Source organism: Oncorhynchus gorbuscha, linkage group LG01 (genome assembly GCF_021184085.1).
Source record: "Oncorhynchus gorbuscha isolate QuinsamMale2020 ecotype Even-year linkage group LG01, OgorEven_v1.0, whole genome shotgun sequence".
NCBI lineage: Eukaryota > Metazoa > Chordata > Actinopteri > Salmoniformes > Salmonidae > Oncorhynchus > Oncorhynchus gorbuscha.
This window is the reverse complement of record NC_060173.1, coordinates 106,919,801-107,063,979: the sequence shown is the minus strand read 5'-3', so window position 1 is coordinate 107,063,979 and position 144,179 is coordinate 106,919,801. Positions and strand designations below refer to the sequence as shown.

Below are 144,179 nucleotides of genomic sequence, written 5' to 3'. Positions count from 1 at the left end.
TTGTCCCCACGTGCAGTTGCAAACCGTGGTCTGGCTTTTTTATGGCGGATTTGGAGCAGTGGCTTCTTCCTTGCTGAGCGGCCTTTCAGGTTATGTCGATATTGGACTTGTTTTACTGTGGATACCGATACTTTTGTACCTATTTCCTCCAGCATCTTCACAAAGTCCTTTGCTGTTGTTCGGGGATTGATTTGCACTTTTCGCCCCATAGTACGTTTATTTCTAGGAGACAGAACACGCCTCCTTCCTGAGCGGTATGACGGCTGCGTGGTCCCATGTGTTTATACTTGCGTACTATTGTTTGTACAGATGAATGTGGTACCTTCAGGCGTTTGGAAATTGCTCCCAGACTTGTGGAGGTCTACCTTGTGTTTTCTGAGGTCGTGGCTGATTTCTTTTGATTTTCCCATGATGTCAAGCAAAGAGGCACTGAGCTTGAAGGTTGGCCTTTAAATACATCCACAGGTACACCTCCAATTGACTCAAATAATGTCAATTAGCCTATCAGAAGCTTCTAAAGCCATGACATAATTTTCTGGAATTTTCCAAGCTGTTTAAAATGTATTTAATTTTCTGACCCACTAGAATTGTGATACAGTGAATTATAAGTGAAATAATCTGTCTGTAAACAATTGTTAGAAAAATGTTTTTTTTTTAAAGTAGATGTCCTAACCGACTTGCCAAAACTATAGTTTTTTAACAAAAAATTTGTGGAGTGGTTGAAAAACGAGTTTTAATGACTCCAACCTAAGTGTATGTAAACTTCTGACTTCTACTGTATTTGGTTCCTTCTTAACACTTTTCATTTCACTACAACAGTAGTCTCTGCCTGCTTATGTCACTAGGATGATGAATGCAACTTCACACTCCAGTTCAAATGTCATTACCTCCTTCATATTATTAATTACCTTGTCCTCTAACATTTTTAGGGCAGTTTCTCTCGCCATCCTGAGTGAAATTATTTGGGTTGAGGAGATTATCTTGTGCCACTTCATTCTCCTTGGCCTTTCAGTTCAGTTAAGTCAAACCAATTATCTGCTCATTATTATTACCCAGAAGACACTTCAGTGGGGAAAGACATACTTTCTTCCAAAATATTTATACACAAGGTAAGTCAGACGACTGGTAAATGTTTCAACTCATGTATTTTAATAATAATAATATAATAATATATGCCATTTAGCAGACGCTTTTATCCAAAGTGACTTACAGTCATGTGTGCATACATTCTACATATGGGTGGTCCCGGGAATCGAACCCACTACCCTGGCGTTACAAGCACCATGCTCTACCAACTGAGCTACAGAAGGAGCACCATTTTTAGAGTTTCTATTAAGATGTCAGTCAAGATCCTGTAGAGTTTCTATTAAGATGTCAGTCAAGATCCTGTAGAGTTTCTATTAAGATGTCAGTCAAGATCCTGTAGAGTTTCTATTAAGATGTCAGTCAAGATCCTGTAGTAAAACTGGAACAGATGCCTTCTTCCATAGTCATTGTGACATTCTTTGTCAGAGCTCCTACACATGCGCCAGATGCCTTTGAATGCTTGATGACAGTAGCTTTCAGGGACTTTTCTCTTGTGTCAGAAAAAGGCTCAGACTTGCAGAAGACCGAGCTTAACACCCACAACTCATTGTATCAAGAACCATTTGACATTTTAATAATAATAATAATAATAATATGCCATTTAGCAGACGCTTTTATCCAAAGCGACTTACAGTCATGTGTGCATACATTCTACATATGGGTGGTCGCGGGAATCGAACCCACTACCCTGGCATTACAAGCACCATGCTCTACCAACTGAGCTACAGAAGCTCTTATCCAGAGTAACTTACAGTACACATAAAACATTGCGTATTTCAGCACAGTTTATTAACATAGGCCTAAATTGTGCAGCTGCAGGGTCAAAGTGAATATTGTTTAACTTGCTTTGGCACAAGAGAGGGATCATTTACAATCCAAAACAACCACGCAACACCATCTATCCCCCCAGACCCAATTATTCACAAGAAGACACAATACAGTGGCATTGCTGGGCTCTGGCTTAATTGCTGCTCTCCATTACATTAAAACCCAAACCGCAGATACGATGGGATGACTCGGCTTCTCAACTAACACATCGTCACACAATGTTGATACAGCGTTCTCATGGAAACCAATGATTCTTGCCATATGGTTAAAAACCTGTAGAACAAACACCCATTAAAACTTTGTTCAGAGTTTAGCTTATTAATAATACTTGCAAGTTGGATTAAGTGCAAAGAAACATGCAGAATGAGTTGTCGCTTTTGACAACCCATATCAAAGATTTTTCCTAACTTTTACTGTATTATGGCTTTCCTTCCTAAATGAATGAACGAAAACACCTTGAATCTCTGACTCGTACAAAAAAAAGAGAAAGAAGAAAAAGAAAACATGTTCCCTCATTATTTCAACAGACTTTATTAAAGTGATCACGTGTTTTATATCTAAGAACAGTCATTAAAATACATTGGACTGTTTGCAAATTACTTTCTTACAGAAACCAATTGTCTACCGCCATACCTATGCTTGACAAAGCCACACGAACGCCCCCTCCTCTGTTCGTTAAAAATGAGCCCTGATTCACATTCAGAGCACTTAAGTAAAATGTTCCCTGCTTGACAGCTATGTCCTGCGACTCATCTTGTTTCCCCTGTGATTTCTGTGCCTACTCCCTCTCATCTCCATCCTTTCAAGGCCCCAACTGCTTCTGTAGTATGTCAGCGTAATCCCAGGCATGGGGGGGGGGCCCTGAGTTTGTACATCATGCAGCACAGCTGACCTCACCTCTGTAGCTCAGGGGAGGAGAAAACACACAAGGAACAGGGAGGGAAACTAAATACATTGGAGAGAAAGAGATTGAAGAGAAGAGAATAGAATACACATTTGGTGGATGCCAGTCCTCCTGCACATTGGCTAACTGGGCTATCTGCATTGTGTCCCACCCGCCAACCCCTCTTTTACGCTACTGCTACTCTCTGTTCCATCATATACGCATAGTCACTTCAACCATATCTACATGTACATACTACCTCAATCAGCCTGACTAGAGCAGTGTATGTAGCCAGTGTTTTTACTGTTGTTTTATTTCTTTACCTACCTATTGTTCACCTAATCCTTTTTTGCACTATTGGTTAGAGCCTGTAAGTAAGTATTTCACTGTAAGGTCTACACCTGTTGTATTCGGCGCATGTGACAAATCAACTTTGACTTGATTTGATATATTTGTCCTATTTCACGCATCTACAAGTGCTAATTACATTTTCCAGGAGTTCTTATCCAGAGGACCCTCGGAGAGCAGTGTATGCCATTATCAAAAAGGAGGGGAGGGTAGAGAGGAGAGGAGAAGAGAGGAGAGGGGAAAAGACGAGAGGAGAGGGGAGGGGAGACAGGAGAGGGGTGTGGAGGAGAGGAGAGATACTGGAATAGAGGAATATAATAGAGAGGAGAGGAGAGGGGAGAAGAGAAGAGGAGAGGAGAGAAGACACTGGAATAGAGGAATAGAATAGAGAGGAGAGGAGAGGAGACATACTGGAATAGAATAATAGAATAGAATCCCTGATTTGTCTCTGATTTCCACTCACAGCGTTGGATGCACCAGACTGTTGCAAACTGTAGGCTGCTTCACAAGAGAACAAACTACTGAAAGTATGATAAAATATGATACTGTGTTTATTTGTTAAAATTACTCTGCTCACCCAGTTATGGATGACAGGCCGTCATTGTTAATATAAAAATGTTCTTCACTCTGTTACCTGATTAAATAAAGGTTTTAAAACGTATTACAATAGTTACAGTATTTAACATATTCCGTGAAATTCTCCTTTCAGACCCCATGTCAAGACTACATGACATAAATCAACCAAGGTAATACAGTTCATTCAGATGGAAAACTGCTGTGGTAAAAACATCTCCAGTAATCAGTATTACATAGAACCCCAGAAAGACAGCACAAGCTGCATCCATCAAATCCCCTTCACAATGTTCCGTCTCTTCAAGAACCACTCGACATGGGCTCGGGCTCCCTAGGTTAATGCAGTGCTGTGGCCATGTGATGGAGCAACTCTGACAATGAGGGCTGCGTCTTTAGGTCAGTGCAATCCCATCAAAGTGGGAGAGAGCACCTGGAGACAAGATATGGTTTGATGAAGGCTTCAATCTTATCACAGACTCAGATGTCTCCAGGATGATGTGTTCCACCTGTGCAACTTTAAGTGTGTGTGTGTGTGTGGGGGGGCGTGTGTGGGGGAGTGTGTGTGTGTGGGGGGGGTTGGGGGGGGTGCGTGCGTGGGGGTGTGGGAGGGGCGTGCGTGCTTGTGTGTGTGGGGGGGGGGCGTGCGTGAGTGATTGTTTTTGCATGTTTATGGGTGGAAAACCTTTTTCATTGTTTAGGTAGAGAGAGTGGGAACCTTCTTGCCCTTTTGATGTTTATGGTACGGGCAGAATCCTGACATCAGTTAATATATAATAATATATGCCATTTAGCAGACGCTTTTATCCAAAGCGACTTACAGTCATGTGTGCATACAAGATGGGTGGTCCCGGGGATCAAACCCACTACCCTGGCGTTACAAGCGCCATGCTCTACCAACTGAGCTACAGAAGGACCACCAGTTCAACCACATCAAAGAGGGAAAGAGTACCTGATCGCAGCAAGACATCAATGATACGTTTGGTGAAGGATTTTACACCACGGAGGGTTGGAAGAGGGTCAAGGTGATATCTGCGACCTTTGCTGCTTCACAGTGTGTGTGTGTGTTTGCATGTTCGTGGGAGGAAAACCTTATTTTTCTTGAGGCAGAGAGTGTGAAAACCCTGTTTTCATGTTCAACCTCCGCTGTTCCTAAGAACTCAGTTTCTCACAAAGCAGCTCAATGTTCCGACACACAGACTTCCTTTGATGTCTCCCAATCTCTCTTTTTTTCAGCAATTATTTTCTGCATCTTCTCGTCTAACTTCGGTATCTTCCTCTAAACAAATAATTCTATGTATACGTGGGAGACAAATGGCAGCACGGGGGTGATACTGTAGCTAGTTCCCTCCGCATCCCAGACAGTATTATAAGAAAATAACAAACTGACAATCACCTATTATTTATGTTCGTTGTAATGTCTTTGGTGTGTGACCTTAGTCTAGACCAGGGGTGGGAAACTCAAGGCCTCAAGGGCCTGATTGGTGTCACACTTAAAAAAAATAAAAATAGAATTGCATTCTTAACTGAAGATCATGATTAGGTGATTATTGGAGTCAGGTGTGTTCGCTGAGGCAAAACTGTGGCATTAATCAGGCCCCGAGGACTGGAGGTGCCTACCCTTGGTCTTGACAAACAGGCTGCTAGAAAACATAGGTGTTACAGTTTATCCTAGAAGGGACAAGAAGATTACACAAGACATAAAAGGGATTCCAAGGTGACACATACCGTAGAATCATTCTTAGGACAATTGTAAGGTTTTGTTTTCCATTATCCAGGTGTTAGCTATCCTCCAGATGGGATTCACAGATCTCTGTTGAGTCTTTCCATCAGACTCTTGGTGATAACAAGTTTAGCTGTGTGTCTAGTTGACTGTGGCAGAAGCTGATATTGTTCCCTATTCCCTATAGGGCATCGCTTATGACCAGAGACCTTGTCAAAATTCTGTGACACACTGTGCTGGAACACCATGTTCAGACCTGTGTGTTTACATATCACTGCCTGAAACACTGACTATCCTGCCGATCCTTGACTTCGGCGATGTCATTTACAAAATAGCCTCCAACACTCTACTCAGCAAATTGGATGCAGGCTATCACAGTGCCATCCATTTTGTCACCAAAGCCCCATATACTACCAACCACTGCGACATGTATGCTCTCGTTGGCTGGCCCTCGCTTCATATTCATCGCCAAACTCACTGGCTCCAGGTCATCTATAAGTGTTTGCTAGGTAAAGCTCCGCCTTATCTCAGCTCACTGGTCACCATAGCAACACCCACCCGTAGCACGCGCTCCAGCAGGGGTATTTCACTGGTCATCCCCAAAGCCAACACCTAATTTGACCGCCTTTTCTTCCAGTTCTCTGCTGCCAATGACTGGAACGAATTGAAAACATCACTGAAGTTGGAGACTTACAGTGCCTTGCGAAAGTATTCGGCCCCCTTGAACTTTGCGACCTTTTGCCACATCTCCCTCTAACTTTAAGTATCGGCTGTCAGAGCAGCTTACCGATCGCTGCAGTTGTACACAGCCCATCTGTAAATAGCCCATCCAACCAACTACCTACCTCATCCTCATATTTGTTTTTGTTTTTCTGCTCTTTTGCACACCAGTATTTCTACTTGCACATCCTCATCTGCACATTGCTAAATTGTAATTACTTTGGCACTATGGCCTATTTATTGCCTTACCTCCTTATTTCATTTGCACACACTGTATACAGAGCATTGAGCAGGTGCCTGAAGGGTAGGATATCCATACCTCAGCTAGAGATTAGCAGCCTGCAGCTTATCAACACTGAGTTGTTATCATATATTGTAAGGTCTCTACGGTGATTCAGTAATTCAGTCTAAGCTGCACTTTGCAAATCAAAGACTCTGTGTCTCTCATGTCACACACTCAGGGCTGATGTCACACTCAGTCAACCTTCTGTGGTGTCGAATGCATGTCAAAATGGGTATCAAATGGATTTTCATTCCTTGTAGAGATCCTCTTCTTGTTGACTGTTGGCGTGTGGTTGAGTCAACCACTAATATATTGAATTGTATTAAGATGGTCATACCATGGATCATTTAGGAATTTGATTTCAAATTACAGGACCCCTTTAGGTATCAAAAAATATTTACAAATGATTTGATAAATATTGAATTTGGCCTTTACTACTATAGCCCATACAAGCCCATACAAGCCCATACAAGCCCATACAAGCCCATACAAGCCCATACAAGCCCATACAAGCCCATACAAACCCATACAAACGCATTGATAAATGGCAAAAAAAATATAGTGCAAAAATAAATCATAAGGAATAAGGTTTTGAAGTGCCTGTCTTATACAAGTATCTTTTGTCCACATATTTAACCCCCTATTTTTGTTGGAACAAACCTAGCTCCGTACTTCCATTTGTTTGTATGGGTTACCGTCAGACGATTCTCATGGGAGAACACCATTGTGTTCGTGAGAGTCTCCCCTTTTCATGGTGGGGTCAAATGAGTTCGTAGCTCAAACCACAGGATGCTGAGGGGAGAACGGCTCATAACCATGTGTGTGGTGTATTTGATTCCATTCCACTAATTCTGCTCCAGTCATTACCACACGCACGTCCTCCCCATTTAAGGTGCTACCAGCCTCCTGTGGATCAAATGGTTCGGACACGACAGACAGAAGTTGACACATCAGCATTACTGACTTCCGATGAGTACCATGACACTTCTAGGGGTCGTAGAGCAAAAGAGCGAGTCAGTTTTGTAGGCCAAACCACTTGGAACCTACAGACTTTTTCGCGAGAAGACCAATCTGAAGGGATGTCTCACGGTCTGACAGACACAACCGTAGCTCGGCCACATTCCACCGCTGATGCGGAGGACCGACATTGATTGGATTGAGACGCAGCCCATGTAAAAACATAAACTGGCGGATTTTGATGGGGATTTTTGTAATCGTGTCTTTTAGATTGACTCACGGCTGCATCAATAGACTCTTAAGGATTAATGAGAACGAGCCAACCTTCTGATTCAGGATGCAGTAATGAGTATTAAAACTGTCACCTGTGATAAAACAAAGGGCAATATGGTAGACGGCATTCAAAAGTTTAACCGTAGTGGCTGTTACATTCAGGTACAGTTGAAGTCAGAAGTTTACATACACTTATTTTAAAGGGTCAGATCTGTATCACACATCCTGGGCAGTGACCTTGCCATGTAACCTACAGTTGAAGTCGGTAGTTTACATACACTTAGGTTGGAATCATTTAAACTAGTTTTTCAACTACTCCACAAACTTCTTGTTAACAAACTATAGTTTTGGCAAGTCGGTTAGGACATCTACTTTGTGCAATACACAAGTCATTTTTCCGACAATTGTTTACAGACAGATTATTTCACTTATAATTCGCTTTATCACAATTCCAGTGGGTCAGAAGTTTACATACACTATGTTAACTGTGCCATTAAACAGCTTGTTTAAATTATGGCATGGATGTATTTCAAGGCCTACCTTCAAACTCAATGCCTCTTTGCTTGACATCATGAAAAAATCAAAATAAATCATCCAAGACCTCAGAAAAATAATTGTAGACCTCCAACAGTCTGGTTCATCCTTGGGAGCAACTTCCAAATGCCTGAAGGTCCCACATTAATCTGTACAAACAATAGTACGCAAGTATAAGCACCATGGGACCATGCATCCGTCATGCCGCTCAGGAAGGAGTTCTGTCTCCTAGATATGAACGTACTTTGGTGCGAAAAGTGCAAATCAATCCCAGAACAACAACAAAGGACTTTGTGAAGATGCTGGAGGAAATAGGTACAAAAGTATCTGTATCCACAGTAAAACGAGTCCTATATCGACATAACCTGAAAGGCTACTCAGCAAGGAAGAAGCAACTGCTCCAAATCCGCCATAAAAATGCCAGACCACGGTTTGCAACTGCACATGGGGACAGAGATTGTACTTTTTGGAGAAATCTCTTCCGGTCTGATGAAACAAAAATAGAACTGTTTGACCATAATGGCCATCCTTATGTTTGGAGGAAAAGGGGGAGGCTTGCAAGCCGAAAAACATCATCCCATCCGTAAGGCGGCAGGGTAGTCTAGTGGTTTGACCGTTGGACTAGTAACCAGAAGGTTGCAAGTTCAAATCCCTGACCTGACAAGGTGCAAATCTGTCATTCTGCCCCTGAACAGGCACTTAACCCACTGTTCCTAGGCTGTCATAAAAAATAAGAATTTGTTCTTAACTGACTTGCCTAGTTAAATAAATGTACTTTTTTTTAAAGCACGGGGTGGCAGCATCATGTTGTGGGGTTGCTTTGCTGCAGGAGGGACTGGTGCACTTCACAAATAGATGGCATCATGAGGAGGACAATTATGTGGATATATTGAAGCAACATCTCAAGACATCAGTCAGGAAGTTAAAGCTTGGTAGCAAATGGTTCTTCCAAATGGTTCTTCCAACTGCCAAAGTTGTGGCAAAATGGCTTAAGGACAACATAGTCAAGGTACTGGAGTGGCCATCACAAAGCCCTGACCTCAATCATATAGAAAATGTTTGGGCAGAACTGATAAAGTGTGTGTGGGCAAGGAGTCCTACAAACCTGATTCAATTACACAAGCTCTGTCAGGAGGAATGGGTCAAAATTCACCTAACTTATTGTGGGAAGCTTGTGGAAGGCTACCTGAAACGTTTGACAAACGTTGAACAATTTAAAGGCAATGCTACCAAATACTAATTGAGTTTATGTAAACTTCTGACCCACTGGGAACGTGATGAAAGAAATAAAAGCTGAAATAAATAATTCTCTCTGCTATTATTCTGACATTTCACATTCTTAAAATAAAGAGGTGATCCTAACTGACCTAAGACTGTGAATTTGAACTAGGATTAAATGTCAGGAATTGTGAAAAACTGAGTTTAAATGTAGTCAGCTATGGTGTATGTAAACTTCCAACTTCAACTGTAAATGGTGTTACCATAGTCAAGAACTGGCAGGAAAGTTGACTGTACAATCTGCTTCCCGTTATTTAGAGAGAGGCCAGATCTATTTTTAAAAAAAACATATTTTCTTTTTAACTAGTTCATCAGTATGTTTTTAAAACATTAAATCCTCGTCAATCCAAATGCCCAGAAATGTGGGAACCTGATCGATGGGCCAACCATTCAATTAATACATATGTAGTCCATCTGAAACATTTTTGCAAGAATTAGAGAACAACATGCATTTAGTCTTGGCCACATTAAGTACAAGTTTTAAATCAACCGGGGCTTTCTGTAACGCATCAAAATCAGATTTCAGCTCTAGCACCTGGTCTAGTTGGGTTAATGGCATACGTAAAAGTATTGTCTGCATACAGATGAATATTACAAGTTTTAGCAGATAGACCAATATTATTTATGTAACTAGTAAAGAGAACTGGTCCCAGTACCGACCCCTGTGGTACACCTTTCCTAATATCCAGGAAACTAGTCTTATCACAAATCACACATTGTGTCCTGTCTGACAGATCCTTCGCAAACCACTTGCATGAAGTCTTAACCAGGCCTACTTCAGTCAACCTTTGAATTAGAATGTCATTGTCAACAGTATCGAAGGTCTTGGAAAGTTCTCTAAATAAGGCAGCACTATGCTTTTTAGGATCTCAGTAATTTAACACATCATTATAAACAAGCGTAGTAGCTGAAAAGGTGTTATGTCCAGCTGTAAAACAGGACTGGTTCACATTAATAATGGAGTGAGAAGTAAAAAGGGATTTTAAAACTTTGGAAAGGCAAGATCATTTGAAAACTGGATGTTAGTTATCTAAGTCAGATGGATCTCTTCCTTTATATAGGGGCAGGACGTGCCGGTTTCCAGATCTTAGGGATAACACCAGAAACAATTGTCGAGTTAACAACACATGTAAGGACCGGCGCTGGAGATGAGAAGCAGGTATGGGGAGTCAACATTTAATATAGCGCAGACATTGAACAGGACAGGACCAGAGTCAGCACCGGGTAACATAACGACATACAAATATCAATCTTAAACCTGGCAACAGAGCTTGGGAACAGACAGATATACTGTAGGGGAGGTAATGACACAGGTGATTGAGTCCAAGTGAGTCCAATAATTGCTGATGCCTGTGACGGGGGAAGGCAGGAGTGCGTAATGCTGAGGAGCCTGGTGCCTTCGGGTGCTAGGGAGAGGGCTCGGGAGGTCAATGGTTCAGCAATTAGTGGGGCAGAGAACCAATCCTTAAGTGAACCAATCCTTATGGATTGTTTTAACATCAATCTTTTGCAAAGCACTTATTAGTACATCATAGACATTCCAAATGTTTGAAATTAAAATTAAGTATGTGAGTCTGTTAGTGCATCATTCTCTACAATCTGTTTAGAGGTGACTAAAAGACTCCCTTTGGGAGTTAGATACATTTTCAGAGACTATCCTTTCAAACAGGTGGCCAGCTGGAGGTTATTAAATGATTATTAAAAGCACCACACATTTCTATTTTGTCTAGTACTGGACCAGAGACAGCCAAAACCTGATGGGTAAGGAGTGGCTAGAGTTAAACATATTTTTTAAAAGACCACTTTCCGTGTCCTTGGGGAAACCATGGGTGAAGAGGAAATTCCTCAACTCCTGGAGGACAGTGATCATTCAATTGTTAAAAGTAATTTAAAAAATAATGTTTCAGTACTTAATCTTCATCAAGGTTTTTCCCGTTTCACTTCAGTCAGTTTACTCCTCGATTCGTGCATCTTGGCTGGAGAGTGAAGCAGTGGTCACTTCCCATTGGGAAAAACAGGATAAAAAATGTTCATTCAAGATCTCTAACTCAAACATTTTAACCAGTTCACATGCATAATGTAGGGACTTTTCTGGTCTATTGATAAAATAAAAAAAGCATGACTGGGAAATTAACACCTACCAAACAACGTTTGCCATAAAATTACACAATATATGTCCCAACATGTTTTAAAAAAATGGGTAATTACAGTGTTATGACCACATTATGACAGGTTATGACAAGTTATGTCACGTGTTATGACACTGGGTGTCAAGTAAAGCGTTACCAAAATGAACACATTAACCCCTGCTGTATCTATGAGTTTATACAGGCTGGGAAATCAGACTTTGAAAACACCAACACAAACATAAACATTCCCTTTAGACAGCTAGTAAGCTGGAGCACAGATTTGGTGCATAATTACAGTTTTAAGTAAAGTTGTACTAGTAAAAGCAAAGCAATATGATAAATAAGAACATAGTCTACGTGCGAGAAGTACTTATTACAGAGCAGTTTGCCCAGACGACTGTAGGCGAGACGGATCAAAGCTAAACACTGCAATTATCTGGTGGGTTCTGTTGGGTTTGGGTTGTGGAGGATGTAGAGGCTGTGGAGGCTGGGACAGCACAGTACACCCTGTCACCTGCTGAGTGGGGAGATGAACGTAGTAACATCAGAAGGTTGCAACATGGTTAACACCATCTCATCCAACCATTCGATCGCGCGTGCGTGCGGGCATTCAGTGTGGTTGTGTGTCAGAGTGCATCAGCGTGTAAAATCTGTTTCTGCCAGCTTGTGTCTAAAGAACCAAGAAGAACATGTCAGTTTTAGAAACAGCCCAGATGGTATCTGCCTGGGGTCCTTTTCCCCACCTCCACAGGATATTAGTGTTTAACTCAGCAGGGATCAGGGCTTCTGTGGCATATGTTTCCAATGAGGTCTACAATACAGAATAGAGACTAGAGTATTCCACAAATCAACATGTTTGATTTGCATGGCACAGAAACACTGCTATGTGTTTAAACCAAAAAGAAACCTGGCTTGAAATTGAGTTAATACAAAGTGGTAATGTACTCACAGTCTTGTCACGTGTGTCTGGATTATTTTCCATCATTGGATGTAAGGAGCTTATCTTTCAATTTGGTATACTTTGTCACATATTTCAGTTTCTCAGCTCCATGTGCAAGAGCTCTTTTTAGGGATGTAAATGCTCAGTTGTGCTACATTTTAGCATATCATCGGCAGCCATTTCGAGTCTTCGGTTTTAGCTGTTTGATTTGTTGCATCTTTGAGGACTAAAAGCTCATGAGCAGCTTACTGCTAGAAAGACATCCAAACCCCAAGGACATTAGAGAGTTGCTAACCGGGCAAGCTTTAAAAGAATATTCAAGTATGTTGTGTCTAAACCCAAGGTTATTTAGAATCGACAAAAAACACAAACACAGGCAGGAGGTTTTCAATTCTCTTTTTACAAAGAGGGTTTACAAGATATTAAAAGACAGAACAAAAAACAAGGACAGGCCCGGGAACACACTCACACCACATTCATGACAGAGTTCATCTTTGGCTGGATGCCATCACGGTCCGAGAGCTGTCGTCGTCGTGGTCTCGTCCATGGCTCACCAGCTGGGTTCCAGTCGAGAGAGAGGAGAAGCTGGATCAATAACATCACTTGACAATGTAGCAATACTTCACTCAGACAAGATTGCCCAAATACAGTATCAATAAACTGGCTGTACATATGTCAGTGCGTGTCTCTCCCTCTGTTTTCTCCCTGCTTCCACTACACTAGACTGCTGCTAAGCCTAGCATCACTGGGGCCAGAACACCAGGGTCAGCCAAATGCTCAATATAAATTATTATGACAACAGAGAAATAGCGCAAAAGCCATTAAAAATAACTGGTCCATGGGCCTCCTGCTGTGTCATATCTCAAAAAGATATATAATTGATGTTATTATTATTATTTTTTAATTTCAACCATCCCACCCGAATAAAAGATGGCCCGGACCTTCTGGCATTTCACAGAACTGCCAGATGGCCAATCCACCCATGAAAAGGGATGAACGGCAGGGAGGATGGCTGTTTATTTTGATAATTGGATTCTCAGTTTGTAAGTGCCAAGGAGCTTGCATTTGAATGAAGAGTCAACAAGGCACCATGCAATTGTGCCAGTCTAATTGTTGCTAGGCGAGAGAGAACCCTTGCCAGCCAGAGAACACAGTGACAGAGGTAACCTAGGGTTGTATCCCATATGTCACCCTATTTCCTATGGGCCCTGTTCAAAAGTAGTGCACTATAATGGGCAATAGGGTGCCATTTGGGATGCAAGGGACAATGCTAGTCAGTCACAGAGGAGTCTCTCTCTGAGATCGATAACATCCTGCCAACATAAAAGTCATCGCGATAAAGTACTCATAAAAACAAATCACTCCACAGCCACAAAGGACCAAATATAGTCAAAGGACCAAATCGCCCCCTTGTGGCCTCATATGGGTAGAATGTTATTCCTATTTTTCATAATTTCATAAGGGGCAGTATTTTCATTTTTGGAAAAAAAATGTTCCCGTTTTAAATGGGATATTTTGTCAGGACAAGAGGCTAGAATATGCATATAATTGACAGCTTTGGATAGAAAACACTCGAACATTTCCAAAACTGTTAAGATATTGTCTGTGAGTATAAGAACTGATGTTGCAGGCGAAAGCCTGAGAAAAATCCAATCCGGAAGTGCCCCAGGTTTTGAAAGCTCTGCGTTCCAATGAGTCCCTATTGAGCTGTGAATGTGCCATCAACGAGCTTAAGCTTTCTACCTATTCCCCAATGTGTCTACAGCATTGTGACGTAATTTTACGCATTTCTTTTGAATGAATAGCCGTAGGTTGTCGCATTGCGTAAGTGGTCACATGGTGGCTCCGACAGAGATTCTCGTGTAAAATACAGAGGTAGCCATTACTCCAATCGGTCCTACTGAAAAACGATTTGTCCCTATGGATATATTATCGAATAGATATTAGAAAAACACCTTGAGGATTGATTATAAACAACGTTTGCCATGTTTCTGTCGATATTATGGAGCTAATTTGGAATATTTTTTGCCATTTTCGTGACTGCAATTTCTGGGCGATTTCTCAGCCAAACGTGAAGAACAAAACGGAGCTATTTCGCCTACAAAAATAATATTTTTGGAAAAAATGAACTTTGGCTATCTACCTGGGAGTCTCGTGAGTGAAAACATCCAAAGTTCATCAAAGGTAAACTATTTAATTTGATTGCTTTTCTGATTTGTGACAAGGTTGCCTGCTGCTAGCAAGGCATAATGCTATGCTAGGCTATCGATAAACTTATACAAATGCTTGTCTAGCTTTGGCTGTAAAGCATATTTTGAAAATCTGAGATGACAGGGTGATTAACAAAAGGCTAAGTTGTGTCTCAATATATTTCATTTGTAATTTTCATGAATAGGAATATTTTCTAGGGATATTTATGTCCGTTGCGTTATGCTAATTATTGTCAGGCGATGATTACGCTCCAAAATCCGGGATGGGGAATATCAAGAGTAATAAACATTCTTATTTTTAAAAACTGCGAAACCCCGGGGTTTATGTCAATAGATTTTGTTCTGTTTCAGTCTTCTGTGATGTGTCTAAAGTGTAATAATGCGATGCAAACTCATTTCAATACATTTCAACTCTATATCTGACCGTGAGCATTTTCCCACTGAAGTCGGATACAACACCAAACTGCAGTCAGGTCAAGACCCTGGTGAGGACGTAGAGCACGCAGATTAGCTATCCTGAGACGGTTTCTGACAGTTTGTGTAGAACTGATCAAACCCACAGTTTGATCAGCTGTCGGGGTGGCTGGTCTCAGACCATCCCGCAGGTAAAGAAGCCAGATGTGGAGGTCTTGGGCTGGCGTGGTTACATGTGGCTTGCGGTTGTGAGGCCGGTTGGATGTACTGCCCAATTATTTTAAACTACGTTGGAGGCGCCTTATGGTAGAGAAATGCTCTTCAATGCTCTGGCAACAGCACTGGTGGACATTCCTGTAGTCAGTGTGCCAATTGCACGCTCCCTCAACTGTAGATTTTTTTATTGTCCTCAGCACAAGGTGCACCTGTGTAATAATCATCTAATTAATATGCCAGACCTGTCAGATGGATGGATTTTCTTGGCAAAGGAGAAATGCCCACTAACAGGGATGTAAGCAAATTTGTCCACAAAAGTTTAGAGAAATACGTTTTTTGTGCGTATGAAACATGTCTGGGATCTTTTATTTCAGCTCATGAAACATGTCTGGGATCTTTTATTTCAGCTCATGAAACATGTCTGGGATCTTTTATTTCAGCTCATGAAACATGTCTGGGATCTTTTATTTCAGCTCATGAAACATGTCTGGGATCTTTTATTTCAGCTCATGAAACATGTCTGGGATCTTTTATTTCAGCTCATGAAACATGTCTGGGATCTTTTATTTCAGCTCATGAAACATGTCTGGGATCTTTTATTTCAGCTCATGAAACATGGGACCAACACTACATGTTACGGTATATTTTTGTTCAGTGTAAACTGAGGGGTTAAAATTTCTCATTACAAAACACAAAAATATGAATTCCAATTTATTTGGACTCTTACAAAAAAACAAAACATTAATGCTTTGATCCATTTAGTCTTTCTTAGGGCTTGTTCACTTTACACAAGAAATCTTGGATGGCCTTGATGTGAATGAAGAGGAGAGAAATACCAACATCTTTGGATGATTAAAGTGAGGACATGTGTAGAGGACATGTGTAGAGGACATGTGTAGAGGACATGTGTAGAGGACATGTGTAGAGGACATGTGTAGAGGACACGTGTAGAGGACATGTGTAGAGGACATGTGTAGAGGACATGTGTAGAGGACATGTGTAGAGGACACGTGTAGAGGACATGTGTAGAGGACATGTGTAGAGGACATGTGTAGAGGACATGTGTAGAGGACACGTGTAGAGGACACGTGTAGAGGACATGTGTAGAGGACATGTGTAGAGGACACGTGTAGAGGACACGTGTAGAGGACACGTGTAGAGGACACGTGTAGAGGACACGTGTAGAGGACACGTGTAGAGGACACGTGTGGGGTTACGGAATACAGAAGCATTTCTAACATAGCAAATGAAACCTGTCACCTTCAGAAACACAAATGAACCAATAACGAGCTAGCGGTGGATGATGAAAACAGTAGTACCCTCATAGTACCCTCATACTGAAACAGTCACCAGTGGAACCCTATTCCCGCTTACAGTCCACTACTTTTGACCAGGGCTTCTTGAATAGGGTGTCATTTCGAATGCAATCTATATATTAGCTGCTGTTCAATGTTATTACACTGCTAAATACTGTCAATGATTCTATTTAAGAACTCACAACATATAATTTCTCTTTGAATGGAAGTATAAATGTTTACAATAACACTTTCAATGCCCTTTGCTAAAAAATTCCGATGGCATCTCAAAGCTTTAATTGCAGCGTACGAGGGAAAAGGAACAGGCGTGCAACATAATGTTATGTTATTTTCAAATCTAATTTCACCTTGTGGGTATTACATAATTTCTATGTTTTCCATGTATGCCCATTAGTTTTAATTATGCCAATTTCTATCAATTCTACATCAATAATATTTAGAAACATGCAAGAGAATGTCTGTTTAGATAGAAGGTTTAATTTGCAATTATCAGCATGTGTTTACGGTGAGCAGATCAGCAATGTGTGGATAGATTGTTGACCACAGAGCTCTATTGTCATGTCATCCAACACATGTAAACACCTGGAGTTTGTTAAACGGCATTGGCACTTGGATAGGAAATGGTGCTATGGTCAGATGACATGGAAATAGAGCTCTTTAGACATGCACCCCAGTGGTGGGTTTGGCGTTGAAAGAATAATGTACAGTAGGCACAGTAAATAACCCATACTGTGACTTCCGAAAGTATTCAGACCCCTTCCCTATTTCCACATTTTGTTACATTACAGCCTTATTCTAAAATTGACTTTAACAAAATATCCTCATCTATCTACACACAATACCCCATAATGACAAAGAGAAAAAAGGTTTGTTATAAATGTTTGAAAATGTATTACAAAAATAAAAACATACATGTTCCCCATCCAACCTGACAGAGCTTGAGATGTTCTGCAGAGAAGTGCACTGTATCTACTGTAAAATGTGGTGGCGGTTCTTGGATTTTGCTGGGCTATTTTGCTTCCACTGATCCTATTAAGGTCAATGGCATTATGAACTTTACCCAGTACCTGACGTTTTGCCCCAAACCTGGTTACCTCTACCAGCAAGCTCAAACTTGGCTGCAAGGGAATCTTCCAGCAAGACAATAACCCCAAGCACACAACAAATAAATTATCAATTGACCACAAAATCAACATTTTGAAATGGCCAGCTCAGTCTCTGGACTTGAACCCATTTGAAAACCTGTGGGTTTAATTGAAGAGGACAGACCATAAGTGCAGGGGAATGATATCAAGGATCTGGGACAATTCTGTATGAAGGAATGGTGTAAAACCCCTTCCAATGTGTCCTCCAATCTCATAAAATAATTTTGAAAAAGGCTCAGTGCCATTATCCTTGCAAGGGGGAGGGTTCTAGAGTATTGAAAACAGGGGTGCCAATCACTTTGACCACTATCTTTTTGAGGAAAAAAACAACTTCTCTGAGCAATTGTATTAGTACAAAATAGAATAATTTACCCATTTTTCCAACCAGACAATAAAGCTCAGTATTTGTATTATTTATTTTAGACAGACATTCTTTACTCATATGTATCGATCAAGGGTGCCAATAATTTTGGTCATGACTGTTTATGCAGCCAATTGTAGCAGTAAGTTCCAATGTCAAAGAGAAACATTCAGAGAAAATAAAGCCTTCTAATTATACCTTTGTGGGAAGAAAAAATAAACATTTTGGAAGGTTAATTCCTCATACATTTATCATAACTTATTACAATCACATCTTATCCTGAGAATATTAATAATAATTTACCAGTCAGAGATAATCTCTTCTGAGTGTGAATCACTACCTTGCAGAATAACCTCTGCTTAGTGACAATAACCCATAAAGAGCTAAATCTGCACAAAAATAGAATATTACTTGGTAGTCTTAATAGGTGTAATGAAAAAAGTTGACCTTGTTGGAATGGTATAAAAGAGGTCTATCTCTCATGGACAGTGCTATAGTCATATCTGTACCCTAGCAGAAGGACTGTTGTCCAGGATTACCATAACCTTTCTGAGAACATAATTCCCAGAGCAAAACATGTTTTTACTTCTCATTCCCACAGCATTTCCTCTTACAGTGCCTTGCGAAAGTATTCGGCCCCCTTAAACTTTGCGACCTTTTGCCACATTTCAGGCTTCAAACATAAAGATATAAAACTGTATTTTTTTGTGAAGAATCAACAACAAGTGGGACACAATCATGAAGTGGAACAACATTTATTGGATATTTCAAACTTTTTTTAACAAATCAAAAACTGAAAAATTGGGCGTGCAAAATTATTCTGCCCCCTTAAGTTAATACTTTGTAGCGTCACCTTTTGCTGCGATTACAGCTGTAAGTCGCTTGGGGTATGTCTCTATCAGTTTTGCACATCGAGAGACTGAATTTTTTTTCCCATTCCTCCTTGCAAAACAGCTCGAGCTCAGTGAGGTTGGATGGAGAGCATTTGTGAACAGCAGTTTTCAGTTCTTTCCACAGATTCTCGATTGGATTCAGGTCTGGACTTTGACTTGGCCATTCTAACACCTGGATATGTTTATTTTTGAACCATTCCATTGTAGATTTTGCTTTATGTTTTGGATCATTGTCTTGTTGGAAGACAAATCTCCGTCCCAGTCTCAGGTCTTTTGCAGACTCCATCAGGTTTTCTTCCAGAATGGTCCTGTATTTGGCTCCATCCATCTTCCCATCAATTTTAACAATCTTCCCTGTCCCTGCTGAAGAAAAGCAGGCCCAAACCATGATGCTTCCACCACCATGTTTGACAGTGGGGATGGTGTGTTCAGGGAGATGAGCTGTGTTGCTTTTACGTCAAACATAACGTTTTGCATTGTTGCCATAAATTTCAATTCTGGTTTCATCTGACCAGAGAACCTTCTTCCACATGTTTGGTGTGTCTACCAGGTGGCTTGTAGCAAACTTTAAATGACACTTTTTATGGATATCTTTAAGAAATGGCTTTCTTCTTGCCACTCTTCCATAAAGGCCAGATTTGTGCAATATACGACTGATTGTTGTCCAATGGACAGAGTCTCCCACCTCAGCTGTAGATCTCTGCAGTTCATCCAGAGTGATCATGGGCCTCTTGGCTGCATGTCTGATCAGTCTTCTCCTTGTATGAGCTGAAAGTTTAGAGGGACGGCCAGGTCTTGGTAGATTTGCAGTGGTCTGATACTCCTTCCATTTAAATATTATCGCTTGCACAGTGCTCCTTGGGATGTTTAAAGCTTGGGAAATCTTTTTGTATCCAAATCCGGCTTTAAACTTCTTCACAACAGTATCTCGGACCTGCCTGGTGTGTTCCTTGTTCTTCATGATGCTCTCTGCGCTTTTAACGGACCTCTGAGACTATCACAGTGCAGGTGCATTTATACGGAGACTTGATTACACGCAGGTGGATTGTATTTATCATCATTAGTCATTTAGGTCAACATTGGATCATTCAGAGATCCTCACTGAACTTCTGGAGAGAGTTTGCTGCACTGAAAGTAAAGGGGCTGAATAATTTTGCACGCCCAATTTTTCAGTTTTTGATTTGTTAAAAAAGTTTGAAATATCCAATAAATGTCATTCCACTTCATGATTGTGTCCCACTTGTTGTTGATTCTTCACAAAAAAATACAGTTTTATATATTTTTGTTTGAAGCCTGAAATGTGGCAAAAGGTCGCAAAGTTCAAGGGGGCCGAATACTTTCGCAAGGCACTGTATATAGCATTATAGGATCATCAAGGACAACAACCACCCGAGCCACTGCCTGTTCACCCCGCTATCATCCAGAAGGCGAGGTCAGTACCCGAGCCACTGCCAGTTCACCACGCTATCATCCAGAAGGCGAGGTCAGTACAGGTGCATCAAAGCTGGGACCGAGAGACTGAAAAACAGCTTCTATCTCAAGGCAATCAGACTGTTAAACAGCCACCACTAACATTGAGTGGCTGCTGCCAACACACTGACTCAACTCCAGCCACTTTAATAAAATGTAAAATATATCACTAGCCACTTTAAACAATGCTACTTAATATAATGTTTACATACCCTACATTATTCATCTCATATGTATATGTATATACTGTACTCTATCATCTACTGCATCTTTATGTAATACATGTATCACTAGCCACTTTAAACTATGCCACTTTGTTTACATACTCATCTCATATGTATATACTGTACTCGATACCATCTACTGCATTTTGCCTATGCCGTTCTGTACCATCACTCATTCATATATCTTTATGTACATATTCTTTATCTTTATATAAGGTAGTAGTTCTGGAATTGTTAGGTTAGATTACTCGTTGGTTATTACTGCATTGTCGGAACTAGAAGCATAAGCATTTCGCTACACTCGCATTAACATCTGCTAACCATGTGTATGTGACAAATACATTTGATTTGATTTGATTTGATACTGTTACTCTACCTGTTAAGCAATTCATTCATATCAGTCTGGCTGGTGGTGCAATATATTCCAGTGAATCTACTGGAGAATGTTCTGGAATATTTGTCGGGGTTCTGTGAATGTATGCAACTCAGATGAAGTGGCTTACATAGAGTACCATATGGATAAATCATATTCTTGTAGTTCCTATTAGCTTCCCTTGTCAGGCGTATACCAGTAGCTGGCAACAAGAGTAATTCACCATTAGGGTTGCAAAATTCCGGCCAGTTTCACAGAACATGGAGTTTTTCCAGAAATCCTGGTTGTAGGTTATTGGATGTCCACCTGCTTATTACCTTGTGATTCTGGGATTATTCCTCTTCCAACCAGGATTTCCGGAAAACCCTACGGTGGGTAACTCTTAATGCCAGCTATCGGTATACACCTGACAAGGGAAGCTAATGGGAGCTAGAATAATATGTACAGTTGAGTTACATAAGTAACCAGGAAAGTAACTCGAATTTTGAAACCCTACCCACCATCTATTAATAGTGCTTTGCCAACTTTTGATCTCGCATACACTCTTAGAAAAAGAAGAACCTTTTATCTTTTCTTCCAATTCCAAAAATCAACACTCAGTAGAGCATCCTGGGAAATATGATAATGATGGGCGTGGTTTTGAGTGTTTTACTCAACACAGAGAAAAAATGACACAATCACCCTCAACTCTGGTTATTAACAATAACACAACAACAGCACTGGGGATCTTTTACACCACTAGCTGTTAAATTAATTTAACTTGTGAATCAACACTAGAAATGTTACACTATAAAAACCAACACCGGGCAAAACTGGCAAATTTGCAGTGTACCATTTAATGCAGTACACTGCTGGTTTATACTACCTTCTATTCTCCTACTCTCTGCTCAATAAAATCACAAAAATACTCATTTGAAAGACATAATTCATGGCAAAGATACCAATCATGTCAGTACTGTATATGTACAATTATTAAGGAAATGCTAGATATACAGGACCTTCACAAAGGATTCAGACTCGTTTGCTTTTTCCACATTTTGTTACATTACTAACTTATTCTAAAATGGATTAAATCGTTTTTTCCCCCTCATCAATCTACGCACAATACCCCACAATGACAAAGCAAAAACAGGTTTTTAGAAATGTTTACGAATTTATAAAAAATAAAAAACTGAAATATGACATTTACATATTCAGACTCTTTACTCAGTACTTTGTTGAAGCACCTTTGGCAGTGATTACAGCCTCGAGTCTTCTTGGGTATCACGCTCCAAGCTTGGCACACCAATATTTGGATATCCTCGGCATATCCTCTCATGCTCTGTCAAGTTGACTGAGTGGCATTGCCGCACAGCTATTTTCAGGTCTTTCCAGAGATGTTCGATTGGGTTTAAGTTCAGGCTTTGGCTTGGTCACTCAAGGACATACAGAAACATGTCCCGAAGCCACCCCAGGGTTGTTTTGGCTGTGTGATTAGGGTCGTTGTCCTGTTGGAAGGTAAACCTTCGCCCCCAGTCTGAGGTCCTGAGAGCTCTGGAGCAGGTTTTCATCAAGGATCTTTCTGTACTTTGCTCTGTTCATCTTTGCCACGACCCTGACTAGTCGCCCAGTCCCTGCCACTGAAACACATCTCCACAGTATGATGCTGTCACCACCACGCTTCACCGTAGGAATGGTGCCAGGTTTCCTCCAGACGTGACACTTGGCATTCAGGCAAAAAAGTTCAATCTTGGTTTCGTCAGACCAGAGAAACTTGTTTCTCATGGTCTGAGAGTCTTTAGATTCCTTTTGGCAAACTCCAAGCAGGCTGTCATGTGCCTTTTACTGAGGAGTGGCTTCCGTCTGGCCACTCTACCATAAAGGCCTGATTGGTGGAGTGCTGCAGAGATGGTTGTCCTTCTGGAAGGTTTTTCCATCTCCACAGAGTGTCACTTCTACCGAAGTTAGCTCCTCTCCCTGTTCGGGCGGCGCTTGGTGGTCGATCTACTTGCCATCACCGATCCCTTCTTCCTTATCTGTTTGTTTTGTCTTTGGTTCTTTTTCACACCTGGTTTCAATTGCGTTAATTTCTGTGTGTATAATTGTTGCCTGATTAGTTGTTGATTGTGAGGTGCTCGGTTAAGTATTACCGTTATTTGTTTTCACGGGTTCTGAAGTATATGAGTGTCGTAAATTAGTTTGTTCCTCTGTACATTTGTACGGGTTTTCTGTTGTCGAGGGCGTTGTACTTTTTGATTGTGCCATTCCTGTGTTGGTGGACTATATTATTAAACACGCTTCTCAGACATCCATGCTCTCCTGTGCCTGACTCCTCCTGCTTTAGGAGGAGTCTTGGGGGTTCCCAACTTCTTCCATTTAAGAATGATGGAGACCACTGTGTTCTTGGGGAAATTCAATGCGGCAGACATTTTTTAGTACCCTTCCCCAGATCTGTGTCTCAACACAATCCAATCTCTGAGCTCTATAGAGCTCAGAGTTATTGGTTATTGCTCTGACATGCACTGTCAACTGTGGGACCTTATATAGACAGGTGTGTGCCTTTCCAAATCATGTCCAATCAATTGCATTTACCACAGGTGGACTCCAATCAAGTTGCAGAAACATCTCAATGATGATCAATGGAAACAGGATGCACCTGAGATCAATTTAGAGTATTTCTGTTTAAAATGTTTAATATATTTGCAAGAATGTCTAAAAATCTGTATTTGCATCGTCATTATGGGGAATTGTGTGTAGATTGCTGAAAAAGAAACGTAATCCATTTTAGAATAATGCTGTAACATAACAAAATGTGGAAAAATCCATGGGGTCTGAATACTTTCCGAAGACACTGTATGTACAAATATTCCCATATAAATTCAAAACATTCCCACACCTGTCTTTTTAAACTAATCAGATTACTCAAACTCCTGGTGTTTAAGTTTAAACATTATTTTAAATAAATACAATTGAATTAAAAATACATTTAAAAAGCTGATTCAGAAGGGATCTATGTAGAACCCTTCTTGTCTTCCAAACAATTATCAAATAACCCTTTATTCTAAACAAGTTTCTTAGGATGAAAACATTTCTAGTTAGACCTCTTTGCCTTACAAAGAACTCTTGTTTTCCAAGAATTATTCTGATAATTAATCTGATAATTTTGGTAGAGACTTCCGGCGCCGACTGAGATGGCCGCCTCGCTTCGCGTTCCTAGGAAACTATGCAGTTTTTTGTTTTTTTACGTGTTATTTCTTACATTAGTACCCCAGGTCATCTTAGGTTTCATTACATACAGTCGAGAAGAACTACTGAATATAAGATCAGCGTCAACTCACCATCAGTACGACCAAGAATATGTTTTCCGCGACGCGGATCCTGTGTTCTGCCTTACAAACAGGACAACGGAATGGATCGCATGCAGCGACCCAAGGAAACGACTCCGAAAAAGAGGGAAACGCGGCGGTGTTCTGGTCAGACTCCGAAAAAGGGCACATCGCGCACCACTTCCCAGCATTCTTCTTGCCAATGTCCAGTCTCTCGACAACAAGGTTGATGAAATCCGAGCAAGGGTGGCATTCCAGAGGGACATCAGAGACTGCAACGTTCTTTGCTTTACGGAGACATGGCTTACTGGGAAAACGCTATCCAGGGCGGTGCAGCCAACGGGTTTCTCCACGCATCGCGCCGACAGAAACAAACATCTCTCTGGTAAGAAGAGTGGCGGGGCGTATGCCTCATGACTAACGGGACATGGTGTGATGAAGGAAACATACAGGAACTCAAATCCTTCTGTTCACCTGATTTAGAATTCCTCACAATCAAATGTAGACCGCATTATCTTCCAAGAGAATTCTCTTCGATTATAATCACAGCCGTATATATCCCCCCCAAGCAGACACATCGATGGCTCTGAACGAACTTTATTTAACTCTTTGCAAACTGGAAAACATTTATCCGGAGGCTGCATTCATTGTAGCTGGGGATTTTAACAAAGCCAATCAGAAAACAAGACTCCCTAAATTTTATCAGCATATCGATTGCGCAACCAGGGGTGGTAAAACCTTGGATCATTGTTACTCTAACTTCCGCGACGCATATAAGGCCCTGCCCCGCCCCCCTTTCGGGAAAGCTGACCACGACTCCATTTTGCTGATCCCTGCCTACAGGCAGAAATTAAAACAAGAGGCTCCCACGCTGAGGTCTGTCCAACGCTGGTCAGACCAAGCTGACTCTACACTCCAAGACTGCTTCCATCACGTGGACTGGGACATGTTTCGTATTGCGTCAGATGGGAATATTGACGAATACGCTGATTCGGTGTGCGAGTTCATTAGAACGTGTGTCGAAGATGTCGTTCCCATAGCAACGATAAAAACATTCCCTAACCAGAAACCGTGGATTGATGGCAGCATTCGCGTGAAACTGAAAGCGCGAACCACTGCTTTTAATCAGGGCAAGGTGTCTGGCAACATGACTGAATACAAACAGTGCAGCTATTCCCTCCGTAAGGCTATTAAACAAGCTAAGCGTCAGTACAGAGACAAAGTGGAATCTCAATTCAATGGCTCAGACACAAGAGGCATGTGGCAGGGTCTACAGTCAATCACGGACTACAAGATGAAATCCAGCCCAGTCACGGACCAGGATGTCTTGCTCCCAGGCAGATTAAATAACTTTTTGCCCGCTTTGAGGACAATACAGTGCCACTGACACGGCCTGCAACGGAAACATGCGGTCTCTCCTTCACTGCAGCTGAGGTGAGTAAGACATTTAAACGTGTTAACCCTCGCAAGGCTGCAGGCCCAGACGGCATCCCCAGCCGCGCCCTCAGAGCATGCGCAGACCAGCTGGCCGGTGTGTTTACGGACATATTCAATCAATCCCTATACCAGTCTGCTGTTCCCACATGCTTCAAGAGGGCCACCATTGTTCCTGTTCCCAAGAAAGCTAAGGTAACTGAGCTAAACGACTACCGCCCCGTAGCACTCACTTCCGTCATCATGAAGTGCTTTGAGAGACTAGTCAAGGACCATATCACCTCCACCCTACCTGACACCCTAGACCCACTCCAATTTGCTTACCGCCCAAATAGGTCCACAGACGATGCAATCTCAACCACACTGCACACTGCCCTAACCCACCTGGACAAGAGGAATACCTATGTGAGAATGCTGTTCATCGACTACAGCTCGGCATTCAACACCATAGTACCCTCCAAGCTCGTCATCAAGCTCGAGACCCTGGGTCTCGACCCCGCCCTGTGCAACTGGGTACTGGACTTCCTGACGGGCCTCCCCAGGTGGTGAGGGTAGGCAACAACATCTCCTCCCCGCTGATCCTCAACACGGGGGCCCCACAAGGGTGCGTTCTGAGCCCTCTCCTGTACTCCCTGTTCACCCACGACTGCGTGGCCACGCACTCCTCCAACTCAATCATCAAGTTTGCGGACGACACAACAGTGGTAGGCTTGATTACCAACAACGACGAGACGGCCTACAGGGAGGAGGTGAGGGCCCTCGGAGTGTGGTGTCAGGAAAATAAGCTCACACTCAACGTCAACAAAACTAAGGAGATGATTGTGGACTTCAGGAAACAGCAGAGGGAACACCCCCCTATCCACATCGATGGAACAGTAGTGGAGAGGGTAGCTAGTTTTAAGTTCCTCGGCATACACATCACAGACAAACTGAATTGGTCCACTCACACTGACAGCGTCGTGAAGAAGGCGCAGCAGCGCCTATTCAACCTCAGGAGGCTGAAGAAATTTGGCTTGTCACCAAAAGCACTCACAAACTTCTACAGATGCACAATCGAGAGCATCCTGGCGGGCTGTATCACCGCCTGGTACGGCAACTGCTCCGCCCTCAACCGTAAGGCTCTCCAGAGGGTAGTGAGGACTGCACAACGCATCACCGGGGGCAAACTACCTGCCCTCCAGGACACCTACACCACCCGTTGTTACAGGAAGGCCATAAAGATCATCAAGGACATCAACCACCCGAACCACTGCCTGTTCACCCCGCTATCATCCAGAAGGCGAGGTCAGTACAGGTGCATCAAAGCTGGGACCGAGAGACTGAAAAACAGCTTCTATCTCAAGGCCATCAGACTGTTAAACAGCCACCACTAACACTGAGTGGCTGCTGCCAACACACTGTCATTGACACTGACCCAACTCCAGCCATTTTAATAATGGGAATTGATGGGAAATGATGTAAATATATCACTAGCCACTTTAAACAATGCTACCTTATATAATGTTACTTACCCTACATTATTCATCTCATATGCATATGTATATACTGTACTCTACATCATCGACTGCATCCTTATGTAACACATGTATCACTAGCCACTTTAACTATGCCACTTTGTTTACTTTGTCTACACACTCATCTCATATGTATATACTGTACTCGATACCATCTACTGTATGCTGCTCTGTACCATCACTCATTCATATATCCTTATGTACATGTTCCTTATCCCCTTACACTGTGTATAAGACAGTAGTTTTGGAATTGTTAGTTAGATTACTTGTTGGTTATCACTGCATTGTCGGAACTAGAAGCACAAGCATTTCGCTACACTCGCATTAACATCTGCTAACCATGTGTATGTGACAAATAAAATTTGATTTGATTTTGATTTGATTTGATTTTTAGAACCCTATTCCTCCGCAAAGAACCCTTCAGGAACCATTTTTTCATTCAGCCCCCCCCCGTTTTTCATTGAGCATTGGACATAAAGCATTGAATATACTGTAGCCTGCAGTAGCAGTCTGTTATTAGAGCAAAACATAAAGCATTGAATATACTGTAGCCTGCAGTAGCAGTCTGTTATTAGAGCAAAACATAAAGCATTGAATATACTGTAGCCTGCAGTAGCAGTCTGTTATTAGAGCAAAACAGCGTACATTGCTCATAAGGGACATTGGACTTAATTATATTCCTGAATATATGTTGTAGCCTACAGTGGTAATGTTTTGTGTGAGCTAACTGAGAATTACAGTGAGGTGGACAATAAAGCAAGCAGTCTCTAAGAATAATGACTCGCAGTAATAGCTGCTGCCATATTGCACAGAGGCATACTAAGCAACAAGACAAAGGCAAGAACACATGGTTTACCACCTGTTGTCCATGTCTGCATGTACCAAGGGCATAGTGAGTAAAATCAATGGAAGCTGTCATGTTATTTTTGAACTCCACACAAGCTACTGAGTGCAACTTGTCTTGGTGACTTTTAATGAATATGATTGGGTTAAACTGTCCAAAAATACACACATTGGCAAGGAGTGGGGAGCTAGAGAGGGAGGGAGAGGGATGTTGTACTTTGGCAGTATAAGCACATGTTTACCCCTTTGAATGTAATTGAATTGTGAGAGGGAGGAGAGAAAGAGAGAGGGAGTGTTATGCTGGTGAATGAGGACCCAAAAGCGACTTAACAGAAACAGAGTCTTTATTCCAGTCCTTAACAAAAACGATAATCCTGGAAATTATCTCAGGAAAATACAAACAGGAAAACTGAAATCCTCTCGTCAGTAGAGAGGAACGACTGGAGACGCGACCACAGACTGCAGGTCGCTTCGGGAAGGCACAGGCCGTAGCTGACATAGACACCTGCTCACACGCAGCATCTGAAGAAGGCAAAAACACGACGGAACAAGAACACAGCACAGCACACATCAAACAATAATCCGACAAGGACAGAAGCGGAAAACAGAGGGAGAAATAGGGACTCTAATCAGAGGGAAAAATAGGGGACAGGTGTGAAAGAGTAAATGAGGTAGTTAGGAGAATGAGGAACAGCTGGGAGCAGGAACGGAACGATAGAGAGAGAGAGAGAGAGAGAGAGAGAGAGAGAGAGAGAGAGAGAGAGAGAGAGAGAGAGAGAGAGAGAGAGAGAGAGAGAGAGAGAGAGAGAGAGAGAGAGAGAGAGAGAGAGAGAGGGAGGGGGAGAGAGAGGGATAGAAAGAGGGAAAGAACCTAATAAGACCAGCAGGGGAAACGAACAGAAGGGGAAGCACAAGGACAAGACATGACAATATATGACAAAACATGACAGTACCCCCCACTCACCGAGCGCCTCCTGGCGCACTCGAGGAGGAACCCTGGCGGCAATGGAGGAAATCATAGATCAACAAACGGTCCAGCACGTCCGAGAAAGAACCCAACTCCTCTCCTCAGGACCGTAACGGGAGACGATGAAGAGGGAATCTAGGGCTATTACTCTTATAAAAATGAGACATGGGTAGAGAACTGTAAGCGTTAGAGCAATCAGGACCAAACAGGCCAGGAGAGTAACAACTAGGGACAGACTGAGACACAGCAAGGCTAAGACCAGGAACAGGAGAGAGGCGGTGGCTGTGGACAGACTGAGACACAGCAAGTGCAGGAGCAGAACCAGGAGAGATGCGGTGGCAGGGGACAGACTGAGACACAGCAAGGGCAGGAGAGATGCGGTGGCTGGGGACAGACTGAGACCCAGCAAGACCAGGAGCAGAAGCAGAAAAAAAGTTACCGGACTTATTCTGCGCGCAGTCCGAACAAGCAGCCACGAAACGGCGCGTGTCACGCTCCTGAGTAGGCCACCAAAACCGCTGGCGAATAGAAGCAAGCGTACCCCGAACGCCGGGGTGGCCAGCTAACTTGGCAGAGTGAGCCCACTGAAGAACAGCCAGACGAGTAGAGACAGGAACGAAAAGAAGGTTACTAGGACAAGCGCGCGGCGACGGAGTGTGAGTGAGTGCTTGCTTGACCTGCATTCAACCCGACAACACTCCCCTCAGGGAGAATCCCCTCGGGATCGGTAGACGCTACCGAAGAACTGAAGAGACGGGATAAAGCATGAGGCTTGGTGTTCTTAGTACCCGGGCGATAAAGAAATCACGAACTCGAAACGAGTGAAAAACAACGCCCAACGAGCTTGACGCGCATTGAGTCGTTTGGCAGAACGGATGTACTCAAGGTTCTTTTGGTCAGTCCAAACGACAAAAGGAACGGTCGCCCCCTCCAACCACTGTCGCCATTCGCCTAAGGCTAAACGGATGGCGAGCAGTTCGCGGTTAGCCACATCATAGTTACGTTCCGACGGCGACAGGCGATGAGAAAAATACGCGCAAGGGTGGACCCCATCGTCAGTATGGGAGCGCTGGGACAGAATGGCTCCCACGCCCACCCCCGACGCGTCTACCTCGACAATGAACTGTTTAGTGACGTCAGGTGCAACAAGGATAGGAGCGGATGCAAAACGCTTCTTGAGGAGATCAGTACAACAATCATACGACCGGTGAGGAGGGAGGGAGGTGGCTCTAGACCGACTGAAGACCGTGCGCAGATCATGATATTCCTCCGGCCCTCCTGTCAAATCACCAGGTTCCTCCTGTGAAGAGGGAGCAGAAGAAACAGGAGGAATAGCAGACATTAAACACTTCACATGACAAGAAACGTTCCAGGATAGGATAGAATTACTAGACCAATTAATAGAAGGATTATGACATACTAGCCAGGGATGACCCAAAACAACAGGTGTAAAAGGTGAACAAAAAATCAAAAAAGAAATGGTCTCACTATGGTTACCAGATACTGTGAGGGTTAAAGGTAGTGTTTCACATAATATACTGGGGAGAGGACTACCATCCAAGGCGAACATGACCGTGGGCTCCCCTAACTGTCTGAGAGGAATGTCATGTTCCCGAGCCCAGGCTTCGTCCATAAAACAGCCCTCCGCCCCAGAGTCTATTAATGCACTGCAGGTCCTGTGTAGCTCATTTGGTAGAGCATGGCGCTTGTAACGCCAGGGTAGTGGGTTCGATCCCCGGGACCACCCATACGTAGAATGTATGCACACATGACTGTAAGTCGCTTTGGATAAAAGCGTCTGCTAAATGGCATATATTATATTATTATTATTATTATTATTATTATTAAGCTGCCGATCCGGTCCAGCGTAGATGGACCGGCAAGGTAGTACAGGTACTTGACGGAGAGGACAGTGTAGTAGCGCTTATCAGTCGCCCTCCGCTTACTGATGAGCTCTGGCCTTTAACTGGACATGAAATGACAAAATGACCAGCGGAACCGCAATAGAGACAGAGGCGGTTGGTGATTCTCCGTTCCCTCTCCTTAGTCGAGATGCGAATACCCCCCAGCTGCATGGGCTCAACACCTGAGTCAGTGGGGAAAGATGGTAGTGTCGGGGAGAGGGGGGACACAGTTAACGCGAGCTCTCTTCTATGAGCTCGGTGACGAAGATCTACCCGTCGTTCAATGCGAATAGCGAGTTCAATCAAAGAATCCACGCTGGATGGAACCTCCCGGGAGAGAATCTCATCCTTAACCTTAGCGTGGAGTCTCTCCAGAAAACGAGCGAGCAACGCCTGCTCGTTCCAGTTACTGGAGGCAGCAAGAGTGCGAAACTCTATAGAGTAATCCGTTATGGATCGATTACCTTGACATAGGGAAGACAGGGACCAGGAAGCTTCTTTCCCAAAAACAGAATGATCAAAAACCCATATCATCTCCTCTTTAAAGTTCAGATAATCGTTAGTACACTCAGCCCTTGCCTCCCAGATAGCTGTGCCCCACTCCCGAGCCCGACCAGTAAGGAGTGATATGACGTAGGCTATCCGAGCTCTCTCTCTTGAGTATGTGTTGGGCTGGAGAGAGAACACAATATCACACTGGGTGAGAAAGGAGCGGCACTCAGTGGGCTGCCCAGAGTAACATGGTGGGTTATTAACCCTAGGTTCCGGAGACTCGGAAGACCAGGAAGTAGCTGGTGGCACGAGACGAAGACTCTGAAACTGTCCTGAGAGGTCGGAGACCTGAGCGGCCAGGGTCTCAACGGCATGACGAGCAGCAGACAATTCCTGCTTGTGTCTGCCGAGCATCGCTCCCTGGAACCCGACAGTAGAGTAGAGAGAATCCGTAGTCGCTGGGTCCATTCTTGGTCGGATCATTCTGTTATGCTGGTGAATGAGGACCCAAAAGCGACTTAACAGAAACAGAGTCTTTATTCCAGTCCTTAACAAAAACGATAATCCTGGAAATTATCTCAGGAAAATACAAACAGGAAAACTGAAATCCTCTCGTCAGTAGAGAGGAACGACTGGAGACGCGACCACAGACTGCAGGTCGCTTCGGGAAGGCACAGGCCGTAGCTGACATAGACACCTGCTCACACGCAGCATCTGAAGAAGGCAAAAACACGACAGAACAAGAACACAGCACAGCACACATCAAACAATAATCCGACAAGGACAGAAGCGGAAAACAGAGGGAGAAATAGGGACTCTAATCAGAGGGCAAAATAGGGGACAGGTGTGAAAGAGTAAATGAGGTAGTTAGGAGAATGAGGAACAGCTGGGAGCAGGAACGGAACGATAGAGAGAGAGAGAGAGAGAGAGAGAGGGAGAGAGGGGGATAGAGAGGGATAGAAAGAGGGAAATAACCTAATAAGACCAGCAGGGGGGAAACGAACAGAAGGGGAAGCACAAGGACAAGACATGACAATATATGACAAAACATGACAGGGAGAGAGAGGGCGGAGAGAGAGAGGACAGGAGAGAGAGAGAGGGTGGGGCAGGGGGACAGGTTATGTGCACACTGCACATAACATGAGGTGGAAACTGAGCTGCACTTCCTAACCCCCTGCCAAATGTATGACCATATTAGAGACACATATTTCCCTCAGATTATACACATCCACAAAGAATTCGAAAACAAACCCAATTTTGATGAACTCCCATATCTATTCGGTGAAATAACAGTGTTCCATCACAGCAGCAAGATGTGCGACCTGTTGCCACAAGAAAAAGTCAACCAGTGAAGAACAAACAACATTGTAAATACAACCTTTATTTATGTTGATTTATTTTCCCTTTTGTACTTGAACTATTTTCATATCGTTACAAAGCAGTATATAGACATCTGAAATATATCAACCATTTACAGGTCCAGGGACATGTACTAGTCTGTGGTGACCTCAATTCCAGAATTTAACACTCTTAGCACACAGGGGGACAAACAACTACCTGGAGGTGACAGCATTCCCTCCCAAATATGCTCCTCTAGACACAACTATTTTATTTTTACTTTTATTTAACTAGGGTAGTCAGTTAAGAACAAATTCTTATTTTCTATTCTTCTTATTTTCAATTCTTCTTATTTTCAATGACGGAAATGACAGGTTAACTGCCTGTTCAGGGGCAGAACGACAGATTTGTACTTTGTCAGCTTTGTCAGCTCAGCAACCTTCCGGTTACTAGTCCAACGCTCTAACCACTAGGCTACCCTGCTGCCCTGCTTTGAGGGGACTCTTACGGTAGGTACGCATACTGCTCATCTCTTGGCAGTGGTACTGTAGATTACTTTATCATTGACCTCAACCCAGTGTCTCAGAGGGTTCACAGTCAGCCCACTGACACCTCTATCAGATCACAGCAAAATCACAGTCTACTTGAACAGAGCAATACTCAATCTTGAGGCATCAAAGCCAGAGGAACTGCATAATATTAAGGAATGCTACAGATGGAAGGAAAGTAGTGTAGAAACCTACCCAAAAACAATTAGGCAACAACAAATTCAATCCCTTCTAGCCAGCCTCCTCAGATGAAACGTTTCTGTATATAGACATAATATGACATTTGAAATGTTTCATGTAATTTTTTGTTGTTGTTTATTTCACTTTTGTATATTATCTACTTCACTTGCTTTGGCAATGTTAACATATGTTTCCCATGCCAAAAAAGCTGTCACGTCCTGACCTTAGTTCCTTTTTTAGGTCTCTGTTTTAGTTTGGTCAGGGCGTGAGTTGGGGTGGGCATTCAATGTTTTGTATTCTATGTTTGTATTTCTGTGTTTGGCCTGGTATGGTTCCCAATCAGATGCAGCTGTTTATCGTTGTCTCTGACTGAGAACCATACTTAGGCAGCCTGTTTTCCCACTATGATTTGTGGGTAGTTGTTTTCTGTGTCTGTGTTTACCACACAGGAATGTTTCGGGGTTTATTTATTTCTCTTGTTCTTTTGTATTCTGTGTTCAGTTTAATAAATATATTATGGACACTTACCACGCTGCGCATTGGTCCGATCTCTCATACTCCTCATCAGAGGAAGAAGAAAATTGTTACAAAAGCCCTTTGAATTGAAGTGAGAAAGAGAGAGCGAGCATGTATCTTTGTTCAAATCTCTTGTGTGAGCTACCTGAGAATAACAGTGAGGTGGACAGTAAGGAAAGCTGTCTGTAAGTATAATGACTTACAGTTATATATTCTGCCATATTGCACAGAGGCATACTAAGCAACAGGACAAAGGCAAGAACACATGGTGTACATCTGCAGTGTTGCAGAGTAGTAAACTATATGTCGTTCGACTAGTAATTTAACTTTATTTTGCAGTAGCTTGGTGGTAGTTGAACTCAATTCAAATATTGGTAGTGTTTTTAAGGGTGGAAAAGGGTGGTGATTGAGCAGAAGGAATACATTTTTTTTCAAAATTGTTATATTGTTATACAAGTAAAGAATCCTTACTTTATGAGGCCTTTTTTTGCCAACTACTGGGACTACACACTACTTTTGTGCAAAAATAAAATATGGGTGAAGTAGACAAGAACATCGTTTTTGTATTTAATATGCTAAATTACACCTTCTGTTACCATATGATGCCAAAGTGACCTGTTCTTGCTATTTTTTGTCTATGACATTACAGATTTAACTATGATATTTTTTCACAAAGTAGTTTGCATATAGTGAACTACTTTTTCAGTTATTTTAGCTAAATAAACTATATTTTTTATTAAGGCTGTTTTTAGTGTAGCTTAACTTCTTCCAGTATGATGTAATATTGGCTTGCTAAACTATATTTTCAGAGTAGCTTCCCCAAAACTGTGAGTTGAGCTCAACCCAATCCAACGGATGATTCTGATCTGACAAGCCTCACAGTAGGCATTGAATTCAATGTGCTCAGGATCGAAAAATGAGAAATGCTCAGTGGTGGAAAAAGTACCCAATTTTCAGAATTCAGTAGAAATAAAGATACCTTAAAAGAAAATGACTCAAGTAAAAGTGAAAGTCACCTAGTCAAATATTACTTGAGTAAAAGTCTAACAGTATTTGGTTTTATATATACTTAAGTATCAAAAGTAAATGTAATTGCTAAAATATACAAGTATCAAAAGTAAAATTAAAAGTATAAATCATTTCACATTCCTTATATTAGGGAAATCAGACACCACAATTGTTGTATTTTTTTATTTAAGGATAGCCAGGGGCACACTCCAATACTTAGACATACAGTGGGGCAAAAAAGTATTTAGTCAGCCACCAATTGTGCAAGTTCTCCCACTTAAAAAGATGAGCAAGGCCTGTAATTTTCATCATAGGTACACTTCAACTATGACAGGCAAAATTGAGAAAAAAAATCCAGAAAATCACATTGTAGGATTTTTTATCAATTTATTTGAAAATTATGGTGGAAAATAAGTATTTGGTCACCTACAAACAAGCAAGATTTCTGGCTTTCACAGACCTGTAACTTCTTCTTTAAGAGGCTCCTCTGTCCTCCACTCGTTACCTGTATTAATGGCACCTGTTTGAACTTGTTATCAGTATAAAAGACACCTGTCCACAACCTCAAACAGTCACACTCCAAACTCCACTATGGCCAAGACCAAAGAGCTGTCAAAGGACACCAGAAACAATTGGTGGCTGACTAAATCATTTTTTGCCCCACTGTAATTTACAAACAAAGTGCTTGTGTTTAGTGGGTCCTCCAGATCAGAGGCAGTAGGGATGTTATCTTGATAAGTGTGTGAATTGGACCATTTTCCTGTCCTGCTAAGCATTCGAAATGTAACAAGTACTTTTGGGTTTCAGCGAAATGTATGGGGTAAAAAGTACATTATTTTCATTAGGAACATAGTGGAGTAAAAGTAAAAGTTGTCAAAAATATAAAGTACAGATACCCCTAAAAACTACTTAAGTAGTACTTTATATTATTTTTACTTAAGTACACCGACAATGCTAGGGATTACCATTGTGTAATTGCACATATGTTGTCCAGAATAGAATATGAAGTGAAGTGCCGTTGTATTGATTGAGTTGAGAGGATTGATGATTAGAGCTTTAGGGTGACTGATGCTTTAGGGTGACTGATGCTTTAGCAGGTATTCCAAAACTGGGGTATACGTACCACCAGGGGTTCGCGCAATGCTCTCGGGGGTACGCTAAATAGAAATCTGATTCACATTTTTTATATATATTTTAAAAAGACACCATTGTATTTCATTTTCTTTTACATTTTCAAACAGTCCATTTCTTGCCTGAGTGGCCTTGTTTCACTGCCAAAAATAAAATCAAACCATCTAGTGTTCAGCGAAATAACAACACAATGTCAAATACAGGTAGCCTCGTCAAATAATTAACATCCAATCACATTAACTGTTTCTCTCTCGTGGGAATTCCACTAAAGGTCCTTATGTAGCAAAACATAGCTGCTGCTCATTCCGTTTGCTCAAAAATGTATTAATGGTTAAAGAAAGTAAGGCCCACGTGATCTGAATCTAGTATTAGAGGGACTCTCCGTAACTATATTCAATGTGCGGGACAAAATTGAGGCTATGATTAAGAAGTTGGAGCTCTTCTCTGTCTGCATTAAAACTTCTTCGGGATAGGGGGCAGCATTTTCACTTTTGGATAAATAGCGTGCCCAATTTCAACTTCCTGCTACTTATAAGATATGCTTGCTACTCATCCCCAGAAGATAAGATATGCATATTATTAGTAGATGTGCATAGAAAACACTCTGAAGTTTCTAAAACTGTTTGAATCATGTCTGTGAGTATAACAGAACTTATGTAGCAGGTAAAACCCCAAGGACAAATCATTCAGATAAAAAAAATTGAGCTCACTGTCTATTCAATGACATTTTCATTGGGAAACTCGATTTCTAAGGGACTTGTTTGCAGTTCCTACTGCTTCCACTGGATGTCACCAGTCTTTAGAAATTGGTTCAGATTATTCCTTTGTGTAATGAAGAAGTACGGCCATCTTGAATGACTGTCACGTTATGTGTACTGTTTGAGAGGTGCGCAAGACCAGAAAGGTAGCATTAGTTTGTTGTCTTCCTGTATTGAACACAGATAGTCCCGTATACAATTTGATCGATTATTAACGTTTAAAAATACCTAAAGTTGTATTACAAAAGTGGTTTGAAATGTTTTGGCAAAGTTCACAGGTAACTTTTGAGATATTTTGTATTTTGAAGCTGTGTTTTTCTGGATCATACGCGCCAAATAAATGGACATTTTGGATATATATAGACGGAATTAATCGAACAAAAAGACCATTTGTGATGTTTATGGGACATATTGGAGTGCCAACAAAAGAAGCTCGTCAAAGGTAAGGCTTGAATTATATTTTTATTTCTGTGTTTTGTGTAGAGCATGCAGGGTTGAAATATGCTTTCTCTCTTTGTTTACTATTGTGCTATCATCAGATAATGGCATTTTATGCTTTCGCCGAAAAGCCTTTTTGAAATCTGACATGTTGGCTGGATTCACAACGAGTGTAGCTTTAATTTGGTATGTTACATGTGTGATTTAATGATTTTTATAGTATATTATTTGAATTTGACGCTCTACATTTTCCCTGGCAATTGGCAAAGTGGGACGCAAGCATCCCCCCTATCCCAGAGAGGTTTTGACAAGGACAACACACAGGTCTTTCCATCATTGTATGATTTTTTGGTGTGCAAATTAATTTAAGCTTACGGACAATGTCAAATGTGATATAGAGAAGCACCTGAGTTAGTTGGGTGCACAATTACGCAGGTACTTTCACGAAACGGCTGACACAAACAACTGGATTCGTTATCCCTTTCATGCCCTACCTCCAGCCCACTTACTGATATCTGAAAAAGAGAGCCTCATCTAAATTGCAACAACCGGTTCTGTGAAAATTTAATTTAATCAGAAGCTACTGCCAGATTTCTGGATAGGGCTGTTAAGATACTGATGCTCTTTGCAACCACGTACCTATGTGGGAGTGGATTCTTGGCCCACTTATTTAAGACTGAGACTCTCTCCAATACAACCAAACATTTCAGAGTAATGGGCATGCTTTCAAGCACACCCTTCTCAAAAAAAACTACTACGTGAAGTAGCAGTCAGATGTCCTTTGTCCTCGTCTTATTGTGTCCTGTGGATAAATCTTTTTTATATATTCTTCTTCGCATATCTTTTTAAATATTTTTTTCTAAAACTCAACTTCAAAACACTGTCCTGCAACTGGCCTCACCCAATGTGGTGCGGATCTGTTATTTTGTAAAGTATTATTCACCTCAAATAAGGAATCCCACAACAGAAGCTAGCCAGCTCACTAGCTACTAGCTAGCAGTCAGATAATCATTGCTAGCGGTCATCAGCTAACCTTTAGCTCAGAAAGCGCTCGCCAGTTTGTACAACGCGACTCAAACCAGAGCATACTGGACCTATTTTCTCTACATATCCCCGGATTCCTACCGCAAGCTCTGGACATTTTCACCTGAATCTTCGGAGCTAGGTAGCTGCTATCCAAGTACTGGCAAATGTCAGTCCCGGAGCAAGCACCAATTAGCCTGGAGCCCATGCTAGGCCCTTTCTCCCGGCTTGCTAGAGGCCCATCAGCCAGTCCTGGGCTACAATACTCGGACCCCATCTAGTGCCGGCTCGGAACATGGAACCCCGCCGATCCTTCACGACTGGACTACGACTTTATCTGCCCGAGGGGGTACTCAACTGGCCTCTACATCGTGACCACCCCTGAATGTCCACCAGCAAGCCGCGGCCCGCTAGCTGCTAGCTGTCTAGAGCATATTGGACTGTTAGCTGTATAGATCCATCGGCCAATCTTGGGCCAGTATACCTTTTTTATCAATTGGTCTTGGACCCCTCTGCTACTCGGAAGCCTACTAATCCTTCACGACTGGCCTATCGACGTCACCAACGCGGAGACCAAAACAGACGTTACTCTGTCGAGACGTCCCTCTAAGGCCCTTTTGATAGCTTGCTCGCCCTGTTCTGCTAGCTTGTTTCCCTGGCCTGCTAGCTGTCTGAATCACAGTGTCTCCAGCCACCCCAACCACTCACTGGACCCCCATTAATCACTCGGCTACGCATGCCTCTCCCTAATATCAATATGCCTTGTCCATTACTGTTGGTTAGTGATTATTGTCATATTTCACTAGCCCTGCTCAATATGCCTACCATTTAGTTCCACCTCCCACATATGCGGTGACATCACCTGGTTTAAAAGTCTCTAGAGACAATATCTCTCTCATCATTACTCAATGCCTAGGTTTGCCTCCAATGTACTCACATCCTACCATACCTCTGTCTGTACATTATGCCTTGAATCTATTCTCTCATACTCAGAAACCTGCTCCTTTTGCTCTGCTCTGAACGCACTAAACGACCAGTCCTGTTAGCCTTTAGCCGTACCCTCATCCTACTCCTCCTCTGTTCTTTGGTGATGTAGAGGTTAATCCAGGCCCTGCAGTGCCTAGCTCCACTCCTACTCCCCAGGGGTTCTCATTTGTTGATTTCTGTAACCGTAAAAGCCTTGGTTTCATGCATGTTAACATTAGAAGCCTCCTCCCCAAGTTTGTTTTATTCACTGCTTTAGCACACTCTGCCAACCCGGATGTCCTAGCCGTGTCTGAGTCCTGACTTAGGAAGTCTACCAAAATCCCTGAGATTTCCATCCCTAACTATAACATTTTCCGACAAAGAGAACTGTCAAAGGGGGCGGTGTTGCAATCAGAGATAGCCTACAGAGTTCTGTCTTACTATCCAGGTCTGTACCCAAACAATTCGAACTTCTACTTTTAAAAATCCATCTTTCCAGAAACAAGTCTTTCACTATTGCCGCTTGCTATAGACCACCCTCTGCCCCCAGCTGTGCCCTGGACACCATATGTGAATTGATTGCCCCCCCATCTATCTTCAGAGCTCGTGCTGCTAGGTGACCTAAACTGTGACATACTTAACACCCCGGCCATCCTACAATCTTAGCTTGATGCCCTCAATCTCACACAAATGATCAGTAAATTATCAATTATCAATCCACCAGGTACAACCCAAATCCATAAACATGGGCACCCTCATAGATATCATCCTAACCAACTTACCCTCCAAATACACCTCTGCTGTTTTCAACCAAGATCTCAGCGATCACTGCCTCATTGCCTGCATCCATAATGGGTCTGCAGTCAAACAACCATCCCTCATCACCGTCAAACGCTCCCTAAAACACTTCAGCGAGCAGGCCTTTCTAATCGACCTGGCCCGGGTATCCTGGAAGGATATTTAAATGTAAATGTAAATATTTACCTCATTCCGTCAGTAGAGGATGCCTGGTTATTCTTTAAAGTGCCTTCCTCTTCATCTTAAATAAGTCCATGGAGAATAAGAGCACCTCCTCCCAATTGCCCTCTGCACTGAGGCTAGGAAACACTGTTACCACTGAAAAATCCACAATAATTGAGAATTTCAATTAATATTTTTCTACGACTGGACATGCTTTCCTCCTGGCTACCCCTACCCCGGTCAACAGCGCTGCGCTCCCCACAGCAACTCGCCCAAACATCCTCCACTTCTCCTTCACCCAAATGCAGATAGCTGATGTTCTGAAAGAGCTGCAAAATCTGGACCCCTACAAATCAACCGGGCTAGACAATCTGGACCCTCTCTTTTTAAAATTATCTGCTGAAATTGTTGCAACCCCAATTACTAGCCTGTTCAACCTCTCTTTCGTATCGTCTGAGATTCCCATACATTGGAAAGCTGCCGCAGTCATTCCCCTCTTCAAAAGGGGAGACACTCTAGACCCAAACTGCTACAGACCTATATCTATTCTACCCTGCCTTTCTAAGGTCTTTGAAAGCAAAGTTAACAAACAGATTTCCGACCATTTCGAATCTCACCGTAACATCTCCGATATGCAATCTGGTTTCAGAGCTGGTCATGGGTGCAGCACAGCCACGCTTCAAGGTCCTAAACGACATCATAACCGCCATCGATAAGAGACATTACTGTGCAGATGTATTCATTGACCTGGCTAAGGCATTCGACTCTGTCAATCACAACATTCTTATTGGCAGACTCAACAGCCTTGATTGCCTCACCTGGTTCACCAACTACTTCTCCGATAGAGTTCAGTTTGTCAAATCGGAGGGCCTGTTGTCCGGACCTCTGGCAGTGTCCATGGGGGTGCCACAGGGTTCAAATCTCGGGCCGACTCTCTTCTCTGTATACATCAATGATGTCGCTCTCACTGCTGGTGATTATTTGATCCACCTCTACGTGGAGGACACCATTCTGTATACCTCTGACCCTTCTTTGGACGCTGTGTTAACTAACCTCCAGATGAGCTTCAATGCCATACAACTCTCCTTGCGTGGCCTCCAACTGGTCTTAAACGCAAGTAAAACTAAATGCATGCTCTTCAACCGATCGCTGCCCGCACTTGCCCGCCCGTCCAGCATCACTACTCTGGACGGTTCTGACTTCGAATATGTGGACAACTACAAATACCTAGGTGTCTGGTTAGACTACAAACTCTCCTTCCAGACTCATGTTAAGCATCTCCAATCCAAAATTAAATCTAGAATCACTAGATTACATACCCTCGTAAAACTGACCATCCTACCGATCCTCGACTTCGGCGATGTCATTTACAAAATAGCCTCCAACACTCTACTCAGATGCAGTCTATCACAGTGCCATCCGTTTTGTCACCAAAGCCCCATATACTACCCACCACTGCAACCTGCATGCTCTTGTTTGCTGGCCTCCGCTTCATACTCGTCACCAAACCCACTGGCTCCAGGTCATCTACAAGTCTCTGCTTGGTAAATCCCCGCCTTATCTCAGCTCACTGGTCACCATAGCAGCACCCACCCGTAGCACGCGCTCTAGCAGTTATATCTCACTGGTCACCCCCAAAGCCAATTCTTCCTTTGGCCGCCTCTCCTTCCAGTTCTCTGCTGCCAATGACTGGAACGAACTACAAAAATCTCTGAAGTTGGAGACTCTTACCTCCCTCACTAGCTTTGTCATGTTTTGTCTTATATTGTCTTGTCATTTTGCTTTTCCTTCTGTTCGTTTTCCCCCTGCTGGTCTTTTTTAGGTTCGTTCCCCTTTTTCTCTCTCCCTTCCTCTCTCTCTTCTCTCTATCGTTCCGTTCCTGCTCCCAGCTGTTCCTATTCCCCTAATCAATCATTTAGTCTTCCCACACCTGTTCCCTATCTTTTCCCCTGATTAGAGTCCCTATTTCTCCCCTTGTTTTCCGTTTCTGCCCTGTCGGATCCTTGTATATTGTTCACCGTGCTGTGTCTTTGTATCGCCCTGTCGTGTCGTGTTTCCCTCAGATGCTGCGTGGTGAGCAGGTGTCTGAGTCTGCTACGGTCAAGTGCCTTCCCGAGGCAACCTGCAGTTTATTATCGAGTCTCCAGTCAGTTCTCGTGATTACGAGTGAAATTGTTTTTATGCTTATTTACTCCGATTTGTCTAGGAGTATTGCTATTTCCTTAAACTGGATTAAAGACTCTGTTTTCGCCAAGTCGCTTTTGGGTCCTCATTCACCTGCATAACAAGCTTTAAGCACCAGCTGTCAGAGCAGCTCACAGATCACTGCACCTGAACATGGCTCATCTGTAAATAGCCCATCCAATCTACCTCATCTCCATACTGTATTTATTTATCTATCTTGCTCCTTTTCTCCTTTGCACCCCAATATCTCAACTTGCACATTCATCTTCTGCACATACTACCATTCCAGTGTTTAATTGTTATAAATTGTTATATTGTAATTCCTTCGCCACCATTACCTATTTATTGCCATTACCTCTCTTATCCTACCTCATTTGCACATGCTGTATATACATTTTTCTACTGTAATATTGATTGTATGTTTGTTTATTCCATGTGTAACTCTGTGTTGTTGTATGTGTTGAACTGCTTTGCTTTATCTTGGCCAGGTCGCAGTTGCAAATGAGAACCTGTTCTCAACTTGCCTACCGGGTTAAATAAAGGTGAAATAAATAAAATAAATACATCTGCCGAGTTCAGGACGAGTTTATTCTGTTCTTTTACCATAAGATGGAACAGAATCATAAGAGAACCCCCTCTCACACGCACTTTTGGAGACAGCAGTAACACAGACTGTGTGTTTTCCTGTGCAATTATTGATGTTTCACTTTCCTCTTCTTATCCTGCCTCCAACCCAGGTCATGAATAGGTTCCCGACTTCCTGCTCTGCACATTATGTTTCTGAATCAACAAGTAGTGGTACCAAGTGTTATATTTTAATTAGAATTGATAATTGGATGCTGGGAGGGCGCCATGACAACAAGATCTCATAGTTTCCCTTATGAATTAGACATATTATGAATGACGTCTTTTTTTCTGACACATTCATTCGCATGAACAACTCAAAGGTTAAAAGAGTTTAGGTATTCATTCCCAGTGGTTAAGGTTAGGGCTATGGTTTGGTGAAGGATTTGCAAACCAACCAACCTCATACCATCAAGTATCATCAAGTATTCTCACAGCTTGCTAGAGCATTGTGAACTGTGGTGGCGCAATAGTCTGAGCAGCACGCTTCGTATCCAAGTATCATGAGCTTTGCGCCCAGTGCTTGTCAATCTTTTTTACAAAATGCTTTGTTGAAGTGCCGAGGAATCTGAAATATTTACGTTCTCTGAACCTTTTCAATTGTCAGAAATCTACCAGGGAAAGGATGGTTTAGTGTGATGTGCACACATACACATGCATTTATGGAAGCACTCACCCGCACACATGCACACACACCACACACAGCAGCTCACACACAAGTGTGCACACACACAGTTTAAAGATTGAGTAGCTTCTGCTCAGAGTCTGCTTGCACTAATTACCACCTGTTGTTCATGCCTGCAGTGAGGAGCTAGATGGGGAGGGAGAGGAATGTTTTTGCTTTGGCAATGTCAGAACATGCTTATCCCTTTGAATTTAATTTAATTGAGAAGGGTAGCGAGAGAGAGAGAGGTGGGGGTGAGAGAGTGAGTGAAAGAGATGGGATGGAGAGCGAGAGAAAGAGGTAGGAGAGAGAAGTGGGAGAGCGAGAGTTGGGGAGAGAGAGAGGGGTGTAGAGAAAGAGAGAGAGGGAGAGAGGGGCGGAGAGAAAGAGAGAGAGAGGTCATCTTGGCATGACATCGGACGTGTTTCCCCCACCTCGTTGAAGAATGATAGTTTTTCCTGTATTTCTAGGGCACCATCGATTCAATTTCGTGTCTGTCCTTCTAACGAAGTTTCAGCACCATGGATAGCTCCTCCCCTTCTTCAGCAGTGCAAAACGAGAACAGAGAAGAAAAGCACGCAACTCAAACGGTCCTTGAATAGAAAAGTTTCTGAACTATTTCCTTAGTCAATACTTGCTTTAAAGTGTGTTTCTACCGATGATACATTATAAAATAGTGACAAAATCTAAACTTCTGTGGAGTCAAACCTGGAGAGTGATTAATGTATGTGTGCACTGAACGGACAAGGGCTGACTGTGGAAATTAAGGAAGAGAAAATTGTATTTTGCCGAACCATCAAAAGATCCCCGCGCTCTATAGTTTAGTTGTATCAACAGCACGTACCTATTCAAGTCTTCACCAAGCTTTGCCAGGACCGGGAATTCGCGCCCTTCTCTCTAAAAGTGTAGACATTCGGATACATGCATAACAACTGGAATGGATGTATAGACTTGTTCTGAGACGTCGTGGCAGAAGAAGAATAAATGTGCGTTATGGATAAGGAATTATTTTAATGTGTTTGCATGCGCTCTCTGACCTTTTCCTAGTTTTTGAGCTTGTCACCTGCGCGGGAAATGTATATTTTATGAACCTTTTAACTTTTATTTTTTAAAGATTTTACAGTCATAGTCGAAACAAGTCGGATATGTAACATGTTTCCTAATACGGGAATGGTGAACCTGATGACGACCATGCAATTCGTAATGGCAAATCATTTTGAACCTAAAAACTAATTTTGAGTTTCAAACACCAGATAGCCAACGCTTTTTTGTTTTTTACAAACAGCTATGAGAAAAACTGCCTTGTTTGGAGGTATGGTGAAGTGGATCTTATGGAATTTGGTCTCATTCCTCCTGTGCTGGACTTTTGTTGACGCACAGGTAAGAAGCAAAGCTTAGGCCTAATTGTTCAGCTGTGTTGGAAATATGACATTACCTTTAGTTTTAGAAGCGGGAAGTAGGGGTGCTGAGGGTACTGCACTCTCCCCTGAATTTGTTGCTCGTTTTTTTTTTCACAAAAGTATTACACTGGGCCTTTACTAGTAATGCATTAGTGGAACAATATAGCCATTTGTAGCTGTGTTGTTTAGATTTGGTTTTGATGGGTGTATTATGTTTTAAATAGTATAAATTGCCAAATTTGAACATTGAGTAAAAAAAATATCAGCTGTGGAAAATCATATTTAGACTTTCATAATGAATCGATGATTTAACCCTGTGAGACCCAAGCATAGATCCAAATGGGGGGGGGGGATTAATTACCCTTCAGAAATACTTCTTAAAGGACACAGAATATGAAAAATCTGGAAACAAAGCAAAAATGCCACATTGGGCTTCAATGGTACTATAGGAATAATGTGTGGCAAGACAACTGTGAAATTCTATTGAAATCACATCAAAATGGATGAAAAGCATTTACATGTGATGGAAAATATTGTCTATTGGTATATAAATCCGAAATGAAGTTTTATTATGTCTGAAATGACCAAATTGATCAACATGACCAATACTTTTTGGGGGACTTTGCAATCAAAAACATATATATTTGAAAGGTTAACTATTTTGTAGGTTTTCTATATTTAATTGTAATAATATTTGGTTTGGCAGATTTTTAATGGAATGTCTACATAGGCGTACAGAGACCCGTCGTCAGCAACCATCACTCCTGTGTTCCAATGGCACGTTGTGGTAGCTAATCCAAGTTTATCATTTTAAAAGGCTAATTGATCATTAGAAAACCCTTTTGAAATTATGTTAGCACAGCTGAAAACTGTTGTTCTGAATAAAGAAGCAATAAAACTGGCCTTTTTTTAGACTAGTTGAGTATCAGGAGCATCAGCATTTGTGGGTTTGATTACAGGCTCAAAATGGCCAGAAACAAATAACTTTCTTCTGAAACACGTCAGTCTATTCTTGTTCTGAGAAATGAAGGCTATTCCATGTGAGAAATTGCCAAGAAACTGAAGATCTCGTACCACGCTGTGTGCTACTCCCTTCAGTATTGGGTTCTCGAGGGGGGTTAACACAGCTTACAGTACCTGCATGTGCAACAGATCTAAATCACTGACATGCCGTGACTAACATTTCCCCTTCCCTGAGACCTAGGAACTGTTGTTCTTAGCCTGCTTCCACTGATGACAGATTTCTTATTGTATAAACGAGATGACAGATGGACTGAATTCATTATTTTTATCCTGTGAGACCCAATGTTGTAAAAATGCAACATTAAATAAACTGCATCCTGTACATGTCCTAAACTCCAAAATCATGCCAAACACGACATAGTTCATCTCTAGATGTATCTCTTAGTCGTGTTTGTTCTATGTCAGTATTATTATTGTGGCATCAGTAGAAAGCTTCTACAACATTAGAAACCTGTCCACATATCAAATTCCACACAGGTCCCAAACTTAAGCATATGGTGTAAGTCATTCATGCATGTACATAACATGAAATAAACCAAGTTAAAAAAAAATAGAGAAAGAAACATTTTGAGCCAGAGCTAGAGATAGTTTTGAAAGTGTTGCAAAAACGTGACATTGGGCTTAAAGGGTTGAGGAAACAGAAACATTGGGACACATTCGTATCGATAAACAAATTAGAGAGATCGTTCTCCTTCCGAATTCTGCAAATATGGATAACCAAATACTTCAAGAGTAACTTTGAGGCCCCCTTTACACATCAAAAGAACAAATATTCATGACATGGCCAGGTGACATTGTTAAATCCAGGAAACAGTTTAAAGAAGGATTTTTAAACCTTAATCAAATGGAGATTGTGTATATGGGTGCCAGAGGGTGAACGGGCAAGACAAAGTAGAACTAATATCAGTCCATTTAATCTGCTCATCAATTGAGGTTCTTGGTCCCCATGCTCCCCCATGCTCCCCCATGCTCCCCCATGCTCCCCCATGCTCCCCCATGCTTCCAGGCTTCCTTTGGACAAGAGCTGTCCATCACAGCACACATTCACCTTCTCTCGTTTCCCTTTCTATTTGATGCTTCTAATGTATCTGTGTCTGTGCCCGGACTTAAACTGTTGCGGTTGTTAGCGTCTATAAGGTTGACCCCTAGTCAACGCCGTTCAATCAGTCAGGTGTATGTCATTCAGCCTGCCAGTGAAGGTCCCTTCAGCTCCAGGCCTTGATGGACAAATATCAGTTACATTTTTCATCATTAGGTTTGCAATTCAAAGGAATACAGTACAGTACAGGTTATGCATGTGGACCATGTAATATTGAAATATATTGTTCTGCGCAAGGACATGCACCGTCTAAATAGTGATTCACATGGCAACGTGAAGCACATTCATTATCTTACTTTGAAACGATATACAACCAGGAACTAAAATGTAAACGCTTTCAACTCCTTCCTGTACTTTAGACCACTTCAGGATTGCAGCAGGGCTTACACATAGACAGACTTAGAAGATGTTTGTTTTTCCATATGGGGACAAATATAACAGCATAACGAGCAAATAAATAAAAAATGTAAATGTCCTTTAAAACAATGTTTCATTTTTTGAGTGGGATTTGAAATGGAAGCATTACTTCACCTGAAGGATATTACATTCTTCTCCTCTTCCTCTTCCTCCTCCTCCTCATAGTTCTCTCGTCTCAACTTCTTCACCATAATAAACAGCATGTTTATAATCAACAGGACGATAAGGGGGAAAGAAAAGCACAAACAACAACATCATTAAACTCTTCTGGTGAATCCTCATTAGGTAGTTCAATGTGCACTACTTACTTATTTTGCTAATCAGAGCTAAGAACTACAATAACACTCTATAGTCCATGAAGAAGACTATTTGAAGAGTGAGCGAACCACATGAAAATAATTGCTTGCTCTTCTGGCCTGCAGTCTGGTAATTTACTTTGAGAGTGCTGAAATTGTGCGGCAACTATGATAGAAATAATGCTTATCGTTGCTGTCTGATGTCCAAAACTTAACATTTTCAGGAAATTGTTGAAAAAATGACCATATTTTTCCATGAATAAACATAGAAATATGAAACTTTTCTGAATACATTTTTTGGGGTTTACTGTTACTGTTTTTAGTTTAAAGACATGTTTGCTATGAGGTTTTCATCAGACAACAACGATGTGCATAATTCAGTTCTTCAGGTGTGTTGTGGGTGCATTATTCTTCATGAAGCTTGCATAAAAACATTTGTATTTTTAATATGTAGCATTTGTTATCTCTTTACATTGTGATATGTCTTTCATTACTTGTAAATCAGGTAAGAAAAATTATGTGACAAATCTCCAGGTCTCTGTGTAAAATAAGGTGCTAACGAGTTCTCAGCAGATAAACGTTATCACTGCTGAACTCATAACCTGTATTGACCTGTTTAAAGAGCGACTCCATTCCAGTGGCTGAACCTTTCCCCACCCAAGCTAGGAGTGCTGAGATGGGGAGTGCTGAGATGGGGAGTGCTGTGATGGGGAGTGCTGTGATGGGGAGTGCTGTGATGGGGAGTGCTGTGATGGGGAGTGCTGTGATGGGGAGTGCTGTGATGGGGAGTGCTGTGATGGGGAGTGCTGTGATGGGGAGTGCTGTTATGGGGAGTGCTGTTATGGGGAGTGCTGTTATGGGGAGTGCTGTTATGCAACAATTAGGTTGAGTTTTGACACAAGTGACCTCTACCAAGACACAATGTTGTTGTTTTCCTAAAATTCCTCATTAAACTGTTAAACTCCCAATGCTTGTCGCCTGCAGGGTGGATCTGAGGAGAGCCTGACAGCAGAGGAGCAGATGTACATTCTTTATGACATTAAACTCCAGTGCCACCAGAACCTCTCCTCCCGCAACCCAGCCGGTAATACAACATCAAACATGCCATAACATGCCCTATGTCTGTGACACTGTACTGCTTCCGCTACTGTATAGACAAACATACAGTAAGTAAGTATGAATTGCTGTTGATAAGAGCGTCTGCTAGATGACTTAAAATAATACTCCAGTGTTGCCAGAACATCTGGATTCACAAACCTACAGGTAATGACAACATAAAAACTGGCCCCTCAGACATGTCATGATACTTGTTACTGTTATCGCTTATTCTTATCCACATTTTTTGAAACTGCACTGTCGGATGGGGCTCGTAAGTAAGCATTTCACTGTAAGGTCTACCACCTGTTGTATTCGGCGCATGTGACCAATACAATTTGATTTGATTTGACTCTGTGGTACTGCCTAAGATATAGCTAGGTAGACCTCTGTAAGTAGGCGTAAAAGTGTGATAAACTTTCTTGAAGGTGTGAGGGGGACTCAGATCACTTCTTGCAGTTCAACACATTTTGTTATGAGGCTAAGAGAAAATGTTTGCTGTTTTATAGCTCATAAAATCAAATGTTATTTGTCACATGCGCCGAACAGGTGTAGACCTTCTTGTGAATACATACTTACAACATACTTAGCCAACAATGCAGTTCAAAAAAGATATCAGAAAATATTTTCTAAATAATATAAAGTAAAAAATAATATAACGTAACACAATAAAATAACAAAAAGGAGGCTATATACAGGGGGTACCGGTGGAGAGTCAATGTGCGGTGGTACAGGTTAGTTCAGGTCATTTGTACATGTACAGTTGAAGTCGGAAGTTTACATACACCTTAGTACATTTAAACTCAGTTTTTCCACAATTTCTGACATTTAATCATAGTAAAAATTGTCAGTTAGGATCACCACTTAATTTTAAGAATGTGAAATGTCAGAATAATAGTAAAGAGAATGATTTATTTCAGCTTTTATTGATTTCATCACATTCCCAGTGGGTCAGACGTTTACATACACTCAATTAGTATTTGGTAGCATTGCCTTTAAATTGTTTAACTTGGGTCAAACGTTTCAGGTAGCCTTACACAAGCTTCCCACAATAAGTTTTTTTCTACCCATTCCTCCTGACAGAGCTGGTGTAACTGAGTCAGGTTTGTAGGCCTCCTTTCTCGCACACAATTTTTCAGTTCTGCCCAAACATTTTCTATGGGATTGAGGTCAGGGCTTTGTGATGGCCACTCCAATACCTTGACTTTGTTGTCCTTAAGCCATTTTGCAACAACTTTAGAGTATGCTTATGGTCGTTGTCCATTTGGAAGACCCATTTGTGACCAAGCTTTAACTTGGTCTGATGTCTTGAGATGTTAATTCAATATATCCACATAATTTTCCATCCTCAGGATGCCATCTATTTCGTGAAGTGCACCAGTCCCTCCTGCGGCAAAGCACCCCCACAACATGATGCTGCCACCCCCGTGCTTCACGGTTGGGATGGTGTTCTTCATCTTGCAATCCTCCCCCTTTTCCTCCAAACATAACGATGGCCATTATGGCCAAACAGTTCTATTTTTGTTTCATCAGACCAGAGGATGTTTCTCCAAAAAGTACGATCTTTGTCCCCATGTGCAGTTGCAAACCGTAGTCTGGCATTTTTATGGCGGATTTGGAGCAGTGGCTTCTTCAGAGCGGCCTTTCAGATTAGGTCGATATAGGACTCATTTTTTACTGTGGATACAGATATTTTTGTACCTGTTTCCTCCAGCATCTTCACAGGGTCTGTTGCTGTTGTTCTGGGATTGATTTGTACTTTTTCACACCAAAGTACGTTTATCTCTAGGAGACAGAAGGCGTCTCCTTCCTGAGCGGTATGACAGCTATGTGGTCCATGGTGTTTATACTTGCGTACTATTGTTTGTAAAGATGAACATGGTACCTTCTGGCGTTTGAAAATTGCTCCCAAGGATGAACCAGATTTGTGGAGGTCTACAATTATTTTTCTGATGTCTTGGTTGATTTCTTTTGATTTTCCCATGATGTCAAGCAAAGAGGGACTGAGTGTGAAGGTAGGCCTTGAAATACATGCACAGGTACACCTCCAATTAACTCAAATGATGTCAATCAGAAGATTCTAAAGCCATCAAATAATTTTCTGGAATTTTCCAAGCTGTTTAAAGGCACAATCAACTTAGTGTATGTAATCTTCTGTGGTTGAGTGGTTGAAAAATGAGTTTTAATGACTCCAACCTAAGTGTATGTACATTTCTGACTTCAACCGTAGGTCTGGGTAAAGTGACTATGCATAGATAATAGACAGTGTGTAGCAGCAATGTGAAAACAAATGGGGGGTGTCAATGTAAATAGTCCGGGTGGCCATTTGATTAATTGTTCAGCAGTCTTCTGGCTTGGGGGTAGAAGCTGTTAAGGAGCATTTTGGTCTCAGACTTGGCAGAGAGAACAGTCTGTGACTTGGGTGACTGGAGTCTTTGACAAGGTCCTAGATGGCAGGATGCTGACCGGTTTCCGCTCTCGATGGTGCAGCTGTAGAACTTTTTGAGGATCTGAGGACCCATGCCAAATCTTTTCAGTCTCCTGAGGGGGAAAAGGTGTTGTCATGCCCTCTTCACAACTGTCTTGGTGTTTGGACCATGATAGTTTGTTGGCGATGTGGACACCAAGGAACTTGAAACTCTCGACCCGATTCCCTACAGCCCCATCTACAGTGGGGCAAAAAAGTAATTAGTCAACCCCCAATTGCGCAAGTTCTCCCACTTAAAAAGATGAGAGAGGCCTGTAATTTTCATCATAGGTACACTTCAACTATGACAGACAAAATTAGAAAAAAAATCCAGAAAATCACATTGTAGGATTTTTAATGAATTTATTTGCAAATTATGGTGGAAAGTAAGTATTTGGTCACCTACAAACAAGCAAGATTTCTGGCTCTCACAGACCTGTAACTTCTTCTTTAAGAGGCTCCTCTGTCCTCCACTCGTTACCTGTATTAATTGTTCTTAACTGACTGCCTAGTTAAATAAAGGTAAAAATGTTTAAATTTTGACCTGTTTAAAGATCTTGCTCACATCGGCTATGGAGAGTGTGATCACAGAGTCGTCCGGAACAGCTGGTGCTGTCATGCATGCTTCAGTGTTGCTTGCCTCGAAGCAAGCATGAAAGGCATTTAGCTTTTCTGGTAGGCTAGCGTCACTGGACAGCTCTCGGCTGGTTTTCCCTTTGTAGTCTGCAATAGTTTTCAAGCCCTGCCACATCCGCGAGCGTTGGAGCCGGTGTAGTAGGATTTCATCTTAATCCTGTATTGACACCTTTCCTGTTTGATGGTTCGTCTGAGGGCATAGTGGGATTTCTTATAAGCGTTCGTATTAGTGTCCCGCTCCTTGAAAGCGGCATCTCTTGCCTTTAGCTCAATGCAGATGTTGCCTGTAATCTATGGCTTCTGGTTGGGATATGTACATATGGTCACTGTGTCGACGACTTTGGTGATGCACTTATTGATGAAGACAATGACTGAGGTGAAAAACTATTCAATGCCATTGGATGAATCCCATAACATATTCCAGTCTGTGCTACCAAAACCTTCCTGTAGCGTAGCATCTGACCACTTCCGTATTGAGCGAGTCACTGGTACTTCCTGCATCCAACCACAAGGCGCTACAGAGAGTCATGCGTATGGCCCAGTACATCGCTGAGGCCAAGATTCCTGCCATCCAGGATCTCTATACCAGGAAGTGTCAAAGGAAGGCCCTAAAATATGTTAAAGATTCAAGCCACCTGTGTCATTGACTGTTCTCTCTGCTACTGCATGACAAGTGGTACCGGAGTGACAAGTCTAGGTCCAAAACTTTCCTTAACAGCTTCTACCCCCAAGTCATAAGTCTGCTGAACAATTAATCAAATGGCCACCCGGACTATTTACATTGACACCCCCTCCTCCATTTGTTTTTACACTGCTGCTACACGCTGTCTATTACCTATGCATAGTCACTTTACCCATAACTACATGTACATATTTCTTCAATTACCTCGACTAACCTGTACCCCCACACATTGACACGGTACCGGTACCCCCTGTATATAGCCTCATTATTATTATTTTATTGTGTTACTTTCTTTTTACATGAGTATATTTCGTAAATATTTTTCTTAAAACTGAGTTGTTGGTTAAGGGCTTGTAAGTAAGCATTTCACAGTAAGGTTGTATTCGGCGCATGTGACGAATACCATTTTATTTGATTATGTTCCAGAATTAGAATGCAAGTAAAGGACATAATAAATCAGTCTGCATATGCAAATTAGAGTGATGACAATGTAGTGAATGCGATTCGAATCATACAGATGACAGAGAATCCTCGCACTACGGTCTTAATCATGCCTGAGGGGAGGCATACTTCCTAGATGAAACCCACTGACCCTCAGCCTTAGCCCATCCCAATTCCTGCATCATTTTGGTCTTATTGCCTTGTTAATTCATCAGCACTCATTTCTGTAGCTTTCCTCCGTGTACATTTGTGGGAGATTAAAGCTACAGAATGTTGCTTCTGGGGAACAACAAGGTGAGACTCTGAATGGTTTCCTGGCAGCCTCTAATGGGTTGACCTGGCAACCCAAAACTGTAGTTGGCACACCTTTGTCTGGCTGGCCGGAAAGGACATTTTGGATTGGTTTGACTCACTTTGACACACTTCCATGGATTCTCTGCTGATGACAGAACAGAACAAATAGATTCGGTTGACAACAGTTGACAGCTGCTAGAATGAAGATGATGTCACAATGTTATATTAAAAGTTATTCTTAGTGCATATTTAAAACAACAGATTAAAAAAAAACTCTCTCAGGAAACCAAGACACGTTTCTTTGAATCTGTTCCTATGTTTTCAGAGGCCAGTGGATCAGGCAATTTAACAGTTCTAAGAAATCAGTGACAGTAGAGGACGTATCTCTGAACCCAAACTCTCCAAATGTACAATGTTTTATTATTATTTTGTCCTCCCCTCCCTTCCTCTGGCTTTTTACATTCACTCAGCCGAAGGTCAAACTACATTTTGTTTCATTAATGAGTGGTGAATCTGTGAGGTAATGAATGTAGACAAACACTATCCCGGTTTGGATCTAAGATGAGTCTCACCTTCACCTATGTATCAATGCCTGTCTGCTGGTAGGATGCAAGGGAAATTCATAGAGGAGCACTAGGTTCTCTTAAAGGCGTGCATGTCACTTCTGCTACTGTAAGGTCAAGGTGAAGAAGACATAGTATACTGGGAATAAATTATACATGCTTTAAATGTTCTGTAACCTAACCTCCCACTGACTTCATTAATTGGGATATTCACGTGAACTTGCTTTCGAAGCCAGTATTTGGAGGATGTATTGGCACGAGTGTTGTCAGGCCCTGGACAAAGTCAGCCGGCAAACCGTGCCATTATATCCTTCAAACACCGGCTTCGAGGGCATTATCACTTTTATACAACTGGTTAACAACATATTCAAATAATGATTGACATATTTTCATAAACTTTATTTTGCTTAATGTATTTATACTATTTTATCGTTCCACAAGATATAGTCCCGACACAAATCTAGAGAGTCTCCCCAAGCCGGCTGATTGTTCGTTTTATCTATTCGGTTGCCAGAGATGTGACCCAGTAGTTTGTTGCAAATGATCCATTGCCATACTAGCTGACAAAATTCTTATCCCTTGGTTGCTAGCTAGCCAACTACGGCTAACTTACAGTCAAGGTCGAACAGTGCAGGCAGAATAACAACAAAGTAGCTGCATTTGCATTTGTTTAAGTTATTTTCTAGTCACATTTATTTGGATACATCCATAAAAATGAGCTAATGATATACGATTTCACTTGGCATAGAAAATGTGCTCACGGGACAGGACACTGTTGTTTAGAGCAGAGGAGCTAGCCAACAACACAGCTAGCACAATCACTTCAAACTGAATCTGGAAAGAGGAGCTAGCCAACAACACAGCTAGCACAATCACTTCAAACTGAATCTGGAAAGACTGCAAACTTGCTGCATTTAGTTTCGTTTGACCTGTTTTCTACTACATTTCTTTGTATACTGTATATCAATCAAAATTAATCCGCTTTCATGATTTCGACTGACTGAGAAGGTTGCCTGCCTGTCTCCTCCTGAACACGTTCATTACTATGGGACAGCTGGAGATCGAATTTCAATATTGAAACAATGTTGAAAATGTTGGAGAGACAGACAGCAAGTGTTTATACAAATCTCTGCTGTTGAATATCAAATGTTAGTCTAAAATAAATGTGAGATAATGTCTAGATGAGATCAAGTTTATGAATTTGCCTGGATGGGCTGATGAGACAATGACAAGCGCAGTGAGATGAAATAGGTATTTTAACGTCATAGCTTTAGCCGGTGGTAACTTGTGGAATAGTCACCGGCTGGAATGCAGTTTTAATCAATCAACATCCAGCATTAGACCCACCCGTTGTATAAAATCAATATAACTCATATGATCAAGCTATAAAATTATCCAAAGTGTACAATGCTGTATTCAAACATCAATATAGTAGAACCTCAAAGTTAGGAACATTTCAGCATTCGAACAACCTCCATTCCCAACGTGTTCCTACTGTATCTCTGAGGTCCTGCATCGGTCACACACTGTAGTTGAAAAGAGTGTTCTGCCTCTCCACTAGATGACCTCTGCCCCCCTGGTTGGGATGGCCTTATCTGCTGGCCACAGGGTTACCCAGGAGCTGTCACCAAGGTCCTCTGCCCCAGCTACATCTTCGACTTCAACCACAAAGGTAGATGACACCCCACTCTGCCTGCATGGCAGAACAGGTTCCAGGTTCCCCATAGAAATATAATTTGAACACAACATCTCTGTGTTATTCCCCTTTACCTGTGTATGGGTGATACATAGCTAGTTTATATTAATACTTGAATTATGTATTGTCTAATCCAAGTATACAGAAAGTATTATGACAAACAACTCTGCCTGCATGGGAGAATGGGTTCCCGTTTACCAATGTATGATTGATATTTAGAGTGGATTCATAGTGACTTTAGAAATTTGAATTATGTACTGCCTCACTTGAGGTGCCAAGTGAAACCAAGTAAGCTACAGAGATACAGTATGTTGATTTGTTGATATATATATTACAGGTCATGCCTACAGGAAGTGTGACATCAATGGGTCGTGGGTGTTTGTGGAGAGCCTGAACAGGACGTGGCCTAACTACTCAGAGTGTCTGGGCCCTGGGTTCTTGAAGCCAAGCAACGAGAGGGGGAAAGTGAATACTGTTCTGTTGCTACTGCAGTGGCCTTATCCCCATATATGCAGGAAAACCTACAATGCCACTGTATATATTGTATTGTCTTTTAGCAGATGGTTTTATCCAAAGCCAGTTACCCATAGAAGAAAAATTCTCAGCAACAAAAGAGTGATCCAATTAAGATCCTACATCTGTACCTACAGTACCTGTATCCTTCTCCCAGCAGGACTTCTTTGAGCGTCTGTATGTCATGTACACCGTAGGCTACGCTGTGTCCTTCAGCTCTCTACTAGTGGCTATCTTCATCATCGGATATTTTAGGTGAGTGTGTGTGTGTGTTTGTGTGGTTTGGTGACCAGAAGTCCCCACAAGGATAGTAATAAAAGGAACATTTGGACAAGTGGGGACATTTCCCCACTTTTTTAATTTTTTATTTATTTCACCTTTATTTAACCAGGTAGGCTAGTTGAGAACAAGTTCTCATTTGCAACTGCGACCTGGCCAAGATAAAGCATAGCAGTGTGAACAGACAACACAGAGTTACACATGGAATAAACAATTAACAAGTCAATAACACAGTAGAAAAAAATGGGCAGTCTATATACAATGTGTGCAAAAGGCATGAGGAGGTAGGCGAATAATACAATTTTGCAGATTAACACTGGAGTGATAAATGATCAGATGGTCATGTACAGGTAGAGATATTGGTGTGCAAAAGAGCAGAAAAATAAATAAATAAAAACAGTATAAAAACAGTATGGGAATGAGGTAGGTGAAAATGGGTGGGCTATTTTCCTATAGACTATGTACAGCTGCAGCGATCGGTTAGCTGCTCGGATAGCTGATGTTTGAAGTTGGTGAGGGAGATAAAAGTCTCCAACTTCAGCGATTTTTGCAATTCGTTCCAGTCACAGGCAGCAGAGTACTGGAACGAAAGGCGGCCAAATGATGTGTTGGCTTTAGGGATGATCAGTGAGATACACCTGCTGGAGCGTGTGCTACGGATGGGTGTTGCCATCGTGACCAGTGAACTGAGATAAGGTGGAGCTTTACCTAGCATTCACTTGTAGATGACCTGGAGCCAGTGGGTCTGGCGACGAATATGTAGTGAGGGCCAGCCGACTAGAGCATACAAATCGCAGTGGTGGGTGGTATAAGGTGCTTTAGTGACAAAACGGATGGCACTGTGATAGACTGCATCCAGTTTGCTGAGTAGAGTGTTGGAAGCCATTTTGTAGATGACATCGCCGAAGTCGAGGATCGGTAGGATAGTCAGTTTTACTAGGGTAAGCTTGGCAGCGTGAGTGAAGGAGGCTTTGTTGCGGAATAGAAAGCCGACTCTTGATTTGATTTTCGATTGGAGATGTTTGATGTGGGTCTGGAAGGAGAGTTTGCAGTCTAGCCAGACACCTAGGTAATTATAGATGTCCACATATTCAAGGTCGGAACCATCCAGGGTGGTGATGCTAGTCGGGCATGCGGGTGCAGGCAGCGATCGGTTGAAAAGCATGCATTTGGTTTTACTCGCGTTTAAGAGCAGTTGGAGGCCACGGAAGGAGTGCTGTATGGCATTGAAGCTCGTTTGGAGGTTAGATAGCACAGTGTCCAATGACGGGCCGAAAGTATATAGAATGGTGTCGTCTGCGTAGAGATGGATCAGGGAATCGCCCGCAGCAAGAGCAACATCATTGATATACACAGAGAAAAGAGTCGGCCCGAGAATTGAACCCTGTGGCACCCCCATAGAGACTGCCAGAGGACCGGACAGCATGCCCTCCGATTTGACACACTGAACTCTGTCTGCAAAGTAATTGGTGAACCAGGCAAGGAAGTCATCCGAAAAACCGAGGCTGTTGAGTCTGCCGATAAGAATATGGTGATTGACAGAGTCGAAAGCCTTGGCGAGGTCGATGAAGACGGCTGCACAGTACTGTCTTTTATCGATGGCGGTTATGATATCGTTTAGTACCTTGAGTGTGGCTGAGGTGCACCCGTGACCGGCTCGGAAACCAGATTGCACAGCGGAGAAGGTACGGTGGGATTCGGTGGGATTCGAGAAAGCTTTAGGGTTAGGGTCACAATTACGGTTAGAATTGCAGAGTAATCTGAAATGAAAGCAAATGAGTTGAAAAAAGCTCAAATACTCCAAACATTGAGAGGAGGGATATTAAAGTAAAGAATAAAGATTTTAAGCATGGTCAAGAAGCCTTTTTAGATAGGGTTTCTGAGAAAGTGAGTATGTTTCAAGGCCAACAAACAATAAGCAAAATAGAAAGACCTGGCAGCAGTACTGGATAAGCTTTAGTCCGTCGTTAAATTGTCTCATCAGGCATATTGAATGATGCAGATAGACGGGTTGGTTGTTTAGCAACAAAACCAAGTCTGATTAAACCAAGATTGAACTCTATGGCCTGAATGCCAAGAGTCACGTCTGGAGGAAACCTGGCACCATCCCTACGGTGAGGCATGGTGGTGGTGGCATGTTTTTCAGCAGCAGGGACTGGGGAGATTAGTCAGGATCAAGGGAAAGATGAACGGAGCAAAGTACAGGGAGATCCTTGATGAAAACCTGCTCCAGAGCGCGAAGTACCTCAGACTGGGGGCGAAGATTCACCTCAAACAGGACAACAACCCTAAGCTCACAGCCAAGACAACATAGGAGTGGCTTCGGGACAAGTCTCTGAATGTCCTTGAGTGGCCCAGCCAGAGCCCGGACTTGAACCCGATCAAATATCTCTGGAGAGACGTAAAAATAGCTGAGCAGTGACGCTCTCCATCCAACCTGACAGAGCTTGAGAGGATCTGCAGAGAAGAATGGGAGAAACTCCCCAAATACAGGTGTGCCAAGCTTGTAGTATCATACCCAAGAAGACTCAATGCTGTAAACACTGCCAAAGGTGCTTCAACAAAGTACTAAGTAAAGAGTCTGAGTACTTATGTAAATGTCATATTTTGTTTTTTCATGTTTTTTTTCTAAAACTCTGTTTATGATTTGTCATTATGGGGTATTGTTTGTAGATGATAAGGGGGGGATGATATAAAATATTTTAGAATAAGACTTTAATGTAACAATGTGGGAGAAGTCAAAGGGTCTGAATACCTTCCGAATGCTCTGTATTTGCCACCTCCAAATGTTTATTGAAGCATAAATACATTCACACATTGAGCCCTTGTCTCTCAAATATATTGTTGTAGTTCACTGTTATTGGTTATTGTTATTATTGTTATATAGTTATTTGTTAACTAGCTAGTTAATTTTTTTTGCCATATTAGCGTAGACATGACATCAGTCAAAACACCTCAAAACAAGATGTGGTATCAATAACAAGATACAATGAGCTGAAACGAACCACCTATGATTTCCCACACTGCAGCTTCTTGTCATTGCTGCTAGGTATCTGACCGTTCAGAACCAGAAAAACGCATGCCTTCTGGCCACATCGAAGCATGTGTATCATTTTAGTGATGTTGTCAGATAAATATGAAACTCTCTGGATGAACAGACTCAAGAGAAATACTATATAATGATAATAATATTAGTCATCGACTCTGTGCTTCAAAACAAGACCATGTTTACTCCTCCAGAAGTTGATGTTTTCTACCTCAAGTTCAAACCACCACAACATTCACTTCAATGTGCTCCTTATGGGCAGGTCTTGTTGCCACTCCAAACAGAGAGAGGAAGCAGTGAGCAACCTCAAAGTATATATGTTACATTTGGAAGAGGAATTTTACTTAACTAGGCAAGTCAGTTAAGAACAAATTCTTATTTACAATGACGGTCTACACCACCCAGATGACCCTGGGCCACTTGTGCACCGTCCTTTGAGAATCCCAATCACGGCCGGTTTTGATACAGCCTGGATTCAAACCAGGGTTTCAGCAGTGACACCTCAAGCACTGAAATGCAGTGCCTTAGACCTCTGTACCACTCAGGAGCCTAAGGAAATTTGGTCAAGTGCAGTTGAAGAATATTCATCTCCGATGTACTGGTGTTGTCAACTCTCTCTCTCTCCTCTTTAATAAAATCAATGTTCATTGGTCGCGTGCACAGTTTAGAAGATGCTATAGTGATTGCAGCAAAATGCTTATGTTACTAGTTCCTAACAATGCAGTGAAATGAAAAAGAAGTAGACAAATAATATATGTATTTTTTTACCAAAAACAATCTCGAAATGTCTGAACGAATCCAATTAACCCAAATAACGCTAACAGTAATCCAAATAAAATCCATTCGTATCTACACCGGATTCATTTACACAAGATATACTACGAATGATATCTGCATTATTACCCTCCCTCTCTTGCTCTCTCTCTCTTTCTCCTCGTTCCCTCTCTTCTTTTCGTCACATTCATTTACAAAGGACAGAATGCGCTCCAAATAAATTTGAGTCAAGATAGCAGGGACTGGGGAGCAGGGATCTCATCGTCAGATGATCCCATTCCAGGACGTGATCTCAGAAACCGATGGATACCGATATCATTACAATATCGACAACAACCTGTGGCAGCACATGGCTAACCTCTACAACCAGCATCCACAGTTTACCTGACTCCACAAGCAAGAGAGCAGGTGCAGAGTACCAGCACCATGGAGCCTGCAGCCCCCCCTTGACCAACTATCCCCTTTGCTCAGGTCCTCTGCCCCCACACTGCACAGGCGAAGAAAATTCACTACCCTCACTACATTGAATCACGTATATATATATATGCCATTTTGCAGACGCTTTTATCCAAAGCGACTTACAGTCATGTGTGCATACATTCTACGTATGGGTGGTCTCGGGGATCGAACCCACTACCCTGGCGTTACAAGCGCCATGCTCTACCAACTGAGCTACAGAAGGACCCGTGGGGAACCTAAGGACCCGTACGGAACCTAAGTGCCCTGACCACCGCCGTGGCCTCCCAACTCGGTGAGGCCTTATGGATCCATACACCCGTATCAAGCCTGTTCAGTAAGGTCCAGGTCCCCACAGTTCTACCAACCTCCTCACAACACACCCAGTACAACGAACTGTCACTATCCCACACCCAGCTCATGGATAAGCCAAATGACACTGCTGCCCACGTTTCAGTCCCTCTACCGCTAACATAGTGCCATGGAAAGCCGCTACAGAGGCCACCATGACCACGCAGACCTACACTGCCACAATCCCTGCCGCAGACAGTTGTTTCAAGTAGGCAGTCAGCCGAAAGTCTCTAAACGGCAGTATGGAGATGTGACCACGCACTCTGCCTTGATGCTGTTAACTCCACCAAACCAGCCATGGACTGGGGGAACACCCGGAGCAACCAGTTTTCCAAATACGTTGCCTTTCTCAGGCTGAGTCTGCATCAAAACAGCCATTATCCACTGTTCCAGGCTATTCTGGTCTACCACCTGTTCAGACTCAGTCCACCGACCAACCCTCCATCAGCTGCTCTATCCTATTTAACTGACCAAACGTGTACTGCACTTGCCCAGCCAGGTTATCCTCCATGGATCTCTCCTCTCCAGCGGACTTATCAGCTGCCACCTGCTGCACCTCTCCATCCAGCTCACCCGCCAGTACCTGCTGCACCTCTCCATCCAGCTCACCCGCCAGTACCTGCTGCACCTCTCCATCCAGCTCACCCGCCAGTACCTGCTGCACCTCTCCGTCCAGCTCACCCGCCAGTACCTGCTGCACCTCTCCGTCCAGCTCACCCGCCAGTACCTGCTGCACCTCTCCGTCCAGCTCACCCGCCAGTACCTGCTGCACCTCTCCGTCCAGCTCACCCGCCAGTACCTGCTGCACCTCTCCGTCCAGCTCACCCGCCAGTACCTGCTGCACCTCTCCATCCAGCTCACCCGCCAGTACCTGCTGCACCTCTCCGTCCAGCTCACCCGCCAGTACCTGCTGCACCTCTCCGTCCAGCTCACCCGCCAGTACCTGCTGCACCTCTCCGTCCAGCTCACCCGCCAGTACCTGCTGCACCTCTCCGTCCAGCTCACCCGCCAGTACCTGCTGCACCTCTCTGTCCAGCTCACCCGCCAGTACCTGCTGCACCTCTCCGTCCAGCTCACCCGCCAGTACCTGCTGCACCTCTCTGTCCAGCTCACCCGCCAGTACCTGCTGCACCTCTCCAACCAGCTTACCTGCCTGGATCTGCTGCACCGTCAGCCTATTCACCAGCCTATCCACTCCAGCAACCGCACCTGCAACCGGTACCTGTGTTAAGGCTTCCCAATCTAGTCCACAACAGTGAAGTGAGTTCGCAGACTTCAAGATGACACTGGACTACCTCTTGAATCCTCATATAGAACTCTCAGAACACTACAAGCACAGGGTCCTCATGCTTGAGCTCAAGCATGTCGACACTACCAGCAGCCCTACACTGCAGCTATGCAGGCTTTCAACGCATATGTCATGGATTTAGAAGCTTCTTTACATCATTTGAGTCAATTGGAGGTTTACCTGTGGAAGTATTTCAAGGCCTACCTTCAATCTCAGTGCCTCTTTGCTTGACATCATGGGAAAATATAAAGAAATCAGAAAAACAATTGTAGACCTCCACAAGTCTGGTTCATCCTTGGGAGCAATTTCCAAATGCCTGAAGGTACCACGTTCATCTGTACAAACAATAGTACTCAAGTATAAACACCATGGGACTACGCAGCCGTCATGCCGCTCAGGAAGGAGACACGTTCTGTCTCCTAGAGATGAACGTACTTTGGTGCGAAAAGTGCAAATCAATCCCAGAACAACAGCAAAGGACCTTGTGAAGATGTTGGAGGAAACAGGTACAAAAGTATCTATATCCACAGTAAAACAGGTCCTATATCGACATAACCTGAAAGGCCGCTCAGCAAGGAAGACGCCACTGCTCCAAAACCGCCATAAAAAAGCCAGACTACAGTTTACAACTGCACATGGGGACAAAGATTGTACTTTTTGGAGAAATGTCCTATGGTCTGATGAAACAAAAACAGAACTGTTTGGCCATAATGACCATTGTTATTTTTGGAGGAAAAAGGGGGAGGTTTGCAAGCAGAAGAACACCATCCCAACCATGAAGCACAGGGGAAGCATCATGTTGTGGGCGTGCTTTGCTGCAGCATCTCAAGCAACATCTCAAGACATCAGTCAGGAAGTTAAAACTTGGTTGCAAATGGGTCTTCCAAGTGGACAATGACACCAAGCATACTTCCAAAGTTGTGGCAAAATGGCTTAAGGACAACAAAGTCAAGGTATTGGAGTGGCCATCACAAAGCCCTGACCTCAATCCCTTAGAAAATGTGTGGGCAGAACTGAAAAAGCGTGTGCGAGCAAGGAGGCCTACAAACCTGACTCAGTTACACCAGTTCTGTCAGGAGGAATGGGGCAAAATTCACCCAACTTATTGTGGGAAGCTTGTGGAAGGCTACCCGAAATGTTTGACCCAAGTTAAACAATTTAAAGGCAATGCTACCAAATTGTAATTGAGTGTGTGTAAACCTCTGACCCACTGGGAATGGGATGAAATAAATCATTCTCAATACTATTATTCTGACATGTCACATTCTTAAAAGAAATGTATTTGGCTAAGGTGTTTGTAACATCCCTGTTTTGCTTGTTATTTTGGCATTAATGTGTCACATATCAGTTTGCAAACTATGTCAAAAAACATCTGACACTGCTGAACATATAGCACTAACGCCAACGCTAAGATTCACCATTGCATGGTTAAGATAGAGTCATAGGTATACTAAGAGATTTATGAAGCCATTGTAAAGACAGAATAACACAATACAAATTGAACAAGGGCTACTTACAGTATATGCAGGCGAAGGTGTTTTAGTGTATTCATTCGAGCCATATTGGATTCAGAATCAAATTGATTCACACCAACAGTCTTTATATGCATGAATGTTATACACAATTCTGGAAACACTTTCTTTCATTTACAAAATTCAAGTTTACAACTGATTGAACATCTTTTTTAAAATAATTTTTATTTAACATCCATCAAATGTTATTATAGCAGCCATATTGGATTTTGGACTCCATATTGGATTTTGGACGCCATATTGGATTTGCGGCAAAATAGAAAGATAATTTGTGATGCCACCCTGACTTAATTGCAAGACTAGGGACTAAAGATACAAAATCATTTAACCAGTTATGCATTAGGAGGTTCTTTAAAATGTAATTTCAATGTCTTGCTATTTGTTTGTGTATGTTGGGCAGACAATTGACTACTTGTATTCCACATTTTAGCAATATCAGAGCTTGCAATTTTGGGTTACATGTATTGGGCTACATGACAAAACACAACCAGGGCTGTCTTAAAATGTTTGTGGCCTTGCCTATTAGCTTTGTCTGATGTGTAAGGCCAGTGCTTTAGCCCTGAGTACACTAGAGAGAGGGAGCACACAGGCTATTCGACAGCGTGGGAGAGGTCTCTTTATTAAGAGCCGTTTCGGAAGAATGAATAGACTCTTTCTCCAGTTAATGTATTAATGGAGCTGTTGAACAGAGCACACTCAGGGATTGACTCTACAATCCTCAGAATCATTGAGAGTGGGTGGCTCGGAAAGAGTATCTTGACAACTTCAGAGTAAATCTGTAATGTTCTCCTCGTTTAGCCTAATAGTCCTCCAAGCTCAAATAACGGGCACTTAGCAGTTGTTTTTTAATAGATAATTAGATTTTCAGCAACACATTTTGGAACTAAGGAAATTTGATTCCCCTGGGCAAAGCATAACCAATTTGGTCTAATATCCAGCTAAATTGTGTGAGACTTCTGGAGGCGTTTATAGTCTATGAGAGCAGCCTGTCCAAGAGTCAATCCTCAAAGAAGGACACTAACATGCTGACCGGACCGCATGCGTGCGGATTTTGTCCCCCCACACCAGATGCGATCAGGATACGCAGGTTGAAACGTCAAAGCAAACTCTGAACCAACTATATTAATTTGGGGACAGGTCGAAAAATATTAGACATTTATGACAATAGCTAGCTAGCTTGCTGATGCTAGCAAATTTTTATTGGGATATAATCACTGGGTTGTTATTTTACCTGAAATGTACAAGGTCCTCTCAAGCTTAACACAATTTAATCCATCATATGAAAAGGGTAACGTCTAAACCGCCTACCTTTGACTCTTTCCTTCTGTTTCTAGTAATCATTATATCACAAGGCAGGGCCTGACCTCATCCTAGATGCTGTTCTTCATATTGCAACTCCCCTCCAAGTTTTGTGTTTTCGTCATCCAACACCTCCCACATATTTGGTCAGGCCAAGGGTGCTACTCTCTCCTCTTCCATGATCATCTCTTCCCTGGGTTTATGTTGTGTTTCTATGTATCCTCCAGGCCGGGGTTTTCCGTAGGTCGATGGGATTGCGGCTCACAGAACAGGGCTCCGGGCAGCGAGCGGAAATGGAGGTTGGCTGCCTGACCTGGCATCCTTTCACTCCCTCCTCTCTACATTTTCCTCCTCTGTCTCTGCTGCTAAAGCCATTTTCTACCACGCTAAATTCCAAGAGTCAGGCTTTGCCACCTTCTCCTCCCTCCTGAATCCTGTCTGCAGATGATTTTGGGAATCCGTCGTTTGCTAAGTCAAAGACACCCTGGTTCTGTTTGCCCTACCCTATGCTCTATTTCCAGATGAAATCTGGGTGCCCAACAATTGTTCCTCCTCTCTCCAGTCCGGAGTAGTGTCATCAACTCAGATAGGTCCCTTGTAAGCGAGAGGTTTCTACACGATCCCTCCGTTTGTTGTTTTTGTATTTATTGGTTATTTATTTCAGTATCGTCTCTGAATGTTTTTCATTCATTAAAGACATGAGTAACCACCTAACTGCTCTCATCCTTCTAGATTTCGGTCTGAACCATCAGATCTTCTCCACAAACGAAGAACAGGCAGGTGGCGATGGCAGAATCACCCACCACACACGGACCGCTATACACCAAGCAGCTCTGTTAACAGGCAGCGACAGCATGAACAGCGAAGGGAGGACGTTATGTGGATGAGATCACCAAGCATGGAGACGGACTTCCTGGGAAGAAATGGTCCTTCTGTAGCTGACAAGTTGTGTCCTCCTCCCAGAGCAAGAATGGCGACAACACCCTTGTAACGCCAGGGTAGTGGGTTCATCCCGCAGAGGACCACCCACACGTAGAATCCAGGCATGCACACATGACTGTAAGTGGCTGGGCTCCCTGCCTGTGATAAAAGCAGTCTGCTAAATGGCATATATTCCACTGGCTTATTATTATTATATTATTAAATAGACCTCCAGGTGGGCCCTACACCCAAACAAGGGTCGTTCATCCACCTCTGGCCTGCTCGCCTCCCCCACTGAGGAGAGTGCCAGGTCAAAAGCCCGCCTGGGATTCGCTGGAGCAGTGCAAAGAGGGCTATAGGAGAATGGAGTCGAAGAGAAAGACACGGCAGACACCAATCCACATATAAAAGGGCCAGTAATCCCTCTCACCCCACCCCCTAAGTTTTAGATGCACTATTGAAACCCGATAAAGGTCTTAAATGTAAAATGTAATGTAATCACTGGGTTGTTATTTTACCAAATATTTATTGGGGGAATGCTCAGAGGGAGAGTGGCTGAGTGACAGGAGTCATTGGGGGTTTTGAGGTATTGAGCCAACTCTCCCTGTTAATCGTGATTCTCGTTGTCTCTGAGCAGCTGCAGTGGGAGAGGCTGCACCACTTGGAGAGATTGGACATGGGAGGAAGAACTGGAGGCGCTGGAAAAGGACCCTGGGGCTCAGCCAAAAAATTATTGGGGGCTTACAGGGAATATGGCTACCCCAGGAGGAACTTGCGCAAACTCCCTGTGCTTACCGGGGGGCTAGAGAGACCGGGCAGGCACCGTGTTATGCTATGGAGCGCACTGTGTTTCCAGTGTGGCTGCATAGCCCGGTGCAGTTCATACCAGCCCTTCGTATTGGCCGGGCTAGAGTGGGCATCGAGCCAGGTAAGGTTGGGCAGGCTCGGTGCTCAAGAGCTCCAGTGCGCCTGCACGGTCCGGTCTATCCAGAGCCACCTCCACACACCAGTCCTCCGGTTGCAGCTCCCCGCACCAGGCTTCCTGTGCGTGTCCTCGCTCCAGTATCACCAGTGCCAGCACCATGCATCAGGCCTACAGTGCGCCCCGCCTCTCCTGTGCTGTCGGAGTCTCCCGCCTGTTCAGCACTATCAGAGCCTTCCTCCTCTACAGCGCTGCTGGAGTCTCCTGTCTGTTCAGCGCTATCAGAGCCTTCCTTCCCTCCTGCGCTGTCGGAGTCTTCCGCCTGTTCAGCGCTATCAGAGCCTTCCTCTTCTACAGCGCTGCTGGAGTCTCCTGTCTGTTCAGCGCTATCAGAGCCTTCCTTCCCTCCTGCGCTGTCGGAGTCTCCCGCCTGTTCAGCGCTATCAGAGCCTTTCTCCTCTCCTGCGCTGTCGGAGTCTCCCGCCTGTTCAGCGCTATCAGAGCCTTCCTCCTCTACAGCGCTGCCGGAGCCTCCTGCCTGTTTGGAGCAGCCCGAGCTGTCAGTCTGCATGAAGCAGCCAGAGCTGTCAGTCTTCAAAGTGCTGTCAGTCTGCAATGAGCTGTCAGTCTGCAATGAGCTGTCAGTCTGCAAGAAGCTGTCAGTCTGCAAGGAGCTGTCAGTCTGCATAGAGCAGCTAGATCTGCCAGTCAGCCATGATCTTCTAGATCTGCCAGTCAACCAGAATCTTCCAGATCTGCTAGTCAACCAGAATCTTCCAGATCCGCCAGCCAGCCAGGATCTACCGGAGCCTACTACCTGCCTGAGCTTCATCTCAGTACTGGGCTTCCTCTCAGTACTGGGCTGCCCCTCAGTCCCGAGCTGCCCCTCAGTCCCGAGCTGCCCCTCAGTCCCGAGCTGCTCCTCAGTTCAGTGGGGTTCTGGGTGAGGACTATTAGGCCATGATCGGCGGCGAGGGTGGATTATCCCAGGACGCGAAGGGGAGGAACTAGGACATTAATGGAGTGGGGTCCACGTCCCGAGCCGGAACCACCACCATGGACAGACGTCCACCCGAACCCTCCCTATGATTTTGAGGTGTGTCCGGGAGTCCGCACCTTAGTGGGGGGGGGTTCTGTCACGCCTTGGTCATAGTGTTTTGTGTTTTCGTTATGTATTTGGTTTGGATACACAATAACAATATCAACTGGTGAGTGAACATGGGGGATGATGAAGGTAATGAAGTCCAGTTGTTAATCATAATGATTAATCATAATGATCATTATTAATCATAATGATTAACACATGTGCGTAATGATGAGTGCCAGGACGGGTGGCTAGTACTCTGGTGACGTTGTACGCCGGATGGGAGGAGCAGGAGTAGACGTGACAGTCACAAATTGAACCAAGTTCTATTTTAGCACCTTGATGCGCACAAACAGTGTGGGTGCAATGATTGAATAACATGTATGTGTACATTTATTTTGCAATGCTCACATACGTGACATGAGTGGTGTGGTCAGCATGTTATGGGTGTTTTTGATTGGTTACTTAGTTGCAAATTGGGGTTTTCAGCAAAACTGCAGAACATTGTGGACCTTAGGAAATGTGATTGCCCTGGGCAAAAAGTAAGCGATTTGGTCTTACACAGTTGTGTGGAAGACCATTATGTCCCATTCATATCTAACAGTCAAGACGATGGTTTAAAATCTCGGCCTTAAGAAATGAGACAAACTGCTAAACGATGTCCGCGCACTCGTGGAAATTCTGTTAACATAATTTTAAAAATCCCCATCATAAATACGTCAGTTTAAGCCATAGATATCTTTTGCATTGGATGCGTCTCAATCCACCACATCACCCTATGTTGCACTTCCGCATATGCAGTGAATGGTGACAGAGCTAAAGCGGTGCTTGTCAGTTCATGAGTCATCATGAAAATCGGTCTTCTCACAAAATCGTTTGTAACGTCTGAAACTGTTATAACACCTCTATGGAAAGACTTTCGCTAACACGACGGTGTTCTCCGTTTTGCTCTTTGACTCCCACAAACGTCTAGCGACTTGTCTGTAGTCGGTACAGCCAGTCTGCCAACTTCTACTATGACCTCTGTGGAAAGGTGAGACTCTCTAAGACACCCACAGGCTTCACAGGATTGGTCTGAAGGTATCCTGGTAGCAGCTGAATAAGTGAATGGAAGTATACATGAATACTGTTTAGTGGGTTAAATACATGTCCCCAATTTTTTTCTCCTGATCTTCTTCTGGTAAGATGGCGCCAACAGATATGGCAGCTCTGCTTCTAGGTCCTAAGCATCTTTGCAGTATTTAGTTTTTTGGTGTGTTATTTCTTGCATTATTGGCCCATAATTAGCCCATTTTGCATTACTACATATACAGTGCCTTGCGAAAGTATTCGCCCCCTTGAACTTTGCGACCTTTTGCCACATTTCAGGCTTCAAACATAAAGATATAAAGGTTTTTTTGTGAAGAATCAACAACAAGTGGGACACAATCATGAAGTGGAGCGACATTTATTGGATATTTCAAACTTTTTTAACAAATCAAAAACTGAAAAATTGGGCGTGCAAAATTATTCAGCCCCTTTACTTTCAGTGCAGCAAACTCTCTCCAGAAGTTCAGTGAGGATCTCTGAATGATCCAATGTTGACCTAAATGACTAATGATGATAAATACAATCCACCTGTGTGTAATCAAGTCTCTGTATAAATACACCTGCACTGTGATAGTCTCAGAGGTCCGTTAAAAGCGCAGAGAGCATCATGAAGAACAAGGAACACACCAGGCAGGTCCGACATACTGTTGTGAAGAAGTTTAAAGCCGGATTTTGATACAAAAAGATTTCCCAAGCTTTAAACAACCCAAGGAGCACTGTGCAAGCGATAATATTGAAATGGAAGGAGTATCAGACCACTGCAAATCTACCAAGACCTGGCCGTCCCTCTAAACTTTCAGCTCATACAAGGAGAAGACTGATCAGAGATGCAGCCAAGAGGCCCATGATCACTCTGGATGAACTGCAGAGATCTACAGCTGAGGTGGGAGACTCTGTCCATAGGACAACAATCAGTCGTATATTGCACAAATCTGGCCTTTATGGAAGAGTGGCAAGAAGAAAGCCATTTCTTAAAGATATCCATAAAAAGTGTTGTTTAAAGTTTGCCACAAGCCACCTGGGAGACACACCAAACATGTGGAAGAAGGTGCTCTGGTCAGATGAAACCAAAATTGAACTTTTTGGCAACAATGCAAAACGTTATGTTTGGCGTAAAAGCAACACAGCTCATCACCCTGAACACACCATCCCCACTGTCAAACATGGTGGTGGCAGCATCATGGATTCGGCCTTTGTTTTTCTTCAGCAGTGACAGGGAAGATGGTTAAGATTGATGGGAAGATGGATGGAGCCAAATACAGGACCATTCTGGAAGAAAACCTGATGGAGTCTGCAAAAGACCTGAAACTGGGACGGAGATTTGTCTTCCAACAAGACAATGATCCAAAGCATAAATCAAAATCTACAATGGAATGGTTCAAAAATAAACATATCCAGGTGTTAGAATGGCCAAGTCAAAGTCCAGACCAGAATCCAATTGAGAATCTGTGGAAAGAACTGAAAACTGCTGTTCACAAATGCTCTCCATCCAACCTCACTGAGCTCGAGCTGTTTTGCAAGGAGGAATGGGAAAATATTTCAGTCTCTCGATGTGCCAAACTGATAGAGACATACCCCAAGCGACTTACATCTGTAATCGCAGCAAAAGGTGGCGCTACAAAGTATTAACTTAAGGGGGCTGAATAATTTTGCACGCCCAATTTTTCAGTTTTTGATTTGTTAAAAAAGTTTGAAATATCCAATAAATGTCGTTCCACTTCATGATTGTGTCCCACTTGTTGTTGATTCTTCACAAAAAAAGTACAGTTGTATATCTTTATGTTTGAAGCCTGAAATGTGGCAAAAGGTCGCAAAGTTCAAGGGGGCCGAATACTTTCGCAAGGCACTGTAGCTGGAAAGAACCTTTGGATATCAGAGCGGTGGTAACTCACCAGCATTACGACCAGGATTATGACTTTCCCAAATTGGATCCTGTGTTCGTACCACCCAGGGTTATATATATTACATTATATATATTTAACTTGTTCCAGAGACGGCTCCAAAACACTGCTGCCGGAGAAGCGGACTTCTAGTCCGACTCAGGTGTGCACACCACCCACCGCTTCCGAGTGTATTACTTTCAAATGTTCAGTCTCTGGATAATTAGTAGATGAGCTCAGAGTGAGGATCTCCTTCCAGAGAGACATCAGGGATTGTAGCGTAGTCTGTTTCACGGAAACATGGCTCTAACGGGATATATTGTCCCCATCTATTCAGCCATCTGGGATCTCAGTACATTGCACAGACAGGAATAAAGAACTCTCTGGGAAGAAGAAAGGCGGGGGTGTATGTTACATGATTATGATATCATACAGAAATTCAAGTCCTTTTGTTCACCCAACCTAAAATACCGACCATATTACCCCCCAGGAGAATTCTCTTTGGTTATAGTCACAGACGTGTATAATCCCCCTCAAGCCGATACCACGATGGCCCTCTTAGAACTGGACTTTATGCAAACTGGAAAAAACATATCCTTTATTGTAGTTTGGGATTTTAACAAAGCAAATTTGAGGAATACGCTACCGAAGTTCTACCAACACTGACCGTACAGTTGTACTTGAGTTGGTAAAACATTGGACCACTGCTACTCAACTTTTTTTAAATGCCTACAAGGCCCTCCCCCGCCCTCCATTCGGCAAATCTGATCACGACTCCATCTTGCCACTCCCATGCTATTTGTAGAGGTCTTGATTATGGAACGAGTTGCAGCTGGTAGGGATCTGCTCTGACTCCAGCACACCTGTCTTCAACCACACAATCACACATAGAGGGAGAGGGAGAGAGAGGGAGTGTACAGGGGAATAACTGCAGGTCAAGAAGACACCGGATGAACACCAAAGGGCGTAGCAGGAGTAGAAGTAGATGTGACAAGGAACTCAACAACCCGAGCCGCGGCCTGTTCACCCCGCTATCATCCAGCAGGCGAGGCCAGTACAAGTGCATCAAAGCTGGGACTGAGAGACTGAAAAACAGCTTCTATCTTAAGGACCTTAAGGTCTTAAGGTCACAGAACAGGGCTCCGGGCAGCCGAGCGGAAATGGAAGAAAACTCGCCTCCCTACGGACCTGGCATCCTTTCACTCCCTCCTCTCTACATTTTCCTCCTCTGTCTCTGCTGCTAAAGCCACTTTCTACCACTCTAAATTCCAAGCATCTGCCTCTAACCCTAGGAAGCTCTTTGCCACCTTCTCCTCCCTCCTGAATCCTCCTCCCCCTCCCCCACCCTCCTCCCTCTCTGCAGATGACTTAATCAACCATTTTGAAAAGAAGGTCGACGACATCCGATCCTCGTTTGCTAAGTCAAACGACACCGCTGGTTCTGCTCACACTGCCCTACCCTGTGCTCTGACCTCTTTCTCCCCTCTCTCTCCAGATGAAATCTCGCGTCTTGTGACGGCCGGCCGCCCAACAACCTGCCCGCTTGACCCTATCCCCTCCTCTCTTCTCCAGACCATTTCCGGAGACCTTCTCCCTTACCTCACCTCGCTCATCAACTCATCCCTGAACGCTGGCTACGTCCCTTCCGTCTTCAAGAGAGCGAGAGTTGCACCCCTTCTGAAAAAACCTACACTCGATCCATCCGATGTCAACAACTACAGACCAGTATCCCTTCTTTCTTTTCTCTCCAAAACTCTTGAACGTGCCGTCCTTGGCCAGCTCTCCCGCTATCTCTCTCAGAATGACCTTCTTGATCCAAATCAGTCAGGTTTCAAGACTAGTCATTCAACTGAGACTGCTCTTCTCTGTATCACGGAGGCGCTCCGCACTGCTAAAGCTAACTCTCTCTCCTCTGCTCTCATCCTTCTAGGCCTATCGGCTGCCTTCGATACTGTGAACCATCAGATCCTCCTCTCCACCCTCTCCGAGTTGGGCATCTCCGGCGCGGCCCACGCTTGGATTGCGTCCTACCTGACAGGTCGCTCCTACCAGGTGGCGTGGTGAGAATCTGTCTCCTCACCACGCGCTCTCACCACTGGTGTCCCCAGGGCTCTGTTCTAGGCCCTCTCCTATTCTCGCTATACACCAAGTCACTTGGCTCTGACATAACCTCACATGGTCTCTCCTATTATTGCTATGCAGACGACACACAATTAATCTTCTCCTTTCCCCCTTCTGATGACCAGGTGGCGAATCGCATCTCTGCATGTCTGGCAGACATATCAGTGTGGATGACGGATCACCACCTCAAGCTGAACCTCGGCAAGACGGAGCTGCTCTTCCTCCCGGGAAGGACTGCCCGTTCCATGATCTCGCCATCACGGTTGACAACTCCATTGTGTCCTCCTCCCAGAGCGCTAAGAACCTTGGCGTGATCCTGGACAACACCCTGTCGTTCTCAACTAACATCAAGGCGGTGGCCCGTTCCTGTAGGTTCATGCTCTACAACATCCGCAGAGTACGACCCTGCCTCACACAGGAAGCGGCGCAGGTCCTAATCCAGGCACTTGTCATCTCCCGTCTGGATTACTGCAACTCGCTGTTGGCTGGGCTCCCTGCCTGTGCCATTAAACCCCTACAACTCATCCAGAACGCCGCAGCCCGTCTGGTGTTCAACCTTCCCAAGTTCTCTCACGTCACCCCGCTCCTCCGCTCTCTCCACTGGCTTCCAGTTGAAGCTCGCATCCGCTACAAGACCATGGTGCTTGCCTACGGAGCTGTGAGGGGAACGGCACCTCCGTACCTCCAGGCTCTGATCAGGCCCTACACCCAAACAAGGGCACTACGTTTATCCACCTCTGGCCTGCTCGCCTCCCTACCACTGAGGAAGTACAGTTCCCGCTCAGCCCAGTCAAAACTGTTCGCTGCTCTGGCCCCCCAATGGTGGAACAAACTCCCTCACGACGCCAGGACAGCGGAGTCAATCACCACCTTCCGGAGACACCTGAAACCCCACCTCTTTAAGGAATACCTAGGATAGGATAAAGTAATCCTTCTCACCCCCCCCCTTAAAAGATTTAGATGCACTATTGTAAAGTGGCTGTTCCACTGGATGTCATAAGCTGAATGCACCAATTTGTAAGTCGCTCTGGATAAGAGCGTCTGCTAAATGACTTAAATGTAAATGTAATGTAAATGTCATCAGACTGTTAAATAGCCATCTCTAGCCGGCTTCCACCCAGTTACGTAACCCTGCACCTTGGAGGCTGCTGCCCTATGTACGGGTATGGGTCTCTAGGGTACTTGGAACGGTAGCGTCCCACCTCGTCAACAGCCAGTGAAACTGCAGGGCACCAAATTCAAAACAGAAGTCCCATAATTAAAATTCCTCAAACATACATGTATTTTACACCATTTTAAAGATACACCTGTTGTAAATCCAGCGATAGTGTCCAATTTCAAAAAAGGCTTTACGACAAAAGCCAACCAAATGATTATGTTAGGTGAGTGCCTATTCACAGAATAACACAGACATTTTTCCAGCCAAAGAGAGGATTCACAAAAAGCAGAAATATAGATAAAATTAATCCCTAACCTTTGATGATCTTCATCAGATGACACTCATAGGACTTCATGTTACACAATACATGTATGTTTTGTTCGGTAAAGTTCATATTTATATCCAAAAATCTGAGTTTACATTACGCGTTGTGGTCAGAAATGCATTGTCTCAAACAAACATCCGGTGAAAGTGCAGAGAGCTACATAAAATGACAGAAATACTCATCATAAACATTGATAAACTATACAAGTGTTTTCATGGAAATATAGACAAACATCTCCTTAATGCAACCGATGTGTCAGATTTCAAACACACTTTACGACGAAAGCACACTTTGCGATTATGTTAGTTAGCCACAGAAACGCATACAGTCATTTTCCAGCCAAGGAGTGTCACAAATGTCAGAAATAGCATTACAATTAATCACATACCATTGATGATCTTCATCTGGTGGAACTCCCAGGTCTCCATGGTAGACAATAAATGTTTGTTTTGTTCGATAATGTCCCTCTCTTTATGAGCATGACCTCCTTGTTGTTTGAGCATTTTGTCCAGTATTTCGAATGCAGTAGGCATTTAAGTTTTTAAAAAGTATAATAAAAGTTAGTAGAAACATGACAAACGATGTTTAAAATCAATCCTCCGGTTGTTTTTGTCATAAATAATAAATAATATTTCATCCGGACAAAAGCTTCATCAATAGGAAAGGAGAAACAAGAAAGGCGCGATCCCGATCAGGCGCATGGCTGATGAATTTGAAATTTCCACTGGTCACTGATTGAAAGTGCTGTATCTCCCTCATTTTTCAGAGTAAGAGCTTAAAACAGTGCCTAAAGACTGGTCACATGTAGAGGAAGGTGCAGAGCTTGTGAACTGGATCCAAAGTCTTTGTTTGGTGGATAGGCTTTCAATGGAAAAACAGCCTTTCAAAATAATAGTACTTCCTGGTGGATTTTCCTCTGGTTTTTGCCTGCCATATCAGCTCTGTTAAACTCACAGACATTATTTTAACACTTTTGGAAACTTTAGAGTGTTTCATATCCAAATCTACTAATTATATGCATATCCTATATTCTGGGACTGAGTAGCAGACAGTTTAATTTGGGCATGCTTTTCATCCAAAATTCCGAATGCTGCCCCCTACCCTAGTGAAGTTAACCTCGTATGTATATACTGTATTCTATTCTTCTGTATTTTAGTCACTCTAACATTGCTCGATCTAATGACTATATATTTTTAAATTCCATTATTTTACTTTTAGATTTGTGTGTATTGTTGTGGGTCATTTTTAGATACTACTGCACTGTTATAGCTAGGAACACAAGCATTTCGCTACACCAGCAATAGCATCTGCTAAATATGTGATCATTTAAAAAAAAGTTTTATTTGATTTGGTTATCTTTCAGACATAGGACAGACACTTCAGAACAAACTTATTGCGGGGCTATCTGTTCCATGTAGTAAATTTGTTATTCAATGTGTTTTTATTTTTTTTATTTTTTAGTTCAAGATCAAATAGCAAAATGATCCTTGGTATGACCTTCTTAAAACAATTCTATATAGCTTAGTAGACCACCCCTCCCCTTCCCCCAGCTTAGACAGAGGTTAGACTGTAGAGGGGTCATAACATGGTTATAACATACTCTTATGGGCTAAACCAGCGGGCCTCTGACCAGAATATCGGCCACCTGCCTGGTGTGTTAGTGCTCATACAGAAGGTGGTTACTAACACAATGCGGCCACACGCTGCTTATAGAAGTTTATATTTTTAGAGTGTCTCAACTATTAGAAATGTTAACATTTCCTGGGCCTCTGTTTCCTGTCAGGCGTCTCCACTGTACCAGGAACTACATCCACATCCACCTGTTTGTCTCCTTCATGCTCCGAGCTGTCAGCATCTTCGTCAAAGACCGGGTGGTGCACACCAGCGCCGGCCTGCAGGAGTTTGATGCTGTGCTCATGGATAACTTCAAGACTGTGGCCATGGCTCCGCTGGATAACTCTCAGTATGTGAGTAGTAGTAGTGCTGCATCTCCTGCCTGCACTCTTGCTCTCCTCCACTTCTCTATGCCGCTACTCCTTCACTCCTGCCTCTCCTTCACTCCTGCCCTTCCTTCACTCCTGCCCCTCCTTCTACCTCTCCTTCACTCCTGCCCCTCCTTCACTCCTACCCCTTCCTTCCTCCTACCCCTCCTTCACTCCTGCCCCTCCTTCACTCCTACCTCTCCTTCACTCCTGCCCTTCCTTCACTCCTGCCCCTCCTTCACTCCTGCCCCTCCTTCACTCCTACCCCTCCTTCACTCCTGCCCCTCCTTCACTCCTGCCCCTCCTTCACTCCTGCCCCTTCCTTTCCTACCCCTCCTTCACTCCTGCCCCTCCCCTCCTGCCCCTCCTTCACTCCTACCCCTCCTTCACTCCTGCCCTTCCTTCACTCCTGCCCCTCCTTCACTCCTGCCCCTCCTTCACTCCTGCCCCTCCTTCACTCCTACCCCTTCCTTCACTCCTACCCCTCCTTCACTCCTGCCCCTCCTTCACTCCTGCCCCTCCTTCACTCCTACCCCTCCTTCACTCCTGCCCTTCCTTCACTCCTGCCCCTCCTTCACTTCTTCTCCCTAAGAATCCCAATAACCCCTGCTCTTCCAGGACTCATGAATAAATAAAACAGTGACCTGCACACACAATTGCTCCATTAGACACAATTGCTCATTTAATTAGGCTAGTGAATGCAACTGTGTGTGCGAGTCCTACTTCATTACTACACATTTTCTTTGGTCCAGCACCCCTGTGATGTGCCCTTGAAAAATACAGATTAGACTTCCATGACTCATGGGAGAGGCTCTCTCTTTTTTTGGGATTCTGTTTGCATGTTTTGACACGTTCTTCCCATGTAACGGGAGTAGTACTGGTTTCAAGCTTCTTGTTTCCAGGCATCTTATGACAAGCGTCCTTTTGCATCGTGGTGGAGACATAATTATACATGCCCTGATCCTTTATTTACCTTTATTTAAGTAGGCAAATCAGTTAAAACACATTTTTATTTTTACAATGACGGCCTACCACGGCCAAACCCTCCCTTATTTTTTTTTTTTTTTTGGACCAATCGCAGCAGAACTTTTCACATCAGAACATTTTCAGAGCTGATCTGATTGATCAAAAGATCCATTAGTGAAAAAAATATGATAATTGAGCTGCCTGTCTAAACACAGCCAAAGCCATGCATGCTGATGCACTGGAAAAGCTAATTAGACAGGCTGAGCTCAGTAACCCGAGGCTATAGTCTTCACTAACATGGATCTGGATTCCATTCAATGTCAACCTACATTTCAACCCTCATCCAGCTCTGAAAAACTCTGTAAGTCTGACTGTTCCCCTACTGCAACCTCCTCTGCTCTGTAATTACTGTACACTCAGAGATACACACACTAAACATGTGAGGGAGGATAGACCACTGGGAGCACTAGCTTAGCTCTATAGCCTGCTAGCCAGCGGCAATAGGCTTCACAGGCATCACACACATACTTCCGGCGCCGACTGAGATGGCCGCCTCGCTTCGCGTTCCTAGGAAACTATGCAGTTTTTTGTTTTTTTACGTGTTATTTCTTACATTAGTACCCCAGGTCATCTTAGGTTTCATTACATACAGTCGAGAAGAACTACTGAATATAAGATCAGCGTCAACTCACCATCAGTACGACCAAGAATATGTTTTCCGCGACGCGGATCCTGTGTTCTGCCTTACAAACAGGACAACGGAATGGATCGCATGCAGCGACCCAAGGAAACGACTCCGAAAAAGAGGGAAACGCGGCGGTGTTCTGGTCAGACTCCGAAAAAGGGCACATCACGCACCACTTCCCAGTATTCTTCTTGCCAATGTCCAGTCTCTCGACAACAAGGTTGATGAAATCCGAGCAAGGGTGGCATTCCAGAGGGACATCAGAGACTGCAACGTTCTTTGCTTTACGGAGACATGGCTTACTGGGAAAACGCTATCCAGGGCGGTGCAGCCAACGGGTTTCTCCACGCATCGCGCCGACAGAAACAAACATCTCTCTGGTAAGAAGAGTGGCGGGGGCGTATGCCTCATGACTAACGGGACATGGTGTGATGAAGGAAACATACAGGAACTCAAATCCTTCTGTTCACCTGATTTAGAATTCCTCACAATCAAATGTAGACCGCATTATCTTCCAAGAGAATTCTCTTCGATTATAATCACAGCCGTATATATCCCCCCAAGCAGACACATCGATGGCTCTGAACGAACTTTATTTAACTCTTTGCAAACTGGAAAACATTTATCCGGAGGCTGCATTCATTGTAGCTGGGGATTTTAACAAAGCCAATCTGAAAACAAGACTCCCTAAATTTTATCAGCATATCGATTGCGCAACCAGGGGTGGTAAAACCTTGGATCATTGTTACTCTAACTTCCGCGACGCATATAAGGCCCTGCCCCGCCCCCCTTTCGGGAAAGCTGACCACGACTCCATTTTGCTGATCCCTGCCTACAGACAGAAATTAAAACAAGAGGCTCCCACGCTGAGGTCTGTCCAACGCTGGTCAGACCAAGCTGACTCTACACTCCAAGACTGCTTCCATCACGTGGACTGGGACATGTTTCGTATTGCGTCAGATGGGAATATTGACGAATACGCTGATTCGGTGTGCGAGTTCATTAGAACGTGTGTCGAAGATGTCGTTCCCATAGCAACAATAAAAACATTCCCTAACCAGAAACCGTGGATTGATGGCAGCATTCGCGTGAAACTGAAAGCGCGAACCACTGCTTTTAATCAGGGCAAGGTGTCTGGCAACATGACTGAATACAAACAGTGCAGCTATTCCCTCCGTAAGGCTATCAAACAAGCTAAGCGTCAGTACAGAGACAAAGTGGAATCTCAATTCAATGGCTCAGACACAAGAGGCATGTGGCAGGGTCTACAGTCAATCACGGACTACAAGATGAAATCCAGCCCAGTCACGGACCAGGATGTCTTGCTCCCAGGCAGACTAAATAACTTTTTGCCCGCTTTGAGGACAATACAGTGCCACTGACACGGCCTGCAACGGAAACATGCAGTCTCTCCTTCACTGCAGCCGAGGTGAGTAAGACATTTAAACGTGTTAACCCTCGCAAGGCTGCAGGCCCAGACGGCATCCCCAGCCGCGCCCTCCGAGCATGCGCAGACCAGCTGGCCGGTGTGTTTACGGACATATTCAATCAATCCCTATACCAGTCTGCTGTTCCCACATGCTTCAAGAGGGCCACCATTGTTCCTGTTCCCAAGAAAGCTAAGGTAACTGAGCTAAACGACTACCGCCCCGTAGCACTCACTTCCGTCATCATGAAGTGCTTTGAGAGACTAGTCAAGGACCATATCACCTCCACCCTACCTGACACCCTAGACCCACTCCAATTTGCTTACCGCCCAAATAGGTCCACAGACGATGCAATCTCAACCACACTGCACACTGCCCTAACCCACCTGGACAAGAGGAATACCTATGTGAGAATGCTGTTCATCGACTACAGCTCGGCATTCAACACCATAGTACCCTCCAAGCTCGTCATCAAGCTCGAGACCCTGGGTCTCGACCCCGCCCTGTGCAACTGGGTACTGGACTTCCTGACGGGCCGCCCCCAGGTGGTGAGGGTAGGCAACAATATCTCCTCCCCGCTGATCCTCAACACGGGGGCCCCACAAGGGTGCGTTCTGAGCCCTCTCCTGTACTCCCTGTTCACCCACGACTGCGTGGCCACGCACGCCTCCAACTCAATCATCAAGTTTGCGGACGACACAACAGTGGTAGGCTTGATTACCAACAACGACGAGACGGCCTACAGGGAGGAGGTGAGGGCCCTCGGAGTGTGGTGTCAGGAAAATAACCTCACACTCAACGTCAACAAAACTAAGGAGATGATTGTGGACTTCAGGAAACAGCAGAGGGAACACCCCTATCCACATCGATGGAACAGTAGTGGAGAGGGTAGCTAGTTTTAAGTTCCTCGGCATACACATCACAGACAAACTGAATTGGTCCACTCACACTGACAGCGTCGTGAAGAAGGCGCAGCAGCGCCTATTCAACCTCAGGAGGCTGAAGAAATTTGGCTTGTCACCAAAAGCACTCACAAACTTCTACAGATGCACAATCGAGAGCATCCTGGCGGGCTGTATCACCGCCTGGTACGGCAACTGCTCCGCCCTCAACCGTAAGGCTCTCCAGAGGGTAGTGAGGACTGCACAACGCATCACCGGGGGCAAACTACCTGCCCTCCAGGACACCTACACCACCCGTTGTTACAGGAAGGCCATAAAGATCATCAAGGACATCAACCACCGAACCACTGCCTGTTCACCCCGCTATCATCCAGAAGGCGAGGTCAGTACAGGTGCATCAAAGCTGGGACCGAGAGACTGAAAAACAGCTTCTATCTCAAGGCCATCAGACTGTTAAACAGCCACCACTAACACTGAGTGGCTGCTGCCAACACACTGTCATTGACACTGACCCAACTCCAGCCATTTTAATAATGGGAATTGATGGGAAATGATGTAAATATATCACTAGCCACTTTAAACAATGCTACCTTATATAATGTTACTTACCCTACATTATTAATCTCATATGCATATGTATATACTGTACTCTACATCATCGACTGCATCCTTATGTAACACATGTATCACTAGCCACTTTAACTATGCCACTTTGTTTACTTTGTCTACACACTCATTGTCATGCAGGTGAAAGAGGACCCAAAAGCGACTTAACAGAAACAGAGTTTATTTAAGTCCAAACAGGGAATAACAGAAATCCTCTAGTCTGTAGAGGGGAATAACTGGAGAAGCGGCCACAGACTGCAGGTCGCTTCGGGTAGGCGCAGGCCGTGGTAGACAGAGACACCTGCTCACACGCAGCATCTGATGAAGGCAAAAAACACGACAGGACAGGGCGATACACAATCACAGCAAAAACACGACAGGACAGGGCGAAACGCAATCACAGCATGGTGAATACTAAACAAGGAACCGACGGGACAGGAACGGAACACAAAGGAATAAATAGGGACTCTAATCAGGGGAAAGGATCGGGAACAGGTGTGGGAAGACTAAATGATGATTAGGGGAATAGGAACAGCTGGGAGCAGGAACGGAACGATAGAGAGAAGAGAGAGCGAGAGAGTGAGAGGGGGAGGGGTGAGAGAGGGATAGAAAGAGGGAAAGAACCCAATAAGACCAGCAGAGGGAAACGAACAGAATGGGGAGCACAGGGACAAGACATGATAATAAATGACAAACATGACAGTACCCCCCCACTCACCGAGCGCCTCCTGGCGCACTCGAGGAGGAATCCTGGCGGCAACGGAGGAAATCATCGATGAGTGAACGGTCCAGCACGTCCCGAGACGGAACCCAACTCCTCTCCTCAGGACCGTAACCCTCCCAATCCACTAAGTATTGGTGACCCCGTCCCGAGAACGCATGTCCATGATCTTATGTACCTTGTAAATAGGTGCGCTCTCGACAAGGACGGGAGGGGGGAGGGAAGACGAACGGGGTGCGAAGAAAGGGCTTAACACAGGAGACATGGAAGACAGGATGGACGCGACGAAGATGTCGCGGAAGAAGCAGTCGCACAGCGACAGGATTGACGACCTGGGAGACACGGAACGGACCAATGAACCATGGAGTCAACTTACGAGAAGCTGTCGTAAGAGGAAGGTTGCGAGTGGAAAGCCACACTCTCTGGCCGCAACAATACCTTGGACTCTTAATCCTGCGTTTATTGGCGGCTCTCACAGTCTTCCCCGCAGACAAAGGCAGACCGGTAGTGAAGCCTAAGGCGATGTGAGACCATGGTCGAGAAGGAATGGGGAGCGGTCTGAGACGACCGGCAGGAGGAGAGTTACCCGACTTAGTCTGCGCGCAGTCCGAACAAGCAGCCACGAAACGGCGCGTGTCACGCTCCTGAGTCGGCCACCAAAAGCGCTGGCGAATAGACGCAAGAGTGCCTCGAACACCGGGATGACCAGCTAACTTGGCAGAGTGAGCCCACTGAAGAACAGCCAGACGAGTGGAAACAGGAACGAAAAGGAGGTTACTAGGACAAGCGCGCGGCGACGCAGTGTGCGTGAGTGCTTGCTTAACCTGTCTTTCAATTCCCCAGACTGTTAACCCGACAACACGCCCATAAGGAAGAATCCCCTCGGGATCAGTGCCACAGAAGAACTAAACAGACGGGATAAGGCATCAGGCTTGGTGTTCTTGCTACCCGGACGGTAAGAAATTGAGCGAAAAACAACGCCCAACGAGCTTGACGGGCATTAAGTCGTTTGGCAGAACGGATGTACTCAAGGTTCTTATGGTCTGTCCAAACGACAAAAGGAACGGTCGCCCTCCAACCACTGTCGCCATTCGCCTAGGGCTAAGCGGATGGCGAGCAGTTCACGGTTACCCACATCATAGTTGCGCTCAGATGGCGACAGGCGATGAGAAAAATAAGCGCAAGGATGAACCTTATCGTCAGACTGGAAGCGCTGGGATAGAATGGCTCCCACGCCTACCTCTGAAGCGTCAACCTCGACAATGAATTGTCTAGTGACGTCAGGAGTAACGAGGATAGGAGCGGACGTAAAACGTTCTTTTAGAAGATCAAAAGCTCCCTGGGCGGAACCGGACCACTTAAAACACGTCTTGACAGAAGTAAGAGCTGTGAGAGGAGCAGCAACTTGACCGAAATTACGAATGAAACGCCGATAGAAATTGAAACCTAAAAAGCGCTGCAACTCGACACGTGACCTTGGAACGGGCCAATCACTGACAGCTTGGACCTTAGCGGAATCCATCTGAATGCCTTCAGCGGAAATAACGGAACCGAGAAAAGTAACGGAGGAGACATGAAAAGAGCACTTCTCAGCCTTTACGTAGAGACAATTCTCTAAAAGGCGCTGTAGAACACGCGAACGTGCTGAACATGAATCTCGAGTGACGGAGAAAAAATCAGGATATCGTCAAGATAGACAAAAACAAAGATGTTCAGCATGTCTCTCAGAACATCATTAACTAATGCCTGAAAACAGCTGGCGCATTGGCGAGACCGAACGGCAGAACCCGGTACTCAAAATGCCCTAACGGAGTGTTAAACGCCGTTTTCCACTCGTCCCCTCTCTGATGCGCACGAGATGGTAAGCGTTACGAAGGTCCAACTTAGTAAAGCACCTGGCTCCCTGCAGAATCTCGAAGGCTGATGACATAAGGGGGAAGCGGATAACGATTCTTAACCGTTATGTCATTCAGCCTCGATAATCCACGCAGGGGCGCAGAGTACCGTCCTTCTTCTTAACAAAAAGAACCCCGCCCCGGCCGGAGAAGAAGAAGGCACTATGGTACCGGCGTCAAGAGACACAGACAAATAATCCTCGAGAGCCTTACGTTCGGGAGCCGACAGAGAGTATAGTCTACCTCGAGGAGGAGTGGTCCCCGGAAGGAGATCAATACTACAATCATACGACCGGTGAGGAGGAAGGGAGTTGGCTCGGGACCGACTGAAGACCGTGCGCAGATCATGATATTCCTCCGGCACTCCTGTCAAATCGCCAGGTTCCTCCTGAGAAGTAGGGACAGAAGAAACGGGAGGGATGGCAGACATTAAACACTTCACATGACAAGAAACGTTCCAGGATAGGATAGAATTACTAGACCAATTAATAGAAGGATTATGACATACTAGCCAGGGATGACCCAAAACAACAGGTGTAAACGGTGAACGGAAAATCAAAAAAGAAATAGTCTCACTGTGGTTACCAGATACTGTGAGAGTTAAAGGTAGTGTCTCAAATTTGATACTGGGAAGATGACTACCATCTAAGGCAAACATGGGCGTAGGCTTGTCTAACGGTCTGAAAGGAATGTTATGTTTCCAACCCATGCTTCGTCCATGAAACAACCCTCAGCCCCAGAGTCAATCAAGGCACTGCATGTAGCACCCGAACCGGTCCAGCGTAGATGGACCGACATAGTAGTACAAGATCTAGATGAAGAGACCTGAGTAGTAGCGCCACCAGTAGCCCTCCGCTTACTGATGGGTTCTGGCCTCTTACTGGACATGAATTAACAAAATGTCCAGCAACTCCGCAATAGAGGCACAGGCGGTTGGTGATCCTCCGTTCCCTCTCCTTAGTCGAGATGCGAATCCCTCCCAGCTGCATGGGCTCAGTCTCAAAGCCAGAGGAGGGAGATGGTTGCGATGCGGAGCAGGGAAACACCGTTGATGCGAGCTCTCTTCCACGAGCCCGGTGACGAAGATCTACCCGTCGTTCTATGCGGATGGCGAGAGCAATCAAAGAGTCCACATCTGAAGGAACCTCCCGGGAGAGAATCTCATCCTTAACCACTGCGTGGAGTCCCTCCAGAAAACGAGCGAGCAGCGCCGGCTCGTTCCACTCACTAGAGGCAGCAAGAGTGCGAAACTCAATAGAATAATCCGTTATGGACCGTTCACCTTGGCATAAGGAAGCCAGGGCCCTAGAAGCCTCCCTACCAAAACTGAACGGTCAAAAACCCGAATCATCTCCTCTTTAAAGTTCTGGAACTTGTTAGAGCAATCAGCCCTTGCCTCCCAGATAGCTGTGCCCCATTCTCAGCCCGGCCAGTAAGGAGTGAAATGACGTAAGCAACCCGAGCTCTCTCTCTAGAGTATGTGTTGGGTTATCTCACACTGCGTGAGAAAGGAGCGGCACTCAGTGGGCTGCCCGGATTAGCAAGGTGGGTTATTAACCCTAGGTTCTGGAGGCTCGGCAGGCCAGGAAGTAACAGGTGGCACGAGACGTAGACTCTGGAACTGTCCAGAGAGGTCGGAAACCTGAGCGGCCAGGTTCTCCACGGCATGGCGAGCAGCAGACAATTCCTGCTCGTGTCTGCCGAGCATGGCTCCTTGGATCTTGACGGCAGTGTAACGAGCGTCTGAAGTCGCTGGGTCCATTCCTTGGTCGGTTCCTTCTGTCATGCAGGTGAAAGAGGACCCAAAAAGCGACTTAACAGAAACAGAGTTTATTTAAGTCCAAACAGGGAATAACAGAAATCCTCTAGTCTGTAGAGGGGAATAACTGGAGAAGCGGCCACAGACTGCAGGTCGCTGTCGGGTAGGCGCAGGCCGTGGTAGACAGAGACACCTGCTCACACGCAGCATCTGATGAAGGCAAAAAACACGACAGGACAGGGCGATACACAATCACAGCAAAAACACGACAGGACAGGGCGAAACGCAATCACAGCATGGTGAATACTAAACAAGGAACCGACGGGACAGGAACGGAACACAAAGGAATAAATAGGGACTCTAATCAGGGGAAAGGATCGGGAACAGGTGTGGGAAGACTAAATGATGATTAGGGGAATAGGAACAGCTGGGAGCAGGAACGGAACGATAGAGAGAAGAGAGAGCGAGAGAGTGAGAGGGGGAGGGGGAGAGAGAGGGATAGAAAGAGGGAAAGAACCCAATAAGACCAGCAGAGGGAAACGAACAGAATGGGGAGCACAGGGACAAGACATGATAATAAATGACAAACATGACACTCATCTCATATGTATATACTGTACTCGATACCATCTACTGTATGCTGCTCTGTACCATCACTCATTCATATATCCTTATGTACATGTTCCTTATCCCCTTACACTGTGTATAAGACAGTAGTTTTGGAATTGTTAGTTAGATTACTTGTTGGTTATCACTGCATTGTCGGAACTAGAAGCACAAGCATTTCGCTACACTCGCATTAACATCTGCTAACCATGTGTATGTGACAAATAAAATTTGATTTGTTTTGATTTGATTTGACACATTTTTTATACTTTTTTTTTTATCAGGGAAAGCTGGTTCAAATAGTTCAAAGCTATACAGACTGGAATGTTTCACTTTAAAGGGATAGTTTGAGATTTTGGTAATTAAGCCTTTTATCTACTAGAGTCAGATGGATACCATTTGTGGACACCATTTTTATGCTAGCTGTTCCTGTAGACTACCAGTCATTGTGCTAACGCTAGTTAGCGTTGGCTCACGAAACTAACTTCCTTCATACTGGACCCAGAGACATAAAAAAAGGGATAGATTGATAGTAGATGCAGGGTAGCCTAGTGGTTAGAGCGGTGGACTAGTAACCGGAAGGTTGCAAGTTCAAACCACTGAGCTGACAAGGTAGAAATCTGTCGTTCTGCCCCTGAACAGCCTGACTGCCTGTTCCTAGGCCATCATTGAAAATAAGAAGTTGTTTTAAAAAAGGGCTTCACTGCCAAAACTTCAAACCATCCCTTTAACCTCTTCCCTTTTAATGTAGTTGTTCGTCAGGAACATTTAGATGGTTTGTGCTTCTTACTGTACTGTATTTTGTTTTCTGTTTTGCTTTAAAGAGGGGCTAAACTGATCCTCGGTTTCAAACCTCCTCATTAGGAAATGCCACTGAGAAAGAGATTTTGGTCTTGGATGTGTGCTTTGATGTGTGTTCACTCTGCCAAAATGGTATACAGTTAGTCACTCACCTTTCTAGATCATTTGAAACAGTCTAACCAGATCCGGAAGTAGCTTAGGTTTTGCAAGCTAGCAAACTTCATTCGCCAATTACTGTAGCTTCAGCCGGCCTGTGTACAGTACTACCTTGGCAAAATTGGCTTGGTTATGGATAGGCTATCAGTGGGGCTAGTTAGGGACCGTCAGCAAATTACACAGTGCACATTTGAAAACATTTTCATGTTGCATATCTTTTAATTATCTTTTTTCTGCTTTCAATACTTTCAATACTTTTCTGATTTCTATAATTTATAGTTGGTTTGAAATGTATTGGAAAGTTATTTAAATTTGGAAATGTGAAAATATTGTCCTATATTGTGTAAATTCATGTACTTAATTTACTGATGGTCCCAAACAGGAATATCCAAAGTCAAATCAAATGTACCACAGTCAGTCTGCATTACGTTCAGGTTCAGGTTTCATGCAGCTGCGCTCCGAATGTACGATTACTTGGGTGCTGACAGCTGTGGGCATGTGGGCAGGATTGAAATAAATCCAACCCAAGGAAAACTGTTACATACCCTAGATTCATTGTTTTCTTCTCTCTCTCATCAATTTACACACAGTACCCCATAATGACAAAGCAAAAATTGGTTTTTAGATTTTTTTTTGCTAATTTATAAAAAATAAAAAATTATAGGAAATATAATTTACATAAGTATTCAGTTTAACAGTGGGACCCCGAAAGTGGGACACACAAAGTGGGAGGGCAGAGACAATAAATATCTTAATCTTGCATTTCGCTGTTGTGAGTAACCTGAGGATGTATAATAATAAATATATTAATAAATAATAATATGCCATTTAGCAGACGCTTTTATCCAAAGCGACTTACAGTCATGTGTGCATACATTCTACGTATGGGTGGTCCCGGGAATCGAACCCACTACCCTGGCGTTACAAGCGCCATGCTCTACCAACTGAGCTACAGAAGGACCAAACTCAGGGTTTCTGGATATTATAACATGGTCTCTAGTAGCACTGTCCGCAGATACAGAGGGAACAGAGAAAAGAAGCAAGAGAAAGGGAGTAAAAGAGACAGACACAGAAAGAGAGGTGACTGAGGGATCCAGTGGTGGCAAAGGTACCCAATTGTCATACTTGAGTAAAAGAAAAGGTGCCTTAATAGAAAATGACTCAAGTGAAAGTCAGTTAAATAAAATACTACTTGAGTAAAAGTAAAAAGGTATATATCATTTTAAATACCTTATATTAAGCAAACCAGATGGCGCCATTTTGTAGTTTTTATTTTATTAATGAATAGACAGGGGCATACTCCATTCCTCAGACATAATTTACAAACGAAGCATGTGTGTTTAGTGAGTCCGTCAGATCAGAGGCAGTAGGGATGACCAGGGATGTTCTCTTGATAAGTGTGTGAATTGGAACATTTCTATGTCCCGCTAACCATTCAAAATGTAACCAGTACTTTTGGGTGTCAAGGAAAATGTATGGTGTAAAAAGTTAATTATTTTCTTTAGGAATGTAGTGAAGTAAAATAAACAAATAAAATACAGGTACCCCAAAAAACTACTTATGTAATACATCAAAATTTTTTTTTTTACTTATGGACCATTGAGATGGTTTGGGATGAGTTGGACCCCAGAGTGAAGGAAAAGCAGCCAACAAGTGCTCAGCATATGTGGGAACTCCTTCAAGACTGTTGGAAAAGCATTCCCCATGAAGCTGGTTGAGAGAATGCCAAGAGTGTGCAAAGCTGTCATCAAGGCAAAGGGTGGCTTCTTTGAAGAATCTCAAATATAAATTGTATTTTGTTTAACACTTTTTTGGTTACTACATGATTCCATATGTGTTATTTCATCATTTTGACGTCTTCACTATTATTCTACAATGTAGAAAATAGTATAAATAAAGCAAAACCCTTGAATGATTAGGTGTGTCCAAACTTTTGATTGGTACTTTATATATATATATATAGTTAATATGTATGTAAGTGTGTATGTATATATTTGTAGGTGGGTGTGTATATACATATTCTTCGCTTTTTTATCTTTATCATTCATTTACTCTTCAACATCATATAGATAATAGCTGTGTCAAAGCATAACTTTCAACCGTTCTACATGTTACTGACATAGGTCTCAACTGTTCTACATGTTAGTGACATAGGTCTCAACTGTTCTACATGTTAGTGACATAGGTCTCAACTGTTCTACATGTTACTGACATAGGTCTCAACTGTTCTACATGTTAGTGACATAGGTCTCAACTGTTCTACATGTTAGTGACATAGCTTTCAACTGTTCTACATGTTACTGACATAGGTCTCAACTGTTCTACATGTTACTGACATAGGTCTCAACTGTTCTACATGTTACTGACATAGGTCTCAACTGTTCTACATGTTAGTGACATAGCTTTCAACTGTTCTACATGTTACTGACATAGCTTTCAACTGTTCTACATGTTACTGACATAGGTCTCAACTGTTCTACATGTTACTGACATAGGTCTCAACTGTTCTACATGTTAGTGACATAGGTCTCAACTGTTCTACATGTTAATGACATGGGTCTCAACTGTTCTACATGTTACTGACATAGGTCTCAACTGTTCTACATGTTAGTGACATAGGTCTCAACTGTTCTACATGTTACTGACATAGGTCTCAACTGTTCTACATGTTACTGACATAGGTCTCAACTGTTCTACATGTTACTGACATAGGTCTCAACTGTTCTACATGTTACTGACATAGGTCTCAACTGTTCTACATGTTACTGACATATGTCTCAACTGTTCTACATGTTACTGACATAGGTCTCAACTGTTCTACATGTTACTGACATAGGTCTCAACTGTTCTACATGTTAGTGACATAGGTCTCAACTGTTCTACATGTTACTGACATAGGTCTCAACTGTTCTACATGTTACTGACATAGGTCTCAACTGTTCTACATGTTACTGACATAGGTCTCAACTGTTCTACATGTTACTGACATAGGTCTCAACTGTTCTACATGTTAGTGACATAGGTCTCAACTGTTCTACATGTTACTGACATAGGTCTCAACTGTTCTACATGTTACTGACATAGGTCTCAACTGTTCTACATGTTACTGACATAGGTCTCAACTGTTCTACATGTTACTGACATAGGTCTCAACTGTTCTACATGTTACTGACATAGGTCTCAACTGTTCTACATGTTACTGACATAGGTCTCAACTGTTCTACATGTTAGGGACATAGCTTTCAACTGTTCTACATGTTACTGACATAGGTCTCAACTGTTCTACATGTTACTGACATAGGTCTCAACTGTTCTACATGTTACTGACATAGGTCTCAACTGTTCTACATGTTACTGACATAGATCTCAACTGTTCTACATGTTACTGACATAGGTCTCAACTGTTCTACATGTTAGTGACATAGGTCTCAACTGTTCTACATGTTACTGACATAGGTCTCAACTGTTCTACATGTTACTGACATAGGTCTCAACTGTTCTACATGTTACTGACATAGGTCTCAACTGTTCTACATGTTACTGACATAGGTCTCAACTGTTCTACATGTTACTGACATAGGTCTCAACTGTTCTGCATGTTACTGACATAGCTTTCAACTGTTTTACATGTTAGTGACATAGCTTTCAACTGTTCTACATGTTACTGACATAGCTTTCAACTGTTTTACATGTTAGTGACATAGCTTTCAACTGTTTTACATGTTACTGACATAGCTTTCAACTGTTCTACATGTTAGTGACATAGGTCTCAACTGTTCTACATGTTAGTGACATAGGTCTCAACCGTTCTACATGTTACTGACATAGGTCTCAACCGTTCTACATGTTACTGACATAGGTCTCAACCGTTCTACATGTTACTGACATAGGTCTCAACCGTTCTACATGTTACTGACATAGCTTTCAACTGTTCTACATGTTAGTGACATAGGTCTCAACCGTTCTACATGTTACTGACATAGCTTTCAACTGTTCTACATGTTAGTGACATAGCTAACAACTGTTTTACATGTTAGTGACATAGCTTTCAACTGTTCTACATGTTAGTGACATAGCTAACAACTGTTCTACATGTTAGTGACATAGCTAACAACTGTTTTACATGTTAGTGACATCAAATCAAATCAAATGTATTTATATAGCCCTTCTTACATCAGCTGATATCTCAAAGTGCTGTACAGAAACCCAACCTAAAACCCCAAACAGCAAGCAATGCAGGTGTAGAAGCACGGTGGCTAGGAAAAACTCCCTAGAAAGGCCAAAACTTAGGAAGAAACCTAGAGAGGAACCAGTCTATGAGGGGTGGCCAGTCCTCTTCTGGCTGTGCCGGGTGGAGATTATAACAGAACATGGCCAAGATGTTCAAATGTTCATAGATGACCAGCAGGGTCAAATAATAATAACCACAGTAGTTGTCGAGGGTGCAGCAAGTCAGCGCCTCAGGAGTAAATGTCAGTTGGCCAATCATTAAGAGTATCTCTACCGCTCCTGCTGTCTCTAGAGAGTTGAAAACAGCAGGTCTGGTACAGGTAGCACGTCCGTTGAACAGGTAGCCTCAGGCAGAACAGTTGAAACTGGAGCAGCAGCACAGCCAGGTGGACTGGGGACAGCAAGGAGTCATCATGCCAGGTAGTCCTGAGGTATGGTCCTTGGGCTCTGGTCCTCTGAGAGAGAGGAGTATGCTTTCCTCCGAAAGCATACTTAAATTCAGACAGGAGAAGTACTCCAGATATAACAGACTGACCCTAGCCCCCTGACACATAAACTACTGCAGCATAAATACTGGAGGCTGAAACAGGAGGGGTCAGGAGACACTGTGGCCCCATCTAATGATACCCCCGGACAGGGCCAAACAGGCAGGATATAACCCCACCCACTTTGCCAAAGCACAGCCCCCACACCACTGGAGGGATATCTTCAACCACCAACTTACCATCCTGAGACAAGGCCGAGTATAGCCCACAAAGATCTCTGCCACGGCACAACCCAAGGGGGAGGCGCCAACCCAGACAGGAAGATCACGTCGGTGACTCAGCCCACTCAAGTGACGCACCCCTCCTAGGGACGGCATGGAAGAGCACCAGCAAGCCAGTGACTCAGCCCCTGTAATAGGGTTAGAGGCAGAGAATCCCAGTGGAGAGAGGGGAACCGGCCAGGCAGAGACATAACACAGTATGTGAACACAGTATGGAGTCTCCTGTTCTTTGAGCTGCTGTAGTGTTGATCTACTCAAGTTTAGCTAATAGGCTGATTAAAACACCCCGAGGGCATCTTACAGCATGGAGTTAAGATCAATATGACTAGTGCTTGTCAAGGCATCTGTGAATCCCCTGGCACATTTGATCTACTCAACGACATCGAATACACACCCATGCTGATGTACAGAAGGTACATTTTTTCATGAGTCTCCTAATGCAAATGGATAATACCATGTAATTGGTCAAATCAGCTCCTTTTAATATGAGAGTTAAAAGTATAGACCTAAGGTTCGCATCACGTCAATGCTCTCTGTTGTGTTGTAAATAGCCAATAAGGTTATCAACCACAGTCATCGCAAGTTTACACTGTAGTTTTTTTTCACTCAGTTTGAAGATACACTGTGTAAAGTTTACACTTCACAGTGTAAAGTTTACACTTCACAGTGCAAAGTTTACACTTCGCAGTGTAAAGTTTACACTTCGCAGTGTAAAGTTTACACTTCACAGTGTAAAGTTTACACTTCACAGTGTAAAGTTTACACTTCCCAGTGTAAAGTTGGTAAACAAGGATCTTGGTTCAGCATCACAAAGGGATGCAGAGTTCATTATCGAAGGGGAGTAGTTCCTGTAGTTCAAATTCTGGACGGTTAAATACAAGTTAGATCCCCAAAGCCCAGTAGTGTAGAAAGAAACTCAGTCAAAGCTTGGCAATGAGCAATACTAATGTGGCTCTTTCTTCTCTAATGGCTTGACATGACTAAATGTGGGCTGGCAGGGAAGCCATTTAGAGAAATATCACATTGTAAGTCGTTGTCTCAAACTGTGATGGATGTGTCTACATGTGTTTCTTGGATGCTGTTATTTCCATTTAGACTCAAACTTCCTTTGGCACGTAACAGACCTTAGGCTGGAAATGGGAGTGTTGCGTCCCCATAATTACTTATCGTCAGTTATGAAAAGCATCTGCTATCTCCCTCCCGCTTGTCTCTCAACATCTGAGATAGCATGGGCCTCCCTGGAACCAGAAACACTTACCTCTTTAGAAAGACGAGAGCTTGAACAGGGACTTTGATTAAATACCTGCTGTGAGAATAAATCATTTTTGGGGGAAGGATGATTGTGAAAGACAGTGAAACCCTGGGGCAATTCCAAAGCTTTAACGAGGTTCTATATTGTATTTTTTTTATACTAATCAATATTTTTTCCTCACTTGTTTTTGATTTCTCTCCCTTCCCTCTCTCTCCTCTCCCCTCCCTATTTCTCTCTTCTCTCTCTCTCTCTCTCTCTCTCTCTTTCACTCTCTCTCGCTCTCTCTCTCTCTCCAGATTGGGTGTAAAGTGACAGTGTTGCTGTTCATCTACTTCCTGGCCACTAATTACTACTGGATCCTGGTAGAGGGTCTGTACCTCCACAGCCTCATTTTCATGGCCTTCCTATCAGACACCAAGTACCTGTGGGGCTTCACCCTCATCGGATGGGGTGAGTGTGTGTGTCGAGATTTCCATTTTCATTTCACTACAGATTATTTTAATTGAGATGAAAACTATTTGGTGACAGAGACCTGTGTCTGGGGATGTCATCATAGGGCCACAGCCTTTATGAGATTGGATTGGGTTGGTGTGCATTCTAAAAACTAATTTAGTGTCCAAATCGTTGTTTACTTAATCAAGAGCTTTGGTAATAATGCTATCAATATTTATAAAGGTGACCAAAGTACATGCTTGTCATCTAAATTAGATTTTCATCCATGTTTGCTGTGCTAGCAGCCAGTACACAATGATATTGCACTGATACCTGGGGTGTTTCTCAATATGCATACTACCATGCTCCACACTCTCATGCTCCAAGAGCATTCTCAGAGGGCGTTCCCTTGAGTACGTTCTTGTGAGGACAAAAGTGTGGAGAATGTATAAAACATTACTTTTGAGAAGCACTCGCACTCCACCTACTGTATTACCTCCCACTCCCCCTACTATATTACCTCCCACTCCACCTACTGTATTACCTCCCACTGTATTACCTCCCACTCCCCCTACTGTATTACCTCCCCCTACTGTATTACCTCCCACTGTATTACCTCCCACTCCCCCTACTGTATTACCTCCCCCTACTGCATTACCTCCCACTCCCCTACTGTATTACCTCCAACTCTCCCTACTGTATTACCTCCCACTCCCTCTACTGTATTACCTCCCCTCCCCCTACTGTATTACCTCCCACTCCCCCTACTGTATTACCTCACACTGAGCAGCACTCCCCCTACTGTATTACCTCCCACTCCCCCTACTATATTACCTCCCACTCCCCTACTGTATTACCTCCCACTCCCCCTACTGTATTACCTCCCACTACAGTATTACCTCCCACTCCCCCTACTGTATTACCTCCCACTCCACCTACTGTATAACCTCCCACTCCATCTACTTTATTACCTCCCACTCCCCCTACTGTATTACCTCCCACTCCCCCTACTGTATTACCTCCCACTCCCCTACTGTATTACCTCCCACTCCCCCTACTGTATTACCCCAGCACTCCCCTACTGTATTACCTCCGACTCCCCCTACTGTATTACCTCCCACTACTGTATTACCTCCCCCTACTGTATTACCTCCCACTCCCCCTACTGTATTACCTCCCACTCCCCCTACTGTATTACCTCAGCACTCCCCCTACTGTATTACCTCCGACTCCCCCTACTGTATTACCTCCCCTACTGTATTACCGCCCCCTACTGTATTACCTCCCCCCACTCCCCCTACTGTATTACCTCCCCTCCCCCTACTGTATTACTCCCCCTACTGTATTACCTCCCACTCCCCCTACTGTATTACCTCCCACTACAGTATTACCTCCCACTCCCCCTACTGTATTACCTCCCACTCCACCTACTGTATAACCTCCCACTCCATCTACTTTATTACCTCCCACTCCCCCTACTGTATTACCTCCCACTCCCCCTACTGTATTACCTCCCACTCCCCCTACTGTATTACCTCCCACTCCCCTACTGTATTACCTCAGCACTCCCCCTACTGTATTACCTCCGACTCCCCTACTGTATTACCTCCCACTACTGTATTACCTCCCCCTACTGTATTACCTCCCACTCCCCCTACTGTATTACCTCCCACTCCCCCTACTGTATTACCTCAGCACTCCCCCTACTGTATTACCTCCGACTCCCCTACTGTATTACCTCCCCTACTGTATTACCGCCCCCTACTGTATTACCTCCCCCTACTGTATTACCTCCCCCTACTGTATTACCTCCCACTCCCCCTACTGTATTACCTCCCCTACTGTATTACTCCCCCTACTGTATTACCTCCCCTACTGTATTACCTCCCACTCCCCCTACTGTATTACCTCCCCTACTGTATTACCTCCCCCTACTGTATTACCTCCCCTACTGTATTACCTCCCCCTACTGTATTACCTCCCACTCCCCCTACTGTATTACCTCCCACTCCCCCTAGTGTATTACCTCCACTTCCCCTACTGTATTACCTCCCACTCCCCCTACTGTATTACCTCCCACTCCCCCTACTGTATTACCTCCCCCTACTGTATTACCTCCCACTCCCTCTACTGTATTACCTCCCACTCCCCCTACTGTATTACCTCCCACTCCCCCTACTGTATTACCTCCCCCTACTGTATTACCTCCCACTCCCTCTACTGTATTACCTCCCACTCCCCCTACTGTATTACCTCATGTTGCATCTCCCCATTCACTGAACCTTCTTCCAGTCAGGACAATGGCAACAATAGAGACACAAAAATTCTTAATTATCAGCTAGATATATGTGAATCCTTGCAGTCTAGCTAGCTAGTTAAACAAGCAAACATTACCTAAAACTAATGTTATGCAAGGTACAGTAGATGTAAATTCTTCTTAGGTAGCTAGATAACAATTATTTGTGGCTAGCTAGCTAGCCAGTTTCCCATTTACTGAACCTTTCTTTTTCTAGCCAATGTTGACAGAGACAAAACAGGATAAACACTCCATAACTATTTGCTAGTTATATGTGAATCGTAATAATGAAGTTAACCAGATTGTATAACTTTCAAAAAATGACCTAAAACCAATGTTATTCAATGTAGATGTCAATTCTTCATTGGTAGCTAGCTAACAATTATTCGTGGCTGTTTGGCTAGCTAACAGTAGTATCTAGCCAGTTAGCTCTATTGACTTACTATTGGCTTGCGACCTACACACACTACTGTGATAATTGTAGGCAGGTAACCATGCCAAAATTAACACAAGTATTTGTTAACGTATCAAGATAAAATATTTTAGTCAAGCAACATATTAGATGTGAATAGGCAACATTTCAATTCAAAGGGTGGGGTGTATTTTCTCACCCTTCAGCTCAAATAATGGCCGCCATTCATTTCAAGAAAATGTGCATAATTTTTAAAGTGGTTGTGTCATTTCTTTGCATACTTTCCTTTGAAGCTTACATCGATACATGCTTCAAAACACGTACAAATGGAGTACTTTTTCAAGAAGTGCCCTCTATGCTCCGTTTCGTATATTTTGATTTGGACTCATACTCTGACCCTCGGAGCACGGTAGTATGCATAATGAGAAACACCCCTGCTCTGTCCAGCACAAACTATGTATCAGCTACAGCAGGCTTTAGACCAGGGGTCTCTAACAGGTGAATCGTAAGCTACCAGTAGCTTGCAACCCACATGTGAGTAGCCTCCAAACAATTCTGAAATTTCATGCAATTTTCACATGTTCCACCACAAACTGTCATTAACAAATCTCACAAGTATCAGACACAGCAAGCTCCCAGCTATTATGTAATCAACACAACATTGACATAATCCCACCCCTGGCTAGCCACTATTGGCTTAAAAAGCCAAACATAACACAATATCTGCCAATTAATTTCCAGCAATATTTCCCCTGTCTTTCTGTGTGGTCCGTGCGTTTGTCTATCACTCTTTGTGTAGCCATTTGATATGATAACTGTCTTGTGGTTTGAAAATAAATACTTTACCCCAGACCGTATCAATTAACTTTTAATTGCTAGGTAGGCTTACCTGACAGAAGTACACTCAGAACTATGAAATAACACATATGGGATCATGTAGTAACCAAAAAAATGTTAAACAAATCAAAATATATTTTATATTTGAGTAGCCACCCTTTGCCTTGATGACAGCTTTTCACACTCTTGGAATTCACTCAACCAGCTTTACCTGGGATGCCATTCCAACAGTCTTGAAGGAGTGGTTACTACATGATTCCATATGCTTTTCTGAGTTTCATAGAAGTCTTCACTATTATTCTACAATGTAGAAAATAGTAAAAATAAAGAAAAACCCTAGAATGAGTAGGTGTTGTAAAACTTTTGACCAGTAGTGTATATCATTAGTAAGTATATTATTTCTGTCTATTATTTGTTATTTGCAAACGTTGCCATGAAAGACTGGCACATTAGACAGCACATTCCACATGCACTAGATGCACAATGAAAGGGTCAGATGCACAATTAAAGACAAATTACACTCAAAAATCTAAACGTGTTAGTTTTTCCAGAACCCCCAAAAATATGTTTTCAGCATTGACATGGATAATTTCATTGTTTCTCTCTGAACAATTTAAATTTTAAGAGTAAAAAACAAAAATAAATTCTAATTTGGGAAAATATCACAGAATTTGGTGGGGGAAAAAATCAGATTTTATAGGGATTTCTTCCATTGACGGAGAGGCGGACCAAAGCGCAGCGTGGTTATTTTGATTCATGTTTTAATAAATCACTTCACATGAACAAACTAACAAACTAACAAACTAACAAACTAACAAACTAACAAACTAACAAACTAACAAACTAACAAAAACAAGAAACGTGAAAACCCAAAACAGCCCTATCTGGTGCAAACCACAGAGACAGGAACAAGGACAATCACCCACAAAACCCAACACCAAACAGGCTACCTAAATATGGTTCCCAATCAGAGACCATGACGAACACCTGCCTCTGATTGAGAACCATATCAGGCCAAACATAGAACGAGACAAACTAGACATGTAACATAGAATTCCCACCCAGCTCACACCCTGCCCAACCAAAACATAGCAAAATACAAAGCAAACTATGGTCAAGGTGTGACACCCCCTCTTAGAGTTGTTTATTAACCATTATTTTACCATATTGACATAAAACATACTGCACTACTTTCTCTAGTACACGAAGGACCTGAGAAAGAGCTGCGGTGAAGAGTTGCAGTGGAGAAGAGATAATGTGCCTATTTAATGTCTAGCAAAAAGAATTGTAGCTCATGACATGATTCATTTAAAAAACAAAGTAGCTCTCATGCAAGAAAAGGTTGGGGACCCCTGCTTCAGAGAGAGTTAATTGAACCACACGTCAGCCCACCATGATGTCCAGTCATCAAACAACCCTGCAAAGAATGTGTGTTTGCCACCTGCTGATGATAATTAATCATTCCATAGATTCCAAAGTTCCCAGTACTATAGGATCACCTACCATTAACTCCTCTATTGGTGTAAATGTCTGACTCCATTTTAGGGGCTAAAACCATACTGGGGTAGAGTTCATTGAGACAGCATGATAGTGGTTCTACCACAGGGTTTCAGGTGTGTTGCTCAGGTAGGTGTGTTGTGGGGGAAGGAACTGGCATCTACAGGTGGCAACAGTGATGTCGGTTATTGAGCTTGAGGAGACCTCCCTTTCCGTCTGTCTCACGTTGCTGATTGAATACGAGACTAGGAGGTTTGTTGGACGTTGTCTCGTTCTTCTTTTAAGAACTAATATTAATTTATATTTCTTTTAAAAATGTGTTAAATCAATCAAATGCTCATTTTGTCCTTGGAACCACTTTACTGTAAGACCCACAGGGTAGATGTTTAAAAAATGTTTCCCACTAAGCCATTCATATTGTGGCCGATATGTAATCCTTACTTTCATGATCCTAGAAACCACTTAACTGTACGACCCAAAAGGAGACTTTATAGGACACTTCAATGCTGTTCTTAACCCCTTTAATCAGGTGACATGATAGAAACTCAAGGTATGCCACTGTCCCCGCAGGGAGATAAATCTACCGTCACCGTACAACAATGCACTGTGTCAGCAGGAAAACAAATCTACCATCACCGTAATTCAAAGCACTGTGTCAGCAGAAAGACAAATCTACCATTACCATATAACAAAGCAAGCTGAGCATAAGCAAACATACACTGTACTCATGCCCTGCTTTCTTTGTGACATAACTCCTCTTTTCAATAACACGCTGAATATGATTTTGTAGAGCATATTTCCTCCCACTCTTTTTATTCAGTAATCCCGCGCCAGGGAGAATTAATTGATGATCTGACATCTCTGATATTAGAGTAGTCTCATCTCACAGCAGTTGTATTAGAGTAGTCTCTTCTCACAGCCACTGTATTAGAGTAGTCTCTTCTCACAGCCACTGTATTAGAGTAGTCTCTTCTCACAGCAGTTGTATTAGAGTAGTCTCTTCTCACAGCCACTGTATTAGAGTAGTCTCTTCTCACAGCCCCTGTATTAGAGTAGTCTCTTCTCACAGCAGTTGTATTAGAGTAGTCTCTTCTCACAGCCACTGTATTAGAGTAGTCTCTTCTCACAGCAGCTGTATTAGAGTAGTCTCTTCTCACAGCCACTGTATTAGTAGTCTCTTCTCACAGCCACTGTATTAGTAGTCTCTTCTCACAGCAGCTGTATTAGAGTAGTCTCTTCTCACAGCCACTGTATTAGAGTAGTCTCTTCTCACAGCAGCTGTATTAGAGTAGTCTCTTCTCACAGCCACTGTATTAGTAGTCTCTTCTCACAGCCACTGTATTAGTAGTCTCTTCTCACAGCAGCTGTATTAGAGTAGTCTCTTCTCACAGCCACTGTATTAGTAGTCTCTTCTCACAGCCACTGTATTAGAGTAGTCTCTTCTCACAGCCACTGTATTAGTAGTCTCTTCTCACAGCAGCTGTATTAGTAGTCTCTTCTCACAGCAGCTGTATTAGAGTAGTCTCTTCTCACAGCCACTGTATTAGTAGTCTCTTCTCACAGCCACTGTATTAGTAGTCTCTTCTCACAGCAGCTGTATTAGAGTAGTCTCTTCTCACAGCCACTGTATTAGTAGTCTCTTCTCACAGCAGCTGTATTAGAGTAGTCTCTTCTCACAGCCACTGTGTTAGTAGTCTCTTCTCACAGCAGCTGTATTAGAGTAGTCTCTTCTCACAGCCACTGTATTAGCAGTCTCTTCTCACAGCCACTGTATTAGAGTAGTCTCTTCTCACAGCCCCTGTATTAGAGTAGTCTCTTCTCACAGCCCCTGTATTAGTAGTCTCTTCTCACAGCCCCTGTATTAGAGTAGTCTCTTCTCACAGCCCCTGTATTAGAGTAGTCTCTTCTCACAGCCCCTGTATTAGAGTAGTCTCTTCTCACAGCCCCTGTATTAGTAGTCTCTTCTCACAGCCCCTGTATTAGAGTAGTCTCTTCTCACAGCCCCTGTATTAGAGTAGTCTCTTCTCACAGCCACTGTATTAGTAGTCTCTTCTCACAGCCACTGTATTAGAGTAGTCTCTTCTCACAGCCACTGTATTAGCAGTCTCTTCTCACAGCCACTGTATTCGAGTAGTCTCTTCTCACAGCCACTGTATTCGAGTAGTCTCTTCTCACAGCCCCTGTATTAGAGTAGTCTCTTCTCACAGCCACTGTGTTATAGTAGTCTCTTCTCACAGCCACTGTGTTATAGTAGTCTCTTCTCACAGCCACTGTATTAGTAGTCTCTTCTCACAGCCCCTGTATTAGAGTAGTCTCTTCTCACAGCCACTGTATTAGAGTAGTCTCTTCTCACAGCCACTGTATTAGAGTAGTCTCTTCTCACAGCCACTGTGTTAGTAGTCTCTTCTCACAGCCACTGTATTAGAGGAGTCTCTTCTCACAGCCACTGTGTTATAGTAGTCTCTTCTCACAGCCACTGTGTTATAGTAGTCTCTTCTCACAGCCACTGTGTTATAGTAGTCTCTTCTCACAGCCACTGTGTTAGTAGTCTCTTCTCACAGCCACTGTATTAGAGGAGTCTCTTCTCACAGCCACTGTATTAGAGTAGTCTCTTCTCACAGCCACTGTGTTAGTAGTCTCTTCTCACAGCCACTGTGTTATAGTAGTCTCTTCTCACAGCCACTGTGTTATAGTAGTCTCTTCTCACAGCCACTGTGTTAGTAGTCTCTTCTCACAGCCACTGTATTAGAGTAGTCTCTTCTCACAGCCACTGTGTTAGTAGTCTCTTCTCACAGCCCCTGTATTAGAGTAGTCTCTTCTCACAGCCCCTGTATTAGAGTAGTCTCTTCTCACAGCCACTGTGTTATAGTAGTCTCTTCTCACAGCCCCTGAATTAGAGTAGTCTCTTCTCACAGCCCCTGAATTAGAGTAGTCTCTTCTCACAGCCCCTGTATTAGAGGAGTCTCTTCTCACAGCCACTGTGTTATAGTAGTCTCTTCTCACAGCCACTGAATTAGAGGCACATTCAGAAAACAATCATCAATAGCATCTACCCCAATCCTCTTACATCCTCTTCTCCTCCCCACTCGGCCTCACAGTGACTCTTGCTTGTTTGTTTTGATACTTCCCCTCCCTCTTATGGTAAATGTTGTTTTTATTCATCTCCCATTCTCATTTGATGTGTTCTTCCTGTTAGAGAGCAGAGACCATGACAGAGATGTTTGAAATGTAGACTTAAAAATAACAACTTTTCTCAGGCGAAAGGAGCTGGAAATACGCTCCCAGGGAACTTGGTGTTTGTTGACTAACGCAGGCATGCTGGCAAGCAGACAGGCACACAGACTTACACACACAGACTTACACACACAGACTTACACACACAGACTAACACACACACTCACACACACACACACACACACACACACACACACACACACACACACACACACACACACACACACACACACACACACACACACACACACACACACACACACACACACACACACACACACACACACACACACACACACACACACACACACACACACACACACACACACACACACACACACACACTTAGAAACAAACCATCCTTTCTATCACAGTCAATCAATGTGATTTTGTCTCTTTGGTTAAGCCACTCAGCCGAGACAGAGAATTACAACTGCGATCCATGTCAACCCAGAGAACCAAGTAATTACATTTATGTGAAGTAAATATGAGGGTGTCGGAGTAAACAAGTTGTTATGTTGGAAGGGTCATAGTCAGCAGAGTGGTTTGTTTTCTTGCTTAAAGTAACAAACATGCAAATGTGTTTTCTTATGTAATATACCAACATTAAAGTTGTCCTCTGAAAATGTTATCTGCCTTACGTGCAATGGTTTTACACCCGCAAACACAGTCATATATATATATATATATACACAGTTGAAGTCGGAAGTTTACATACACCTTAGCCAAATACATTTAAACTCAGTTTTTCCTGACATTTAATCCTAAAGTAAAAATTCCCTGTCTTAGGTCAGTTAGGATCACCACTTTATTTTAAAATGTGAAAAGTCAGAATAATAGTAGAGAATTTTTTATTTCAGCTTTTATTTCTTTAATAAACATTCCCAGTGGGTCAGAAGTTTACATACACTCAATTAGTATTTGGTAGCATTGCCTTTAAATTGTTTAACTTGGGTCAAGCGTTTCGGTTAGCCTTCCACAAGCTTCCCACAATAAGTTGGGTGAATTTTGGCCCATTGCTCCTGACAGAGCTGGTGTAACTGAGTCAGGTTTGTAGGCCTCCTTGCTCGCATACGCTTTTTTAGTTCTGCCCATATATTTTCTATAGGATTGAGGTCAGGGCTTTGCGATGGCCTCTCCAATACCTTGACTATGTTGTCCTTAAGCCATTTTGCCACAACTTTGGAAGTATGCTTGGGGTCATTGTCCATTTGGAAGACCCAATTCCGACCAAGGTTTAACTTCCTGACTGATGTCTTGAGATGTTGCTTCAATATTCCACATAATTTTCTGTCCTCATGATGCCATCTATTTTGTGAAGTGCACCAGTCCCTCCAGCAGCAAAGCACCCCCACAACATGATGCTGCCACCCCCGTACTTCACGGTTCAGATGGTACTCTTCAGCTTGCAAGTCTCCCCTTTTGTCCTCCACAGTTCTATTTCTGCTTCATCAGACCAGAGGTAATTTCTCCAAAATACACAATCTTTGTCCCCATGTTCAGTTGCAGACCGTAGTCTACTTTTTTTATGGTGGTTTTGGATCAGTGGCTTCTTCCTGGCTGAGCGTCCTTTCAGGTTATGTCGATATAGGACTCATTTTACTGTGGATATAGATACTTTTGTACCTGTTTCCTCCAGCATCTTCACAAGGTTATTTGGTGTTGTTCTGGGAATGATTTGCACTTTTCACACCAAATTACGTTCATCTCTAGGAGACAGAATGCGTCTCCTACCTGAGTGGTATGACGGCTGCGTGGTCCCATGGTGTTTATACTTGCATACAATTGTTTGTACAGATGAACGGGGTACCTTCAGGCATTTGGAAATTGCTCCCAAGGATGAAACAGACTTTGTTTGTTAACAAGAATTTTGTGGAGTGGTTGAAAAACGAGTTTAATGACTCCTAAGTGTATGTAAACTTCCGACTTCAACTGTATATACAGTGCCTTGCGACAGTATTCGGCCCCCTCGAACTTTGCGACCTTTTGCCACATTTCAGGCTTCAAACATAAAGATATAAAACTGTATTATTTTGTGAAGAATCAACAACAAGTGGGACACAATCATGAAGTGGAACAGCATTTATTGGATATTTCTAAATTTTTTAACAAATCAAAAACTGAAAAATTGGGCGTGCAAAATGATTCAGCCCCCTTAAGTTAATACTTTGTAGCGCCACCTTTTGCTGCGATTACAGCTGTAAGTCGCTTGGGGTATGTCTCTATCAGTTTTGCACATCGAGAGACTGAATTTTTTTCCCATTCCTCCTTGCAAAACAGCTCGAGCTCAGTGAGGTTGGATGGAGAGCATTTGTGAACAGCAGTTTTCAGTTCTTTCCACAGATTCTCGATTGGATTCAGGTCTGGACTTTGACTTGGCCATTCTAACACCTGGATATGTTTATTTTTGAACCATTCCATTGTAGATTTTGCTTTATGTTTTGGATCATTGTCTTGTTGGAAGACAAATCTCCGTCCCAGTCTAGGGTCTTTTGCAGACTCCATCAGGTTTTCTTCCAGAATGGTCCTGTATTTGGCTCCAGCCATCTTCCCATCAAATTTAACCATCTTCCCTGTCCCTGCTGAAGAAAAGCAGGCCCAAACCATGATGCTGCCACCACCATGTTTGACAGTGGGGATGGTGTGTTCAGGGTGTTGCTTTTACGCCAAACATAACGTTTTGCATTGTTGCCAAAAAGTTCAATTTTGGATTCATCTGACCAGAGCACCTTCTTCCACATGTTTGGTGTGTCTCCCAGGTGGCTTGTGGCAAACTTTAAACAACACTTTTTATGGATATCTTTAAGAAATGGCTTTCTTCTTGTCACTCTTCCATAAAGGCCAGATTTGTGCAATATACGACTGATTGTTGTCCTATGGACAGAGTCTCCCACCTCAGCTGTAGATCTCTGCAGTTCATCCAGAGTGATCATGGGCCTCTTGGCTGCATCTCTGATCAGTCTTCTCCTTGTATGAGCTGAAAGTTTAGAGGGACGGTCAGGTCTTGGTAGATTTGCAGTGGTCTGATACTCCTTCCATTTCAATATTATCGCTTGCACAGTGCTCCTTGGGATGTTTAAAGCTTGGGAAATCTTTTTGTATCAAAATCCGGCTTTAAACTTCTTCACAACAGTATCTCGGACCTGCCTGGTGTGTTCCTTGTTCTTCATGATGCTCTCTGCGCTTTTAACGGACCTCTGAGACTATCACAGTGCAGGAGCATTTATACGGAGACTTGATTACACGCAGGTGGATTGTATTTATCATCATTAGTCATTTAGGTCAACATTGGATCATTCAGAGATCCTCACTGAACTTCTGGAGAGAGTTTGCTGCACTGAAAGTAAAGGGGCTGAATAATTTTGCACGCCCAATTTTTCAGTTTTTGATTTGTTAAAAAAGTTTGAAATAACCAATAAATGTTGTTCCACTTCATGATTGTGTCCCACTTGTTGTTGATTCTTCACAAAAAAATAAGTTTTATATCTTTATGTTTGAAGCCTGAAATGTGGCAAAAGGTCGCAAAGTTTAAGGGGGCCGAATACTTTCGCAATGCACTGTATATCACAGTAATGTATGATTTATGGACAACAAACATGGCATATTTTTATACTGCTCAGCTATCAATTTGTGTTTTGTTTTTGTACACCAATCTATGATGATTAATGTGTATAGAAGTATATATAAATATATATAAATATATAAAAATTATTATTAAAAAACAATTGTCACATGGTTAGCAGATGTTAATGTTAATGCGAGTGTAGCAAAATGCTCCGACAGTGCAGTAATATCTAACAAATAATCTAACACATTCACAACGACTACCTTATACAGACAATGTAACGGGGTGAAATAAATACATATATTTGTATGGATGCGCGGTGGCCGTGTGGCATAGGAAAAAATACTATTGCTGTTTAAAATACTGTATATACAGTAAATATGAGATGAGTAATGTAGGATATGTAAACATTATTAATGTGGCATTATTTAAAGTGACGAGAGATACCATTATTAAATCCATTTATTAAAGTGGCCAGTGATTTGAGTCTGTATGTTGGCAGCAGCCACTCAATGTTAGTGATGGCTGTTTAACAGTCTGATGGCCTTGAGATAGAAGCTGTTCTTCAGTCTCTCGGTCCCTACTTTGATGCACCTGCACTGACCTCGCCTTCTGGATGATAGCGGGGTGAACAGGCAGTGTCTCAGGTCGTTGCTATTTTTGGCCTTCCTGTGACATCGGGGGGCTGTAAGTGTCCTGGAGGGCAGGTAGTTTTTCCGCGTTGATGCGTTGTGCAGACCTTCTGGTGAGCCTTGCGTTTGAGGGCGGTACAGTTGCCGTACCAGGCTGTGATACAGCCCGACAGGATGCTATTTATTTAGCCTCCTGAGGTTATTTTCCTGATACCACACCCCGAGTTTGGAGTAGTTGAGTTGACCTCACTCATATTTTTCAGCTCTAACGGGGAGAGAGCCACGTCTGTTGATTACGATTCACAACTTCCTGCTTTGTAGCTAGCTGACTCTTAAAAACACCTTTTAGCAAAATGAAATCAACCCACTGAATTATCCTGTATTCAAAGGTCATGCTGTCTCAGAGAGCTATTTCTGGATTGAACAACTCATCCTTTTGTCTAACTAGCCTGTTCCTGTGCTGTTGCAGCTGTTATTAGTGAGCTGTTACATAGGAACAGAAAAATGCAACAACATAGTTATGAAAAAAGGAATAACACAAATAACACCAATTCAATAGAAAACAAGCAATTAAGTAATTTCGTTATGTTAAGGCCCTGGTGCTCTATTTAATTAGTGTTTAGCACATTTGTAGGAAGCTGCTGTTCTTTTCATCATTCCAATTCCAGGTGTTCCAGCTCTGTTCGTGGCAGCATGGGCAGTTGTCCGGGCAACACTAGCAGACGGAAGGTGAGTGAGAACCTAGTCCACATTCAATATGCAGATGCTTTATGTATAAATATCTAATAGCTATCCCCAATTATCTGCTCACCAGATGGAATCCTCCAGCCCTCTCAAGCACCTTGTCATGCCTCCTTTATCACCCCCCTGCTCTTCATAATTATGCTCTGTATAAATATGGATTTAAGTAGAATGACCGTATCAAGAGCACCATCTCTCCTCCTCCAGTTAATTGGGATTCAAAACATTAAGCTATTTAACATCATGAATACATTTCAATTATGCCGTGACTGCGGATCCAATTCTTCCTGGACTTTTTTTCTCCAAACTAAAGATCCCGAAGCTCCTGAGCATGTGTGGATCATGTTCTGCGCATGTGTTTCTTTACCTCTACTTTACTTTACTCACATATTTCTACATAAAGCAATTTAAAATAACATAACCATAGTGAATAGATTTAAGCTACCTCCGTTTCATAGCTTATTTGATTATTATACTGTATCGGTCTGAGCATTTGTACCAGCATCATTTTTTGGATCAATCAAAAGACTGTTGATTTTATGATGTACTGTGTTCAGACCCCTTGACTTTTTCCACAATTTATTACGTTACAGCCTTACTCTAAAATGGATTTAAAATAAAATGAAAATCCTCAGAAACCTACACACAATAGCCCATAATGTCAAAACAAAAACACATTTTTGAATTTTTGCAAATGTATTAAACATATTAAACAGAAATTCCTTATTTACAATAGTATTCAGACCCTTTGCTATGAGACTTGACATTGAGCTCAGGTGCATCCTGTTTCCATTGATCGTCCTTGAGATGTTTCTACAACTTGATTGGAGTCCACCTGTGGTAAATTCAATTGATTGGACATGATTTGGAAGGCACACACACCTGTCTATACAAGGTCCCACAGTTGACAGTGCTGGTCAGAGCATAAACCAAGCCATGAGGTCAAAGGAATTGTCCGAGGGCACCGAGACAGGATTGTGTCGAGGCACAGATCTGGGAAAGGGTACCAAAAAATGTCTGCAGCATTGAAGGTCCCCAAAAACACAGTGGCCTCCATGATTCTTAAATGAAATAAGTTTGGAACCCCCAAGGCAGTTCCTAGAGCAGGCCGCACGGCCAAACTGAACAATCAGTTGAGAAGGGCCTTGGTCAGGGAGGTGACCAAGAACCCAATGGTCACTCTGACAGAGCTCTAGAGTTCCTCTGTGGAGATGGGAGAAACTTCCAGAAGGACAACCATCTCTGCAGCACTCCACCAGTCAGGCCTTTATGGTAGAGTGGCCAGACAGAAGCCAATCCTCAGTTAAAGGCACATGACAGCCCTCTAAAGAGTCTCAGACCATGAGAAACAAGATTCTCTGGTCTGATTAAACCACGATTGATCTATTTTGCCTGAATGCCAAGCCTCACGTCTGGAGGAAACCTGGCACCATCACTACGGTAAAGAATGATGGTGGCAGCATCATGATGTGGAGATGTTTTTCAGCTGCAGGCACCTAGAGACTAGTCAGGATCGAGACAAAGATGAACGGAGAAAAGTACAGAGAGATCCTTGATGAAAACCTGCTCAAGAGGGCTCAGGACCTCAGACTGGGGCAAAGGTTCACCTTCCAACACGACAACGACCCTAAACAGCCAAAACAATGCAGGAGTGGCTTAGGGACAAGTCTCTGAATGTCCTTGAGTGGCCCAGCCAGAGCCTGGACTTGAACCCGATCTAACATCTCTGGAGAGACCTAAAAATAACTGTGCAGCAACACTCCCCATACAACCCGACAGAGCTTGAGAGGATCTGCAGAGAAGAATGGGAGAAACTCCCCAAATACAGTTGTGCCAAGCTTGTAGCGTCAAACCCAAGAAGACTCGATGCTGCAATAGCTGCCAAAGGTGCTTCAACAAAGTAACGAGTAAAGCGTCTGAATACTTATGTAAATGTAATATTTCATTTTTTTTCTAATACATTTGCAAAAATATATAAAAACCTATTTTGTCTTCGTCATTATGGGTTATTATGTGTAAAAGTATTATTTAATACATTTTAGAATAAGGTTGTAACCTAATAAAATGTGGAAAAGTCAAGGGGTCTGAATACTCTGAAGGAACTGTAAGTCATCAAATGTACAGTACCAGACCAATCTGCTGGCTAGGTAACATGATTTAATTGTAATATGGGTGTTAAGTACTTGATTTGACTTCCTATTAGTGGCTTGTACTATGCACTGGAGGCAGCAGCAGGTCTCTTCTGCACCAAAACACTGTAAGGATAAACAAAGACGGAGGAACATACTCTCCTCTCAGGGATGATTTGGTGGGTTGCCTTGTGATGATTTTGGGGATGATTTGGTCGGTTGCCTGTTGAATCTGGTGGTGAATAGTTGTTCCCAGGGTTTCTTTCATCAGGTATTCAGGATGGGTACACTGTGTGAAAGCCTGAATGGTGAGACCCTGGGCTTGCTTGCAGTTCTCTATTTTCTCTCTCTCTCTTTCTATTGCACCTTCTCTACAGTATTCAATTAAGCTGCCTTTAAGTGTTTTTCCTCAATTATCCTCTCGGGAAGCAACCTTAAGAGAGAGTCAGCATTTGTAGAAAGAGCCAGCGTTTGGAGAAAGAGCCTGCGTTTGGAGAAAGAGCCAGCGTTTGGAGAAAGAGCCTGCGTTTGGAGAAAGAGCCAGCGTTTGGAGAAAGAGCCTGCGTTTGGAGTAAGAGCCAGCGTTTGGAGAAAGAGCCTGCGTTTGGAGAAAGAGCCAGCGTTTGGAGAAAGAGCCAGCGTTTGGAGAAAGAGCCAGCGTTTGGAGAAAGAGCCTGCGTTTGGAGAAAAAGCCAGCGTTTGGAGAAAGAGCCAGCGTTTGGAGAAAGAGCCAGCGTTTGGAGAAAGAGCCAGCGTTTGGAGAAAGAGCCAGCGTTTAGAGAAAGAGCCAGCGTTTAGAGAAAGAGCCAGCGTTTAGAGAAATAGCCAGCGTTTAGAGAAAGAGCCAGCGTTTGGAGAAAGAGATAGCATTTGTCAGATGTAGCATTATCATATGAAACATTATCAGATGTAGCATTTGTCAGATGTAGCATTAACATATGAAACATTATCAGATGTAGCATTTGTCAGATGTAGCATTATCAGATTAGGATTATCAGATGTAGCATTATCAGATTTAGGATTATCAGAGTTAGTATTATCAAATGTGGCATTATCAGATGTAGCATTTGTTAGATGTAGCATTATCAGATGTGACATTTGTCAGATTTAGCATTATCAGATGTAGCATTATAGATGTAGCATCTGTCAGATGTAGCATCTGTCAGATGTAGCATTTGTCAGATGTGACATTTGTTAGATGTAGCATTATCAGATGTAGCATTTGTCAGATGTAGCATTATCAGATGTAGCATTTGTCAGATGTAGCATTATCAGATGTAGGATTAACAGATGTAATATTTGTCAGATGTAGCATTATCAGATGTAGCATTATCAGATGTAGCATTATCAGACGTAGCATTATGTACATAACAAGTTAACACTACATTAAGGAATCATCAGTCATGTACAACTCCCTCCATGGTTAGCTCTCTCCATTTGGGACACACTGCTGTGCAAATCACACACTTCTTAATTAAAGCCTAGTGCATAAAACACATTATATGCAAATACTGAATACTGACCTCCATCGCCTGCACATTAAAATTATGGCCAGCTATCATACCTAAATGTGGCAGATCCTTGGAGGGAAAATTTGACAAATGCAGACTCTTTCCTCCAACGGGTTCCTATCTAATGTGTAACCAAAAACCTCCCAAATCATGTTAACAGAATGTCCATCCAGAATCTCCCTCGGTTCCCGGGATGAATCCTTCTCTTTGGATGGGTATTCTATTTTCAGAGCTGCTCTCTTTGCAAATCATGAAGTAAACACCCATAAATGGATTAAGTGTGCTCAAATAGAGGGTAACACATCTTGCTCAAATACTGACTGAATAAACAAAACATATTCTCACAATGAATGGGTAGGCAGACATAGCCTTTGCCATTGGCCCTGATGGAACTCAGTGGATGTTTCTTTATCTGCCCTGTGTGTCACTGTAATGAATAGGGAGAAAGGATTTCTTTAGCTGCCCTGTCGGTCACTGTAATGAATAGGGAGAGAGGATTTCTTTAGCTGCCCTGTCGGTCACTGTAATGAATAGGGAGAGAGGATCTCTTTAGCTGCCCTGTCGGTCACTGTAATGAATAGGGAGAGAGGATCTCTTTAGCTGCCCTGTCGGTCACTGTAATGAATAGAGAGAGAGTATGTCTTTAGCTGCCCTGTCGGTCACTGTAATGAATAGAGAGAGAGGATGTCTTTAGCTGCCCTGTCGGTCACTGTAATGAATAGGGAGAGAGGATCTCTTTAGCTGCCCTGCCCTGTCGGTCACTGTAATGAATGAGGATGTCTTTAGCTGCCCTGTCGGTCACTGTAATGAATAGAGAGAGGATCTCTTTAGCTGCCCTGTCGGTCACTGTAATGAATATCTCTTTAGCTGCCCTGTGTGTCACTGGAGAGAGGATCTCTTTAGCTGCCCTGTGTGTCACTGTAATGAATAGGGAGAGAGGATCTCTTTAGCTGCCCTGTCGGTCACTGTAATGAATAGGGAGAGAGGATCTCTTTAGCTGCCCTGTCGGTCACTGTAATGAATAGGGAGAGAGGATCTCTTTAGCTGCCTTGTGTGTCACTGTAATGAATAGGGAGAGAGGATGTCTTTAGCTGCCCTGTCGGTCACTGTAATGAATAGGGAGAGAGGATCTCTTTAGCTGCCCTGTCTGTCACTGTAATGAATAGGGAGAGTCTCTATTTAGCTGCCCTGTCTGTCACTTTAATGAATAGAGAAAGTCTCTAAATGGAGATCATTATCCTGCCCAGGGAATGATCGACTTCTCTCTCCCTCCCTCTCTCTCTCCCTCCCTCCCTCCCTCAGTCCCTCCAATTCTCTTTCCATGTATTTGTTTTGATACATCACCCCTACTTCACACCCTCCAACTTTATTCCTCCTTGTTTGCCTTTCTTCAACCATCTATTTTCCTCTTCTTCTTTTCTCTCAATGATTCTAGGTGCTGGGAGTTAAGTGCTGGGAACATTAAGTGGATATACCAAGTCCCCATTCTGACAGCCATTGGGGTAAGGCAGAGTAATGCTTTGCTTGCTGCCTCCAGTCTGTCTGTGTCTCAGAGTTGGTGTAGGATGATACGCTGCCTCACAGAAAAGTAGATCAAGTTTTCCCCTTAACTTTTCGCTGTTTCATAACACAGCTGAACACCTCTGTGGCAGGGACACAGACAGATATCAGAGCAGGAAACAAAAACTCAATTCATATGATAATTGCTCTTTGTCTCTCTCTCTCTCTCTCTCACTCATACGTGCGTGTGCTTGTGCATGCATGTGGCTGTGTATGTATGTTTGTGCGTGAATGTGCTTATCTGAGGATCCCATCAATTATTTACCAGTCAACACCCACAATCGAAGGTCTAATAATATCATTACTGGAAAAATACCAACAACATTTTCACTAATATGTAAAGTACCAGTCAAAGTTTTGGACACACCTACTCATTCAAGGGTAGAGTGTTCAAAGCTGTCATCATTGCAAAGGGTGGCTACTTTGAAGATTCTCAAATATAAAATATATTTTGAGTTGTTTAACAGTTTTTCGGTTACTACATGATTCCATGTGTGTTATTTCATAGTTTTGATGTCTTCACTATTATTATACAATGTAGAAAATTGTAAAGAAATAATAAAAAGCCCTCGAATGAGTAGCTGTGTCCAAACTTTTGACTGGTTCTGTACCTCCAGACAAAGTGATAAGCAGCATCTAATGAAAGACAGGGACAACATGAGTTCAGATGTCTTCTAATGACCTTGTTTACCATGTTACCATGGCGATCACCAGAGACCAGAGAGGCAGGAGATGTAGTACGAGGATGGAAAGTGTGCGACTCAATATTAGGAAGATGCTACTAATGTTTTGCACACTCTGTGTATTATGATAGGTTACTGAAGGCATGTGCATACATAACGATTAGTTACTGAAGGCATGTGCATATCATGATGATTAGTTACTGAGGGCATGTGCATATCATGATGATTAGTTACTGAAGGCATGTGCATATCATGATGATTAGTTACTGAAGGCATGTGCATATCATGATGATTAGTTACTGAAGGCATGTGCATATCATGATGATTAGTTACTGAAGGCATGTGCATATCATGATGATTAGTTACTGAAGGCATGTGCATATCATGATGATTAGTTACTGAAGGCATGTGCATATCATGATGATTAGTTACTGAAGGCATGTGCATATCATGATGATTAGTTACTGAAGGCATGTGCATATCATGATGATTAGTTACTGAAGGCATGTGCATATCATGATGATTAGTTACTGAAGGCATGTGCATATCATGATGATTAGTTACTGAAGGCATGTGCATATCATGATGATTAGTTACTGAAGGCATGTGCATATCATGATGATTAGTTACTGAAGGCATGTGCATATCATGATGATTAGTTACTGAAGGCATGTGCATATCATATCATATCTGCTGTTACAACTACTGTATACACAAATCCTTGGCAGAAAATATTGACACCCGTTTGACGTCTATCCACTGCCTCATTATTATCTAGTTCAGATGACCTACTTTTTTTTGTCAGTGATGTGATTCAAGCATTGACGTGGACCCAGAACATCCATTTTAGTTGTTTCTGCATGAATAATTGTTATATTGAGAGTTTAAAAAACAATCTAAAACCAGGAAAAATAAATCAGATAAAACAGAATTTAGGAAAATAGAAAGATAATTTGATGGGGCCTGTCATGCCAAATACTGTTTATTAACCATAATATTACCAGGTACAGTATATTGACAGGACACATCTCTTCTATACCAAAGCCCCAGGGAAGAGTTTCAGGGTAGAGGAGAATGATGTGCCTATTTGAAAGAAAGAGATAAAATGAGCAGCTGGCGACATTTAATTTCTTTTAAGTACCTTTCATGCTAGAAAAGGTTGTAGACTCCTGCTCTAGATCTTATGGGGACCCATTTTAGCATTCATCATTTTATGAAACCGCTCAGCGTGTGGGTTTTTGGGAGCTTTAAAGATTAGACACACAGACCCGCCTACTGAGACCCATCACCAAGCTTTTCAGAAGCTGAAGGAAGATAGACAGTATGCGTGTCTGCTTCTTATTGTTTATGGGTTTCTCTCACATTACTGAAATCAGATAATGTTGTGGAAAATTGCGGATAATAGTTGAAAATTGCACGGCGGCAAAATATTTTGATTGAGATTACAAATTCAAGAGATAGCAACTGATATGGAAGCACATTTATCTTGGGTCGTTCCACCAATTCGGCGCCTTTTGAGAAGTGTAACTTGATTTCACCTCATTTTAACATCCTGTCATAAATAGCACATTTTCAACTTCATAAACACATTTCCCACCTTGAGGTTAAGTTAAAAAAATACTATAGTAAGTTCCTATTAAGTGCTGGGTTGACCGTAACAGGGTTGACCATAAATGATCCGGAGACACCTGAAACCCCACCTCTTTAAGGAATACCTAGGATAGGATAAAGTAATCCTTCTCACCCCCCCTCCCCCCCCTTAAAATATTTAGATGCACTATTGTAAAGTGGTTGTTCCACTGGATGTCATAAGGTGAATGCACCAATTTGTAAGTCGCTCTGGATAAGAGCGTCTGCTAAATGACTTAAATGTAAATGTAAATGTAAAAATGGGTTGACCATAACAGGGTGGATGATTTCATATTAAATCAGTCATAAATCTGCTTGTGACAGGAGAATGGAAGCTTATTGTGTGGATCAAGGAGCACAATTAAATGCAAAAAAAAGACAATTGTTAAGACATTTATAGCCTGTTGATCTATAACAGGGTTGACATGTTACTCTCAACCCACTCAGTTTACCAGCACAAAACACAAACAAACGGCCAAAAAGAGTTGAGCAGCTCACCTGCTTTTACACTATGATTTGACTATTAGATGATCAATGTTTCCTTAAAAAATGTATCTATTTAAAAAGAAATAGGTTCACCATATATGACCAACCGGCTCGATTCGGTCTTATGTAGCAACATTTGAATTGTGTTTTTTACATTGGATAAAAGTAGAGACTCGGAGCTAGAAAATTGTATGTCATACACTACAGTTGAGGAAGAATGGGAAAGTCATTCTGCTTTGAAAGTTGATAAACTTGTAAACTCACGTTTGAGAAAATGGCCTTTGAATGTTTTGTTACATGAACTGGAGAGCTCTTCTTTGTCTGCACCCATTCAGCATCGTTCACACCTTCTCAATCTATATCCCCGCCCATAAACTCAGAGCTTTGTCAGATTGTCCATTTGTAAATTCAGTGTTTCGCTCTCGGAGCATTCAGAGGACACACTGGACGCTCTAGCCAGTAGAGTTGATCCAAGCGTTCTGTCCAAACAACAAGCAGTCAAACACACAAGCTAACTGGCTAACGGTGGCTAGCGTGCTAGCTACTTCCAGACACAAATGAGAGAACAGCTCACTCTGACCTTTTTACATAGCCTAGCAGAGCTGGTTAGGCTATTTTTATGTTATCCAGAGCATTGGTGACTGCAACTGTGCTGCTGGCAACAATTTAATTATGCTTTTTTGCCAACATTTACTGCCACCGGCCATATTCAACGGGTGTTGAGCGTTTTCATAAATTTGTCAGTTACTTCTGCGCTCTAGCACACTCAGACGAGAGTGCTCTGAAATCGGAGTAGATAGCCAGAGTGAATTCACCAGCTACGTCTATTAACAGTTGACGCATTGACATCATGAACATTCTATTGAAATGGTCACTTGGATAGTGGAGTCTTTTGTTAAGACATGTAGCTAGCTAGCTAAAAAATAACCATAATCCCAACTCATGACTACACTGCATAAATCTGCAGGAAGCTAACCAACCAGGTTCAATGTCAGCTAGCTAACATTAGGCTAAAACTTGCAAAGCAAATGGCTCTGATATATGAATAATATTACTACACAGATCATACACGTCTCATTACCAGTACACTTTAACTTGAAATGAAAACAACTTTCTGACTAAATTAGTAACTAAATGTGTAATATCTGAAAATGTAGCTAGCTAGACTATCTTACCTGTATACATGGATGGATGCTTCTCCCTCTCTGTCACAGATGCCATGGTTGGCCTTAGTTTGAAGATGTAATCCGGAGACAGATGTTTTATCCATCTCCTTAGGTATCATACTCTAATTCCACTGATTTCTGAACTCGATCTCTTGACATGTCCGGCCCACTCATTATCTCATCCAATCATGGCTAATGGGAAGGTTGCTGACTTTTTCTATGGCTAAACCATCTAGGCTCGCAATTTAAAATTGTATTCATATTTACAGATGGCATAGAAGTTTGTTATTAAAGCACATGAACATTCACCTGTTCCAGAAGGGATTACTGCCAAGAAAACACATTTTTGATATAAAAAGAAAGTTTACGTTCAAATGACTCTCATGTGAAGTAGTGACGTGTGACATATGCCTAGTTTCCTGAAATAAGTCACATATTAAAGTGAGAGTTCAGGTCACGTAACAGGGTTTACCTTAAAATAAGGGACAGACGTAAATGAGTTACTAATCACATGAAATAAATAATCATCTTCAGAAATTACTTTGTGAAAGCAACAACATAACTAGGGCTTTACAGTGACGGTAAACCTTTGGAGACATTTTGGGGTTGAGTGGGTTAAAATCCTCCCAGAAGTCACAGAGGTTGCACCGAGGGTCAAAATGCAGAATTTTATTCATATAAAAAAATAGGAATGATTGAATTCTCCAAAAATCCTGTGTGTCAATCTAAGTAACATAATAAAAAAATCCCCATCAAAATCCATCAATTTAAGCTAGAGATGGCATGGGCTATGTCTCAATCCAGGGCATCCGCCTCTGTCTGCTTTCCGCATCTGCAGTGGAAGGTGGCCAAGCTACAGCGGTGTTTGTCACACCATGAGACACCCGGAAAATCGGTCTTCTCCCGAAAACGACCGTACAGTTTGACCACACTATGGACAGATGTCTCTCATGAACAACATCGTCCACACCTTTTGGGCTACAAACTAATCAACTCGGTCGCAGAGCATTTCGTATTATTCTGTATGTAAATCCGAGACACTACATTTACATTTACATTTAAGTCATTTAGCAGACGCTCTTATCCAGAGCGACTTACAAATTGGTGCATTCACCTTATGACATCCAGTGGGACAGTCACTTAACAATAGTGCATCTAAAACTTAAAGGGGGGGGTGAGAGGGATTACTTATCCTATCCTAGGTATTCCTTAAAGAGGTGGGGTTTCAGGTGTCTCCGGAAGGTGGTGATTGACTCCGCTGTCCTGGCGTCGTGAGGGAGTTTGTTCCACCATTGGGTGGCCAGGGCAGCGAACAGTTTTGACTGGGCTGAGCGGGAGCTGTACTTCCTCAGTGGTAGGGAGGCGAGCAGGCCAGAGGTGGATGAACGCAGTGCCCTTGTTTGGGTGTAGGGCCTGATCAGAGCCTGGAGGTACTGAGGTGCCGTTCCCCTCACAGCTCCGTAGGCAAGCACCATGGTCTTGTAGCGGATGCGAGCTTCAACTGGAAGCCAGTGGAGAGAACGGAGGAGCGGGGTGACGTGAGAGAACTTGGGAAGGTTGAACACCAGACGGGCTGCGGCGTTCTGGATGAGTTGAAGGGGTTTAATGGCACAGGCAGGAGCCCAGCCAACAGCGAGTTGCAGTAATCCAGACGGGAGATGACAAGTGCCTGGATTAGGACCTGCGCCGCTTCCTGTGTGAGGCAGGGTCGTACTCTGCGGATGTTGTAGAGCATGAACCTACAGGAACGGGCCACCGCCTTGATGTTGGTTGAGAACGACAGGGTGTTGTCCAGGAAAGGTTCTTGGCGCTCTGGGAGGAGGACACAATGGAGTTGTCAACCGTGATGGCGAGATCATGGAACGGGCAGTCCTTCCCCGGGAGGAAGAGCAGCTCCGTCTTGCCGAGGTTCAGCTTGAGGTGGTGATCCGTCATCCACACTGATATGTCTGCCAGACATGCAGAGATGCGATTCGCCACCTGGTCATCAGAAGGGGGAAAGGAGAAGATTAATTGTGTGTCGTCTGCATAGCAATGATAAGAGAGACCATGTGAGGTTATGACAGAGCCAAGTGACTTGGTGTATAGCGAGAATAGGAGAGGGCCAAGAACAGAGCCCTGGGGGACACCAGTGGTGAGAGCGCGTGGTGAGGAGACAGATTCTCGCCACGCCACCTGGTAGGAGCGACCTGTCAGGTAGGACGCAATCCAGGCGTGGGCCGCGCCGGAGATGCCCAACTCGGAGAGGGTGGAGAGGAGGATCTGATGGTTCACAGTATCGAAGGCAGCCGACAGATCTAGAAGGATGAGAGCAGAGGAGAGAGAGTTAAGTGCGGAGCGCCTCCGTGATACAGAGGAGAGCAGTCTCATTTGAATGACTAGTCTTGAAACCTGACTGATTTGGATCAAGAAGGTCATTCAGAGAGAGATAGCGGGAGAGCTGGCCAAGGACGGCACGTTCAGGAGTTTTGGAGAGAAAAGAAAGAAGGGATACTGGTCTGTAATTGTTGACATCGGAGGGATCGAGTGTAGGTTTTTTCAGAAGGGGTGCAACTCTCGCTCTCTTGAAGACGGAAGGGACGTAGCCAGCGGTCAGGGATGAGTTGATGAGCGAGGTGAGGTAAGGGAGAAGGTCTCCGGAAATGGTCTGGAGAAGAGAGGAGGGGATAGGGTCAGCGGGCAGGTTGTTGGGCGGCCGGCCGTCACAAGACGCGAGACTTCATCTGGAGAGAGAGGGGAGAAAGAGGTCAGAGCACAGGGTAGGGCAGTGTGAGCAGAACCAGCGGTGTCGTTTGTTAGCAAACGAGGATCGGATGTTCGACCTTCTTTTCAAAATGGTTGACGAAGTCATCTGCAGAGAGGGAGGAGGGGGAGGGGGCGGAGGATTCAGGAGGGAGGAGAAGGTGGCAAAGAGCTTCCTAGGGTTAGAGGCAGATACTTGGAATTTAGCTTGGTAGAAAGTGGCTTTAGCAGCAGAGACAGAGGAGGAAAATGTAGAGAGGAGGGAGTGAAAGGATGCCAGGTGTTTTCCTCCAGAGCCCTGTTCTGTGAGCTCGCAATGAGTCATCGAGCCACGGAGCGGGAGGGGAGGACCGAGCCGGCCTGGAGGATAGGGGACATAGAGAGTCAAGGGATGCAGAGAGGGAGGAGAGGAGGGTTGAGGAGGCAGAATCAGGAGATAGGTGGGAGAAGGTTTGAGCGGAGGGAAGAGATGATAGGATGGAAGAGGAGAGAGTAGCGGGGAGAGAGAGCGAAGGTTGGGACGGCGCGATACCATCCGAGTAGGGGCAGTGTGGGAGGTGTTGGATGAGAGCGAGAGGGAAAAGGATACAAGGCAGTGGTCGGAGACTTGGAGGGGAGTTGCAATGAGGTTAGTGGAGGAACAGCATCTAGTAAAGATGAGGTCGGCGTATTGCCTGCCTTGTGAGTAGGGGGAAGGTGAGAGGGTGAGGTCAAAAGAGGAGAGGAGTGGAAAGAAGGAGGCAGAGAGGAAAGAGTCAAAGGTAGACGTGGGGAGGTTAAAGTCGCCCAGAACTGTGAGAGGTGAGCCGTCCTCAGGAAAGGAGCTTATCAAGGCATCAAGCTCATTGATGAACTCTCCGAGGGAACCTGGAGGGCGATAAATGATCTGATGTTAAGCTTGAAAGGGCTAGTAACTGTGACAGCATGGAATTCAAAGGAGGCGATAGACAGATGGGTAAGGGGAGAAAGAGAGAATGACCCTTGGGAGAGATGAGGATCCCGGTGCCACCACCCCGCTGACCAGACGCTCTCGGGGTGTGCGAGAACACGTGGGCGGACGAAGAGAGAGCAGTAGGAGTAGCAGTGTTGTCTGTGGTGATCCATGTTTCCGTCAGTGCCAAGAAGTCGAGGGACTGGAGGGAGGCATAGGCTGAGATGAACTCTGCCTTGTTGACCGCAGATTGGCAGTTCCAGAGGCTACCGGAGACCTGGAACTCCATGTGGGTCGTGCGCGCTGGGACCACCAGAGTAGGGTGGCCGCGGCCACGCGGTGAGGAGCGTTTGTATGGTCTGTGCAGAGAGGAGAGAACAGGGATAAACAGACACATAGTTGACAGGCTACAGAAGAGGCTACGCTAATGCAAAGGAGATTGGAATGACAAGTGGACTACACGTCTCGAATGTTCAGAAAGTTAAGCTACGTAGCAAGAATCTTATTGACTAAAATGATTAAAATGATACAGTACTGCTGAAGTAGGCCAGCTGGCAGTGGGTGCGTTGTTGACACTACACTAGTCAAGTCGTTCCGTTGAGTGTAATAGTTTCTGCAGTGTTGCTATTCGGGGGCTAGCTGGCTAGCTAGCAGTGTTGTTTACGTTACGTTGCGTTACAATAGTTGAACCAAGAAAATCGCTTAGCTAGCTACGATCAAACAAATCAAACCGTTGTACTGTAATGAAATGAAGTGAAAATGTGAAATGAATGCGACCGGGTAGTTGAGTTCTATCTAGCTACGTTAAGGACGACAAATAGCTGGCTAGCTAACCTCGGTAAATTAAGATAATCACTCTAAGACTACACACTCTAAACCTAAACAACACAATTATCTTGGATACGATGATACAAAGACAGCAAAAGGCAGCTATGTCTAAGACTAACTAAACCTAAACAACACAATTATCTAATCAAGCTAACACTACACTAATCAAGTCGTTCAGTTGAGTGTAATAGTTTCTCCAGTGCAGCTAATCAGTGGACGTTAGCTAGCTGGCTAGTGAAGACTACACGATAATTACGCAATTATCTTTGATACAAAGACGGCTATGTAGCTAGCTGAGAAGAAATTGCTAAGATTAGACAAATCAAACCGTTGTGATATAATGAAATATAATGAAAAAGTTATAACCGGAAGTGCAGATATCCAACCGGAACCGGAACACTCATTTAGGATGATATGTCAAGTTTCATATGGTATGTATTAATTTGTGGATATCCATCACCCATTTTGTATGATAAGTTATCAATTACAATTCATAATATATGTTATGTTACAATATGTTACGAATTTGCTAAACGTATGATATGTTACAAATTTTAGCTAGGTGGCTAATGAAAGCTAGCTGGCTAAAGTTAGCTAGGCTAGGGGTTAGGGTTAGGAGTTAGGGTTAAGCTTAGGGTTAGGGGAAGGGTTAGCTCAAAGGGCTAGGGTTAGGGGAAGGGTTAACGAACATGCTAAGTAGTTACAAAGTAGCTAAAAAATAGTTGAAAAGTTGAGAATGGTCTAAAAATGTCCCTGATGAGATTCAAACTCCCAACCACCCTACTTTCTTTATCCCCAATTGTGTGGTATCCAATTGGTAGTTACAGTCTTTTCCCATCGCTGCAACTCCCGTAAGGACTCGGGAGAGGCGAAGACACATATTTACTCCTCGTGAATGGGATGTCTTTCAGTGATATGGTTGAGATTACAAAATTAAAATGCCATCCATAGCAATTCTGTTCCCACTGCAATGGATGGCACAATAACCTATCACTCTGAGATGGGACTACCTTGTTTAACTTATTCTGCATTCATATTGACGGGGCTGCAGGGGGCCTAGTGCGCCTAGCGTACCGACTAGTAACTGAAAGGTTTCTGGATCCAATCCCCAAGCTGACAAGGTAAAAATCTGTCGTGCTGCCCCTGAACAAGGCAGTTAACCCACTGTTTCCCGGGCGCCGAAGACGTGGATGTGCATTATGGCAGCCCCCTGCACCTCACTGATTCAGAGGGTTGGGTTAAATGCGGAAGGCATTCAGTTGTGTAACTGACTATTGTCGTGTGTTTTTATATGTTTTGTATTCATATTGTTGTGGTTTTAATGTATTCATATTGTTGTGGTTTTAATGTATTCTGTATTCATATTGTTGTGGTTTTAATGTATTCATATTGTTGTGGTTTTAATGTATTCATATTGTTGTGGTTTTAATGTATTCATATTGTTGTGGTTTTAATGTATTCATATTGTCATGGTTTTAATGTATTCTGTATTCATTGTCATGGTTTTAATGTATTCATATTGTTGTGGTTTTAATGTATTCTGTATTCATTGTCATGGTTTTAATGTATTCATATTGTTGTGGTTTTAATGTATTCATATTGTCATGGTTTTAATGTATTCTGTATTCATTGTCATGGTTTTAATGTACTCATATTGTTGTGGTTTTAATGTATTCATATTGTCATGGTTTTAATGTATTCTGTATTCATTGTCATGGTTTTAATGTACTCATATTGTTGTGGTTTTAATGTATTCATATTGTTGTGGTTTTAATGTATTCATATTGTCGTGGTTTTAATGTATTCATATTGTTGTGGTTTTAATGTATTCATATTGTCGTGGTTTTAATGTATTCTGTAATCATTGTCATGGTTTTAATGTATTCTGTATTCATATTGTTGTGGTTTTAATGTATTCATATTGTTGTGGTTTTAATGTATTCCTATTGTCGTGGTTTTAATGTATTCATATTGTTGTGGTTTTAATGTATTCTGTAATCATTGTCATGGTTTTAATGTATTCATATTGTCGTGGTTTTAATGTATTCATATTGTCATGGTTTTAATGTATTCTGTATTCATATTGTTGTGGTTTTAATGTATTCATATTGTTGTGGTTTTAATGTATTCTGTATTCATTGTCATGGTTTTAATGTATTCATATTGTTGTGGTTTTAAAATGTATTCATATTGTTGTGGTTTTAATGTATTCATATTGTCGTGGTTTTAATGTATTCTGTAATCATTGTCATGGTTTTAATGTATACATATTGTTTTTCAAATCAAATCAAAATCAAATCAAATTGTATTTGTCACATACACATGGTTAGCAGATGTTAATGCGAGTGTAGCGAAATGCTTGTGCTTCTAGTTCCGACAATGCAGTGATAACCAACAAGTAATCTAACTAACAATTCCAAAACTACTGTCTTATACACAGTGTAAGGGGATAAAGAATATGTACATAAGGATATATGAATGAGTGATGGTACAGAGCAGCATACAGTAGATGGTATCGAGTACAGTATATACATATGAGATGAGTATGTAGACAAAGTAAACAAAGTGGCATAGTTAAAGTGGCTAGTGATACATGTATTACATAAGGATGCAGTCGATGATGTAGAGTACAGTATATACGTATGCATATGAGATGAATAATGTAGGGTAAGTAACATTATATAAGGTAGCATTGTTTAAAGTCGCTAGTGATATATTTACATAATTTCTCATCAATTCCCATTATTAGAGTGGCTGGAGTTGGGTCAGTGTCAATGACAGTGTGTTGGCAGCAGCCACTCAATGTTAGTGGTGGCTGTTTAACAGTCTGATGGCCTTGAGATAGAAGCTGTTTTTCAGTCTCTCGGTCCCAGCTTTGATGCACCTGTACTGACCTCGCCTTCTGGATGATAGCGGGGTGAACAGGCAGTGGCTCGGGTGGTTGATGTCCTTGATGATCTTTATGGCCTTCCTGTAACATCGGGTGGTGTAGGTGTCCTGGAGGGCAGGTAGTTTGCCCCCGGTGATGCGTTGTGCAGACCTCACCCTCTGGAGAGCCTTACGGTTGAGGGCAGAGCAGTTGCCGTACCAGGCGGTATTGTTGTGGTTTTAATGTATTCATATTGTTGTGGTTTTAATGTATTCTGTATTCATATTGTTGTGGTTTTAATGTATTCTGTATTCATATTGTTGTGGTTTTAATGTATTCTGTATTCATTGTCATGGTTTTAATGTATTCTGTATTCATATTGTCATGGTTTTAATGTATTCTGTATTCATATTGTTGTGGTTTTAATGTATTCTGTATTCATATTGTTGTGGTTTTAATGTATTCTGTATTCATTGTCATGGTTTTAATGTATTCTGTATTCATTGTCATGGTTTTAATGTATTCTGTATTCATGCCTCATACAAAGTGACAGGTTGTTTATAATAATAATATATGCCATTTAGCAGACGCTTTTATCCAAAGCGACTTACAGTCATGTGTGCATACATTGTTTAATGGATGTTGAGTTCTATTAGGAGCCCCATTCTAAGAGCCCTCTGTCAGAATGAAAGCCTAAATACGTAAACGTCCCATTTGCATTTTTCTAATGAATTAATTATACTGAGGCAAAAGGCATTCAACTGATTGCCACACGTCTCAAAATGAATACTTTTCATCATGCCATTTTCACCCGTCGCTGAGGTGTTCCTCAGAGAGACTCGATCATTCTTCATGAACAATGACCTGATTCTTTATATGAGTCAGGCAAAATGATGAGTTTGAAATCGAATGCCCTCTCAATACTCGGAATCCTCCTTGAGACCCATTTCAAAGCCTGTAGTCTCTTATAATAATAATAATATATGCCATTTAGCAGACGCTTTTATCCAAAGCGACTTACAGTCATGTGTGCATACATTCTACGTATGGGTGGTCCCAGGGTCTTATTATATTATATTTGGAGTTCAATAACTCATACTTGTACTGAATTGCTTGATTCATTGATAGACCATGGTAGATAGAACCTGTGTTTTCACATGTCCAGGCACTGTATGGTCTATCATCAGGGTTCGTGAGTAACTGATTACATGTAATGGATTACTTTTTTTCTTAACCGTAATCAGTTATGTTACCAGTGAGAAATATTGTAATCAGAATACAGATACCTTCGTAAAACTAGCTTATTACTTCTTGGATTACTTTTGAATTCAGAAAGGATTTTTGCAGGAAAATATGTTAATAAGAAACCTTTCTATTTTCTCAATGACATTCAATTCAGCATTTAAATAAGGTGCAAATTTAAGTTTGTTCCATCACAGCAAATGAATTTTATGGATCGTTTTTGTCCTCTTCTTATGCATCTTAAGAGGAAAGTAACTGAAAGTAATCAGATTACATTACTGAGTTTTGATTACAATTATGGACACATTACTGGTTGCAAATTAGGACAAGTTACTGGTTGCAATATTGGACGTGTAACTGTAACTGATTACATTTAGAAAGTAACCTACTCAACTCTATATCATATATCAACATACAGTCAAACCCATGTTATCTCTCAATGGATTGTGAAGAGATATTAAGTGCTAAGAAGATGGGCTTTTGAGATAGAATTGAGAGGAGATTAGAGAAGTGAGGAGATTAGAGAAATGAGGGAAAAGTTTTCAAGCAGAGGACTTGTACTCTCTGCAATCACATATCTATTATCTCAGGATTCAGCTAATTAGAATTTTTTTCCAATTGTCTTTTCAGCTGAATTTTATCCTTTTTGTGAACATTGTGCGAGTGCTGGCAACAAAGATCAGGGAGACCAACGCAGGGAGATACGACACAAGAAAACAGTACAGGTGGGTAAAAAGATGGCAAAAGATTTCTGTGAGGACCCACTAGTTTCTGTGAGGACCCACTAGTTTCTGTGAGGAACCATTGGTTTCTGTGAGGACCCACTAGTTTCTGTGAGGACACTGGTTTCTGTGAGGAACCATTGGTTTCTGTGAGGACCCACTAGTTTCTGTGAGGACCCACTGGTTTCTGTGAGGACCCACTGGTATCTGTGAGGAACCATTGGTTTCTGTGAGGACCCACTAGTGTCTGTGAGGACCCACTGGTGTCTGTGAGGACCCACTGGTATCTGTGAGGAACCACTGGTATCTGTGAGGAACCACTGGTTTCTGTGAGGACCCACTAGTTTCTGTGAGGACCCACTGGTATATGTGAGGAACCACTGGTTTCTGTGAGGACCCACTAGTTTCTGTGAGGACCCACTGGTTTCTGTGAGGACCCACTAGTTTCTGTGAGGACCCACTGGTATCTGTGAGGACCCACTGGTTTCTGTGAGGACCCACTAGTTTCTGTGAGGACCCACTGGTTTCTGTGAGGACCCACTAGTTTCTGTGAGGATCCACTAGTTTATTTGAATGTCTATTGATCACACTGAAAGTCAACTGTAGTAAGGCATTTGACCTTTTTTTCTCCTGTAGAGTTGAACATTGTTGATTTAAAAAACACTCATAATTTCAGAAGGTTATAGACTAACTATATTCACAACTATATTCAGACTGCCTCTTGTGCTCTTACCTTTAGCACTTCCTTTAATGTTCCCTCATAACAATGACTTGATATGGGTGTACATCTTGTCTTGGGTGTGAAATGTCTTGCCACTAGCTTAGAATTTATGTTCGGTCTGAAATCTCCTCTGTGCTTCGTTATCGTTTCAAAGTGGGATGAAACACCATAAAACATACACAAAAGCACATATTAGTTTGTATTATTTTCTATCTGCAATTACCCTTGATGCTACTGAACAACATCCATAGTGGATGTTGAAAGCCTCTGTAATGATAGGGCTGGGTGTTGGGGAGGTGAGAGTTATTCCGAGGTTCATTCAGAGGATGCGTCTCAAATCTCACCCCTAGTGTTCTCTATATAGTGCACTGCTCTTGAATATGGCCCATAGGGCTCTGGTCTAGTAGTGCACTATAATGGGAATAGAGTACCATCAGGGACTGATCCAGAGTGTTTCCACCAGGGTCGAAGCCCCACGTCACTCTGCTAGGCTTAATAACAGTTATACAATGCACACACACACACACACACACACACACACACACACACACACACACACACACACACACACACACACACACACACACACACACACACACACACACACACACACACACACACACACACACACACACACACACACACACACACACACACACACACACACACACACACACACACACACACACACACACACACAAGCACACTCATGCACATTTGTACACACACACACCAGCGTTTGAGTCACCTTGCAGACACCAGCGTCTGAGTCACCTTACAGACCAGGAGAACATTACCCTGCAGGAGACTGTCAACCCTGCTGTGCGCGTCAGTCGTGTTCACTGGACTGTAGCATGAATGATGATGACAGATATGAGGGAGGCACGCTCCCATCTTAACTAAGTGTGCCATTTACACACCATTTACCCATCTGACGTCTGCCTGCAGGCCATTTATAAATGCTTAATAATTACCGGTAGGTTTCGTTGTTTATTGGCATTTTCACTGATGGATCGGGAGATTGTTTAGATAGATCATCAATACAGATCAGATCTGAGGGGAAGAACCACAGGCGAGGAAAGCAGAATTTTGCAAATTGACATGACTGATGGCCATCTGTGACATGTGAAACCCTGTTTACTAAACAGGGAGTTGTTGGTGAGATTGTCATGGCTGAATCCACTGCGATGTAAAGACGGGTGACCTTTAGCCTTTCTGTGTGACAAAAACAACTACTTTGAAGTCTGACTGCGCAGAATTACTGATCACCTTCCATCCCAAATAACAACCTATTATGAGATAAAGATTCAGCATCTTGTCTTGTCTTGCTCAAACTGATCCTCTCCAACCTGTAGCTTGTGTCCGTACCCACAGGAAGTTGGCTAAGTCCACCCTGGTGCTGGTGCTGGTGTTTGGCGTCCACTACATTGTGTTTGTGGGGATGCCTCACACCTTCCAGGGCCTCAGCTGGGAGGTCAGGATGTACTTCGAGCTCTTCTTCAACTCCTTCCAGGTAACTGGTTATTCATACCATCTTTTAGAAAATTAGGTACAGATGTAGTACCTTCATTTGAGCCAGTTTCCTATAGCAGGAAAATAGTCCTGCATCAACAGGAAATGTGAATTATTATGTGGATTATAATTACATTTACATTTTTGTAGGGATTGATACATTTTTCATTATGGCAAATCAAGTTAGAATTTTCAAATTAGAAATTGCCAACTTTAGAAGCCTTTTTAAAACTCAAATAGACTGCAAGTTTTAAATTCTTAGCAACAAAAGAGTCATCCAATTAAGATGCTACATCTGCAGTCATTTCTACGCAACTTGAGGGAGAACTTTACTTTCCAACACTGCTTGAACTTTATCCCCTAAACATAATTTCTCACCTGAGGGAATTTAGGCTCTTTGTGGCCATAGTCCCACCAACATCCATGAAAAAAACAAGCAATGAAATTACGATTTGCTTCATCAATCTTACCTTTATCTATCGCCACAGACCAGTGACATTGTTGGCCGATTCAAAACTCTGACATAAGCTTTAGGAGAGATGGTCAATACAACTGATTGCTACTGTACTTCCTACATGATTATTTTCCTCCTCATTATCATCTTCCTCCTTTGCACAAACTGGCTCTCACAGTCTAGACCTGGATACAGTACCTGCAGGAAAATTTGGGAAATGAGCCAAATTTTGCTTCCAGAAAACAGGAGTTTCTACTAGAGATCTTCTACTGAGGAGGTGATAGCAATAGATGACCCTTACAGAGAGGCTGAATAATTACAGAGAGGCTGCTATAGTGCACTCCAGTGGCAACACTTCCAATGACCCTGGCCCACAGGTAATGGGAAGGGCTGCTCTTAATGGGCTCTGAATCATAGAATCAGTTGTAACAGCAGTGCCAATACCATATGTGTCCCACTCTCTTTTGGAGCCCAGAGTCACATACTATACTGTTGATTTATTTTCACATCAAATCAAATTGTATTTGTCACATGCGCTGAATACAACAGTGAAATGCTTATATACCAACAAGAAGTTCAAGAAATAAAGTAAAGAAAATATTTACTAATTATTTTTATTTTTTTAAATAAATCAAATCAATCAAAAAGTTACACAATAAATGTACATAACAATATCGAGGCTTTATACAGGGGGTACCAGTACCGGTTAGTCGAGGTAATTTGCAAAGTGACTATGTACAGCAGGGCTGCCCAACGCTCTTCCTAGAGATCTACCGTCCTTTTGGTTTTTGTCCAACCCTCTTCCTGGAGATCTACCGTTCTGTGGGTTTTCAGTCCAACCCTCTTCCTGGAGATCTACCGTCCTTTTGGTTTTCAGTCCAACCCTCTTCCTGGAGATCTGCCACCCTGTGGGTTTTCAGTCCAACCAAATTCCTGGAGATCTACTGTCCTGTGGGTTTTCAGTCCAACCCGCTTCCTGGAGATCTGCCACCCTGTGGGTTTTCAGTCCAACCAAATTCCTGGAGATATACTGTCCTGTGGGTTTTCAGTCCAACCCTGTTACTGGAGATCTACCGTCCTTTTGGTTTTCAGTCCAACCCTCTTCCTAGAGATCTACTGTCCTGTGGGTTTTCAGTCCAACCCTCTTCCTGGAGATCTACCGTCCTGTGGGTTTTCATCCAACCCTCTTCCTGGAGATCTACCGTCCTGTAGGTTTTCAGTCCAACCCTAATTTAACACACCTGATTCTACTAATTAGCTGCTCAACGTGACCTTAACTAGCTGAATCAGATATGCTAAATTAGGGTTGGACTGAAAACCTATGGGACAGTAGATCTCCAGGAAGAGGGTTGGACTGAAAACCTACAGGACAGTAGATCTCCAGGAAGAGGGTTGGGCAGCCCAGGTGTACAGCATAGATAACAAACAGTATCCACTGTAAATGGTTTACTATGTTCGGTAGGCCTAGCTCATAATAGTTATTAAAATTCAGGTTAGTGCATGTAACCCATCATTACCTTTATAAGTGTGTTATATGCTGTTTCCCTTATGAATTAACTGATGTGGTAGAATAAGCCACTATATTCTGAAAGATGTTCCCCACCTGTTCAAGCCAAATTGTTAAATTGAATGAGGATTTTAGGGGCGAGGGGAAGTACACAATTTAAATTCCACAGGAGAACCCTCTCACCCCTCAAAATTGAAAGTGTCTCTGAAAGCTGATAAAACAGTATTCAATTAAATGAAGTAGGATCAGTTTTAAAATAAAGCTTTAAAATAGTTACAAATGAAAAAGACTTTGGGACAGGAGTTAAGCAGTGAAAGCTACTTTGCTCTGTAGAATTGGCTCTGTAGCGTTCACTCTGAATAGTTCACTCTGACTGGTGTGGTTTGACAGGGTCTGCTACAGGTCAGAGACTGAGCCTCAGGCAGGTTGGAAGATTTCCTGCATCCTGGCACTTTCCCTTCATCTCCCTGTCTAACCGAGTCTAGCCGAGGCCAATAAAGACAGGGAAGGTCCTTCTCCGGACCAAGGGCTTGTGACAGATCATGTTCACTCTCAGTCAGTCATGAGAGCCTTTTGTTTAAAGTCAGTTGATCACAGCTGAGCCAGACAATGTAATAGTGTGTTGGACACCCCGTTAGTAGCTCATCACGAAACAATTTATTATCATTCTACTAATATAACATTTCAGCTTCAAATCAGATTTTTATGATTTTGAATTGAACGATTTAAGGGGATAATTATAGAGACAACCAACTGTTGTTCAAAAGAGCTACTCTGACTGACAGCTGGCCTATCAGAAACCTCTTATAAGCTACTCATTGTATCTTAGACTCTTTGTTGTCGCTTTAATAGTTGTTCTGACAGAAAGAACAAAGATTTTTTTCTTACAATGAAGTTTGACTAGCCACGCAAAATGTATCACTGTGTTGACTACAATAGTGGATGTCATGTACAGAACTTTCATCTTTGTTGTTTAGCTGTCTTCCTATGGAATTACCCAGAGGATAACAGCTTTCCTCATGGTTTGTGTTTCCACGTTTGTTTCAACGTTTTGTAATGTGTTTGCCTCCCCTCGTCTCCAGTTAGCAAAATGAATTCCTTCATATTCTGTCTGTTTCTGCACGTACGTCATAGCCATATTACCCCAAGGCATTACTTCTACGTGTTCATCATAGCTGTATTCCTCCAAGGCATTATTCAGTTTCTACATGTTCATCCTGGCTGTATTGGCTGTATTCCCACAAGGCATTATTCAGTTTCTACATGTAGATCATAGCTGTATTCCCACAAGGCATTATTCAGTTTCTACATGTTCATCCTGGCTGTATTCCCCCAAGGCATTATTCAGTTTCTACATGTACATCCTGGCTGTATTCCTCCAAGGCATTATTCAGTTTCTACATGTTCATCCTGGCTGTATTCCCACAAGGCATTATTCAGTTTCTACATGTTCATCCTGGCTGTATTCCCCCAAGGCATTATTCAGTTTCTACATGTACATCCTGGCTGTATTCCCACAAGGCATTATTCAGTTTCTACATGTAGATCATATCTGTATTCCCACAAGGCATTATTCAGTTTCTACATGTTCATCCTGGCTGTATTCCCCCAAGGCATTATTCAGTTTCTACATGTACATCCTGGCTGTATTTCCCCAAGGCATTATTCAGTTTCTACATGTAGATCATAGCCCTATTCCCACAAGGCATTATTCAGTTTCTACATGTAGATCATAGCCCTATTCCCCCAAGGCATTATTCAGTTTCTACATGTTCATCCTGGCTGTATTCCCACAAGGCATTATTCAGTTTCTACATGTTCATCCTGGCTGTATTCCCCCAAGGCATTATTCAGTTTCTACATGTACATCCTGGCTGTATTCCCACAAGGCATTATTCAGTTTCTACATGTACATCCTGGCTGTACTCCTCCAAGGCATTATTCAGTTTCTACATGTAGATCATAGCTGTATTCCCACAAGGCATTATTCAGTTTCTACATGTTCATCCTGGCTGTATTCTTCCAAGGCATTATTCAGTTTCTACATGTAGATCATAGCCCTATTCCCCCAAGGCATTATTCAGTTTCTACATGTTCATCCTGGCTGTATTCCCACAAGGCATTATTCAGTTTCTACATGTTCATTCTGGCTGTATTCCCCCAAGGCATTATTCAGTTTCTACATGTACATCCTGGCTGTATTCCCCCAAGGCATTATTCAGTTTCTACATGTACATCCTGGCTGTATTCCTCCAAGGCATTATTCAGTTTCTACATGTACATCCTGGCTGTATTCCCCAAGGCATTATTCAGTTTCTACATGTTCATCCTGGCTGTATTCCTCCAAGGCATTATTCAGTTTCTACATGTACATCCTGGCTGTATTCCCACAAGGCATTATTCAGTTTCTACATGTACATCCTGGCTGTATTCCTCCAAGGCATTATTCAGTTTCTACATGTACATCCTGGCTGTACTCCCACAAGGCATTATTCAGTTTCTACATGTAGATCATATCTGTATTCCCACAAGGCATTATTCAGTTTCTACATGTTCATCCTGGCTGTATTCCCCCAAGGCATTATTCAGTTTCTACATGTTCATCCTGGCTGTATTCCCACAAGGCATTATTCAGTTTCTACATGTACATCCTGGCTGTATTCCTCCAATGCATTATTCAGTTTCTACATGTTCATCCTGGCTGTATTCCCACAAGGCATTATTCAGTTTCTACATGTACATCCTGGCTGTATTCCAAGGCATTATTCAGTTTCTACATGTTCATCCTGGCTGTATTCCTCCAAGGCATTATTCAGTTTCTACATGTTCATCATGGCTGTATTCCCACAAGGCATTATTCAGTTTCTACATGTTCATCCTGGCTGTATTCCCCCAAGGCATTATTCAGTTTCTACATGTTCATCCTGGCTGTATTCCTCCAAGGCATTATTCAGTTTCTACATGTACATCCTGGCTGTATTCCCACAAGGCATTATTCAGTTTCTACATGTACATCCTGGCTGTATTCCTCCAAGGCATTATTCAGTTTCTACATGTAGATCATGTAGATCATAGCCCTATTCCCCCAAGGCATTATTCAGTTTCTACATGTTCATCCTGGCTGTATTCCCACAAGGCATTATTCAGTTTCTACATGTACATCCAGGATGTTGTCCTCCAATGCATTATTCAGTTTCTACATGTTCATCCTGGCTGTATTCCCACAAGGCATTATTCAGTTTCTACATGTACATCATAGCTGTATTCCCACAAGGCATTATTCAGTTTCTACATGTACATCCTGGCTGTATTCCCACAAGGCATTATTCAGTTTCTACATGTAGATCATATCTGTATTCCCACAAGGCATTATTCAGTTTCTACATGTTCATCCTGGCTGTATTCCCCCAAGGCATTATTCAGTTTCTACATGTTCATCCTGGCTGTATTCCCACAAGGCATTATTCAGTTTCTACATGTACATCCTGGCTGTATTCCAAGGCATTATTCAGTTTCTACATGTTCATCCTGGCTGTATTCCTCCAAGGCATTATTCAGTTTCTACATGTAGATCATGTATCCTCTGTATTCCCACAAGGCATTATTCAGTTTCTACATGTTCATCCTGGCTGTATTCCCACAAGGCATTATTCAGTTTCTACATGTAGATCATAGCCCTATTCCTCCAATGCATTATTCAGTTTCTACATGTTCATCCTGGCTCCCACAAGGCATTATTCAGTATTCTACATGTTCATCCCTGTACAAGGCATTATTCAGTTTCTACATGTTCATCCTGGCTGTATTCCAAGGCATTATTCAGTTTCTACATGTTCATCCTGGCTGTATTCCCACAAGGCATTATTCAGTTTCTACATGTTCATCCTGGCTGTATTCCCCCAAGGCATTATTCAGTTTCTACATGTTCATCCTGGCTGTATTCCCACAAGGCATTATTCAGTTTCTACATGTTCATCCTGGCTGTATTCCCCCAAGGCATTATTCAGTTTCTACATGTTCATCCTGGCTGTATTCCCACAAGGCATTATTCAGTTTCTACATGTTCATCCTGGCTGTATTCCTCCAAGGCATTATTCAGTTTCTACATGTTCATCCTGGCTGTATTCCCCAAGGCATTATTCAGTTTCTACATGTACATCCTGGCTGTATTCCCCCAAGGCATTATTCAGTTTCTACATGTTCATCCTGGCTGTATTCCAAGGCATTATTCAGTTTCTACATGTTCATCCTGGCTGTATTCCTCCAATGCATTGTTCTTCATATAGCACAGTGTATAGTGGGGATAATTTTCATACAATCGTTAGAGCTATGTGTTTTATGTACAAAGTTTACATCTCCACTTTTTTTGAGTGAACATATGAGTCACCATCACTGAATAATATGACAGTTTGACTCATTGTGTATCTTTGTTTACCAGCTGAAGGAGGTGATACGATAAAAGAGTGAGAACAACACCATGTCTCTTCACATCACCTTACTAGGCTAGTCACATGCCTGATTTAGCTCAGTCAAAGAGTCAAAGCCAGCCAGCACCATAGATCTGCAACCTTTTCCATAGCGCAACAGGGTGCTGCTGCTTGCACAAAGACAGGCAGGAGTGGAGGAAAGGGGAATATCTGAAAGAGAGAAGAACAGATATAATGGTCTGTAAGATATAGCAGAAGTGATGCTAATCAATGCATGACCTTTCCATATAGAGTAATAATGATTTGATGAATAAAGGTTGACATATGAATATGAATTATATCAAAACATCTCATACATTCATAAGCCATATCAGTAGATATGTGTTATGTTGAATAGAGACATAGAATGAAGGAGAGAAGAGTACAGATGTGAGATCTTAATTTGACCCAGTTTGCTACAGAATGGAAATAATCCTGCTGCAAAAGGAAATGTTAATTATTATGTGGATTATAATTATTGGACATATTTGTAGGGGTTGATACATTTTTTTTAGGCTAAATCAAGTCTGATGTTTTAAAGTGGAAATTACAAACTTTCGAAGCCTTTTTAAACCAGTAATACACAAGTTTGCATATCCTTCTGTGCAGGAACATTCTCAGCAACAAAAGAGTGATCAAATTAAGATCTGTACTTTTCCCCTGGGATATGTCACCAGATTGACAAAGTTTTCGCAATACTATCAACCTTCCATTGCTTTAGAGTATGAATGGAATTGAATAGCATCTGCAACACAAAAATAAACTGCTCTTTTCTATTACACTGGTTCTCAACTCTTCTGTCTCTTCCAGGGCTTCTTTGTATCCATCATCTACTGCTACTGCAATGGAGAGGTGAGTGTGGATAATTCTACACTCTCTATAAGTTGTCTAACTTCAGCCAGAGAGGAAGAGGCAGGATGGCAACAACAACTGACCGAGTTACACCAGGAACGCACAATCCCTCCATCAGTGCTCAGAAGAGGGCTGAATCTGCCCCCAAATCTGCCCCAAAATCTGTCTGTTCGAAAATTAAGGGAAAGGGGAAGGGGGAGACCTAGTCAGGTGTACAACTGAATTCCATTCAACTGAAATGAGTCTTCCGCATTTAACCCCCTGAATCAGAGAGGTGCGAGGGACTGCCTTAATCATTGTCCACGTCATCGGCGCCTAAAGCATTTTGTATGAAGGTCAATGGGAAAGTGTCGAATTTGGCCAACATAAAATTGTATTGCTCATTTTCTACTTGAAAGTTATTTGATTAAATTAAAGTTTTGTAATGTTTAGGTTGTTACATACTGATATACAGTAACAGTATGATATACAGTAACAAAGTAACAGTCAAAAGTAACAGTCAGTATCTGGTGTGGCCACCAGCTGCAAGTACTGCAGTGCATCTCCTCCTCATGGACTGCACCAGATTTGCCAGTTCTTGCTGTGAGCAATTTATTGCCCTGGCCACATCTGCAGTCCTCATGCCTCTTTGCAGCATGTCAAAGGCACGTTCACATAGATGAGCAGGGACCCTGGGCATCTTTATTTTGGTGTTTTTCAGAGTCAGTAGAAAGGCCTCTTTAGTGTCCTAAGTTTTCATAACTGTGACCTTAATTGCCTACCGTCTGTAAGCTGTTTGTGTCTTAACGACCGTTCCACAGGTGCATTTTCTTGAATTGTTTGTGGTTCATTGAACAAGCATGGAAAACAGTGTTTAAACCCTTTACAATGAAGATCTGTGAAGTTATTTGGATTTCTACGAATTATCTTTGAAAGACAGGGTCCTGAAAAACGTCTGTTTCTTTTTTTGTTGAGTTTATATAATCTTTGTAGACAGTTCGCAACTAATGGGTGTGTGACTGTGACCAATGATAGCTACTACCACTGTGGTGGGTGTAGGCAGACAGGAAGTGAAGCGAAGCGAGAGGCTTGACTCCACCCCAAAATCTGACCCTAACAAAACTACAGTGAGAAGCAGACCAAGTGGGGATTTTGTTTTGTATGGAGTGGCTGCGGATTTGACTTTTCTGGACCTCTCTTCACGATAGCTAAAGGTCCCGAAGCTTCTGCTCTGCTAGTAGAGAAATCAAATCAAATCAAATTTGATTTGTCACATACACATGGTTAGCAGATGTTAGTGCGAGTGTAGCGAAATGCTTGTGCTTCTAGTTCTGGCAATGCAGTAATAACCAACAAGTAATCTAGCTAACAATTCCAAAACTACTACCTTATAGACACAAGTGTAAGGGGATAAAGGGGATAAAGATATATGAATGAGTGATGGTACAGGCTACTCTGGCAAATGGTACTCTTTTAAATAAAGGTAGATCAAAGCTGAATCAATGTCTGCAAGATCACATAATGAAAGTGTTCGACATAAAATAAATTATATTATATTATATTAGCAGAGAATAATGTTATTATAAGACAAAAAATACTACCTAATTTCTTGTGACATTTAAGGATTGTTGTGCGAATGGTCACATTTTTCTGTCATGTGGCCAAAACTCAACAGGGCGTTTCGTGGAAGTTTCGTAATGTTTCGGCTGTTACGAGTGTACTGATATATGGTGCATTCGGAAAGTCTTCAGACAGCTTGACTTTTTCCACATTTTGTTACATTACAACCTTATTCTAAAACGGATTACATTTTTCTTTCCCCCCTCATCAATCTACACACAATACCCTATAATGACAAAATGTGTAAAATAACAAATACTGAAATATAACATTTACATAAATATTCAGACTCTTTACTCAGTACTTTTTTGAAACACCTTTGGCATTGATTACAGCCTTGAGACTTCTTGGCTATGACGCTACAAGCTTGGCACACCTGTATTTGAGGAGTTTCTCCCATTCTTCTCTGCGGATCCTCTCAAGCTCTGTCAGGTTGGATGGGGAGCATCGCTGCACAGCTATTTTCGGGTCTCTCCAGAAATGCTAGATCGGGTTCATGTCCGGGCTCTGGCTGGGCCACTCAAGGACATTCAGAGACTTGTCCTGAAACCACTCCTGCGTTGTCCTGGCTGTGTGCTTAGGGTTGTTGTCCTGTTGAAAGGTGAACCTTTGCCCCAATGTGATCCTAACTAGTCTCCCAGTCATTGCCGCTGTAAAACATCCCCACAGCATGATGCTGCCACCACCATGCTTCACTGTATGAATGGTGCCAGGTTTCCTCCAGACGTGACGCTTGGCATAGTCCTTCTGGATGGTTCTCCCATCTCCATAGAGGAACTTTGGAGCTCTGTCAGACAGTCTTGGTGGTTACAAACATCTTCCATTCCAGAATGTTGGAGGCCACTTTGTTCTTGGGGACCATCAATGCTGAAGAAATGTTTTTGTTTCCACTATCTGGTTTTGGAGCTCTACGGACAATTCCTTTGACCTCATGGCTTGGTTTTTTTCTCTGACATGCATGTTCACCTTTGGGACCTTATATAGGCAGGTGTGTGCCTTTCCAAATCATGTCCAACCCATTGAATTTACCACAGGTGGAATCCAAACAAGTCCTGGAAACATCTTAAGGATGATCAATGGAAACAGGATCCACCTGAGCTCAATTTGAGTCTCTTAGCAAAGGGTCTGAATACTTATGTACAGTAAATAAGGTATTTCTGTTTTTTGTCTTTATGGGTATTGTGTGTAGATTGATGAGGAAGAAAATGTATTTAATACATTTTAGAATAAGTCTGTAACGTAACAAAATGTGGAAAAGGGGAAGGGGTTTGAATAATTTCTGAAAGCACTGTAAGTGGACACACGTGGCATTCCGGGCAACTTCGGAAAAAGTTTGTGCCTGTTGTTCACGCGCGTATCTGCCCCCTCTACAATTTTCCCGTTATAACGGCAGTCAGTCAGTATTCTGTATTCACAGTATACAGTATAAATGGTCTTTCCTTCAGCGCAAGACACTTCATGTTGAGAGCTTCCCCTTAGATGTCTGTTCTTTTGACATAAGAAAAATCAGGGCTGAGATTCACCCTCTTCCTCTTTTCTCTCTTTCTCACCATCATCCTCACCCAACCACCTGACCTCAACCCTCTTCCTTCCTCAACCACCCCACCTGAACCCTCTTCCTCCACCAACTACCCCACCTAAACGCTCTTCCTCCCGTATCCACCCCACCTCAACCCTCTTCCTTCCCCAACAACCTCATCTCCCCCAAAGGTCCAAACGGAGATAAAAAATACATGGACTCGTTGGAACCTTGCATTGGACTGGAAGGTTCCGGTGGTGTGTGGCCGTTACCGCTACGGCTCAGTGCTCACTGGGCTCAACAACAGCTCCAGCAGCCAGTCTCAGCTGGCTGGGGGTGGGCCTGCCATCCGATCGACCACCCTCTTCTCCAGCCGTGTCTATCGTAGCAACGGACCCCCGACGCTGTCCACCCACACCACCCTGCCTGGCTACGTCATCAGTAACTCAGACCCAGACAGCGTCCACCCCTCCATCCCTGAGGAACCAGAGGAGAACAGTGCCAAGCAGGTGGATGACATCTCTCTGAAGGAGACGATGCCTGTCCTCAATAATAGTACGACCGCAGATGATGATGAGGAGACGTTGTAGACATGGGGAGAGACGGGAGGTTTTTCTGAATGTGACTGAGCTGGGAAAAACAACAGGCCTTTGGGATAGAGACCAAAGACTACTGGCCCCTAGACATGGGACCACATGTACATTCATACAGATTATTGGCACAGGTAGATACATACATGTAAAGACACACACACACACACAAACCACATAAAAAACGGACAAATAAGAAAAGATACGTCTCATCTTTGTACATACTCACAGACGGCCAAAAAAAGTATTAGTTTGTCTATAAATTATTTTTTTATTTTTTTCACCTTTATTTAACCAGGTAAGCTAGTTGAGAACAAGTTCTCATTTGCACTTGCGACCTGGCCAAGATAAAGCATAGAAGTTTGACACATACAACAACACAGAATTACACATTGAATGAACAAAACATACAGTCAATAATACAGTAGAAAAAAAAGAAAAAAAAGTCTATATACAGTGAGTGCAAATAAGGTCAAATAAGGGATTTAAGGTGGCGAAGTAATTATAATATAGCAATTAAACACTGGAATGGTAGATGTGCAAAAGATGAATGTGCAAGTAGAGGTACTGTGGTGCAAAAGAAGCTAAATAAATACAGTATGGGGATGAGGTAGATAGATGGGCTGTATACAGATGGGCTATGAACAGGTGCAGTGATCTGTGAGCTGCTCTGACAGCTGGTTCTTAAAGCTAGTGAGGGAGATGGGAATCTCCAGCTTCAGTGATTTTTGCAGTTCGTTCCAGTCAGTGGCAGCAGAGAACTGGAAGGAAAGGCGACCAAAGAGGAATTGGCTTTGGGGGTGACCAGTGAGCTATACCTGCTGGAGCGTGTGCTACGAGTGGGTGCTGCTATGGTGACCAGTGAGCTGAGATAGGGCGGGGCTTTACCTAGCAGAGACTTGTAGATAACCTGTAGCCAGTGGGTTTGGCGACGAGTATGAAGCTATTTTATAGATGACATCGCCGAAGTCAAGGATCGGTAGGATGGTCAGTTTTACGAGGGTATGTTTGGCAGCATGGGTGAAGGAAGCTTTGTTGCGAAATAGGAAGCCGATTCTAGATTTAATTTTCGATTGGAGATGCTTAATGTGAGTCTGGAAGGAGAGTTTACAGTCTAGCCAGACACCTATGTATTTGTAGTTATCCACGTATTCTAAGTCAGAGCCGTCCAGAGTAGTGATGCTGGATGGGTGGGCAGGTGCGGGCAATGATCGGTTGAATAGCATGCATTTAGTTTTATTTGCATTTAAGAGCAGTTGGAGGCCACGGAAGGAGAGTTGAATGGCATTGAAGCTCGTCTGGAGGTTAGTTAACACAGTGTCCGAAGAAGTATACAGAATGGTGTTGCCTGCGTAGAGATGGATTAGAGAATCACCAGCAGCAAGAGCAAATCTCGGGCCAAGGATCCATGTTTTCTGCCAAACTCTCCCCAGCCATTGAAACTCAGACATGCCATCCTTCAGGGGAGGTCTAAAGTCAGTCCTAAGGGCTGTAGGAGCTGCATCATGTGTTGGTCTGTGCAATGTACCTTTTTTTCAATCCAAAATGATATGTGACTGACTGACAGATGTCTAAATGCAACAGTATTGCGATTGCCCCCTTAAGCTGAGGTTTATCCAGTCTAGAAAAATACATTAAAAAAAGCTCAATTGTGGCAGCGACTGGCTTGTTGTTGGCTTAAAATGAGATTACAGTCCCGTCTCAGTGATATTTGTTGTTCGTTTATCTGTTTACTTGTGATAAATGTTATTTCACTGCTCCCTGTTCCCGACTCTGTCTTTTAGAGTTACTGTCACTCATACAGAGGTAGGATACAGATGAAGGATCTTAATTTGATCATTCTGTGGCAGGAGAACTTCCCTGCAATATAGGACATTTGAGGTTTAAAAAGGCTTATGAATTTTGTACTTTCCACTTTGAAATGTCTGACTTTATTTTCCCTTGCGAGAAATTTAACAGCCCCTACAAAAATGTCCATTAATTATAATTCACATTTGTTGCAGGATTGTTTTCCTACTGTAGCAAACTGGCTCAAAATATGATTCTACATCTGTAATTCAGTCTGCATTGTAGACAGCTCTTCTCCTCCCTTAGGTCTGCATTTACTGTCATTCTGTCAGACAAGGGTTTAATCTAATCAAACCTTTACTGTGTTTCTACACCTTAGGTTATTCAAGTCTAGTTCTTGAACCGTAGGTGTGAGTAAGGATGACAAAAGGCAGAGAATTGTACCGTTTACAAGGAATTTATTCCATCACATGGTATTTTTGGGGGAAAGGGGCTGGACGGAACCAAAGCAAAGAAAGTAAATGTCAAAGCCCCCCCTCTTCTATCTAACCTGCCTGCCCACTACTTACCTAACCTACCCTCTCCTATCTAACCTGCCTGCCCACTACTTACCTAACCTACCCTCTCCTATCTAACCTGCCTGCCCACTACTTACCTAACCTACCCTCTCCTATCTAACCTGCCTGCCCACTACTTACCTAACCTACCCTCTCCTATCTAACCTGCCTGCCCACTACTTACCTAACCTACCCTCTCCTATCCTATCTAACCTGCCTGCCCACCTAGCTAACCTACCTCCTATCTAACCTGCCTGCCCACTACTTACCTAACCTACCCTCTCCTATCTAACCTGCCCACTACTTAGCTAACCTACCCTCTCCTATCTAACCTGCCTGCCCACTACTTAGCTAACCTACCCTCTCCTATCTAACCTGCCTGCCCACTACTTACCCTCTCCTATCTAACCTGCCTGCCCACCTACCTAACCTACCCTCTCCTATCTAACCTGCCTGCCCACTACTTACCTAAACCCTCTCCTATCTAACCTGCCTGCCCCTATACCTAACCCTCTCCTATCTAACCTGCCTGCCCACTACTTACCTAACCTACCCTCTCCTATCTAACCTGCCTGCCCACTACTTACCTAACCTACCCTCTCCTATCTAACCTGATGCCCACTACTTAGCTAACCTACCCTCTCCTATCTAACCTGCCTGCCCACTACTTACCTAACCTACCCTCTCCTATCTAACCTGCCTGCCCACTACTTACCTAACCTACCCTCTCCTATCTAACCTGCCTGCCCACTACTTACCTAACCTACCCTCTCCTATCTAACCTGCCTGCCCACTACTTAGCTAACCTACCCTCTCCTATCTAACCTGCCTGCCCACTACTTACCTAACCTACCCTCTCCTATCTAACCTGCCTGCCCACTACTTACCTAACCTACCCTCTCCTATCTAACCTGCCTGCCCACTACTTACCTAACCTACCCTCTCCTATCTAACCTGCCTGCCCACTACTTACCTAACCTACCCTCTCCTATCTAACCTGCCTGCCCACTACTTACCTAACCTACCCTCTCCTATCTAACCTGCCTGCCCACTACTTACCTAACCTACCCTCTCCTATCTAACCTGGATGCCCACTACTTACCTAACCTACCCTCTCCTATCTAACCTGGATGCCCACTACTTACCTAACCTACCCTCTCCTATCTAACCTGCCTGCCCACTACTTACCTAACCTACCCTCTCCTATCTAACCTGCCTGCCCACTACTTACCTAACCTACCCTCTCCTATCTAACCTGCCTGCCCACTACTTACCTAACCTACCCTCTCCTATCTAACCTGCCTGCCCACTACTTACCTAACCTACCCTCTCCTATCTAACCTGCCTGCCCACTACTTACCTAACCTACCCTCTCCTATCTAACCTGCCTGCCCACTACTTACCTAACCTACCCTCTCCTATCTAACCTGCCTGCCCACTACTTACCTAACCTACCCTCTCCTATCTAACCTGCCTGCCCACTACTTACCTAACCTACCCTCTCCTATCTAACCTGCCTGCCCACTACTTACCTAACCTACCCTCTCCTATCTAACCTGCCTGCCCACTACTTACCTAACCTACCCTCTCCTATCTAACCTGCCTGCCCACTACTTACCTAACCTACCCTCTCCTATCTAACCTGCCTGCCCACTACTTACCTAACCTACCCTCTCCTATCTAACCTGCCTGCCCACTACTTACCTAACCTACCCTCTCCTATCTAACCTGCCTGCCCACTACTTACCTAACCTACCCTCTCCTATCTAACCTGCCTGCCCACTACTTACCTAACCTACCCTCTCCTATCTAACCTGCCTGCCCACTACTTACCTAACCTACCCTCTCCTATCTAACCTGCCTGCCCACTACTTACCTAACCTACCCTCTCCTATCTAACCTGCCTGCCCACTACTTACCTAACCTACCCTCTCCTATCTAACCTGCCTGCCCACTACTTACCTAACTACTTACCTAATCCTACCCTCTCCTATCTAACCTGCCTGCCCACTACTTACCTAACCTACCCTCTCCTATCTAACCTGCCTGCCCACTACTTACCTAACCTACCCTCTCCTATCTAACCTGCCTGCCCACTACTTACCTAACCTACCCTCTCCTATCTAACCTGCCTGCCCACTACTTACCTAACCTACCCTCTCCTATCTAACCTGCCTGCCCACTACTTACCTAACCTACCCTCTCCTATCTAACCTGCCTGCCCACTACTTACCTAACCTACCCTCTCCTATCTAACCTGCCTGCCCACTACTTACCTAACCTACCCTCTCCTATCTAACCTGCCTGCCCACTACTTACCTAACCTACCCTCTCCTATCTAACCTGCCTGCCCACTACTTACCTAACCTACCCTCTCCTATCTTACCTGCCTGCCCACTACTTACCTAACCTACCCTCTCCTATCTTACCTGCCTGCCCACTACTTACCTAACCTACCCTCTCCTATCTTACCTGCCTGCCCACTACTTACCTAACCTACCCTCTCCTATCTAACCTGCCTGCCCACTACTTACCTAACCTACCCTCTCCTATCTTACCTGCCGAACCACTACTTACCTAATTTAGCACCACCTGGT

General features: G+C 43.1%; 1 protein-coding gene across 1 annotated transcript; it reads left to right on the top strand.

The window, feature by feature from the left end:
- The first annotated feature begins 45,238 nt into the window (after window positions 1–45,238).
- On the top strand, window positions 45,239–139,579 carry LOC124029851 (parathyroid hormone 2 receptor-like). The gene is made up of 13 exons (XM_046341444.1): window positions 45,239–45,351; window positions 49,191–49,290; window positions 55,946–56,056; window positions 56,418–56,545; window positions 56,751–56,848; window positions 76,903–77,086; window positions 94,170–94,323; window positions 107,447–107,507; window positions 112,595–112,661; window positions 125,926–126,020; window positions 128,113–128,251; window positions 135,488–135,529; window positions 138,839–139,579. Exons 1-13 carry the CDS (start codon window positions 45,259–45,261, stop codon window positions 139,235–139,237), a joined length of 1,671 nt encoding a protein of 556 aa, XP_046197400.1. The 5' UTR covers window positions 45,239–45,258; the 3' UTR covers window positions 139,238–139,579.
- The last annotated feature ends 4,600 nt before the right edge of the window (window positions 139,580–144,179 follow it).

Excerpts from the sequence above, each read along its gene's own strand:
- LOC124029851 (XM_046341444.1), top strand. The coding sequence starts at position 45,259 with ATGAGAAAAACTGCCTTGTTTGGAGGTATGGTGAAGTGGATCTTATGG. Across the intron at positions 94,324-107,446 it reads CTTCACCCTCATCGGATGGG|GTGTTCCAGCTCTGTTCGTG; the intron begins GTGAGTGTGTGT and ends TTCCAATTCCAG. Across the intron at positions 135,530-138,838 it reads ACTGCTACTGCAATGGAGAG|GTCCAAACGGAGATAAAAAA; the intron begins GTGAGTGTGGAT and ends TCTCCCCCAAAG.